The sequence below is a fragment of the Indicator indicator genome, chromosome 1, assembly GCF_027791375.1.
Source record: "Indicator indicator isolate 239-I01 chromosome 1, UM_Iind_1.1, whole genome shotgun sequence".
NCBI classification, from domain to species: domain Eukaryota; kingdom Metazoa; phylum Chordata; class Aves; order Piciformes; family Indicatoridae; genus Indicator; species Indicator indicator.
Genome location: NC_072010.1, coordinates 127,226,515 through 127,370,693, shown reverse-complemented (window position 1 = coordinate 127,370,693; position 144,179 = coordinate 127,226,515). Strand labels below are relative to the sequence as shown.

The 144,179-nt window shown below is 44.8% G+C and overlaps 3 protein-coding genes across 3 annotated transcripts; 2 read left to right on the top strand and 1 right to left on the bottom strand.

Annotated features, from left to right (window-relative positions):
- The first annotated feature begins 80,571 nt into the window (after positions 1–80,571).
- PRDX4 (peroxiredoxin 4) lies at positions 80,572–89,045 on the top strand. Its single transcript, XM_054396184.1, has 7 exons — positions 80,572–80,809; positions 83,052–83,169; positions 84,210–84,326; positions 85,506–85,628; positions 86,706–86,836; positions 87,307–87,341; positions 88,954–89,045. The coding sequence occupies exons 1-7, from the start codon at positions 80,572–80,574 to the stop codon at positions 89,002–89,004; spliced, it is 813 nt and encodes a 270-aa protein (XP_054252159.1). The 3' UTR covers positions 89,005–89,045.
- Positions 89,046–92,440: 3,395 nt separating this feature from the next.
- Positions 92,441–106,807, bottom strand: ACOT9 (acyl-CoA thioesterase 9). The gene is made up of 13 exons (XM_054386428.1): positions 106,769–106,807; positions 104,005–104,175; positions 103,873–103,910; positions 102,396–102,479; positions 101,734–101,837; positions 100,212–100,285; positions 98,413–98,480; positions 96,378–96,489; positions 95,352–95,442; positions 94,554–94,639; positions 93,678–93,765; positions 93,346–93,496; positions 92,441–92,499 (listed from the first exon to the last, which is right to left on the bottom strand). The coding sequence occupies exons 2-13, from the start codon at positions 104,157–104,159 to the stop codon at positions 92,441–92,443; spliced, it is 1,110 nt and encodes a 369-aa protein (XP_054242403.1). The 5' UTR covers positions 104,160–104,175; positions 106,769–106,807.
- Positions 106,808–121,415: 14,608 nt separating this feature from the next.
- On the top strand, positions 121,416–124,883 carry SAT1 (spermidine/spermine N1-acetyltransferase 1). The gene is made up of 6 exons (XM_054380896.1): positions 121,416–121,648; positions 121,944–121,995; positions 122,080–122,163; positions 123,339–123,440; positions 123,530–123,570; positions 124,408–124,883. Exons 1-6 carry the CDS (start codon positions 121,583–121,585, stop codon positions 124,609–124,611), a joined length of 549 nt encoding a protein of 182 aa, XP_054236871.1. The 5' UTR covers positions 121,416–121,582; the 3' UTR covers positions 124,612–124,883.
- Positions 124,884–144,179: the final 19,296 nt, after the last annotated feature.

Here is a 144,179-nt window from a genome sequence, read left to right as displayed (position 1 = left end):
CAGTGCCGAGTACAGGGCCAGAATTCCATCCCTAGTCCTCCTGGCCACACTATTCCTGGTACAAGCCAAGATGCCATTGGCCTTCCATGCCACCTGGGCACACTGCTGGCTCATGTCAGTTGGCCAATCTCCTGCAGATTGCAGAGTAAATTGTCTCTGTCTTCTCCTTTCTCTGTATCCAAAAGTAAACCCCAAAGCTTTACAGCAGCACTTCCCATTTATCCTTTCCACCAACAGGCAGCACCCTCGCCATAATCTTTTCATCTCTCTCTACAACACCGAGTTCCACAGACCTCATCCCAGCTGATTCAGATGATTGTGCCTGTCTGTGCTGTGGAGGTGCTCACAGGCAGCTTCACTCTGCAGAAGCAGCATCTGTTGTGCAAGCATCACACCTCCTAGCCACACCTAAGAGCAGTTGTGGCTGACTGACAAGCACTGGTTTTATGTTAGCTCAGTAGTGAGCTATTTAGTGATACAATCTCTTTGATAGGGTTTATATGCATTTATACTTAGTATTTATTAGCATGATACCATATAATAACAATAATAATAATAATAATAATTTTCATGGCTTTATTATTTTAGAGAGGTGATTCTGTCCCTTTACATTGCTCTTGTGAGACCTCACCTCAAATACTGTGTTCAGTTCTGGTGTCCCCATCATAAAAAGGACAGAGAGATGCTGGAGGGAGTCAAGAGGAGCACCACAAAGATGATCCAAGAGCTGGAACACCTCTGCTATGAGGACAGCCTGAGGAAGCTGGGGGTGTTCAGCCTGGAGAAGAGAAGACTCCAGAGGGGTCTTATAGCTGCCTTCCAATACCTGAAGGGATCTACAGGAAGGCTGCAGAGGGACTTTTCATAAGGGTGTCTAGAAATAAAACAAGGGGAGATGGTTTGAAGCTGAGGGAGAGCAGGTTTAGACTGGATCTTAGGAAGAAGTTCAGTACAAGGTTGGTGAGACTCTGGAACAGGCTGCCCAGGGAGGTTGTGGATGCCTCCCTGGGGATTCTCAAGGCTCAGTTGAATAAGGCCTTGAGCAGCTGAGTCTAAATGAGAGGCATCCCTGCCATGGTGGGGAGGGTGGAGTAGATGATCTCTAAGGTCCCCTCCAGCTTAAGCCATCCTATGATTCTAATATATATATAAATATATATAAATACATTTTTTAATATAATATATAAAATACATTTTTAATATAATATATAAAATACATTTTTTATATACATACACACACACAGAGTATTTTCTCTCAAGAAGCCAAACAAAAAATACTGCCCTTTATCGCCTTCTGAGATACCTACTTTCTGATTAGGTACAGCATTGACAATTATTCTACTGCTTGTTATATCAAACACTAGTGCCTCATTTGCAAGTGAAATAATTACCTTTTTTTGAAACAATGTTATATATGTGCTTCTTTGTTTAGACATCCTGAAGGTTAATAAAATTAGGAGCCAGATGCCCTGAGGCAAATTAGCTACTTCCTGTCAATAAAATGCAATGCTGCACATTTACTTTATAGGAAACACTGGTGCTATTAAATGCTTTGGGATGCTGGTGCTACCCATCCTCCTGAAACCACTGATACTCCTGTAGGCCTACTGCAACACAGAATATACACATCTGGTTGGAAAAGACCTCCAGGATCATCCAGTCCAACTCTCAACCCAGCACTGCAGGGTCAACACTAAACCATGTCCCTAAGCACCAGCTCCACACACTGCTTGAACACCCCCAGGGATGGTGAATCCACGACTGCCCTGGGCAGACCACTCCAGTGTTTGGCAACCCTTTCAGTGAAGAAATATTTCCTAGCATCCAGCCTGAACCTCCCCTGGTGCAGCTTGCAACCATTTCCTCTGGTCCTGTCATTTCTCATCAAGGAGAAGAGGCTGCCCCCTCCTCGCTCCAACCGCCTTTCAGTTAGTGGTAAAGAGCAATGAGGTCTCCCCACAGCCTCCTCTTCTCCAGACCACATGACTTTATTCCACAAGCACAGAAGAGTTCATCTAAATTAGACCCAGGATCAATATAAGAAGGTTCTGCACAAAAAAGATCCATCTGACATGGAATTTGCTTAACTGATCTCCAATTAATTTTTCACCCACTGGATTAACTCTGAAATTCAAGATATTTTTACAAACCTTTGAGTAGAGACAGTGCTCTGCAGCTGTTTGGTACTGCTTCTGAAATGGCATTTGTGTGGATGAAGATCCCTCTGATGACACTAAATGTTCATTTAAGCAGCCACACAGTTGTTAAGAGACAAATTGAGAGAAGAAAAAATCTGAAAAAAAAGTAAAAAGAAAAAAAAGGTTGGTTAAACCCCTCCTATCATCTTGTATTTATATGGCATATTTTTAATTCATATAAAGGTCATTCTCTTCTCAGGGCTTTGCCTAAGAAACATTCATGCTCCAGCCTAGCTTGAAACAAATCAGTGAGAATCATTTACAATTAGCACAGTTAATTTTGGAAGACCTGTTGCCATGCTATAGTTAAGATACATCTCTCCTATGAAGAAAGGCTGAGAGCCCTGGGGCTGTTTAGCCTGGAGGAGAGAAGGCTGAGAGGGGATCTGATCAATGTCCATCAATGTCTGAGGAGTGGGTGTCAGGATGAAGGTGCCAGGCTCTTTTCAGTGGTGCCCAGTGATAGGACAAGGGACAACAGGTACAAGCTGGAACACAGGAGGTTCCACCTCAACATGAGGAGACGCTTCTGTAGGGTGATGGTGACAGAGCACTGGAACAGGCTGCCCAGAGAGGTTGTGGAGTCTCCTTCTGTGGAGACTCAAAATTCACCTGGATGCATTCCTGTGTGACCTGCCCTGGGTGATCCTGCTCTGGCAGGGGGGTTGGACTCGATGATCTCTGAAGGTCCCTTCCAACCCCTAACATTCTGTGATTCTGTTTTATCGTTTTGTTTAACATGTGAAACACACAAATATTTACCACATCGTTTCTTTTTAAATGTTGACATTTATGAGGTGTTTCAAGAAAAGCAGTAATCTAGGCTCTAAGTGATAACTAAAAATCAGTCTGAAAAAGTTCATGTGTTGAGCTTTGTGAGTTTTTAAAGACCTTATACCTTGACTGGTTCAAAACAGAGACAGAGAAAACACGCAAATACTCAACGTTTGGTGGCTTCTCAGTGGCTCTGGGATTATTTTACTCACTAACAGCAGCCTTACAAATTCACACTTAGAGCAGTCAAGCAACAGAAAACAAATTTTCTGACAGTTTCTCCCATTCTTCAACATGAGACATCTTAAACAAACATCTTAAACTGGTCAAGAGAAGAGTATGAGGTGACCTACTCACACAGCACCCCTGCTTCCAAAGCCAAGGACACAGAAATAAACTCTGCTAGAACTTCTTTATCTAGTATCAGGAAGTACTGGGGGGGGGGACATTGGCTGATGGTTTGTTGAAGACAATCACACAGAATCCCAGAATTGTCAGGGTTGGTAGAGACCTCAAGGATCATCCAGTTCCAACGCCCCAGCCATGTACAGGGACACCTCACACTAGAGCAGGTTGCTCACAGCCACATCCAGCCTGGCCTTAAACACCTCCAGGGATGAGGCTTCCACCACCTCCCTGGGCAACCTCTTCCAGTGTCTCACCACCCTCATGGGGAAGAACTTCATAAGATGTAAATCTACTCTCCTCTAGCTTGGATCCATTCCCCTCAGTCCTATCACCACCTGACACCCTAAAAAGTCCCTCCCCAGCTTTCTTGTAGCCCCCTTCAGATACTGGAAGGCCACAAGAAGGTCTCCTCAGAGCCGCCTTCTCTCCAGACTGAACAACCCCAACTCTCAGTCTGTCTTCACAGGAAAGGAGCTCCAGCCCTCTGCTCATCCCTGTGGCCATTCTCTGGACACATTCCAGCACCTCCAGATCCTTGTAATAGAGGCTTCAGAACTGGACACAGTGCTCCAGGTGGGGTCTCACCAGAACGGTGTAGAGGGGCAGAATCACCTCCCTGGCCCTGCTGGCCACACTTCTCTTGCTGCAGCCCAGGCTCTGGTTGGCTTTCTGGGCTGCAAGTGTCCACTGGTAGCTCATATTGAGCTTCTCATCCACCAGCATCCCAAGTCTCTTTCTTCAGGGCTGGTCTCAAGCCAGTCCCTGCCCAGCCTATATCAATGCCTGGGATTGCCCCAACCCAGATGCAGGACCCTGCACTTGGTCTTGTAGAGACCCATCCTGTCTATCAACTGGTTTAATGGAAATGAAGAAATCTGTTCATTAATCACAGCTTTTCACTCCTGCAGAGTGCCCAGCCCACCCCCATACCCCTTTGATTTATAGCATGTTGTCCTGTGCCTCCAAACAGCTGGGCTCTTTGCACTCCCCTCCTGAAATAGCTGAACAACAAAACCAGCCAATAAAGAACAAATGAATGAACAACGACTAAAAAAAACCCCAACTTTTAAAGCCATTGTGATGTTTTCTCAAGAAAATCATTTTTATTAAAGTTTATTGTTTTTCCAAGACTCCTGGACCAGGGAAGAAAAGGTCATGTTCCCACTAAAGCATTTTTCAGCTGAGTGGTTTGCAGAGGGTGGAGAGCTCAGCTCAGTACAGAAGTCCCAGAGGTGACCATGTCAACCCCAGCATTGGCTGCCACTAGCAATCCAGACCTCTCCATCTGGCCCTGCTGCCCACTGCTGCTGCCATGGCCCAGGCTGCCTCCGCTCTTACCTCAAGGCAAAGCAAATCCACCAAAATGCAACCTCACCCATGTCACCCTCAATAAGCAGGAGATAAGCACCAAAATGCAACCTCACCCTCAAAAAGCTCAACAAGCAGGAGAGGCTCTAACAAAGACCCTTTTTTACAGACAACAGAAAGGTCTGCTGTGAGCTCTGTGAGGAAAAAAGGATATTGAGCAAAACAAAAAATCCTCAATCTTTTCCATCTATCTGAGTGACGGGTACAATTAGATGCATCCTTTCAGGAAATTACATCACATAGCAAGGATAAGGTACTGTAATCCCTTCAAAAATACCAATGGTGCCAGCAGGGACCCCTCAGAAGCCCCAGTTGTCCCCATTCCTACTTCCAGTCCTGCTGTGTTCCCCTTACCCATCCCCACACTGGGATTCCCTTGTCCACATCCTCACTCCAATGCAGAGCACTCCTGTGCCTTGCACTGGAAACAGCAACAGCAGGAGGCTTCACAGCTCACTGACCTGAGCCCTGCATCTCAGAGAACAAGGAAGAAAAGCAGGGATAAAGAAAATAGCAACTTTGATGATGGACTATGGATTGTAAATTGCAGCACGATACAGATTAAAAGTATTTGAACCTGGTTTGGTACAGAAACTATCAACGTCCACTGCCTCTGCAAAGTTATATTTGGCCAATCTTCTTGAGGCTTCTAGCAGAATTTATTTATAGGCCGTTCTTTCATTATTTTTTTAATGCACAATTATGAAGTGCTGACAGCTAAATGATTTGCACTGAAGGGAATTTAAATCAAAAGGGAAAATGCCTCCTAATATCCCATGGAAAATGAGTTCCAGGTTTCTACAGCAGGAACCTTCAGTTCAGCACCTCTGGATTATGCATGAGTTGCAGACCAATGTGCTTTGGCTGACAGGGGAGCCCTTTGTACTGTTCTAGGTCTGCCTCATAGGGTTATTAGAGGCAGGGGAAGCTTTCCAGTGCCTTTTACAAAATAACTGGAACTTGTATATGCAAATGCCCTCATTGAGAGTGACAGAAAGCAGCCCTGTGGAAAAGGACTTGGGACTTCTGGTGGATGAGAAGCTGGGTGTGAGCCAACAGTGTGAGCTTGCAGCCCAGAAGGCCAAGGGCAGCCTGGGCTGTATCAAAAGAAGCATGGCCAGCAGATAGCAAAAGGTGATTCTGCCACTCTGCTCTGGTGGGACCTCAGCTGGAGTACTGCATCCAGCTCTAGAGCCCTCAACACAGGAAGGACATGGACCTGATGATGCAGATCCAGAGAAGGGCCACTAGGAGGATGATCAGGGGGGTGGAACACCTCTGCTACAAAGACAGGTTGAGGTAGCTGGGGGTGTTCAGCATGAAGAAGAGAAGGCTCTGCGGAGATCCAATAGCAACCTTCCAGAACCTGAAGGGGGCCTGCAAGAAGGCTGCAGGGGGACTGTTTACAAAGGCCTGCAGTGGTAGGATGAGGGACAATGGTTTGAAATGAGAGGAGATTTAGATTGGATGTTAGGAAAAAGTTCTGCACCATGAGGGTGCTGGAACACTGCAACAGGTTGCCAGGGAAGGTAGTTGAGGTCCCAACCCTGGAGATCTTCAAGGTCAGGCTGGACAAGTCTCTGAGCAACCTGATCTAGTGGAGGACATCCCTGCTGACTGCAGAGGGTTTTGGACTAGATGACTTTTGGAGGTCCCTTCCAACCTAAACCATTCTATGGTTAGAGACTTGCATCACTCAGGTCTCAGTATAAAGGATACACAGACAACACAACAGGTTGAGTTCAAAAGCCCAGAACACAAGATATGAGTAAGGGGAAAATGCAAATTTGCTGCATGTTGTCACAGTATTCAACTCGCTTCCAATTAAATTTTCCATTTTAAGGAAAATTACAATAGGGTTTTAATTCAACAGCATCTCCAGTAAAAAGATTTATACTTCATAAGCTTCATATTTATCACCCTGATGGGTAAAAACAAATGAGCATTGTCACATTCTGTCACTGAATAAAATGTCATGAAAGCCAAATGACACATTTAGAGTTTACACTCTTTTTTTTTTTTTTTCAGGAGAAAGAGGATCTGTTAAATACAGTTAAAAAACAAAGTAAATAAATCAAACAATTAAACAGAGGATTTTTGGTGGGTTTTTTTGGTGGGGTTTTTTTTTTTCTTCTGGCTTTGTTGCCTCTACAATGCCAACCCCTTCTATTTAAAAGCCAGGGGAACAAAGATCTGTCATCCTGCATCTTCACAAATTACAGTCTGACCTGTAAATAGAAGCTGAGTGCTTGAAACGATGCTGAGGTGTTTCTATTTCCTATTTAATACTGGTTCACGCATTCATGTGCTAATAAAGGTTAAACTGGACGACCCTTCAAGCTACCCTCTACACTTTATCTGCCAGAGTTATAAAAGCCAAAGAAAATTGCTGCATTCATATTGTGAACAGAGAAAGACTCCAACCGTTGTAATGAGGCAGGGCATTTCTTCTCATGTATCATTTTCACAGCAGTTGTTTACAACAAAAACATTTAGTCAGAACTGGATGTTTATGAGAAATCCTCATGTGTTACTAATCTTCTGCTGACATCAGGCTGATTCTCCTGGATCTTTCATTTGCTTCTGGTGAATCACCCTGCTCATAAAGCAGATTGCCTTGTCCTGACTGATTTCCATTCGGATTGTTAGTGTGGCATGAGGTATACTGAGCCCTTTACCCTGCATAGTCATGCGAGCACAATTTCAATCCTAAATTAGCAGATGTAACTCTTGTACAGTGAAGCAAATAAAAGAAAAAAAAGGGATAAATTCATACTTAAACACTTCCACTCTATCTCACACTCCTTTTTACCTCACTCTAAAACCAGAACCAGACACAAAATTAAGTACAAGATCATAGAATCATAGAATGGTCCAGGCTGGAAGGGACCTCCAAAGGTCATCCAGCCTGACCTCTCCACAGTCAGCACGGACATCCCCAACCAGATCAGGCTGCCCAGGGCCTCACAGAGCCTCACCTTGAATATCTCCAGGGAAGGAGCCTCAACCACCTCCCTGGGCAACCTGTTACAGTGATCCACCACCCTCATAGTGAAGAACTTCTTCCTGATATCCAATCTAAATCTACTCTTCTCTGGTTTGAAGCCATTGCCTCTTGTCCTGTCCCTGCAGGCCTTTGCAAATAGTCTCTCTCCATCCTTCCTGTAGCCCCCTTCAGGTACTGGCAGGCTGCTATCAGGTCTCCCCAAAGCCTCCTCTTCTCCAGGCTGAACATCCCCAGCTCCCTCAGCCTGTCCTCATAGCAGAGGTGCTCCAGCCCCCTGATCATTTTCATGGTCCTCCTCTGGACCATCTCCATCAAGTCCGTGTCCTTCCTATATCGAGGGCTCCAGACCTGTACACAGTACTTCAGATAGCCCACACACAATCACAGGTGAGGAGCAGACAGAAAATTCTATCAATCTGCTTATCCCCATTATCCTCCCAGCCTAGTCTTCAACCCACCTAAAAGATCGATTTTTCCTCCTTCATATTGCAAAAGTCTCTTTTTTAACCCTCTCAGCAGTCAGAAATACATTACCAAGAAAACTCTCTGTAGAGTCCAACACAGAACCCAAGAAAGCCAGGAAGGGATTTCTTACAAGGGTTTGTAGTGATAGGATGAGAGGGAATGGATTGAAGCTGGAGGAGGGCAGATTTAGACTGGAGATTAGGAAGAAATTCTTTCCAGTGAGGGTGGTGAGACACTGGAACAGGTTGCCCAGGGAGGTCATGGATGCCCCTTCCCTGGAGGTGTTCAAGGTCAGGTTGGATGAGATCTTGAGCAACCTGGGCCAGTGGAAGGTGTCCCTGCCCATGGCAGGGGGTTGGAACCAGATGATCTTCAAGGTCTCTTCCAACCTAAACTATTCTATGAATCTATGAAACTTTTCAATTTAATGAAAAATGCACATCACATTGAGGCCTTCTGTCAATAACTTTTCTATACATTCAAAGTACAGTAGGAACTCCTCTTTTATAGACAGTCTAAGACCAATAATCAAGCTGAATCTGAATTTTTCCAACATAATTATTCCAAACTACTTCTTTCATTTTTCACGTGCTTATATTTACTTAAGTTGCTTTTTTTGCATGAGAATTGGAGCAACTGAAAATGAAATTGAGCAAAACATTGAATTGTCTTCAATCAACAGATTCTTTATACTTTGCAAATATACTTCTGTTATTTTGGGGGCAGGGGGAACAAACTGTGCGACCCTTGCTAACTCAGACTGGATCTGGTAATTCCCCTGTACGGAAGACTAATCAGTAACGCTTTAATCTAGAAAACAGCTCATCTTTTAAAATATTGACTCATGCTCTTTGTAATGATATATTTTGTTGCATCACACTGGGGTGGTGTTTTGTTTTTCTTTTTTTTTTTTTTTTTTTCTGAAATGCCTTCCTTGAATGCTTTTTTGAGCTAAGTTGGTAAAACGTAGATTATCTGAGTGTCTACACTTGTCTGCATCATTCTTCTCTATTTACTGTAGTCTACAGACCTTGAGATTCTTCACTTGACAGCAGTGCCATCAGCCAAACCATTTCCAGAAAAAATAAACACTGTGGCTACAGCAAGATTTTGACCTCTTTTGCTAGAGGGTTTCTGCATCTCCTAAGTATCGTTCTTCATTTTGAGGTGGTGCCTACCATTTCCAACAGCAAACTGATCCCTTCCAGGTATCAGGTGATGTGTAATGAAAACTGAAAGGGAGGCTAAGAATAATAACTTGTTGACTGGTATTTTTTATCCCATCTGTCATTCATGTCCGTGTCTATGCTTTCTTTTCTGTTTCCAAGTTCAGTGTTTTAATTTCGACCAAGCTCATGCTGAAATTCAACACCAAGTTATCTAAAATATTTAGGGTCCAGTCTAAATCCCATTCAAGTAGATGGAAAGGATCACAGGATGTTAGGAGTTGGAAGGCACCTCTGGAGATTTTCCAGTCCAACCCCCCTTCCAGAGCAGGACCATAGAATCCAGCGCAGGTTGCGCAGGAACACATCCAGATGGGGCTTGAAAGTCTCTTGAAAAGGAGACTCCACAACCCCTCTGGGCAGCCTGTTCCAGTGCTCTGGGACCCTTACAGTAAAGTTCTTCCTCATGTTGAGGTGGAACTTCCTGTGCTGGAGTTTGCATCCATTGCCCCTTGTCCTATCACAGGGTGCAACTGAGCAGAGGCTGTGCCTTCCTTCCTGACCCCCAGCCCTCAGATATTTATAGACATTGATCAGATCCCCTCTCAGTCTTCTCCTCTCCACACTAACCAGCCCCAGGGCTCTCAGCCTCTCCTCACCAGGCAGTCTCCAGTCCCTTCATCACCCTTGTAGCCCTCCCTTGGACTCTCTCCAGCAGATCCCTGTCCCTCTTGAACTGGAGAGCCCAGAACTGGATGCAATATTCCAGGTGAGGCCTCACTATGGCAGAGTAGAGGGGGAGGAGAACCTCCCTGGATCTGCTGGATAGACTCTGCCTAATGCACCCCAGGATCCCATTGGCCTTTTTGGCTCCCAGGGCACATTGCTGTCCCATGCAGAACTTGTTGTCTACCAGGACTCCCAGGTTCTTTTCCATGGGGCTGAAAGATTGGTTTCCTTTCTCTAAGAGCTGGGTTCAGAATAGATAATGTTCTTGTATTTCTGCTAAGGCAAAGGCAAAGGCCAGAGCAGTATGTCAAACCACTGCATTCAGTCACGTCAGAAGCATTCCCCATGCATGTCTTAATAACACAGCACGCTGATGAACCCAGCAAGCCATTTTTTCCAAGCAAGAGCAGCACACCAGTCCCATCTCAAGCTCCTCCTCACTCCTTCCAGGCCCGAGTCAATTGCTCAATTCTTCATATTTACTGCCTAATTTATACTGGCCTTGCAATGAAGACAGCCAAGTCATCCCTTTTCACTCTTGAGAAGAACAAAGTGGGACTTTTTTTTTTGTAAATCATTTTTACATGTACAATATTGTACATATAAATCATTTTTACATGTACAATATTGACAGTTGAACTAAAAAATCTACTGTAAGGACTAAGCAGCAGTTCTTCAGCAGTCTTGCTTGGGTTTATCACTGGTGCTTTCTTTTTCCTTTCTCTCTCTTCTCTGTCTCTGTCACCAGGACTAAGCATTTTCACTCCTACCATCACACTGTAATTTAAGAAATCTCTTGTTCTTTAGTCTAAAAAACTATTTTTATGACCACTGCTATTCAGATAGATCTTCTTCAAGTCTCTGTGCTATAGCTATTGAAGCAAGCAGGAGTCTCAAAATGTCTCTGAAAAGTGCTTATTAACACTGTTATACCTAAAAAAGACTTGCTAAGGAATCTTTTCACAGGCTTTGATTCCATGAAGCAGACATAATCTTCCTCCAATATATGCTGATCAGACAGATACCAAAAAAAGTATTTTGAGACAAAACAAGAAAAAAAGAAGAAAAAACATAATGCAGAATACACTCCCTTTTGCAGAGTTCACATCCCAACAAAGTAACTCAAGAACTGCATAAAGATGTTTGCTATTGGTATTGATGTAAAAATGCATGTCTGTGATGGGATGAAGGATGGTGGAACAGACCCTTGAGAGAGAAACAGGCCAGCATCTTAGCCCTTTATTTTAAGCACAGACTTAATGATTGCACTGAACCAGGCCCCAGGCCACCAGGGCCACCTAGCTCTTGATCAGAAGCCTGGGACATCTTTCTCCACACACTGCATTAGGGGCTCCTTTTCACAGCAGGGAAGTGTCCTTTGAGATACAACAGCAGGAAAGCTGCTTGTGTCATCTTGCATGAAAAATGGTAAGTTCCATAGCAACCACCTTTTTTCTCTTGAGAAAAAAATACAGCAAAAAGAAAAAAAAACAACAATGTCACGGGTTATGAGTTTGCAAACCATGTATCCCTACAGGTCAAGAATAAAATGAAGCCAGATTCCTGTGAGTTGAAGCAAGAAGCCCACAGCACAAATGTATCTCAGCTGTGGTTTCCCTGCATAGCTACAGCAGCTTCTGCTGGCTCCCAACTCAAAAGATAGGACCACAGAAAAGAAATGAGAGATGGGAGGCAGGACCTTGAAGAAACTCTGTTTCCAGAGCAAAACAAAATATCTAGGGAGATCAGAGGCAGGAGATCAGACAGGTTCAGGTCTCCACTTGCTCTGTTATCCCTGTGTGCAGACTGAAAGAAATTCAGTGTTGACCTCTGCCTGTGCCACAGTATCCCCCAGGCTCCCACTGCAACAGAGCAGTTTTGTTCTGCCCCTTGCACAGGCCTGCCAAGCCTCGCCTGAAAGAGTGAAGTACAATGAAGTATAATTTGAAGTTCTATCTGTAACTCACACTGAGCTATTATTACTTACTTATTAAAGGGGGAACATTATCCTGTATTATAAATGTTACATGAGTAAACATGAGGAATATGAACGAGTGAGATCTCTTCAGCTCAATGAGCATACCTCTCCCAGAGAGTGTGACAAAGCCATGGGATGTCCCCAGGTTTCAGATTTTGCATTCCCATCTCTGAGTTAGATGAAAGACTTGCTAAAGCTTGTGTATCTAGATAGCTCCTTAATGACTGCCTCTCAGGGGAATTTTGTCCATTACTTATTCAATAGGAGAAAGACAGCAATAGGTTGTACCAATAATAATTGCTATTTAAACTGCTGTTTCCTTCTATCAAAAAAAAAAAAAAAGGCAAGTTTAAGAGGGACCTACTACCAATCCTCAGAATGAGGGAAAGCTACAGCCTGAGGGAGCTGAGGTAGCTCTGCCTGGAGAAGAGAAGGCTCTGGGAAGACCTAAGAACAGCTTTCCAGTGCCTGAAGGGAGCCTACAAGAAGGATGGAGAGAGTCTGTTTCCAAAGGCCTGAAGTGATAGGATGAGGGGCAATGGCTTGTAATGAGAGGAGATTTAGATGGATGTTAAGAACAAGTCCTGCACCACAAAGGTGCTGGAACACTGTAACAGGTTGACCAGGGAGGTAGTTGAGGCCCTATCCTTGGTGATATTCAAGGTCAGGCTTGACAGAGCTCTGGGAAGCCTGATCTAGTTGAGGATGCCCCTGCTGACTGCAGAGGGAGTTGGACTGAATGACATTTGGAGGTCATTTCCAACCCAAACCATTCTATGACTCTATGAACTGAAATGATTTCTGTAGCCTGTGTCTAGGCTGTAATTCAGAATCCCACAGAGAGAAACAGTTGGTGTGGAGGACTTACTGCCATATTATTAGAAAAATAGGGAGGGCAGCAAGGGTGGGATTCACTTCAGAAAAGCTCTAGTCTGATCTTATGGACCAAATGGCCATTAGTGGTGGCCAGTTTCCTTCAGGAACAGCTGACTTCATAAGCTCTGAGCCCACCCTGTAATGCAAATCAAATGAGGGTAGTGCAGCCACTGGAAGAGCTGTTTCAAAATGCATTCCTGATCTGAGCAAAACCACTAACACAGATGCACACTTCTTCATTCTGTTCCTCAGTACCTTGAAAACACCAAAATAAGTCATGCACAAAGGCACAACTCAAGGACAAGAAAGGCTGCACAGTCATTTCTCTTTTGCCCAAGCTCTCACACTTTTCACATTACTTTGATAATAAAGAGAATGAAAGTCTGAGGCAGAGCTATTCAACTAAACTACACTCCATTGCCTGGTTCTGAAGAAAGACATTTCAAACTTTTCTACCTTACCTACTGAGTTATTGTCAGGCAGAATTTTTTCTATAAAGTTTTTTTTGTTTTTTTAATTTTCCTTTACATTAATGAGACTTTTTTTTTCTTTTTTTCCCCTTTATCCTTTCTTCTTTTTTTCCTTTTTATTTTTTCTTTTCTTTTTTCCTTTTTTCCTTTTCTCCTTTTTTTCATTTTTTTTTTTTTTTTTTTTTTTTTTGCCTGTGACAATTGAGTAGTTTTCTCAGGGTAACAATTCCTCCTCTGGCAGGGGGGTTGGACTAGATGATCTTTCGAGGTCCCTTCCAGCCCTTAACATTCTGTGATTCTTTAACATGCAGCTGCTTGGTGTTAGGCAACTCAGTCCTTCCAGCAGATGCTGCTGCTGAAGTGCTGGGGACCCCTTACAGCAACACTGAACTCTTCCTCTCAGCCTTTCAGTGCTGAAGTTGCACATTCATTTTGCTGTGCCAGAATTAAGGCTCCCAAGGCATAACAGGGGTACCCCTCTTCTGGAGTGGAAATCACAACACAGGTCAGCAGAATTGCAACCTCTCTTTCTCTCCCAGGTTGGTTGCGAGAACAGATACTTGATTTTGCACCTTTCTTAAGATGGAAATTACTGTAGCAGAACAACCAACCTAAAACCAAACTAAAAACCACTCAACTACTCTTCTTTTCAGCCTACATGCTCACAGCAACATTTCTTGCAGCTACAGGGAAAGTAAATAACAGCTTTCAGCCAAAGTGATTCTGCTTCAGACAAATACATTTGCTTTTTTTCCTCCTGAAACTTCTTTCTTGCCCTTCCACATGCCCAGAATGGTGGAATGAGGTCAGGCATCCAGTACAGAAACTCCATTTTGCAAGAAGCCAAACTGCAGGCAGATGTCTCCAGCCTGGCTCACTGCTGACCAGGGGTGAGCACACAGAGGGTAACAAGCACAGTGCAAGCTGGTTACATGCCATGTACTCACTGCAGGTGCCCTGGAGCTGCCCAGTTGTGTAGGTGGAAATCAGATCCCAAAGAACTCTACCCTTGGGAACTGCAATTGCTTCCAAAGATGCTGTGGCCCTAGCCTTAAGTCCTCTTTAAGGCATGCAGCTCTTTCCTCCACAGCTGGTTTTGAAGTTAAGTCACTTGTCTAACAGTTCTCCTGGGGTCTGGGCACCATCACAACATGTCCTGGCTACATCACCAATTTTTTTTTTACACCTAGCTAGATTTGAAAGTTAGGTGGAGAGCAGAGTGGCATCTTCATCTAGGATTCAAAGCCTCATTCAGCCCCACCATGAAAGCACAGGATTTGAATCATAGAATGGCTTAGCTTGGAAAGGGACCTTAGAAATGATCTACTTCAACCTCCCCACCATGGGCACGGACACCTCTCAACTAGACTCAGCTGCTGCAGGCCTCATCCAACCTGGCCTTGAACACCCCCAGGGAGTAGGCAACCACAGCCTCCCTGGGAAGCCTGCTCCAGAGTCTCACCACCCTTGTACTGAAGAACTTCTTCCCAAGATCCAGTCTAAATCTACTCTCCCTCAGCTTCAAACCATTCCCCCTTGTCCTATTCCAAGATACCATTATGAAAAGTCCCTCTCCAGCCTTCTTGTAGGATCCCTTCAGCTACTGGAAGGCAGCTCTAAGTTACCCCCAGAGTTTTCTCTTTTCCAGGCTGAACAACCCCAGCTCCCTCAGCCTGTCCTCACAGCAGAGGTGTCCCAGGCCCCTGATCATCTTCATGGCCCTCCTCTGGACCCGCTTCATCATGTCTGTGTTCTTCCTTTGTGAGGGCCCCAGAACTGGTCACAGTACTCCAGATGAGGTCTTTCCAGAGCAGAGCAGAGCAGAGTGGCAGAATCACCTCTCTCCATCCGCCAGCCGTGCTTCTTTTGATGCAGCCCAGGATGCTGTTGGCCTTCTGGGCTGCAATCTCACACTGTTGCTCCTGCCCAGCTTCTCATCCACCAGAACTCTCAAGTCCTTTCCACAGGGCTGCTTCCTACCACCTCTTCCCCCAGCCTGTACTTATTCATGTTCCCTCAGCACAGAAAATCCCCTTAAGAATTACTTAGAACCACACTTTTCATTAACTACAAAATAAGCCACATCCACTCTTGCAGATGACAAACAACAAGAGGGCAATGAATTGCATTATTCCAGAGTGAGGTAAGGCAAGCAGGCTGGGAGCCTTGCCCTCCTGTGTGCTTCATTTTCTCTGGGGAAAGGAGGTAGCTGGTGATGTTGGGAAGACTACATAGGCACACTCAGGCACTCCCTTGCTCACCCTTCCTCCTGTTCTCTCCTGTCTTTTCCTTCTCATGCTGCCACAGAGCTTTCCAAATGAAGAAGCTGTTTCCATGACACCAAACCCTTAATTTGAAGCATACATATAAACAGCCTAGGACTGTGATCACAATGCACCATTTCTTATTTATTTTATTCTTTTTTGGTTCTACTTTGGGCAGAGACGGGCAAATCTTATGAAACCCAGCACAAAAATTACGGGTTACAACCAGTAGTTTCACCTTGAATGTTTTACAAATAGCTTGATTTTGTTCTCTATTAAATTTCTTGTCATGTTGAATAAACTTGAGAAGCAGGCTAGTTGATTAATCAGACTGCTTTGTGTTTGTGCTTTGTACTTGTAGCCAGATCCATCTCCCAGGTGCTTTTTTCTTTTGGTGAGGTCTTAGCTCAGCACATCCCTTCTCCTGCTTACTCTTCCTTAAAAGCTATTTTTCAGTTGCTCTCTTCTTTTCTCCACAAAGCTGCTTCATAGTCTTTTATCATGACAAACATACCATAAGAAAGTATAAATATAAATAATCACTTTTTTATCTAAGCATCTATTTATCTAAAAGATCAAGAACGTTCTTCTTGTATACAAAAGCTGTCAGAAAATACATGCCACATTAAGAAAGGCATCCTCTTGAACTGAGTAGTGAACAGCACTATCATCCATGGCACATACCCCCCCTAAAAAAAAAAGCCATTTTAGTTTTTAATTCCTTAATTGTAGCTGCCTAATCACACAGTTTTCTTTGTCTCCTAAAGAAAGCCTTTAGTCAAAATATCCTCAAGATTAAAACGCTGTAATTGTTTGACTCCCAGCAGAATGGCAGTAGAAAAGAAAGGTGGCAAGGAGGATGAAGGGTTTGTGCACCAGTAGCATCCCCTCTGTCACTCAACTGCTGCTACAGAGGAACTGCAGTGGCAGAAGCATCATGCAAGAGCAGTTGAGTATTATTCATATCCTTAGCTTTATTAACAAGCCCGAGGCACCTCCAGCGCATCCACCCACACACATGCTAAGTCAACAGCGAGGGGAAGCATGCATTTGCTGAATGCCTTATTTCCCATTGCTCAGTGCCTGAGAGGTAGCCCCCCACAGGGATGTGGTGCCCTCAGCTCACTTCTCAAACACAGCAGCCCGAGTCCCACTGCTACGGGGTATGAATTACACTGCAATTCATGTGGCATTTCTCAGTGTGCAGGAGGGACGCAGGGAAAATGACAAAGTGGCACATTTCCATCTGGCCCTGGTTGGCATGCTTGCTATGGAGCAGCAGCTTGTACCTCTGGGCCAGATGTTTCACTGTCCTGAAAGACGTGAAGCAACGAAGAACAAAAACAGTGGAAGCAGCCTTTTTAATATGGAGGCCTGGAGACTGCTTCCAAAATCAGCACACAAAGATAGAGCTAAAATAAATGGAGTGATTCAATGCAAGAGCAAAATCAGCACCTTACCCGTCCCTAGAATATGCAGAAATTTCCATGCATTAAGGAAAGAAGCAAACTAAGTGGCTTTATAGCATGAAACACCCACTGACACAGTTGCAAGGAGAGCAATATATTAGCATACAGGATCATAGAATCATAGAATAGTCCAGGCTGGAAGGGACCTCCAAAGGTCATCCAGCCTGACCTCTCCACAGTCAGCACGGACATCCCCAACCAGATCAGGCTGCCCAGGGCCTCACAGAGCCTCACCTTGAATATCTCCAGGGAAAGAGCCTCAACCACCTCCCTGAGCAACCTGTTACAGTGATCCACCACCCTCATAGTGAAGAACTTCTTCCTGATATCCAATCTAAATCTACTCTTCTCTGGTTTGAAGCCATTGCCTCTTGTCCTGTCCCTGCAGGCCTTTGCAAACAGTCTCTCTCCATCCTTCCTGTAGCCCCCTTCAGGTACTGGCAGGCTGCTATCAGGTCTCCCCAGAGCCTCCTCTTCTCCAGGCTGAACACTCCCAGCTCCCTCAGCCTGTCCTCATAGCAGAGGTGTTCCAACCCCCTGATCATTTTTGTGGCCCTCCTCTGGACCCTCTCCATCAGGTCTATGTCCTTCCTATATCAAGGGCTCCAGACCTGCACACAGTACTCCAGGTGAGGTCTCACCAAAGCAGAGCAAAGTGGCAGAATCACCTCTCTGGATCTGCTGGCAACACATCTTTTGGTGCACTCCAGGATGTGATTGGCCTTCTGGGCTGCAAGCTCACACTGCCTGCTTATGTCCAGCTTCTCATCCATCAGCACCCCCAAATCCTTTTCCACAGGGCTGCTTTCTATCACCTCATCCTCTAGTCTGTATTGATAGCAAGGATTGTTCCGGATGTAGGGGGTTTCAGAATTGGAGTGATAAATTATTTTCCCTGTCCATGAGGGGTTTCCTTAAGATACAGACTTTTAACCCCAAATCAGCCTGGTCCAAAGGCCAAGGAAGGCAGCAAGACTCCATGAAATTGGGCACCCAGTTCTTTACAGTGAGGGTGGTGAGACACTGGAACAGGTTGCCCAGGGAGGTCGTGGATGTCCCCTCCCTGGAGGTGTTCAAGGCCATATTGGATGAGATCTTGAGCAGCTTGGGCTAGTGGAAGGTGTCCCTGCCCATGGCAGGGGGTTGGAAGTAGATGGTCTTTAAGGTGCCTTCCAACTCAAACCATTCTATGAATCTATGAATCCCATCAGGTAAAAAGTCCTGCACGTGATGTGGGCAGGTGACTGTACCACCACTGAGGGTCACATCCACAGAGCCTCCTAGTAAGCAACAAGACAAGCAACACCTGAAGTCCCCAAAATAAGCAAAAAACCCTCAGGATATAGAAGTGCAAAACTCAAGAGCAACCAGAAAAGCCTAGGGGATGGAAAAAAACCCAGGTGACCACTGGAGTACCTTCATGCTTGTGCTGCTGCCTTCTTCCATGTGCATACTTCAGCCAGGCATGATCTCCCCTCCAGCTCAGTCACCGAGAGATGATAACAATGGAACATGTGCCCCAGTGCCAGTACTGCAACACTGAGTCCAGCACTTGCCAACAAGGGGCATCTCTAATTCGATAATCTCTTTCCTAACACAGCATCTGCTTCCCTCTCCAAGGGATGTCCCTTCAACTCCAGGAAGAAAAAGCTCACTAGGTTAGAGATGGTCGGGGGATGGCAGGAATGTATCATCAGTCCCATCTCAACATTCCCTCACACAAGGGGCTAGACAGTCCCCAGAGGCTGTTGTGGAAGAGGGCTGGTTATGTACCATGTCGTGAGTCTTCATCACCAGTGTCATCCTCTGCAGGCAATTCATGCCAAGCTAAAGGCTGGTGGAGCCAGCGCCTCACTGGCACAGTAACCATCACTTCCAAACCCAGCCAGCTCTGGCACACAATCACAAGCATTTCTGGACATTGCTATTGACAACTGCTGGATAATTTAACCACCACTTTGTGGGAGGCTAGAAGGAGAGGAAGCAGGCTGCAGTAATATTTAGGCCGCTCATGTGAGACCACAAAAGAGCCAAGATGAAGCCTGTTCCACTGCAGGTTTCCTCTGCAAACCTCAAGCAACCATTTCAGTCTGTCAGAGACAGATGACAGTGAGGCCACAGGTCACAGAGACAGGGTGAAGACAAATGCATGGGAGCACATCTAAGCCTGCAGCAGTAGGTAATAACTGCCAGGAAAACCTTGAGAGAAGCAGTGGGTCTGAGGTTTGCAACATCTCCATTCCTGCCTTATGAAAGGGCTACCTGACTATCAGGATAACCTCAAGCAACAAGAGCATCAGCCCTGGCAGGTGAAGTGTGACTTAGGCCCTGCTGAGGGGTCTGGACCCCAGGATGTGTGCTCAGAGCTTCTTCATTGCTTGCAGACAGTCTCCAAAGACAATTTGAGATATGACAAAATAATGAGAAAATGATGCATTTGAAAGCCAGCTATAGGAAAGAGGTGGGGTGGCTAAGGAAGGACAGAGATGCTGGCTGGATCACATAGCCAGGACGACATCAGAGAGAAGTGATTTGAACTGCAGAAGAGGCCTTTTCAGTTGCAGGGTAGGGTCGATGCCATTAGGATGCTGCCATGCTGGCTGTTATTCTGAGAGTCAGTCCTGTATCTGTACCTTTCAGTTGAATGATATTTTTTTCCCTTTAATAAACTTGCTTATTAAGTCTCACTATCACACCAAAGGAGCAATTTGGATTCAATTTATCTCTCTCTGTGTGCTTTCCATAGCCACTGCTCCATTTACTTTTTTTCCTCCTCTATCTGCCAGTCTTTTTAATTCTGTCTTTTCTGTGAGCCTTGTAGGGCAAGGATCATACCTACTTCTATTTTTGGAAACCATCTACAGGGAATAAATTATGGTAATTAAGTCCAGCAGAATTAGATTTTAGTGACTGCCAGACATGGAATAGTCACTGTCAGACATCCTCAGAACAAGATAATCTGGGTTTTGTCCTGAGGGAAGAAAGAAGCAAGGAAGATGCACCAAGCCAGTATCATGAAAGTGCCTCCATCTCTAATCTCTGGAAAAGCACACGGTGAATGCTGCCTACAGCCAGGGAATCACAGAGAGACCACCACACATGAGAGATTTACCACAGACAGGATGTAATAAAGTTAGTGACTGCTGAACTGAAAATTGATTTTGACTAAAGTTACCATTTGAAGCTACACTTAGTCCCTTGCTCAAGGCTTTGAGGGAGTAAAAAAGTGGGGGAAAAGCTTCGAGGGCACTTTTCATTTTACACATTTTTGATGGTTGAAATGTTTCAAAGTGATTAATGCTCTGAATTTGGTCTCAGTCTGAGTGGTGGTTTACCTAATACTATGCTTATGAAAACATGAAAATATGAAAATGTTATTTTCCATATATTCCAACTAAAAATCTGCTCATTTATGTAGCAGAAAAATTGGTGGCGTGCCCTAACATCAAAGCAAGTGTGTGGGACTGGCTCTCAGAGAAACAAAAATAGATTCCCATGTGAAGGTGCTCAGCTCAGCAGTTTTAAGGTGAAAGATGCTGAAGCTGAAGGAGATGCACTTTTGACTCAAACACTTCAGGCTGCATTGGTATGATGCTCCAAATGGAAAGCAGTTTAAGGAGACAAAGTGCAGACTGAATTACCTTAACTTTCTCTTGACTGCTTTAAACACTCTACTGGTGCCTTTCAATACTCAAAGACAGTCTGTGAAGAAGAATAAAACCAAGGGTCTTTATGCCATGTTCTTGCTTCTTGATGTGTAAAGGACAGGTTCAAGAGTTGGGAGCCTTGCTTAATTGTTTTCTGCTGGCGTTTTGTAGCAAGGATGCAGAATTCCACACCTTGTGTATTATGTTCAGTTCTGGGCCCCGCACTACAGGAAGGACATTGAGGGGCTGGAGCCTGTCCAGAGAAGGGCAATGAGGCTGGAGAAGAGCCTGGAGCACCTGGGCTATGAGGAGCAGCTGAGGGAGCTGGGGGTGTTCAGTCTGGAGAAGAGGAGGCTGAGGGCAGACCTCATTGCTCTCTACAACTACCTGAAGGGAGGTTGGAGTGAGGAGGGAGCAGCCTCTGCTCCTTGGTGACAAGTGACAGGAGCAGAGGAAATGGTTCCAGGCTGCACCAGAGGAGGTTCAGGCTGGATGTTAGGAAATATTTCTTCTCTGAAAAGGTTGTCAAACATTGGAATGGTCTGCCCAGGGCAGTGCTGGAGTCCCCATCCCTGGGGGTGTTCAAGCAGTGTGTGGAGCTGGTGCTTAGGGACATGGTTTAGTGTTGACCCTGCAGTGCTGGGTTGAGAGTTGGACTGGGTGAGCTTGGAGGTCTTTTCCAGCTGGTGTTTTCTGTGATTCTGTGATACACAGGTGACCAGAATGATGAAGCATTAGGAGAGATGAAAGGAGCAGACATTTCCAGTACATGCCAGTATCATCTGGTGTCCTCCCAGCTGAAGGAACCTGCCAGTATCTGCCTGAAACCTGAACATTTCTAAATAAACATGGAAGCAGATGGGGAGATGCATCCCTTTTTAGTCAGGTTTTACATTCTCTTGCATTCATATTGCAAATGTTTTGTTGCAATGAATCCCCTTGAGATTTCTGTGATGGCTGAAATGAAAAGAGTATTTCAGGCCACAACTGACCCTGTTGACATCAGGGACCAAAGCCCCATGGTCTCTAAAAGGTCAGCGCCCTCCCCTGTGAATCTGTGATAGCTTACAAGTATTAACTTCTCCTCAACCACATATATCCTTGAACAGGGAACGAACCATTCCGTGATATTAATCCAAATAATTAATTTTCTGTATCACCTCATTTAAGGAAAATACACTGAGGAGGATGCAATAAAGTTCAAAGAAAATAGCCCTTTTTTCCATACCTTTTCTTGTTTCCTCAAGCTGGCCCTAAAGAAGAAAGAGATTTCACACTGATGACTGACAATCCTTCAATGGTGAAGCCTTTGGTCACCTACCTTTTTCCCTCTCTTAAAGAGAAGATAGTTTTTTGCAATTGTAAGACAGATGTGGCACTAAGGGGCATAGTTTAGCATCAGACCTGGTAGAGTTAGATAATGGTTGGACTCAATGATCTTAAAGGTCTTCTCCAAACAAAACAATTCTATTCTATGATGAAGATGTTGTAGATGCTTCTTCCAAAACCTTTTGGCTGAAATGCTCCCTCCCTGCCATGTCCTCTTTCCTTATCCTTCCTTTCCAAAGGGCATTCAGAATAGCTTTGTGTACACCTGGAGAAAGCAAGGTGTGCAGCCAAGCAGTAGGGAGAGCTCTGCAGAGCAGCCCTCTCTTCTTCACCACTCAGCGTGCAGAAGTCTCCATGATATCTACAAGACATCTAGCACAAAGATTTTTACCTGATTTGTTACTGAGGCTGCATTTAATGGCAAGCCCTTACCAATCACAAGTTTCTGAATCACTCACTCTGCTTGATCTTAAATTGTCATCTGGTTCCATAGCCTTCTAAAAATGCCCATATTGGGATATGAGCAACCTATAACAGCAACCAACACATCTTACAGGATCACAGAATCATTCAGATTGGAAAAGACCCTTGAGATCCTCAGATGCAACCATTAACCCTACTCTACCAAGTTCACCCCTAAACCGTATCCCCAAGCACCACATCTAAACCACCTTTAAACACATCTAGAGTTGGTCACTCAGCTGCCTCCCTAAGCAGCCTGTTCCGATGCTTGACCACTCCTTCTGTGAAAAATTTTTTCCTAACGCCCAGTCTAAACCTATAATATCATACATGTTTGGGGATAGGGATCTCCAAGAAACATGACACATTACTGGTAAGAAAGCAGCACCATCCCCATGCTATGCACAGGAACACATTCCCTTCAGAAACAGAAATCCCTGAGATGCCATTGTGTGAGGAACCTACAGCTCAGGCTCTTCTCAGGAAGAGAACAGTGGGAAAACGTGTTTCCTCCAAGAAGCTGATACACTGTCACTCCCATAAGGAGCTGCTGAGTGGCATCTACCTGTCTATCTGTGGTAAGCAGCACCAACTGCATTTTTACACTCTGAAACCATACATCTCATTAATTAAAAGAAGGTTGCCTGCTTGAGGCTATTTCTATCTCTATTTTCTATGCAAATTTTAACAGCCAAACAGTAAAGCACTAGATAAAGTCATTTATAACAGAAATGCTGACAAACCTGACTATAACATCCTAAACTGTGATGTTACAGCAACCTGTGTAGAATTTTCTACACCTACAGAATTTCAAAGAATCATAGAATGGTTTGAGTTGGAAGGGACATGCAAAGGTCATCTAGTCCAATCCCCTGCAGTAAGCAGGGACACCCTCAACTAGATCAGGTTGCCCAAAGCCCTGTGGAGCCTCACCTTAAATAGTATCAGATATGGGGCCTCAACTACCTCCCTGGGCAACCTGCTCCAGTGTTCCACTACCCTCATGGTAAAGACCCTGTTCACTCCTGGCTCAGCTCTTAGGACTGCTCTATTCCGCTTTTCAAAGCAAACTTAATGATTATCTGGATACTGAAGGATAAACCTGACCAAGTTACATGAACATTTTAATTAAAGCACATCTTGACAAAAGATCAAGAAGAGAATAGTGAGGTAACACCCATTCAAAAGTATGGAGACAACTCTGATATATTTCCCAGTCACAGAAAAGGTAAATGGATGAAGTGAAGGGGAAACAAATTCAGTGTGATAAATGTAATAGATATTTATTGCTACAAAGGATTAGCTAAAATTACCTTCAAGCAGGAGCTTGATGTTAGATATGGAAATTTGAGAAGTAGAAACTGCCTTTCTCTTTTATATTGAATCAACTTCTTTTATTATGGTGTACCATAAAAGGGGGGAAAAAAATTCACATTATGGATTAGCTGGCCTGTGGGATAACCTTGAAATTGTGCCACTCTCTTTCTACATCTCTTTTGTAGATCTCCAGGATGGGACCAAACCAGTGTTGAAAGTACATGGGAGATTAAAGTGCAGAAGAAGACAGTTAAATGCAGAGTGTGACCTTTTCTTTGCACAGAGCCCGTGCAATCTCCTCTCACTGGGAGTCAAGGCACAAATGAAACTGCCTAAAAAGAGGGGGGGAAACCATACCCAGAAAGATAGCAGAACTTCCTCAGCTGTAAGCATTCCTTATCAAATGAGAAAGTGTTAATTTAAACTATTATGTGTATGTAAAGATGGGTGACAAACTCATTTCACATCTGTACTAGCTCCTTGCCACAGGTTGTAATGAAGCACACTCTGTTTGCCATTGTAAATAATGACTCATGTGCTATCTATAGTAAACCAAGCAGAGAGGGGTGGCACAATAACTGCAAATACAGAACAAATGTGTAGGTTTTAGAATTTCTGTCTTCTTGTAACTATTCTCTTCTGCTCTCCTTCAAGAAAAAAAAAAATACATCCTAAGTAGCAGTTTTGCTTCTACAAGGAGTGTCATGCACAAGGAGTGGTATAAACAAGGAGTGCTGTAAAGGTCCCTTCCAGAACCCAACATTCTATGATAAAGAGTGGAGCATCTCCCTTCTGAGGAAAGGCTGAGGGAGCTGGAGCTCTTTAGCTTGGAGAAGAGGAGCCTGAGGGGTGACCTCACTCATGTTTATAAAGATGTGAAGGGTGAGCCTTGGGAGGATGGAGCCAGGCTCTGCTCAGTGATATCCAATGATAGCACAAGGGGCAATGGGTGCAAGCTGGAGCAGAGGAGGTTCTGCATGAACATAAGGAAAGACTTTTTCATTGTGAGGGTGACAAAACACTGGAATGGGCTGCCTAGAGAGGCTGTGGAGTCTCCTTCTCTGGAGACATCCCAAACCCTCCTGGATGCATGCCCTTGTGACCTACTCTAGGTTTTCCTGCTCTGGCAGGGGGGTTGGACTTTCGAGGTCCTTTCCAACCCCTAATGTTCTGTGATTCTGTGATTCTGTGTGAGATGAGAACCTACATTTCATCAGCAAAACAGACTTGCTGACATCTACAGCATTGCAAAGTCATTGGATTCTTTCTAGACTGCAAGCTGTGCAGAGATGGGACCTCTGTAAGATGGTTCCTAGCACAGTGGGGTTGCTACTACAATATTAGTAATAGATTATAAACATAGCCCAAAGGTGGGAGCTTTTGCTTAAACTGAAACAAAACAAAACACTGAAGAAACACATGAGGCCTTGAGCAACTGAGTCTAGTTGAGAGGTGTCCCTGCCCAAGGCAGGGAGGTTGGAGTAGGTGATCTCTAAGGTCCCTTCCAACCTAAGCCATTCTATGACTCTAGGACACCACCAGACACACTCACTTCAGCTTGTTCCACCTCAGTATTTCAATTTTTCTCCATTATTCATTATATCTGTAAGATTTAAATACGATTATTTCAGAATATTGCTAAGATCTTGTCTGCTCTTGGAAATCCACCAAAATAGCTACAATTATTCTGAGATGGTTTATTTCAATATAAATCCCAAAGCAGGTACTCTTATTCCAAAATAAGAGTTCCTATTTCCAATTTAATTTAATCTAGTTCTAAAATATCCTCCTGGGAGCTTATCCTGGAATAGCTATTTTGGTACATTTCCATAATGTAGGCAAGCCCAAAGTTAGAGATTGGAGGCTAGAGTTTGTTGAAGAGAAAACTCTGTTTCCACTTTAAAAACAAGCCCCAAAGCCCAGCAAACCAAATCAGTTTAATCAATCCAACCATTTCAGAAACACAGGCCCTTATATAAAAAGATAAGAGATCCTATTTCAATAGCAATGATTCAATAACTGCTTAACTCTGCACATCTTAATATCAATTAATGTTTCACATCACAAATCCTCTTTTAAAAAGCCACTCACAAAACTCCACCACCCTATTTTTTTCCATCTAAACATCCACTGTCACAGCAAAAGCAGAGAGTAAAAAATAAGAGAGCCTAAAATTAAATTGAGAAAATCATTATCTCAGGCAATATTCTGATCTTGAGAAAAAGAGAAATGCCAAAATTTCCACTAGCTCTGTCAAAGCCTTCACATCATAGAATCATAGGTTGGAAAAGACCCTGGAGAACATCAGGTCCAACCATTAACCCTACACTACCAAGGTCACCACTAAACCATATTGCTAAGTGCCACATCCAAACAACCTTTAAACACATCCAGGGATGGTGACTCAACCACCTCCCCGGGCAGCCTGTTCCAATGCTTGACCACTCCTGCAGTGAAAAAAATGTTTCCTAATGTCAAGCCTAAACCTAAACCTCCCCTGGTGCAGCTTGGGGACATTTCCTCTTGTTCTATCACTAACTCCCTGTGAGAAGAGACCAGCACCTACCTCTCTACATTGTCCTTTCAGGTAGTTGTAGGGGGTGATCAGGTCTCCCCTCAGCCTCCTCTTCCTCACACTAAGCAGTCCCAGTTCCCTCAGCTGCTCTTCACGAGATTCATTCTCTAGGCCCTTCACCAGCTTAGCTGCTCTTCTTAGCACCTCTCCAGACCCTCGATCTCTCTCTTGTTTTGAGGTGCCCAAAACTGAACACAGCACTCAAGCCATGGCCTCACCGATGTTGAGTACAGGGGCACAATCACTGCTCTACTCCTGCTGGTCACACCATTGCTGATCCAAGCCAGGATGCCTTTGGCTTTCTTTGCCACCTGGGCACGCTGCTGGCTCCTCTTCAGCTGCTTGTCCATTAGAACCCCCAGGTCCCCTTCTGCCAGAAAACTTTTCGGCCGCACCTCTCCAAGCCTGTAGTGTTGCACATTAGTTCAACACAAAAGGGATTCAAATGCTGAACTGCTAGCAGCACACAAAACTGGTAACAGGCAAACTTTAAGTAGAATGAAGCTAGTACACCTACATGGAAAGAAAAACCAAACAACAAGATCTCTTTCTCTTTTTCATTTTTTTTTTTACTATTAGTAGGAAAAAAATGCACTAAATTAATTTCCTATACAACCCTCCTAAAGCCTGTGGAAAGTCATAAGGTATTAATTTAAATATCTGGTACTGTCCCTTTAGGATTCCCACTGCATTGCATACTAGATGCATTTAAGCAGGCAAGCAAAACAACAACAAAAAATGAACAGAGCTTCCTAATTCACTGAACTTAGACGTTTGATCCAAGCTATTTCTATTACATTTGTCCCACAGATGTTGCTAAGAGCCATGATCTTTATGGCTCTTTTAAAGACTGCAATCAGCTTTTTGCTCATTTTCTACTCATTAGCCTAACAAGCGAACTCAAGGCTTTCTTATCTTCTTCAGAGCCCTTTGGCAGCCTGACCTTGCACAAACACACAGAGCAGCATTAACCAGCACTGCCACCAGCATCCCACAGAGGCAGAATGGATCAGACCTCTCCTGCATCCTGTGGTCACCTGCAAAATCTGTCCCATGTACCACTGACATGTGGATCCTCTGTGATTTTGTCGTTGCTTTCTCCTCTGGGAATTCCCAAAGCCTGCCCTAACCCAGCAGCTCTGCAAGAGCCTCCAAGGCAGCAGTGCTCTCCTGTGAGCCAGCCTCCTCAGCAGCCCAGCTTCACTCCAGGTCATGCATCATGAATAGCCATCAGAGTCAGGGAAGGGGTCTCCTGCTTTGAATGACATTCCCTCGGCAAGCCAAACGTGTAGAAAGGAAAGGAGTACAAAGAGGAGCTTCAGGTCCCTCTCCTGCCCCCCAAAACACATCAATGACACTTGTAGCAGCAATGCTTCAGGTCCACTAAAGGAATATGCCACAGCCATGGCTCTCTCTCTTCCATAAGCAAGCTTTGTCCTTTTTCCCTCCAGCTGCAGAGGAAGAGCAATGGTCATTGGAGACTGAAGAGTGAGAAATGACAAAAAGTTCAAAAAGTTGTAGGTTGCCCTGCAAGTCCCACACAACTCCCTCTGATCAATGCCTTCCTCGGGATGTCACCGTCCTTCTTTGGGTAACTTTAACCCAGTAACCATCACCTCAGGGTATGCTCCTCGCCTGAATGTCTGGGTAACATCACCACCACACCGAAGCTGCATGGGGTACAGAGAGCTGCAAAGTGAGCAAATACCCCCATCTAGCGTTCCTGACTACTAAAGAGCATTTCTGCTCTTCAACTCGTTCATCCCTTTCCAGCCATCCTGATTCTTAAATGAGAAGGAAGCTGGTGACTTTTTCTTCTCCCCAAACGAGAGAATCAGAATCACAGCTGCCAGCCAGATGGCCATTGTGCAAGCTCTAGCCATGCAAACAGCCCAGCCAGTGCTAATCACATTTTTGCAAGCTTAGTCCAAGCTTTCTGTTGAGCAACAGCTGCTTATTCTTCCATCTCTCATGGTCAGTCTCTGTGAGGTTTCTTTCTTGGCTCCATTCTGCTACTCTGGCCACAAAGATTTGGCAAATTAGCTCTAGAGGATAAATCAAAAGGGGTATTTTTGTGGCCCTTGCCCCTTGTTTTGCATACAGTGCTTCCAGCTCACAACTGTCTCCTCAGTTCTTCTAGAAAAGCTCTCTGGCTACAGTAGGATGCTATTTGAGGGTGAAATGCATTAGCTTCTGTTTGCTTCAAATTTAATTCATCTATTTAAATAATTTAATACAGCATCCATCAGTATGAAAGCTGGGCAAATTGAATCCAAAGCATTTGAAGACACATAGATTAAATAAACTACCTTCGAATCCTGGCTTTCAAATTATCACTGTCCCTGGATTAATTTTACCTTAATTAGGCCAAATAGTCTTCTCCAATTGATTAAATTATTGAAATAAAGTTGAAATAAACATAAAGCAAAAGCAAATGGAATATAAACAGCCAGAGAGCAGAAGCCAAAATACAGAGCTTAAAGTCATCCACTGAGACTGATTCAGTTTAGGTCGTCATTAGAGTTCTCTAAAATCATGAGGGGCATGAAGGAGATGAAGAAGGAATTTTGCTTCTCAAGATACAAGAATTAGGGGTGCATCACATGAAATCTTCAGTCAGGGCTCTAAAACAAAAGAAAAGTGAGGAGTTTCTGCAGAGCGAATCGTTACATTGCCAAACTCATTGCCACGAAGTGCTGCAGATGCTGAAAGCCTAAGATTTGACAAATTAATGGAAGCAAAGTCCACAAAGAGTTCTTAAACACAAAGATCAGAAAACCTTTAAGCCATAAACTGCTGTGGGGTGAGAGGTTTGAGGGGAAATAGCACTCAATACTTTGCCTACTGTTACACCCTTTCCTTAATCAGCAGCTACTGTCAGAAACAGGATATTGAGCTTGATGGGCCTCATGGGGGCTATTCTTATAATCTGACAAGTCATGAATTGGATATGCTTTAAAATGTTGACACTGGCTTTGGAGTCTTAGACCAGAAAGTGACTAAAGAGCATCCAAGCTAAACCCAGCTAAAGGAGTTTAGGAAAACAATTAGTCTCAGGCTTATCTAACTTTCAAGAGTTGTTGGTGTTGCAAGTGCAGTTAATTGTCAAATCCATTAAGCATCAGATGTTTTTCTATGGCAATGCTTTGTGATGACAGCTGGTCACAGAATCATAGAATCATAGAATGGTCTGGGCTGGAAGGGACCTCCAAAGGTCATCCAGTCTGACCTCCCCACAGTGAACAGGGCCTTGTCAAGCCTCACCTTGAATACCTCCACGGAAGGGAGCTCAACAACTTCCCTGGACAACGTGTTCCAGTGTTCCACTACCCTCATAGTAAAGAACTTGCTCCTAACATCCAATCTAAATCTGTTCTTCTCCAGCTCAAAGCCATTGCCCCTCATTCTGTCACTCCAGGCCTTTGTAAACAAACTCTCTCCATCATTCTTGTAGGCCCCTTCAGGTACTGGCAAGCTGCTCTTAGGTCTCCCCAGAGTCTTCTCTTCTGCAGGCTGAACACCCCCAGCTCCCTCAGCCTGTCCTCACAGCAGAGGTACTCCAACCCCTGATCATTTTTGTGGCCCTTCTCTGGACCCTCTCCATCAGATCCATGTCATTCCTATATCCAGACCTGCACACAGTACTCCAAGTGAGGTCAGCATGTTCAGTGTCTTACAACAGACAACACTACTCAAGGGAAGGTCCCAAGGAAGCAGCAATAAGGAGTTACAGGATACACCCAAAAAGCAGTATCCTCAAAATAGGTGCCATAATTTGGAGACAGGACCCAAATGTTTTACACCATCTGTCCCACTCAGGTAGCTAGAAAACACATTCAACACTTCCTTGAACATTCTGCATATTTGTTTGGAAGAAAGAATAGAAGAGCACATTGTCCTTGGCCTGCCTGAACTGTAACGAACAGCCACGCTTAGAGATCAAGAACAGAAAGATATTTGCCCAAGCCAGCCCTCAGTAATGAGAGGCTGAGCAGGTCACCAGTCCAGAAGACAGTATAGCACCAGTGCTAAACTCAAAGAGAGGTAAGGAATCAATCCATTTTTACATCCTTCAGGAAGTGGTGCAGACTCACATCCCATCACTTAACAAGCACCACCACCAGACTGATTCCCCCCTCTTTCACCAAAATGCCAACATTTCAGAGCAGTAAAACATCAAGGCACCTCGGTTGTAAGGCACCCAGCCTAGATAACACTAGCAGGAGAATTGCTGAGACTCTTGCATAAATACCTGCCCTGCTTTTGCAGTCTGTGCTAACTTCCTTCTTACCACACACCTTGCCAGCTACAGCCAAGTTTGCTGAAGCACAGACTTACAGCCAACTCCAGTGTAGACACATCCCATAACTCAGTTGCAATCAGTTAACCTATTTTGGTCAAGAACAAAAGGTATTCAATCTTGAGATGTCTCTGAGAAGATGCAATCCACGTAGTGCTCCCTCAAACCACAAAATGGCCTGAGAAGAAATGTAGCAGTTGCTAATCAATATTGCCATAACCCAGGTCTCCTGCCAGCGCTGGGTCATGACATCAGCTGCATTTTTCAGAGAAGCCAGTGCTTCAAAATTACCTGCTAGAAAAAATTGCATATAATAGGGGAAAAAAAATAGATTGATGCAGCCTGGAAGCCTGATTCAGCTCCTATTTTCCTCAACAGAAAGGTCCCCGATGCCCTCCCAGGACTGGAGTGCAGCCTTCAGAATTGCCTGGAAATGGAAAACTCAGTAAGAACATTCAGATACTAAAGCTGCTCTCAGAAGCCAGTTGAGGCCAGCCCCCTGCCTCCACAAAGTAAGAGCTTACTGCTTTTATTACCCAAATGAAGAGCTAGGCAGGTGGCATCGAGGTGTGCAGGTTGATGGCTAGCAGGGGGTAAGCACTTCATCACTCTGAGGCATTTCAGAGCAACAACAAAAGCAGCTCTTTTCCCCAGCTTTGCCCCTGGTTTTCCTCAGTTCTCCATGCAAGGTCTGTCCCCATCTTCTACTAGCATCTTGCTACAGTCCAAACAGCCAAATGGGGTTGGACCCGATGATTTCTTGAGGTCCCTTCCAACCTCTAATGTACTGTGATATTGTGATACCTTAGCCTATAGACACCAAAATATAATGCCTACCTTGCTGATTGTCCAGAGCCAGTTCTCTCTTTGCATCTTCCTCTGGGTAACAATTCTCAGTCATACTCACACATAGACCTGATGAAGCAGTTACAGAGGAGGGCCACGAAAACGACCAGGGGGCTGGAACACCTCTGCTACAAGGACAGGATGAGGGAGCTGAGGTTGTTCCACTTGGAGAGGAGAGGTCTGGGTAGACCTAAGAGTGGCCTTGCAGTACCTGAAGGGGGCTACAAGAAGGCTGCAGAGGGACTCTTTACAAAGGCCTGCAGTGATAGGATGAGGGACAAGGGTTTGAAATTAGTGAAGAGGAAATTTAGATTGGAGGTTAGGAACAAGTTCTTTACCATGAGGGTGGTAGGACACTGGAACAGGTTGCTCAGGGAAGCAGTTGAGGCCCCATCCCTGGTGCTTTTCAAGGTCAGGCTCAAAAGGGCTCTGAGCAACCTGATCCAGTGGAAGGTGTCCCTGCTGACTGCAGAGGGTGGTGGGACTAGATGACCTTTGGAAGTCACTTCCAACTCAAACCATTCTATGATTTCTTCCACCAGACCAAGCACCACTCTTACAGTACAGACCTTTACTCTTGAAACATCCTTGAAAACCCTGCTGGAGGCTACCCTCCAGCAGTCACCATCCTGACCCATATTCACAGCCTTAAAATTACAAAGTCTGGATCCCTGCCAGCTCAAATCTTGCAGATCCAAATTACTTTCAATCCCTCTTTTTTCTTTTTTTTTCCTTCCTGCTTGCATTTTCCAGACAGGGTGTTTAAGACCCACAGAAGCCAACTCTGTCTCCCAGCATTTTTCCGTAATCTGCAATGCCACCCACCAAATGGTACAGTAGAAATCATTAATCATATAGGCTTGGGATATGCCTAAGCTGTGCTGTAAAGGTGCTAATAGATATATTTGAATTCAAAAGAGATCTGAGAAGCAGAAAATAATACCTTATTAGTATGCCACATGTGTGTGCAGAGCAGCAGTCTGCTCTCCAAAAATATGTGAACAAATAGTAGAATCAAAGCCTTCAGCCTCTCCTGTAAGAACTCATTAAAATCAGTATTCTTTATCACTTTTCTCATTAAAATTATTAAATCCATTGATTTCCACATCACATCACTTTGGAACCACATTACATGTAGTAAATCTGAGCTTCTGTATGTTCACAACCACTCGTAGCTATTTCTGGGTGTGTCAGCACCCTACCATTTTCATGTCACTTGCGGTTTGCCCAGCATTTAAGAACCTGGATCATCGAAGGGACTGAGCCCTCAAAATGAGCTGTTAGTCCATCTCCTGAGTATGGACTGACAGATCACAACTCCAGTTCATCTCCAACTTGGTTACCTTTATTTCCAAGAACAGTCATTTCCCCCAGTTCAGCTTAACTTATGAGAACTCCTGTTTCTGTTTTCAACATGCTTCTGGTTTGCAGGTTGGTTCCTGCTGTTTTCTTTGCTCATTATATGAGCAACAGTCTTCATGGGACACATTCAATTGTATGTATGACTGAGAGCCCATTTCAGGGGGTCAGGGATAGAAGTTCTTTATAGAGGTAAGGGAGAATCACAGAATGTTAGAGGATGGAAGGGGCCTCCAGAGATCATTGAATCCAATCCCCCCTGCCAAAGTAGGATCACTTAGTGCAGACCACACAGGAATGCATCCAGGTGGGTTTGGAAAGTCTCCAGAGAAGGAGACTCCACAACCCCCCTGGACAGCCTGTTCCAGGGCTCTGTCACCCTCACTGGAAAGAAGTTTTTCCTCATGTTGAGGTGAAACCTTCCATGTTCATGTTTGAACCCATTGTTCCTTGTCTTATTCCTGTGCACCACCCAAAAGAGCCTGGCCCCCTCCACTTGACCCCCACCCCTCAGCTATTGATAGACATTGATCAGATCCCCTCTCAGCCTTCTCTTCTCCACACTAAACAGCCCCAGGGCTCTCAGTCTCTCTTCCCAGGGGAGATGCTCAAGTCCCCTAAGCATCCTTCTGGCTCTCTGTTGGACTCTCTCCAGCAGGTCTCTGTCTCTCTTGAACTGGGGAGCCCAGAACTGGACACAGGATTGCAGCTGTGGTCTCACCAGGGCAGAGTAGAGGGGGGAAAGAACCTCCCCAGCCCTGCTGGCCACACTTTTCTTGGTGCCCCCCAGGATCCCATTGGCTCTCTTGGCCACCAGGGCACATTGCTGTCCCATGCAGAACTTGCTGCCCACCAGCACTCCAAGGTCTTTCTCCATGGAGCTGCTTTCCAGCAGGGTAACCCTTAACCTGTCCTGGTGCCTGCTGTTATTCCTCCCCAGATGCAGCACTTGTCCTTACTGAACCTCAGTGAACAGTGGAGCACACAAATGATTGTAAGGTAGGACCATAAGTGAAACAATTAGAAGAAACAAGCACACCCAAGCAACTAAGCCAAGTTTCATTGTGGCTACTTAATGTTGGTGAACTCAGTAAATCCAGCACATTTACATCTCAGCCACAGGATGATTCTGCAAGATACCATTTGGGGGGGGGTGGAAAAAAGGAGAGAGAGAGGAAAAAAAAATCATTTCTTTTCAATGCCTGAGGGGAAAAATAAATATCAGGCTATTTGAACTTAATGAGAGTGTTTTCATGGACAATAAAGAGACAGAGGATTTCAACCTGTTCCCTCTTTAAGCTGAAGTTCACCATAAAAAAAAAAAAGATAAATGAGTTGTGCCACCCACTGTCACAGCACACTGTAGGGCCCAGAGACATAAGTGAATTTTAAAAAGCATTAGGCAGGCACTGCCTCTAGATATTCTCCACCCCCATTCAGCTCTCTAATGTACAAAGTGAGACAATGAAGCGTGCCAATAGAGATTACGCTTCCACCAGTGAGGAGTTACTCTTACCATAACTCTTCACAGCTAATAAGGTCTCAAACTGCAAAAAAACAGACCAGATGAAGGTTATGCCCATGGGCTTCTAAGGAATTTTTTCTCCTTTCCTTTGTCCCTGAATAAGTAAAACAACACAAAGCAAATCCCCTCAGGCATGTTGCGCTCTCTTGGCCAAATCCAGCCCCGTTTGGGCTGTTCATCATTCAATCTCCCAGGATCTTTAACAACATGAGTCAAGCTAGGCAATTCCTGATGATCAGGATGGCTGGAAGACACATTCCTGAGCATGACATGCGTGAGGCCATCATGCAGCTCCAGGACCTGTAGCAGAACACCACCAACCAAGTGCTGCTTCAGCCACATTGAACAGAGGGCAAGTAAATGGCTAACACCAAAGCCCAACACTGGCTTTGCAAGCCTGGACTACAAAGATGATGAGGACTGAAGCACCTCTCTCACAAGGAGAGCCTGAAGGACCTAGGGCACTTTAGCCTGGAGAAGACTGAGAGGGGATCTTATTTATGATTATAAACATCTAAAGGTCAAATGTGTCATGAAGAAAGGGCCAGACTCCTTTCAGTGGTGCCTGGTGATAGGACAAGGAGTAACGAGCACGAACTAGAACACAGGAAAGCTCCAACTAAACATAAGGAAACCTACTTTGAGGGTGACAGAGCACTGGAACAGGCTGCCCAGAGAAGCTGTGAAGTCTCCTTTGGAGACTTTCAAAACCCAGCTGGACACGTTCCTGTGTAACCTGCTCTAGGCAAACCTGCTTCAGTAAGAGGTTGACTAGAGAATCTCCAGAGGTCCCTTCCAAGCCCTACCGTTCTGTGATTCTGTGTTATTTCAACCTGACATTGTCTTGAACAGCAAATTGTTTGTATCTCTGTTGTATCCAGCACACTAGCTGCCTCAGGGTTACCAAAGCAAAAAGACAACAAAAACAGAAAGGAAAAATGTCTATAACAAACACTTTCACTTCTGCAATCACAAAAGCTGTAGAGAATTTGGAGCCCTAGAAAGTGAAGCTTCCACTTCATCTTTATTTCATGAAAACAAGGTGGTACTCCAGCACAGCACACAGCATGTTGTTCTTGAAAGGCAGAGTCACACATGAGATTGATAATAGGAAGCTTATGCATCTACTCAGCTCTCCAGGGATCAAAGAAACCATTCCCTTCTCTATATCCTTTTTTGTAAGGATAAATCATACCTAGAGCAATTGTGTTTTCAGTAGTTAACATGAATCTATCTTTCCTGATAAAATAAAATTTAAAGATCCCGCAACATTATTTTTTTTTAATTATGATGAAAAATACCACTGCACTTCTGCAGGACATTTTGACCTTGCCACTCACATGCAAACCTCTAACATTAGCATTTCTAGAATCACAGAATGGTTTGGGTTGGAAGGGACCTCCAAAGGTCATCTAGCCCAGTCCCCTCTGCAGTGAGCAGGGGCATCCTCAAGAAGATCCGGTTGCCCAGAGCCCTGTTGAGCCTGACCTTGATGGAGCCATCTCCCACCTCTGCTTGGCTCATATCTTTTTACACAGAAACGAAAATTTTATTCCTTTGCTACTGGATGCTCTACATCACCTTTAGAGAGTATTCCACAAAGTAAAAGTGGATGTACATTCAAAACATACTTGCATAAAACCTATAAAACAAGCTCTCAAAAGCTTGTCCATGTGCATAAAGGTTTTCAAAGTTGATCTGCAGAAACACAAGACAAAATGAATAGTTGCTTCCCATTTTTACACTAGTACAGCTTCCAGGAAGTTGCAGCAGAGTGCCCAGGTGGCAAAGAAAGCCAATAGTATCCTGGCTTGGATCAGCAATGGTGTGACCAGCAGGAATAGGGCACTGATTGTGCCCCTGTGAGTACACCTCGAGTGCTGTGTTCAGTTTTGGGCACCTCAAAACCAGAAAGACATGGAGGGGATGGAGAGGTGCAAAGAAAAGCAATGAAAGTGGTGAAGGGCCTGGAGAACGACTCTGATGAAGAGCAGCTGAGGGAACTGGGACTGTTTAGTGTGAGGAAGAGGAGCCTGAGGGGAGACCTGATCACCTTCTACAACTACCTGAAAGGACAATGTAGAAAGGTAGGTGCTGGTCTCTTCTCACAGGGAATTAGTGAGAGAACAAGAGGGAACAGCCTCAAGCTGCACCACCAGGGGAGGTTTAGGCTGGGCATTAGGAAACATATTTCCTAGAGTGGTCAGGCATTGGAACAGGCTGCCCAGGGAGGTGGTGGAATCACCATTCCTGGCTGTGTTTAAAGGTTGTTTGGATGTGGCACTTAGCAATATGGTGTGGCAGTTTAGGCTGGGTGCCCCCTGCCACTGCCCCATGAGATACACCTCTGGTGTCCTGGGTGCCCACCCACTAGGGGTGGACACAGGAAACGACGTATTTCTACCCATAAATCCTGCACCCTATAAGGCCATCTGCAGAGTCATTCTCTTCCTCTTTCTTCCCTCTCTGCCCCCATGGGAGATGTCCTCTCTTATCGGGTAATGCCAGGGGAGTATCTCTCTAGGCCACTTAGGCCTGTCTAGGCCTAATGCCAGGAGGAAAATGGAGGGGGAGGGGGGGGCAGTCTCAGACCTGGCCAGCCTGAGACTTGCCTAGCAGTGGGAGGGGGAAGAAAGAGCCCTGAGGGTTTGGGTAGACCCTCAGGTGGGAGGAGGGAAGGATTGGAAGCCTCTGGGAATTGTGTAAGGGACTCTGTATGCTTTGGGATACTCTTTGCCACCATGCTTTGTAGTTTTCTGTATTTTCACCAATTGCTTTTCCATTTAAACTTTTCCATCACTCTCCAATCCGTTTGTGTGTGTCATTCTTTTGTCCCTTTTGGGGCAAGAGATGTTCTGGCTGGCCTCAAACCAGCACATATGGTTTAGTGGTGACCTTGGTAGTGTAGGGTTAATGGTTGGACCTGATGATCTTCAGGGTCTTTTCCAACCTGAAAGACTCTGTGATTCAGTATTTTCTTAGTATTTTTCAACTGAATCTTCATGAAGATTCATTATTATTTTGCTGCCAGTGTGTTTTGGTTATCAAATGTCCACAAAAGGTTCAGGTTTGGTTCCTTTATTTTTAATGTGAAGTTAGACACTGTAGGGTTCTACAGATAACATGGGCATTATCTGACACTTTGGGTTTCTTCTTCTGTCCCTGGGTTTACAGCACAGGCAGCTTCATCACAGAGTTTAGGATTTCCTAAAAAAAAAGTCTACAGAGTGAAAACTGTTGCTGCTAGGGTTGCTCAGGGGCAAAAGACACACCAGGTGCTCTTAAACAGAGCATGCATTGGGCATAATTGGAATTGGAATAATTAGATTAATATTTCAGTTCTGGACTGTGCCTGCTCCTCTAATCCTCTCTGTTGCAATTGCATTTGCTGCTTAGTGATATCAGTTTTAATACCCAGTTCCTAATTAGTGTTATCAAGCACCTCACTCTCAATTCCATTATACAGAGCTGGATGAAAAGCTAGGTCAAGTGTAACTCCCAGGTGAGCTATTTACCTCCTGGTTTCTTCTATGTGTATTCCTTATGTTCCACCTCAAGCAATGGCAGACTCTTTGCAAGCACTGAAATTGTTCAGATGGGTCCCCAGGGCACCCCAAAACCACAACAGAGACATCTCCCACCTCTGTGACTCAAGAAAGTATTTAACTATGGCAATGCAGCTGATAAAAGTGAGTAGTCAGCCTATTAGTGGATAAATCTCACCTGCCTTTGCCAGGAAGGAAAATTAAGTTTAAAAAAAGAAAAAAGCACAAATCATCCTTCACTTAGAGTTCTCCCCATTGTTTCTATCCTCTTTCCTCACAAATACTTTGAAATTTAAAAAAAGAAAAGAAAGAGAAAAAGAATGCTGCCCTTTATGCTTCAACTTACATGAGCACAAACCTGGTAGTTCATGTCCACAGCACATTATGACCATGAAATATGTGACAGCTTAATGTATTTACAAGGCTTGGAGGAGGCATTTGCTTCATCAGGAGCCTTAACCACATGGGTTTTAATATGCATTTCTAACTCATCCAAATATGATGAATAGTGGTTTACTGCTGGCTGGGTACTAACGGATTTGGAGCTGTTAGCCTGCAGTCCACAGGCAGCTTGAAACAGTGAGCTAAGATGCATTTAATTTTAGCAAAACCAAGTTTAGTTATAACAGGTGTGGTGGCAGCATCAGAAATCCAGGGGACGAATGCTGTGGGAGAAAGGGCTGTGAGAGGTCAGTGGAACCCTCTGAGAAGGGGAAATTTAAAGAAAAGCAGATGTAAAATAGAAGGGAAAATGGCAGGGAAAAGAAATATGGAAAACAAAGAACAAAAAAAAGTTAGAGAAACAACAGTAATACAAGGTAGTGGTAGAATAAGACCCAAAAGGGAGTGTCTTGAATAAACATCCACACATTTTGTTGTGGGATAAAGACTGATGTTGCCAGGGAGCTCCCTGAACAGACCTCGTTAATACCAGTGACCTAAGAGACACCAGCATTCCTAATTAAGATCTCAGCCCTCAAATAAGGATTTGGGTACTAGACCCTCTCCTGGAACAAGAGCAATCCTGAAACTCCTCTGTTCCTCCTGGAAACATTCAGAAGCTGCATGGTCATTGTATTTCAAAACAAAAGAGGAGGAAATGCTTTTCAGGGAGGAAACTTAACATGAGCTACTTTGATATTTTACCACGGACTTTCACCTCTAAGTTTTGCACGTAATAACAGGCTGTCAAGATTTCAGCATGGGAGCTAAAGAATGACAACCCTGAGTGTGTACAGAAAAACAGGACCATGCCAGACTGGCAGAGTTGCTAACAACAAGAAGAGAGTCCAAAGAAGCAAAAAGTAGGGAAGAGTAGATTTAGATTGGATGTCAGGAAAAAGTTCTTTACAAGGGGGGAGGTTGAGCAATGGAACAGGTTGCCCTGGAGATATTCATGGTGAGGCTCAACAGGGCTCTGGGCAACCTGACCTAGTTGAGGATGTCCCTGCTGACTGCAGGAGGGTTGGACTAGATGACCTTTAGAGGTCCTTTCCAAACCAGGTGATTCTATGATTCTATATGAAAAGACTGAAAGGGTAAAAGGAGGAAAGACTAGAAGGTCTGAGCAATTATCTCTCTTCTGCAAACCAGGAACACAACCTTCTTCCTCAGCTTCAGCTGTGGACCTCATGTATATCCCACCTCATACGGACCTGAAACTCAGATCCACATGCCTAGGGAGAGGAAAGATTGAGGAGAACACAAGCAGACAAAGGTGCCTCTCCATTTATTGCAGGGTGAAGGAGAAGCAAGAGTGCATACTGCATCCTAAGCTGAATCCACAAACTGGCAGCTGGATTAACCAATTCAGATGACTGGCACCAGTACAGGATCACACCTTGGCAGGTAGACCATGTACCAGCCACAGCCTGAATAGCTCTTGGCATTAACAAATGGACCAGCCACAAAAAAATCACAATAGTTCACTTTCATGCTCATAAAAGTTGTTACTAATGATTTCACATCAGTTGAAAGGGGCCTTCTAGAGCTCTTAGCCTGGCAAAGCCTGAAGCAAGGCCAGCTCTGAGCAGACAGTAGATATATTCCCCTCATTTTTATGACTAATTATGTCCTATCATTTTGTCATCATCAGTAACATGGATTCTCCTGATACACAACTTTAGAGAGCCTGCAGGGGGATCAGAAATATCCTCTGTCTTTACCACTGGCCAGAACTTCATCACTTTCATCTGGGAAAGTAAGCTGAAGAAAGAGAAAAATTCATCATCTCTGAATGACTCTCAACAAACACAGGTTTAAGCTGCAACGTCCAACATACAAGTTTTGACCTGCAGTGTAACTCAGAACCCGATGGTAAATTAATATTTAACAGGAATCTCAGGTCATTAGAAGCATGCTGCACACTCTTGTCTTATTTAGAGTAAGTAAAATAGTCTAAATACCGGTTAAGGTTAAATCATGCCAGTTATACCAATTAAGAATCACAGAGGGACCTCCAAAGGTCATCTAGTCCAATCCCCTCTGCAGTCAGCAGGGACATCCTCCACTAGATCAGGCTGCTCAGAGCCCTGTCAAGCCTCACCTTGAATATGTTCAGGGATGGGGCCTGAACTACCTCCCTGGGCAGGGTCCACCACATAGGTGTGCTGCCCTCCATCACGCCACCTGCATGAATAACCCCACCTGAAGCTGTGTGCTGCTAGGACAAAGCTGTCTGCTATGCCAGATCAGCTCATTTGGCTTGGGTACTGTGATGGTGTTTTGCAGTCAAAATTGCAAACAGATCCAGAAGGATTAGTGGATGGAGAACAGGAGTTGAACTGAGAAACTTGCTCCTCCTGCCAAATCAATGTAGCAAATGAGTCCTGGGGGATGGAAGTTGAGGGTGCTGTGCAAAAGAGATGCATATTGCTGTCACCTAAAATAAAGGCCCCAAAGGACTGGAGGTAGCAATTAAATCAATTTCCTAGCCAATATCACACCATTGGTGTTTCAATTAAGAGCACTTTCTCTCAGTTCAGATGAAGTCAGGTCATAGTAAATTAAAAAAATATTTTTTTAAAAAATCCATATAAATTATTGCTGAAGTGAAATCAGTCTAGCTGATTTCATGCAACCCCTGAACCAAAAAAACAGCCTCTCAGCAAGATTCATAAAGTTATGAACAAGGCTTTTCTTTCTTGGGACTAGATTTATTATTTCTAGAATTAATTTCTAAGGCATTGTAAGGCTTCACATTAGCATGGATGGCTTTTGCTTGAGTGCTGCAAAGCAACCTTCATCTGAATACTGAAAAGTTCTTTGCTGATAAAAGGTACTGAGAGCTCAGATCTTCTTAAGCTTAGACTATTGAATGGTCATTGAAGATCTATCAGCTTCTAAGAAGAGGGGGAGGTTTAACTAACTTATGAATTCATATGACCAATCATTAGACAGCATTTTTTAAACTTCTAGGGTTTAGGGGTTTTGTTGGTTTTTTTGTTTGTTTTCTTGCTTGTTTTTTGGTTATTATAGGAGAAAGAAACTCCTGAACACTGAAGCCCTGGAGAATGGTATTGGTAAGTGAGATGATCCATCAGAAGCAAGAACATCCAGAACTAGTGCTCAAGTGTTCAATCAGACTGAAATAGATTTACTGTAAAACGTGGAAGCATGCAAACACTTGAGTTAAGCTGCCTAGTTGGAATATCTATTGGAGTTTTCTTTCCCTGTAGTGGGGTTTTATTGTCACTTCATCTAATTCAAGGTCCACCCCTGGAATATTTGCTAATATAATCATCTCCTATGTAATATGAGAGGGGAGAGGGGGGAGAGGGGAGAGGGGAGAGGGGAGAGGGGAGAGGGGAGAGGGGAGAGGGGAGAGGGGAGAGGGGAGAGGGGAGAGGGGAGAGGGGAGAGGGGAGAGGGGAGAGGGGAGAGGGGAGAGGGGAGAGGGGAGAGGGGAGAGGGAAGATATTGAGGTAGAAATCACCATCTCCCACACCCTGAAGACCTTCAACAAACAGCTTTCAGTCTGAGGGCAAGCTAAGCCCATCACAGCTTCTGTGCTGAGAACCTTTTGAACTACTTCAGCTCAGGATTTTGCATCTGATGACACCATAAGAGGGTTTGGCAGCAGAGCTATTCTGCTACACTATGTGTCTTCTAGAGTAGCCTCTGGCCATAACCTGAGAAGATAGGGCTGCACTTGCATCATTTTGTCAGGATTTGTGGTCCCTTCTCCATCTCTTTTCTGAACAGGCAGAAATACCAGCACCCAAAACACAGATCAGCAAAGATTCTGTCCTGCCCCCTCTGACCATACCAGACCTCAGCTCCCTGGTCATAGGACTTCTTTGAAGCTACACTGGTACGACTTAGGAAGAAATTCTTCACTACAAGGATGGCAAGACTCTGGAATGGATTGTCCAGAGAGGCTGTGGATGGCCCTTCCCTGGAGATGTTAAAGGCCAGGTTGGATGGGGCCTTGAGCAACCTGGTCTAGTTGAGAGGTGTCCCTGCCCATGGCAGAGAGGTTGGATTAGAGGATCTCTAAGGTCTCTTCCAGCTTAGGCCATTCTATGACTCTATGACTTCTGTCAGCATCTCCAGTCTCTTAAACTATCACCTGGGCAATCTTCCTCAGCTAGAAAAGCTGTTAATGTTCTTATCTCAGTTGAGCATTCAGTAGCTTTCTATAAGCAAGCCACTGTGTGGGCAGGGAAGAGCAGAAGAAAGGATGTGTATTGTGAAGACACAATGTTCTTTGGCAGTGTGGAAAGACAAGGACACGTTGTAACACTCAGAAACAATACAGGCACCTCTAGCACTTTCACTAGGTACTTGATCAATAGGTTTAGCATACTGATATATTTGGAAAGTAACCACCAACCCAGATACACTACTGGTGTAGGTCAAGATAAGGGTGATGAAGGAGGACTCTAAAACCACTAGATAAGGCATTTGATTGAAAACAGGAGTTGAAAAGCAGGTTCTTGTTCTTGATTTTTTTGCTCAGGAAAAGCAAAATCTCAAACAAAACAAAGCCAAATCATTTTCATAAACACACTGGCAAAGCAGAACCAGTAAGCATCATTTGAGTGACTTGCACTGCCCCTGCTGTAGGGCTAAGCTGCATGTCCCATCACGCCAAAAGGCATCACAGGATGTTGGGGGTTGGAAGGGACCTCTGGAGATCTTTTGAGTCCAACCCCCCTGCCAGAGCAGGACCATAGAATCTAGTGCAGATCACACAGGAACACACCCAGACAGGGCTTGAAAGGCTGCAGAGAAGGAGACTCCACAACCTAAAAAAATCATTGCTCTGGGAAAGCAGAATGGGGGCATGAAGAAAATAAATGACAGCTTTCCTTAAGTATTTGGCACAGCAGCACTTGCAAAACCAACAGCACAGATTTTGGCTGAATTACCTCTGTTCTCAATGAAAAGAAGTACCTATTTCTGCCAAAATGCCATTGAAGTCTGAGTAATTATTTTATTACATCTTGATGATTGAAAATGTTACCTCCTCAAATCTTGTGAATTACCCTCCATGAACCCTAGGAGCCAATGACAGCCTAATTTTTTTCCTTACATTAAAAAATGTGAAAAACTTGACTCATTTTGCTAGACTTTCAAATCTAATAACATTCTTCATAACTGATTTAGTCTTTCTTAATTCCACTTAAATTAGCTTTCTGCTTTAATAAAATCACAACATATTTTATGCCAGGAGAAAATTGGTCATTCTGAACTGCTGGTATAATTACCAAATATCACCACAGTGCACAAGAGAATCCTGAGGTCTATAGTTATAAACAAGATAAAGAGTTAATTTTACGCTTTTGATTTTCCTACAATATTTACAGCATATTTGCATTACTGCTATGTTTTACACTGCTCTGGTTTATAGTGTTTTGCAGATAGTGCTGCAATTCTCAGCATGCAATAACAAGAACTAAATATTTATGGTTGTATACGACTTCAATTCTCTCTGCAGTCTTCAGAGTTCCTCTTAGAAGTCAGCATTTGTCAGCTTGGAGCCTGCACTGGCAACAGCAATGATTACAGTGGCACCACGTCGTGCTATAGCAAGGGCTCTCTAGCCCCAGCTCATCCCTAATTTTAGAGCATTTCATCCCATCTTTTTCACAGACAAAAAAGTCATCAAAGTAAAAATGTATTCAAGTCTGAATAAGACACACTGTGAGAGCTAAAATTTTGCTTTGATTTCCTCACATCTTCTCATGCCTTGGAGTGTGAAGTGTGACTCCATGTAGGACACATGTAAATCATGCCTCTGATCAGGCCAAGACTCAGACTTCTCTTCATCTGCCAACAGGTCACATAAAACACACAAGGATGAGACACACAAGCACTCTCCATGGCACTTGAGTCTCATTAGAGGCTGCAGTGAGGGAGTGCAGGAGCAGGTTTTCAGGGACATCTGCTCTTCTTCCATCCAGAACCATAAAAGGACAGGACTAGAAGAGTATCCAACATCACAGCAGAGCCAAAGCTGTAGCTGACACATACAACAGTTCAGATAAGCCTTTGCTTACCACGGTCTTGCTCCCTTCTGGGTCTGGATCTCCTTAAAATCACTCCTAATGATGTTCCAAATTGGTAAAATCCCTTTCTAGCTAGTAGACAAAAGAGCCTCTCAGAAATTTAAATGGCATGGGACAAGAAAATGGAGATGACTGCTTTAAGGAGACACATAATCAAGTAATGGATCACTGCAAGCCCAGTCCCCAACAATCACAGGCACCATGGAGAACCACTTCAGGTCACCATGAGTCATGAAGCATTCCCACAAGTTCCAGTGAACTCCAGACACATAGTAAAGGAAGCCAGAACCCACAAATGAAGATGTGCCTCAAGAATTGGACAGAAAAATCAGGCTCCTCACTAGTGGGAATGGCACTGGCATTTGGTCTCACTCACCTTGCCCTGTCAGTGGCAGGCCATTCTACATGTTTAGTCTAGAAATTTAAAAGTTAAGTAAGAATCAAAAATCAAGTAAGTACTGTTAAGATCTGCTTAAAATGTCTAGACTTCTTATTTCTTCCTCTTTTCCTCTATCTGACCATCTGTGCTCTTCAAAAACAGGAACTCAAGTTGCCTTTATCTCTACTGTACACAACCAAATGGATCTTGGTAAAACCTGCAGGCCTCTCCCCACAACTTGTGCCCTCTGCTGTGTAAGTCATGTTATTTTATGAAGTTATTTTAACTGCTGGAACAGGTCCAGAACAGGGCCACAAAGATGATCAGAGGGCTGGAGAACCTCCCCTATGGGCACAGGCTGAGAGAGTTGGGGCTGTTCTGCTTGGAGAAAAGAAGGCTCCAGGGAGACCTTAGAGCAGCCTTCAAGTACCTGAAGGAGGGCTACAAGAAAGCCAGGAAGCAACTTGTTACAAGGGCTTGTAGTGATAGGATGAGAGGGAATGGATTGAAGCTTGAGGAGGGCAGATTTAGACTGAAGATTAGGAAGAAATTCTTTCCAGTGAGGGTACTGAAACAGGTTGCCCAGGGACATTGTGGATGCCCCCTCCCTGGAGGTGTTCAAGGTCAGACTGGATGAGGCCTTGAACAAGCTGATCTAGTGAAAGGTGTCCCTGCCCATGGCAGGGGTGTTGGAACCAGATGATCTGTACGGTCCCATGCGACCTAAACCATTCTATGAATACAAAATATTTGTATCTATTCCTTTCTTGCTTTTTCCTCTTTGTTGGACTTGTTGTTTTCTTCTCAACATAATCTGCTAGGGGTCTGGTAAATCATTTACATCAGTACAAGTTGGCCTTTTCAATCCTGAATGGAATCATCTATAGGAGAAAAAAAAGGTCAAGAAAGTTAAATATTCCTGTACTGCATGTACTCTTGTATATTGTCCCTAATTATAATTTCCATTTTTATCTGGCAGAAGCTAGGAAGGGACAGCAATGATTGCTCTTACAAATGACAAAAGCTTAATAATTGTAGAACAAAAAGCCTAGTCACTCAGAGTGCCTTGTGTGTCATAGCATGAATGGAGTTACATGCCTCTGGTTTGGACATCAGACTGTTCCTCAAATGCCCTTTCTGAAAGAACATCCAGTCTGTAACTCAGACACTCATTAGAAAGAATGAAGAAATCCTGTTTATAACTGTGTGCACAGACACAGAAAATTACCCCTTGTATTGTTTTATACATATATGTTCTCATGTATATGTGTGTGTGTAGGCATTAGCATAGAAATATAATAATAGAAAGATATTTTATTAATGACTCACAGCTAGAATACTGCTGCCTATTCTGGTACTAAATGATTTAAGAAATCTCCCAAGGCATGGTGTCACTGCAGTGGAACTGGACGAGTGGAGTGGACAATTGCTATAGACAAGTTACCCTTCACGTGGAGATTTAGGGACAAGATAGCCCTTGGTAGGTTTCTGTGGCAGATTCCTACATACAGCAGCAGCTCTTTACAAGAAAACATAGGTGAAGCCTTCAAATCATGTGAAGATTCACAGAACTAAAACATTTGAGAATGTTTTATGACAATATTAAATATTTTAATTAAATATAATTAAACTGGCTCAGGAGGTGCTGGATGTAGTTAGGTGTGCACAGCAGTATTCTGCGGCATCTATCTGGAGATCACAGAACGTTAGGGGTTGGAAGGGACTTCAAAAGATCAACCAATCCAACACCCCTGCCAGAGCAGGAGCACCTACAGCAGGTCACACAGGAACACAGCCAGGCTGGTGTTGAATATCTCCAGAGAAGGAAACTCCACAACCCCACCCTGTTCCAGTGTTCTGTCACCCTCACAGTGACAATTTCTTTCCTCATGTTTCCATGGAACTTCCTATGTCTCAACTTCCACCATTGCCCCTTGTACTGGCATTGGGCATCACTGAGCAGAGCCTGGCTCCATCCTCTTGGCACTCACCCTCTACATATTTATAAACATTAATGAGGTCACCCCTTAGTCTCCTCCTTTTCAAACTAAAGACTGATTATTAAAGATAGATTAATTAATATAGATTAATTAAGATAAATTAACTAAGATAAATTAATTTGAATTAACTTGAGCTTTAATAAACACTGCAAAATTAAAACAAATAAACAAAGACAAAGGAAAAAAGTAGTAACTTTGCTTTTAAGGTTCTACCATTATGACCACAAACAAGCAGCAGAATTCAGTCACTGATCTTATATTTGAAATCACGTAGATGTCACCCAGGGCATGCTGATGTAATAGCTGAAGACAAAGATGTAAGGTGAAGAAAATAATTAAGCGAATCATAAGATGTGACTGCTATACACATACACAACATACAAAGAAAACAAATTACAGTACCAAGAGGCATATATGGAAGAAACCTAGCACTTTTCCTGAAAAAAATGTCTGAACTCCCCTCTAATTCTTATTTGGGAGTACTTTGGGTTTTCAGGTCAATGTTTCTCACATATTGATAATGGGACACTGATTTCCTTCATTAAGTCAGAGCTATAATCCCTAAGACAACAAAAGAACTCATGGTGCTTTGTCCAATTTTCAGCTGATTCTCATCCACTCCAAGCAAAGCTGCAGTAAGCAAAAAACTAAATGACTCACTCAAAACCAGACCAAACCACTTTTCTATCAAAACCCAGCACATCCTTCCTTGGCAGCATGCTGATAAACTTCACTAAGAAACTGACTTGTCCGTGATCTACTGAGCAGATGACATATTTAATACATGAATATTATTTACCTGAAGTAAATCAATTTAAGCATTGCCAATAACCAAGTCTTTACTTATTGAGCTCTATTGGGTTTATACCCCCCAAAAAATCCTAATTCGGTTCCAAAGTCACAACTCTTTTTAAAAACTTCTGCAAGCCTGTCCTGTACTTTACAGAAAGGACAACTCTGCTACAATTATTCAGCATCATTAACATGAAGGAGCTATTCAGGTTTAAAAATTAGCACTGATTTATTGATGGAGGTGATTCCATGATATTTATGTTTCAGTAACAATGTGTGCATGAAACAAGGAGAGGAGGCCTGCTGGGAATAGATGCTGCATGGACTTCCACCTGCAGTGACAATGTTGAGTTGCATTAGGTCAAAGCTAAAGCAGACCATGCTAACACCTGGACTTCTCTACCTTGCAGCTCCAATTTCTTCTCCACCTGGACCAAGATCAGCATTTCTCACACAGCTGGAGGCAATATTCCCTCCTGCAGTCAACAGAGGTGTCTGGGATCTGAATGGAATAACTCTCCATGACCAGCTTTGTTTGGTCAGCTCTCCTCTGGACAACTCTACATGGCCATCTCAGAACCACAGAATCATTCAGGTTGGAAAAGAGCCTCAGGATCCCCAAGTCCAACCATTAACCCTACTCTACAAGGCTCACCCCTAAACCACATCCCCAAGCACCACACCCAAACCACCTTGAAACGCAGCCAGGCCTGGGGACTCAACCACCTCCTTGGGCAGCCTGTGCCAATCCCTGACCACTCTTTCTGTGAAAAAATGATCCCTAAAGTCCAGTCTAAACCTACCCAGTTGCAGCTTGAAGCTTTTCCCTCCTGTTCTATCATTAATTGCCTGTGAGAAGAGACCAGCACAACTTCAGGCAGGTCTCTCACAGGAGGTGCACGGTGGATTGTCTGTGGGATCACTCCTGCTGTGTCTTGGGTTGTTTGTTTGTTTTTCTTCTTTTTAGAGGGGGTGTTGTTTAGTTAAATTGAGACAGGCATGGAGTTCCAGCATCCCAGCATCCTCCTTCAGTCTTGGGCAACTAGAAACATGAGGAGTGAGCAGTCCCAACTGCTGCAGTGCAACAGGCAACAGGAGACTGTGGGGCACCCCAGGTTCCCAAGTAAAACCCTTCTGTGATGCCCCCCTGCCTGTGCAGCTCCTTTTCCTCCCCCTAGTGCTGCACGCACGGCAGGAACAAGTTTGTGGGTGGTTTCCTCACCACCTCTTGTGAGAGACCACTAAGACACTGCACAGAGCCGCCACCAGCGTCCAAAGTCTTTGCAGTCCTCACTGGGCAGCAGGGAGAGCTTGCATGGTGCTGAGCACTGGGGAGGAACAGCAGAATCCAGTGACTCATGTAGAGTTCTCCTAGCATAAAGCTGGCTGTGTGGAGTTGTCCCACAGAGAGGTAGCTGCAGACAGCTGTCCTAGACACTTCTGGGGGTGGCCTATGACACACAAGAGGCCCAAGATTGGGCCCGCTTAGACTGGGGCTCTTTCTGCAGCAAGTCCCAAGAGACTTTTGGCTTGAGAGTACCAAACCTGCCCACAGGCTTCAGTAGGCTTGCAGTGAGGAAGACCTTAACCCACAAATCTCTAGCAGTGTTCAGGGAAGTATCACTGTGTACTTTCTCTGATCTTCACCCCCTCACTCAAGTATCTGTTCCTGGACAGAAGGCAGGATACCTGTTTAGGTAGTCCTTGGTCTGACACAGTATGTCTGGTTATTTTAGGTAGGAGTACTGGCTATAATTTGATATCCAGAATTTAGACAAATAATGAAGCAATATCGGTGTCCCTAGATCACTTTTATCTTTCTTTTTGATATCCCAAGGAGTGCAATTAACTCACTATTTTTTAAGTCAATAAAGTCTGTCACATCCCTGCAAGTAAATGAAAGACATTTAGGCTTTCCAATAGGCAGGTTTGAGCATCTGATTGATTTTATGGTGAAGAATTTAGTTTAGGCAAGCAGAAGCACTAAAGCCTCACACAAAAACAAGACAGACTTCCACTAGAGATCTCCTGAAAAACAGTGAAACTGTGTCTAAACTCTTCAAGCACTCCTGGATTGCTTGGCCTTGTAGGAAGAATTCTGAGAGCTACTTTTATCACCCAGAGAAACTGCAGCACAGAGTGAGGCTATTTTTTTATCTGTGTGGCCTCCTCTTTGCTGTAGATGCCTGTAACAATGATAAATAAAATCTCAGGAATGAAAGTACAGATTTAAAACTGGGGCCAAGATGTTCTCAGAACAAGAGTGCTAGAGTGGCAGCTGGCAAAGTTTAAAAAATATGCCATCAGAAAAACATAGCACAGGGACTCTTCAGCTAGCAAACTTCTGGGGAAATAAGGTGTGCAGTGGCTGAAGAACTTGTTCAGATCTCAGGAACATCACAACAAAACTGTCCCCAGCTATGCCAGTGACTACAGAAGGCCATGTAGTACAGAAGTACTACAGCCTCCATCCCAGGACCCAACTGTAGGTCTCACTCATCCTGAAGAAGTACCCAAGAGATTTCTGTCCACTGAATGCTAAATCTAAAGTGCTCAGAGCCTTGTCGAGCCTGACCTTGAAGATCTCAAGGGATGAGGCCTCAACTACTGCCCTGAGCAACCTGTTCCAGTGTTGCACAACCCTCATGGTGCAGAACTTGTTCCTGACATCCAATCTAAATTTACTCTAATTTCAAACCATTGCCCCTCATATCACTGCAGGCCTTTGCAAACAGTCCCTCTGCAGCCTTCTTGTAGCCCTCTTCAGGTACTGGCAGGCTGCTCTGAGGTCTCCCTGGAGCCTTCTCTTCTCCAGGCCAAACAACCTCAGCTCCCTCAGCCTGTCCTCGTAGCAGAGGTGTTCCAGCTCCCCAGTCATCCATCCTCATGGCCCTCCTCTGGACCCTCTCCACCAGGTCCACAGCCTTCCTGGGTTGAGGGCTCCAGAGCTGGATGCAGTACTCCATATGAGGTCTTACCAGAGCAGAGTCAAGTGGCAGAATCCCCTCTCTCCATCTGCTGGCTACACTTGTTTTGATGCAGGCCAGGATTCCATTGGCCTTCTGGGCTGCAAGTGCACACTGCTGGCTCATGTCCACTTTCTTACTCACCTGAACCCCCAAGTCCTTTTCCACAGGGCTGCTTTCTATCACCTCATCCCCAGCCTGTATTGATAATGAGGATTGTTCTGACCCAGGTGCAGGATCCTGCACTTGGTTTTATTGAACCTCATGAGGTTCACCTGTGCCCACCCCTCCAGCTTGTCCAGGTCCTTCTGGATAAATGTCACCAACTGATTTAATTCTGAAATTTCAGACTAATTTAAACTTTTCTTACCAATGTTCTGTCATTGGTAATAAAAAAATGGACTTTCTCACCCTAATTATTGAGGAGAGAGTTTGACTTGAGTTTTAAATTATGACTGCATTCTTCCCTGGGAATATGTGCTGATAAACAATGCTAGGCTACTTCTGTTAAACAATGCTAGGCAACTTCTGTAACCATTTTTTTAGATATTAACCAAAGGAATAACAATTTTATCTGAAGAGCACAAATACATTTGAGGTGACCAACAAAGACAAAACAACATTTTATTCTCTTAAAATATTCTACCAAGTCAACACAATAAGAGTGGGTTGACTGAAAAAACACATCAGTCAATAAAGCAACAATCATCATTTCAAATCACTCAGGGAAAAATATGTTTATCTGTGGCTGCTTTTAAGAGTGGAAACTAATTTAGCCGAATTTCAGAGGGGAATAAATGACCTTTTGCCAGAGCTGCCATAGCAAAATCATAATTACTTCTAGCATAAAACTTCAATATAAGCTGGCAATGTGTACTTGCAGCCCAGAAGGGCAATCGTGTCCTGGGCTGTATCAAAAGAATTGTGACCAGCAGGATGAGGGAGGTGATTGTGCCCCTCTGCTCTGCTCTCATGAGACCCCACCTGGAGCACTGTGTCCAGTTCTGGTGCCCCCAGCATAAGAGGGACATGGAGCTGCTGGAGTGGGTGCAGAGGAGGGCCACAAAAATGATCAGAGCACCTCCCCTATGAGGACAGGCTGAGAGAGTTGGGGCTGTTCAGCCTGGAGAAAAGAAGGCTCCAAGGAGACCTTAGAGCAGCCTTCCAATACCTGAAGGGGGCCTACAAGAAAGCCAGGAAGGGACTAATTACAAGGGCTTGTAGTGATAGAATGAGAGGGAATGGATTGAAGCTTGAGGAGGGCAGATTTAGACTGGAGATTAGGAAAAAATTCTTTCCAGTGAGGGTGGTGAGACACTGGAACAGGTTGCCCAGGGACCTGGAGGTGTTCAAGGTCAGACTGGATGAGGCCTTGAGCAACCTGATCTAATGGAAGGTGTCCCTGCCCATGGCAAAGGGGTTGCAATTAGATGATCTTTAAAGTCACTTCCAATCTAAACCATTCTATGAATCTATCCTATGAATCTACAATGGCAAACCCCAGAACTCCACAGGGCATGTGAGTTCAGTGTCCTGTCAAGGAGAGGATCTTCTATACAACCAATGCTAGTCCCTTTGGGAGCCATACATATTTATAACTGCTCTGCTTTAGGGAAGGAAAAAAAAAAACAAAAGCAGAGCAGGATGAATGTGCAAGCTCCAGACCAAGATAAGGTGTGCTGCTGCATTTTGAATCAATTGCAAGTGGCAGGTCAGTTTTAGCAAACAAGAAGGGAGTCACAAGTGTTACAGCTGAAGAGAGCACAGGTTGTTATTATTGCCAGATCAATACATGATAAATAATGGTGTATCCCACACAGAGTGCATCTCTTAAATCAGCCCTGCCAAACCAGCCTGTTGAAGCAGAGCTAAAAATGACACTGAAATTTTTCATGCAGCTTGTACTTGAGAGTGAATCCATTCAACCCAAAGAGACACAAGGCAGGAGTTGAAGCCTCTAAGAGCAAACTGCTCTTATCTAGCAGCAGTAGTGCTGCTTCACCAGGGCTGAGGACATTTTTAATGCACCTAACCATCAATGTCACTCAGGCAATCATTTCCACAGAACTGAGTCCTACCTTGATGAGTTTGTGGAGCAGAAAGTATGGAAGCGAATCACGACAGCTTTATACCCTATGCACCACTCATCTCCCCAGACACCTCCACTTTTGCTTTCAGTAACTAGTTTCCAAACTCTTCTGACAAATGAGTCACTACCCATCGACTGATTTCTGTCAGCAAAAGAAAAAAAATAGCCTTTTACAATTTCCATCATGTCAAGAGATGTTAATGCAGATGGGGAAATGACCATTGCCAGCAGGTCACAGAAAACATCTGGTTGGAAGAGACCTCCAAGCTCATCCAGTCCAACCCTCAACCCAGCACTGAAGGGTCAACACTAAACCATGTCCCTAAGCACCAGGTCCAGGGGCTGCTTAAACAGCCCCAGGGATGGGGACTCCAGCACTGCCCTGGGCAGAACATTCCAATGTTTGACAAACCTTTCACTGAAGAAATATTTCCTAACATCCAGCCTGAACCTCCCCTGGTGCAGCCTGGAACCATTTCCTCTGATCCTGTCACTTGTCTCTAAGCAGAGGAGGCTACCCCCTCCTTGTTCCAACCTCCCTTCAGGCAGTTGTAGAGAGCAACTCTCAGCCTCCTCTTCTCCAGACTGAACACCCCCAGCTCCCTCAGATGCTCTTCATAGGCCAGGTGCTCCAGGCCCTTCTCCAGCCTTGATGCCCTTCTCTGGACACACTCCAGAACCTTAATGTCCCTCTTGTAGTGAGGGGAACTTCCATCTGCCAGGCTCTCACAGGTGACAGTGTCAGCGGAACACCACCCAGAAAGCCTCACTTCAAACAGAAGGGCAGGGCTGGCTCCACAGGACCCATCGTATGGGGGTGCTGAGAAAGGCTCAACCATTTCAGCTGGCTGGCTGCATGGACCCAGAGCTGCATGAGACCTGGTCGCACCACTGCTGAGGCCAAAACGCTCTGAGAAAATGTCTGAGGGCTGCAGCTAACATAATACCACTAGTAAATATTACCTCACACATTGGAAAAGGCAACTTTTAAGGACTTTAAACAGTTAAAGGAACCATCTGCTAAACACCACCTTTCCTTTGAACCTCTGAATTCACCCAGGTAACATCTCACTCCATGCCTACCTCACCCTTCCTGACTCTTTTTTCCTACCAGCATTCCCTCCTTGTTTTGTTTTATCTACTATCAATCTGCTTCTGCTTAGTCTCATTTAAAAACTAAGGGTTTATGTCAGTTTATTAAAGCATCTTGATCTAAACTTATTTTGTTGAGAAGAAGTAAATTTGCAGTTTCTTCTGCAAAGTATAATCTCAACTGAAACACACCTCTAAGGATTCCAAAGCTGCTGCAGCTCCTTGTTGTATTATCCTGATATTAGCCCTGTCAGCTACTTAAAAGATTTTACCCTCTGAAAATGTGAGCCATTTTTGTTTGTTTGTTTTGCTGTAAGAAACAAAGTTTTGGGTTGTTTTTTTTAGTAGCACCTAATTTTTTTTTTTTTTCTGGAAGGCATAGCCCCCAGACAGACATTCTGGAAAGAGCAGCAATCATTTCTGACCTATTATGAGCAAATCAGCAGCATTAAATGATCTTCAAAGCATTTCTGTGGATGGTGCAAAGTGTATATAAGCTGCCACAGCCAGTTACTGACAAAATTATCTACCTTCTGGTGCCATTACACACAACAGCCTAATATGCATAATTACAGTAATTATGTGAAGTACAGCACAAACAAAAACAAAATTATATGCTGCTTCACACTGACACTCTTTCAGCCAAATTCATTTCCACATTTACAGTACTGCAAATACAGGCAACGTTATTAAAGCAGAATTTGAAAGTAATTATGAGTACAGACTCCACATTAAATTGGTGTTTTCTGTCTCCAACAAGTTGTAAGTAGCTGCTCTGATGTCATCTTGATGGTGAATTAAACCACCTAAAGCCTAACAGAGATTGTCTCTGCTTTTCTTTCAAAGGTATGGCTGGAAGTCAAACCACCTGCTGCCTTTGTCCCTGCTTTACACAACACAAGGAGCTGGGAGAAATTACCAAACAAGAAATCGTGACTTTGTAGACCAAATGGGTCCAAAATAACATCTTCAGGTAATTCTGAAAAGAAATATCCTTTCTGGTTTGGTATTTTAAATGCACTTTTTAATTTCGACCACCAAAAAAAAAAAAAAAAAAAAAAAAAGGAAAAAGTTTAGAGAAAAGATTTTAAGAACTATCATTTCCTTACATTTCAACTGGTTTCAAGCAGAAAGAAAACTTAGAGCCCAAACTCTGAGGCTTCCCACACTGCAGTGACAACCTGCATGAGCACAGCTGTTTCCAGAACATGTATCCCACCCTCTACACCCTCTGATAACATTTTGAGCTATTGGTATTTTAAGCATGTGGTTATATAAAAAGGAAAACCCATGCTGGGACACAAGACTGCTCCAACTTTGGGGCTACCATTTTGGCCACTGGTTTGCTGGGAACCACACTGGACTTTTTCCTCCTGCCAGCCTCAGCAGCTGAGCAAAGCTCTGGGGCAAGGACACTAGGGAGTAGAGATTCGCTGGCAAGCATTTTAGGAAAGTACCTGCAAAAGACTCAGGCACCAGTGGTTAGACACTGCTGTGGCTGAAAGAGTATCCAGAACCTATCCAGACAAGTGGTAATACAAGTGGTAAGTGATTATAGCTCTGCTGTGTGGCTGTAAGGTGGTTATTACCAGCAAGGAATACCTGCATTTGGAAACTCAGTAGCTGGAAAAGGAAGAAAAAAGGATGGCCCAGTTTAAAGCTTCTAAAGGAAAACACTTGATACCAGCAGCAATTAGGGAAGTCTTTTTCATCTAATTATTTGGATACCATCTCTTCCAGAAGTCATTTCAACTGTTCACAGTTTTGATACTTGGGAGCAGGAAGGAAGAGAAGGAAGGATCATTGCAATGAAGCTGTTGAGGAAAGCAAAACTCTGAACAATGTGGTAAAGGACTATATTAGCAGAGCATTTTCCCTCATCAACTCATGTAAATGAAGTCCTCCCTCAGCTCAGAGTGGATACTCTGGCAGACATTACAACCAAGACCACCAGGAAATGCAGAGCAAGGGAGAGTCAACAAAGACTGCAAATGTGAGAGGAAACCTGCAAAGCTTCAGCATGAGTCAGCAAGTCAGCAGGGACAGAGTGATGGTCAGACTTGCTCAGATTGATCAACATGGGAGAGGAGATCCCCAGCAGCCAGATTTCTGTAGCCACTGAGTTGTCCTGAAGGTTCCCAGGTCTGAAGAATCACCTGACCAGAAAAGCAGCCTTTCTTTCCAGATGTTCCTTCAGTTAGCAGTGGTTCTCATTCTAAGACTGAAAGGTACAAGGCTAATATTTCTTAAGGAAACAAGGATCTTAATGTCTGCATCCATGTCTGTTTGTCTTTTGTTTAGGTGTCTCTTCCCTAACTCTTTGTGAGCCCATTGGCCAATTTTCATCTAATAAGAAAGGCAAGAAGTCTCAAAGACATTAAGCTCCTACATGTTCCCAGAAAATGAGAGTGTGGGTGGAAGAGACAGACCTCACTAATGCTGCCTGTGCTAATGTGCTGCCTGTGAGGGTAAGGCTGTTGAACAAACTCCCACCACTTCAGAAATCAGACTGCACATGAGAGAGAAAGCAAGCAGCGATGAACCTCTCAAATGTGGGAAAGGCTTCACTTGGCACTTAAACCTCAGCAGGCTGCAGTGGACCCAGACAGAAAGCCCAGAGATGTAGGAATCCAAGCCTCCCCTTTCATCTGATAGCCAGTCCTGCCATGGAGAATTACATCTTTTATTTGAGTTTCAGGATCTGAAATGAGAAGGAGACCAGAAGTATTAGTGCTTGGGGTTTAAGGGTGCACTTCTATGCATATCTGAGGGGTGGGTGTCAGGACGAAGGTGTCAGCCTCTTTTTGGTGGTGCTCACTGACAGGAACAGGTACAGGGTAGAACATAGGAGGTTCCACCTCAACACAAGGAGACACTTCTTTATGCTGAGGGTGCCAGAGCCCTGGAACAGGCTGCCCAGAGAGATTGTGGAGTCTCCTTCTCTGGAGACTTTCAAAACCTGCCTGGATGCATTCCTGTGTGACCTGCCCTAGGTGATCTTGCTTTGGCAGGTGGGTTGGACTGGATTATCACTGGAGGTCCCTTCAAAGCCCTAACATTCTGTGATCCTGTGATCCTATGAGCTCACATAAGCTTCATGCAGGAAGGAAACACACCTCAAACACCATACAAAATTACTCATGCATTTTTAACTGTCCTGAGACTGGGAAACGGCCATCTGTAATTGGTGATAATTGATGACCACTGATAAAGCTGATGGAGCCCTAGTTGTTGACTGGACTGTATTATAGGGCAGGGCAACGACTTACAGGAAGGGAAAGGAAATGTTTGGTTACCATGAAACAACTGATAACTGGGATTTATAGCCAGAGCTGTAGCTGTGGTTCATGTATTAGATAAATATTCTGCTTCTGTGGGATGTTATCCAGCTGAAGAGATCAGCTTTGGCTCTTGATAAAGCTATTTAATCAAATTTAGAGTCAATTAGCAGCCCATTTCTTACAAAGTTCTCCACACTGAATATGGGATTTTTAGTGTTTATTTTTATTTTTGTTATATGTTAGCATGTTGCATTTTGTGTAATCTCTGGCTGGATCTCTACCAGATGCAGGAACTCAGGCTTTCACTTTTCTTGGCAGACAGTCTCCTACAGTTCCCCTAAAGTTCAGGCCTCAATTCCCACACTCCTACAGCACTCTGACTACATCAGTGTCTTTAAGTTGTCACTTATGAGCTATGGCAACTGCCTCGAGACAATGACCCAAAGCAGCTTTTCAAAGATGCACCTTTTTTTTTTCTTTTAATCTTGCATTTCTTTTAATCTTAATTTCTACAAAAAAGATTTGCAGTAGGACGGATATTTCAAGTTTTTTAAATCACAAGACTTACAAAAATGTGCCCACTTCAAGAGAAAAATTTCCACTGCAAATATTTGCAAAATAAAATTCACTACATGGAATGTTTACAGCTTCTGTATTAGATTCGTGGTATTTATTTCCCTATCTGATTTGTTTTATGTGTTCTAACCATTTTCCTTTATACTATGATGCTGTTGGAATGAAATTTTATGAGTAGATCAAACCACCTCCCTAAGAGCCTCATTTACTCTGCTCTTTACTCTGCTCTTATGAGACCCCCCCCCTCAAACACTGCATCCAGTTCTGGTGTCCCCATCATAAGAAAAGGACACAGAGCTGTTGGAGCAAATTCAGAGGAGGGCCATAAAGATGATCCAAGGGCTGGAACACCTCTGCTATGAGGACAGGCTGAGGGAGCTGGGGGTGTTCAGCCCAAAGAAGACTCCAGGGGGATCTTATAGCTGCCTTCAATCACAGAATCCCAGAATTGTCAGGGTTGGAAGGGATCTCAAGGATCATCCAGTTCCAACCCCCCTGCCATGGGCAGAGACACCTCACACTACAGCAGGTTGCTCAGATCCACATCCAGCCTGGCCCTAAAAACTTCCAGGGATGAGGCTTCCACCACCTCCCTGGGCAACCTGTTCCAGTGTCTCACCACCCTCATGGTGAAGAACTTCTTCCTAACATCCAATCTGAATTTACCCACTTCCAGTTTTGCTCCATTCCCCCTCGTCCTATCACTACCAGACATCCTAAAAAGTTCCTCACCAGCTTTCTTGTAGAAAACTGTTCTTAAGATACTGGAAGGCCACAGTAAGGTATCCTTGGAGCCTTCTCTTCTGAAGGAGCCTTCTCCCTGAACGGATCCTACAGGAAGGCTGGAGAGGGACTTTTCAGAAGGGTGGCTAGAAACAGGACAAAGGAGAACAGTTTTAAGCTGAGGGAGAGTAGATTTTGACTGGATCTTAAGAAGTTTGTCAGTATGAAGATATATATATATATATATGTATAGGGAGGTTGTGGATGCTTTCTCCCTGGGGGTGTTCAAGGCCAGGCTGGATGAGGCCTTGAGCAGCTGAGACTATTTGAGAGGTGTCCCTACCCATGAAAAGGAGGTTGGAGTAGATTATCTCTAAAGGCCCTTCCAACCTAAGCCATTCTATGATTCTGTGATTTATCCTTTTGGGCACACTGCTGGTGCTCCACAGCAGTGCCAAAACTGCTGAGGCAGCACATCCAAGGCAGTGCAACACTTATGTGCTCCCAAAAGAGAATGCAGCTACAACAACACAGCACTGCACCTAAGCCAGGTGAGCTTAAACGTGGTGCTTACACTTACTGGAACAGCTCTCTGTCTGTGGAAATGTGCAAATCACTGGCTCACCTGCAGAACAGAACAGACAGATAATTTCCTCTAGAAGCAAACAGAAAACAAAACAAAACAAAACCTATCTGATGGAATTAGATGGAAATTAGTTATTGACTGACCCCTGCAGGCACTTCAGTCCACTACTGAAATCCTCAAAATCCAGAGTGAGGATCTCGCTAACACATTCCCTGTCGATGTGCCTGTCCACAGGTACCTTCCCTTTCAGCCTTAAAGCTCCTCTGGTGCTTAAAGTTCAGTCCTTGAGCATGTTCACAGGGTGTTAAGCTTTCAGGAATGCCTCAAACCCGGATTCTCACCAGGATTTACAAACTCCAGAATTTGTAGGTTTACATCATCACTCACTGCTTCTGCCAATTACAGGTGATGCTACCAAGGCCACTTGAGGAAAAAATCAGCTCACAGGGATTAGGGACATGACAGAAGCTGAGTATGCAAGAGCAAAGGATGATATACAAGCACTCCAGTGGAAAGCCACCATCCTGCTTTCCAGGACAGATTAGCTCAAGCTTCTTCCACCCATGCCAAGTGGGCAGTGACAACAGGGTGATGCATCACCAAGAAGGCTGCTGAGCACTGGAGCAGGCTTCCCACGAAAGTGGATCTCATCAGTGCTGAGCAAAGGGGAAGGATCTCCTGCTTCAACTTGCTGGCAATACTTTGTCTAATGATTCCCAAGGCACCATTCACCTTCTTTGCTGCAAGGACACATTGCTAGCTCATGTTCAATTTGGTGTCTACCAGGATCCCCAGGTCCTTTACTGCAAGAGATCATAGAATCATAGAATTACTAAGGCTGGAAAAGACCTTTAGGATCACTGAGTCCAACCATAACCCAACTACCATGACCACTAAACTATATCCTGAAGTACCACATCCACACACTTCTTGAACACCTCCAGGGATGGTGATTCCACCACCAACTTGGGCAGCCTGTTCCAACCCCTTACCGCTCTCTCAGTAAAGAAGTTTTTCTCCAATGTCCAATCTAAACCTCCCCTGACACAACTTCAACCCATTGCCTCTCATCCTATCGCTGGTTACTTGAGAGATGAGACCAACACCAGCCTCACTCCAACCTCCTTTCAGGTAGGTGTAGAGAACAAAAGAATCTCCCCTTAGCCTTTTCTTCTACAGACCAAACAACCCCAGTTTCTCCATGTATGACATGCCCTCCAAACCTGCATACCTGCCTTCCAGCCAGCATGTACTCCTGCCTGAGGTTATTCCTGCCCAGGGGCAGGACTTGGCCTTTCCCTTCGCTGAATTTCATTGAGGTTCCTGCCCTCATGAAATTTCTCCATCTCCTCATGCCTGTTGAGGTTTCCCTGAACGACAGCACAACCATCTGGTCTACGAACCACTGCTCCAAATTTTATAGTGTCTGCAAAGCAACCACAGCTGGATAAAGCTGCAGTTCATTCACCTGAAAGCACCAAAAAATATCTCTCTTGGTGGAACATCAGTATTTACCAGCACAGTATGAATTTTGCCTAGGGACCCTTTTTCCTATTAAGTTCAACATTAAAGAAGCAGTGCTGCTATAAAACCTATATCAACAGATTTAATGAAAGATACCATCTCTCCCTAAAATGTCACATCTCTTACTAGACCTAAATGGTCACTACAAGTACTGCTGCTATCTCTACTATAACATTTCAATCTTACTTGGGCTTTAAGAGCAGGTTTTTATGGATTCTTTACCAGCAATTAAAGACCCCTGCCTCTTACCTCTGCATACTTGAATAGATTGCCTCATATATTCTGTTAAACTATTATTAATCACATTTATCACCTGAAGATTTAAGCCTTCATTTGAGAGATCCAGGAGAGGGGAAGGAGGCACACACTGTTGGAGGGGCATATTGTGGAGCTGTCTACTTCTTCCATTAATCAAGGCATCAAGGGAAGGATGTCCACGGGTACAGCTACAGCTCTCACCAGGCAATTATCTCCTTTCAGTGTCTACAAAACATTCCTTATTTAACAATACCAGATAATTAAATAATTGGAGAAGCATATGTCTGTGGAGAATTAGAAGGTACATCCCTAGGAATACTGTTCAGTCCCAGACACAAGTGTGAGAAGCAGAGTTGTTTTTTTTTCCTCTAATTAGCATTGAAGCTAATTTCCTCCTTAACTCTTTACATTACTGCTCATCTGAATTTCTCAGAAAAGCTGCATTTCAAATACTTGCACCTCTGTTGATGTTCAGATTAGAGCTTCTCACGGAGCCAAGCGCTCCCCAGGATGGCTCTGCTTAGCAGGATGCAGGGCTTGGGATTTGTGTGAATCAATCCAGACCATTTCAGGGTCACTTTTAGCAAAGGAAAGCCTGCCTGTTAAGACCAGATAAGAGTGAGGTCATTGATTTATTTTTTCCTCATTTTCTGGCCAGGTTTCAGTTGAAGCCTAAAGTCATTATCTCTGTAGAAATACAAACATAAGCCGTCCCTTGAAGCAAGTTAATTTAGTTTGAAAACAGTTAGGGAGTTACCTTCTGAATTCAATTAGCTAATAACTCCTGATGGGTAAAGGTCACAGAAAATCAAGGCACCATGCTGGTTTAAGTTAAATGCAATTCCAGGTAATAGCAGAGCAGCTCTTTCTTCCTTCCTATTGAATCATGGCTGCAGCTTCTGGCCACCATCTCCAAATTCTCCATAAATACAAGAAACAAATTTATGCCAGAAGGGAGCAATTTTGGGCATGTGAAGAGCAGCAGCACCTTTGAGCCACAGCTCCTTCAAAGTCTTCCTTTTGTATGGGGAGGAAATAAAGACCTGAACATTCCAACCATGCTGAATAAAGCCCCTCTACTCACCTATGTTAATCAGAACAGTCACAGAACCACAGAATGGTTTGGGTTAGAAGAGACCTCCAAAGGTCAACCTCTCTGCTACATCAGGTTACTCAGAGCATTGTCAAACGTCAACTACTTGCCCTGTGCAACCCTTTGCTGTGTTCCACCACCCTCATGGTCAAGAACTTGTTCCTAACACCCAATCTAAATCTCCTTTTCTCTAATTTCAAACCATTGCCCCTTGTCCTATCACTACAGGCCTTTGTAAACAGTCCCTCTGCAGCCTTCTTGTAGCCCCCTTCAGGTACTGAAAGGCCACTATGAGGTCTCCCCAGAGCCTTCTCTTCTCCAGGCTGAACACCCCCAGCTCCCTCAGCCTGTCCTCATAGCAGAGGTGCTCCAACCCCCTGATCATTTTCACAGCCCTCCTCTGGACCTGCTCCATCAGCTCTATGTCCTTCCTGTGTTGAGGGCTCCAGAGCTGGACACTGAACGTGCACATTAGAATCCAAATCCCTCTCTGCAGCAAGGTTGCAGCCCAAACGCAGGATCCATTTTCTATTCCCAGATGGAGAGACATTTCCTACCATGACTCATGCCATGGGAGGGCCTGTGTTTTTGCAGAAGATACAACACTTCTGGATCACTCATGGCCCACTAGCTGCAGAGGTTGATTTAGGCTGGGCTGGGAAAACATTTCCATCTTAATGGCCAAGTTAGAAAATAACACAATGATAGAAACACTGACAGGCTTGATTGCAGGATAATTACTGTTGGTATCACTGTAATGGAAGGGAAATAAGCGGTGCAAGGGTGGCACATTGTAATTGTTCTCTCAAGGAAATGCTGGGCTCTGAACTGCCCTCTGCAATCACCAGCTACAAGCAGCTCCCTCTTAGAGAAACAATTTTTCATGTTGCAATGTGAAAGCAAATTTCTTGCCAGTATTACCTCAGGTCATTAGCTGGATTGTAATTCTTGTTTTTTTCCAAACTGATTTCCCCTTTAATTTGATTTTGAGCACCTGATTAAATTTTCCCCTCCCTGAAGAAACAGACATTCAATTTAACTCCAGCTCAAGATTATCTTCATACCAAAATACAGTTATCGTGGTTGTACTTTTAGCTACAGAGTAATTTTGTCACTGTTCTTAAGTGGCATGCTCTAACCAACAGCAATGTTCCTGTACATCCATGTTGCACACAATCTCAGAAAGCAGAACAATAAATGGTGCAATGAAAAAGGGGGAGCAGTAACTCTTCAGAGAACTACAAAACACTGAATTACAGGATGAGGAAAGCAATGTACTGTGCATCACTCAACATGCTTTGACTTTCACAAGTGACTCCCTTCTTCCCACCAAGATGCACCACAGGATAATGTGCAAGATGCAGCTGCCTGGAGAGCAGTGAAGCGAGAAAGGACCTGGAGGTCCTAGTGGATGGAAAGTTGACCATGAACCAGCAATGTGCTCTTATGGCCAAGATGCCAATGCCATTCTGGGGTGTATTAGCAGGGGTATGGTTAGTAGGTTGAGAAAGGTTCTCCTCCCCCTCTACTCTGCCGTGGTGAGGCTGCATCTGGAATATTGCGCCCAGTTCTGGGCCTCTCAGTTCAAGACAGACCTCAGGGAACTGCTTGAATGAGTCCAGTGCAGAACCACAAAGATGCTGAAGGTAGTGGAACATCTTCCTTATGAGGAGAGACTGAGGGAGTTGGGGCTCTTTAGCTTGCAGAAGAAGAGCCTGAGGGGTGACCTCATTCATGTTTATAGAGATGTAAAAGTGAGTGCCAAGAGGATGGAGGCAGGCTCTGCTGGGTGATGCCCAATGACAGGACAAGGGGCACTGGGTGGAAGTTGAGGCATAGGAAGTTCCATGGAAACATGAGGAAAAAAATTGTCACTGTGAGGGTGACAGAACACTGGAACAGGCTGCTCAGGGGAGTTGTGGAGTCTCCTTCTCTGGAGATATTCAAAACCAGTCTGGATGTGTTCCTGTGTGACCTGCTCTAGGTGCTCTTGCTCTGGCACAGGGGTTGGACTGGTTGATCTTTCAAGGTCCCTGTGAACCCCTAACGTTCTGTGATTCTGTGATTCCTCATTCCACAAGGAATGAAATTCAATATCCAAAAGCATGGGTGCCTCTTTGGGTTACCACTGCAGCACTCAGGGCACTCTCCTCCTCAGGTGACTAGATCAATACAACCTTCTGGACATTTTCTCTTTCAAGACATCAAGTGGACATCCAGGCTAGGTCTGAATTCTTTAAGTAGGCATCAAGCCTCAGGACCCTGTGTGTATCTGGGATATTTTTATTCCTCATAAAAACATAATGCAAAAGAATTATATCAGATCAAAGGTCTGTTTAGTCCAGCATCCTATGGCTGACAGGACCCAGCAGCAGATAGATAACAAGTGAAATAATTTTCAGAAGGAGTAACCATGCAGGCATTCTCTCCACTCTCTCCTCCCCACATTGAGCAGCCTGACACACAGGAAATTCCTCAGGCAGGAATGTCATGTTGCAGCCTAATAGCCCCTAATGGATTTTTTTATCCCATTAATCCATCTCATTGGTTTTGAGCCCAAGTAACCTCTTGACACACAGCAGATACAGTGAGACTGGTTCCAGTTTAATCACACACTGCAAGGACCAAGTTGTTTCCTATTGTTTACTTAAACTACTACTTGGTAATTCCACCTGATATCCCTCCTTCTTGTTCTGGGAGAAACACAAATAATCATTTGCTACTTATTTTCTCCATGCCACTCCTGATTTTAAACACAGCTATCACATGCCTTTCTACCATCTCTTTTTCCTGTCTAAAGACTCTATTTAATCAATCTCAATTCAGAAGCTGATCTCTATTTCTGAAAATGCTTATCAGGTTTCTCTGTCCCTTTCAGGCTCTGTTATACCTTTTTTTAGACAGGGAAACCAGAACTGCAAGCAGTAATCAAGAGGTGAATGCACAGCAAAATGATTATTTTGTTTTCTGTGTCTTCCCTAGCAATTTCTGACAATCTATTCGCCTTTTTTTTTTTGAGCATTGCTCTGCCCTCAGCCAACATTTCTTAGAATTACTGACAGCCACTCTGAGCTCTCTTCCCTGAGTGATAAGAGGCAGTTTAATATTATACAGTCAGGTTTGTTTTACCCTGTGTGCATTATTTTGTGCTTCCTGGCACCAAATGTGGGCTGCCATTTTACTGCAATGCCACTTGGTGTTGTGAGAGCCTTTCATCCTTTTAAAAATACAATTTATTTGTCCTATCAGGTAAAGAAACATCCAGCACATCACTATTTAGCACGTTTTCCCAGACCACTTATGAATATGCTAGACACCATAGCCCTTAGTGCAGATCCCTGAGGGGATTCCACATGTTATCTCCTGCTGAAATACCTGACCATCTCTTTCTGCCCCTCACATCAGTTCCAGAGGAGATCTTTCCTTTCATCCTGCTATAATTTTGTTTCTTTAGGATCTTCTGACTGAGAAGCTTATCAAAAGCCCTTGGAATATCTGAGCACACTGTACCAAGCAAATCACCCTAATCCACACGCATGTTGGTGCTTCAGGCGAGGAGCAGCAGACTTCTTCCTGACACAATTTCTTTCAACCAAAGCTACACTGACATCTTTCCAAAGTCCTTTTTAAAGATGTCAAATTGCTCTTTTCCCTTTCTGTGGTCCTTTAGCACAGTGGATTTGCAGGGAGGGATGTGGTGGGGGTGGATATCCCTGCTCCCTTACTGAAAGTTGTCTGTATCAGAGCGTGCCACAGTTACAATCACGAAAAATCCCTCCAGCCTTAACCACGCAAATGAGGTCCCACTTGCCTCAATGACAACAAGCACTGCTTCTGCCCCTGGAGTTTCCCTGGTTAGTGACCTCAACAAGCAGTTCAACACTCATGCTGTTTACAACAGTGGTCTCCCTCCCCATCACAATGCTTGCCCCACTAACACACCTTTTTTTTCTTCATCTGCTTGGCTCTGTGGATTGTTCCCACTTCTTTAAATGTCTTAAACGCCCCCTGTGGAATAACCTTTCCCTCAGCAGCCAGACTTCTCCTGCAGCCAGGCTGTACCTTTTTTTGTGAACTGGGGCCCTTCTGGAGCTTACCTGGAGGGAGAAGGACCTGTTTTTATTAGGAGTGAAGCCTCTGTGGCCCCCACGTTCAGCCACCCCTGCTGAACACTGCACAACAGAGCTGTCTTTTAAGAAGGGTTAACAAAAGCCTGACTTACAATTCCTATCGGATGATCAGTGATGAAAATTTTAAATCCACGTTATCATACTGGCCCTTCCCTTTGCAATTTTATTCATTCATAGATTCATAGAATATCAGGTTGGAAGAGATCTCAAGGATCATCTAGTCTAACCCCTCAGGGTAAGAATATAGTTTAAATGAGCTGACCCAGCACCCTCTCAAGATGGGCCTTGAAACTTTCTAATGTAGGGGAATCTACCATCTCCCTTGGGAGTTTATTTCAATGTTTAATAGTTCAAATGGTGGAAAAAAAAAACCCAAACTTCTGGCAGCCAGTCTGAACCTCCCCAGTAGCAACTTGTCCCTATTACCTTGTCTTTACTGTGTGACTCTTTGCAGAAAGGGAGTCTCCCTCCTCATGTACCTTATATACCCCTAATGTACTTGTATATGGTTATGAGGTCTCCCCTAAGCCTTCTCCTCTCAAGGCTGAACAAACTTAGTTCTCTCAGCCTTCCTTCATAGGACAGGTCTGCCAGTCCTCTGATTGTTCTTGTGACCCTTCTCTGGACCCTTCCCAGCCTGCCCACATCCTTCTTGTATTGCAGGGACCACAACTGTGCACAGTCTTCAAGGTGCAGCCTGACCAGCGCTGAGTAGAGTGGGAGAATGACATCTTTATCCCTGCTTGTAATACCTTTATTAATGCCATTCAGCAACCTGTTGGCTTGCTTTGCCACTGCAGCACACTGTTCACTCATGTTGAGCCTTTTGTCCACCAAGACCCTCCACAGTGCCAGGTAGCTCCCAATCTGAGCTGCATTACAAGTTCTCAGATGCAAGACCCTACACTTGGCCTCATTAAACTTCATACATTTCCTTCTTGCCCACTCAACCAGCCTGTCAAGATCTTCCTGGAGGGTATCTCTCCTAATTCTAGGTGAATCACCTGTAGTGTCACAGCTACCCCTGTAAAGCCTAAGATATTAATTAAATTAATACCATTGATAGAGCTTCCCCAATAACAACCAGCTGTTTGTCAACAGATCTGGTAGCTGTTGTGATTATTCCAAATAAAATCTCTTTCTAACTTTCCTTACTTTTATGTTAACGAGATTTATCTTATTCTTAAGCTTTTATCAGATTTTTCATTCAATTGAAAAAAAATGCAAATGTGCATGTTTCAGTGACAACTTAGCTTTTCAGAATACATCACAAGTTCTTAGAGCCTTATATATAGGATCCGTACAAAATCCACCAGGACCTTAGGCACTGCTTTGCATGTATGAAGTGCTATCTGCAAAAGAATTCAATCAGAAAACTCATTACAAAATGGAATAAATGGCCCAGAACTTCCAGCCTAGTGTATGTAGAAGTTTATGAAGTGGTGTAAAAGTAAAATTGTTTCCAGAAGGCATCAGACAGGTAAGACAGCAAAGACAAAGACTTCTAGACATGAAATCAGAAAACAGACCACACAGTGATGCCCAAAAATATTCCATTATCATTCAAGACACCAAGGCTTTAGTTAACAGGTAGATCTGTATCCACTCATGTGAAGCAAGACAGTGGATTAAAAATCTTCCTGTTTCTGGAAAAAAAAAATAAAGTATTTTGAGTATTTAGAATATTACACAGAATTGTCAGGGTTGGAAGGGACCTCAAGGATCATCCAGTTCCAACCCCCCTGCCATGTACAGGGACACCTCACACTAGATCAGGTTGCCCAGAACCACATCCAACCTGGCCCTAAAAACTTCCAGGGATGAGGCTTCCACCACCTCCCTGGGCAACCTGTTCCAGTGTCTCACCACCCCTGTGGTGAAGAACTTCTAACCCAAATCTCCCCTCCTCTAGCTTGGATCCATGAGTTTTTTATTAATGGAGTATACTCCAATGAAGAGGTAAAACCTTCCAGCAGAAGAGAAATAATTGAGTTTTCTCACCAACACACACACACACACGTGTGTGCACATGTACATAAAGACAGCTCCTGTACATAGCAACATGAGCTCATGGAACATCACAGAAACACATGCTTTGAGCTTCACAGTATTTTTTTAATTGACAGGTGGAAGAGGTAAGGTGATACTACTTTCTTGTGGTGAAACACCCTCCAGCACTGCATTTCAGATGAAACATCTTTTGGACAGACTATTTATGTCACTGTAGTTTCAGTAAGCACCACCAGGGAGTAACTGATATCATTCAGTACAAAATTTAGTGTCCAAAAATCTCCTTTCACAGCACTCCAGAAGCTGGGAAGATATGTGTACAATTAATATTTCAGTACTCAGCACTCATAAAGAAAGGAAATCCAGCAGTGTTAGATCCCAAACCCAACCCCATCAGCACAATCACTGAACAGAAGCAGAGTCTGAATGAACAGTTTCTAACTAAAACCTAACAACCACAGCAATGTTTCCAGCTCTGCAGGCTGCTTTTTCTTCCCCATTAATGTTCATTTCAGGTAACATTTTAGCAATATTTGTGTCTCTCGATATACTGCTGATGCCTAGGCTCAGTTCAGCTTCCTCAAGTCTTTATTCCATGCTAACTCCCTTGAGCACCTGAGCCACCCTTTCAGAGGATGACATTGCTCCTAACCCAGGCCTGGCCCAGCTGTTCTGAGGTATTTAACCATGGCAGTGGGGTTCATTGGGCGGAGTAACACCAGACTCCTCTCAATGATGCCTGCAATGCCCTTTTCTCCAACAAGCTTCCCAAGATGGCCCTGAGCCTTTTCTACCTCCCAGCAGCAACTGCCTGCTGAGGAAGGCAGAGTGGAAAGAGCCTATCCCTCAACCAGACCAGACTAGGATAAGCCTGCAGGCAAAAGCAGAGGCTAACCAGCTGCACAGACCTCCACGCACTCTGCCCTTACAGCCACCTTTCATAACAGCCAGGATCAAATCCGACCCATGGCAAAAGGAGGAGACTCCTCCAGCCTTCAGCTGCCCTAACACTGGGCACACTTCTTCAAGAGCATCAAACATTCACTTATTTTCTCAAAGCTCCCACTTCCAAAGTCTCACAATGACATGAGAACTCATCTTTTCATTTAACACAAACACCACTTTGGGACCTCCATGGAAGCTCAGAAATGTGAACCCTACATCATATGAGGAACCAGGCACATCCAAATAGCTCTGAGTCTGCTACCCTGTGTCCCATTTCCCAACCTTTTAGCACCTTTTAGCTGTGCAGTGTGCTGAAAGTCAAGACATGGAACTCTTAAGTTCCTCTCTTCCAGGCTGGGGGCTGTTATGTGCCACTGGGGGTGAAGAAAGGGGGCAGTTTCAGTCCAGTGAATTCCCCTGTTGTTCTACCCTGACGCAGATCACTGCTGCGCAGCAAAGCTCACACTCTTCAGTTGTAGAAGCACCACTGCCACAGGCAGCAGGCTTCCCACCAGAGAGGTTCAGGCTGAAATCAAAATCTTTACAGTTTCTGAGAACCAGACAGCCCCTGTAGCTACAGACAGGACATAGTCACATTTTCTTTGAGTAGGTGCAGAAGGATTTAGCACATTTGCCGACCAGGGTATATGTTCTGTCACTGGGAGCCTTCTGCTTGATCTTTATTTGTATTTTTGGGGAAAAAAAAAAAAAGAAACAAAGACAAACCCAAAAACATTTGGTGAGGAAAGGCAGACCTTGGGTTGCTGGTGACAGTCTATTCATAGAGTCATACAATCATAGAATCACTAAAGCTGGAAAAAGCTTTTAAGATCATAGTGTCCAACTGTAACCCGACTTCCATGACCACTAAACCATATCCTGAAGCACCACATCCACACACTTCTTGAATACCTCCAGGGATGATGACTCTGCCACCAACTTGGGCATCCTGTTCCAACCCCTCACCACTCTCTCAGTAAAGAAGTTTTTCTCCAATGTCCAATCTAAACCTCTCCTGGCACAACCTCAACCCCTCTCCTCTTGTCCTATCTCTGGTTACTTGGAAGAAGAGACCAACACCAGCCTCAGACCAACTTCCTTTCAGGAGGCTGTAGAGAGCAATAAAATCTCCCCTCAGCCTTCTCTTCTTCAGACTAAACAACCCCTCAGCCACTACTCATAGGACAAGCCCTCCAAACAAAGCTCCCTCAGCCACTCCTTGCATGATGCCCTCCAAACCCCTCCGCAGTCTCGTTGCTCCTTCCTGGGCACACTCCAGCCCCTCAGTGTCTTTCCTATCCTGTGGCACCCAGAACTAAAACACAGTGCTTAAGCTGTGGCCACACCAGGGCACAAATGCAAGGGCATGATCACTAATCCCCCCTTCCTGTAATAACAACCTTGCCATGGCTCTCCTGCCATCCATCAGAAGTACCCAGGAACACCAAGATGGGAACATGCATGTGCTGAAGCATGAAGCAGCGTGGGATTATAATGAGCTACCAACTCTACCAATTTGGTAAATATACACAGCAGTTACCTGTGGTGACCCTGCCACACACGGCCAGATGCCAGGCGTTTACAAGGTGTACTCCACGGCCTGAAGCAGCACCAAGCACAAAGCCTCTGGCACAGCCAAGTCTGCTCAGTATTGATGCCAACTTGCCACAGCTGTTTCTGGCGGTAGCTGTGGTTTTCCAGTAAGTGAACTGACTTTATGAGTAATAAAACCAAAATCACGGAAGAGATGATGTCAGGCATTTCTAATCAGGCATTCTTTAAATGAATTATTCCTTGCTAAACAGTAAGAGGCTCCAGCCTGTTGGTAAGGTGGCTCCAGACTCACCAGGAAGCAAAGCATCATGAAATGAAATTTAATTTAATGAATGAATTTAATGAAATTCGGCAAGGCAAGTGTAGAGTCTTGCACCTGGGAAAGAACAACCCCATAGATCAGTATAGGTTGGGGACTAACCTGTTGGAGAGGAGGTAAGAGTGAAAGGCCCTGGGGGTCCTAGTGGGATGGGAGGTTGACCATGAGCCAGCAATGTGCTCTGGTGGCCAAGAAGGCCAATGGCATCCTGGGGGGGATTAGAAGGGCTGTGGTTAGTAGGTCAAGAGAGGTTCTCCTGCCCCTCTACTCTGCCCTGGGGAGGCCACATCTGGAATATTATGTGCAGTTCTGGGCCCCTCAGTTCAAGAAGGACCTCAGGGATCTGCTTGAAGGAGTCCAGTGCAGAGCCACAAAAATGATTAATGGAGTGGAACATCTTCCTCATGCAGAGAGCCTGAGGGAGCTGAGGCTCTTCAGCTTGGAGGAGAGGAGCCTGAGGGTTGACCTCATTCATGGTGATGAAGATGTAAAGGGTGAGTGCCAAGAAGATGGAGCCAGGCTCTGCTCAGTGATACCCAGCGACAGGACAAGGGGCACTGGGTAGAAGATGAGGCACAGGAAGTTCCATGTGAAGATGAGGAAAAAAAATTCACTGTGAGGGTGACACAACCCTGGAATAGGCTGCCCGGGGGGCTGTGGAGTCTCCCCCTCTGGTGATATTCAAAACCCACCTGGATGTGTTCCTGCGTGATCTGCTATAGGTGATGCTGCTTGTGGTAGGGTGCTCCAAAACCCCCTTCCCCTCCGCCCCACTCTGCCTGCGGAGGTTTGGATGGGGGAAGACAAAGGCGCGAAATTCCCTTCCTCTCCTCCCCTGAGGGCTTGAGCGGGAAGAGGTAAAAAGTCCTTTTCGTCTGGCTGGGAGCTCAAGTCCCGCCGTGTATTCCCTGGTGGGGAGCCCGCGCTGGGAGCTGCGATTGCGATTGGCTGGGTTCTTCGCGCCCACGATATACTGGCACTGGACGCGTTGTCTGGGGAAATCTTAAACAGAGTGACCAGAAAGGGGTCTGGGATTCGTTTGGGGATTCACTAGATTCGCGGCGAAACTGGAGAGATTTGCCGGCAGCACCTGGACCTGGCTTCTCCCCGGACCGGCATACCCTGGCTTCCCGCTCCCTCCCTCATGCTGGAGCGACCCTGCCTGCCGTAACCTGCGGCTGTCGGCTGGAAACACGCCAGCAGTGCGGCTTCTCTTGCGCTGTTAAGGCAGCGCTGCCCCACGGGATCTGCCTCGTGGGAGCCATGTCTGGAGACACTAACTTTGGTGAGTTCCATTTCTTTGGATTCATGCCGCGGGACGCACAAATTGGATTATAAACTTGCAGTCCTGGAGGCTGCCGCCAAAGAGAGATCCAGGGACCGTCTTCAAATTCGTACTCCGCCCTCGTGAGTAAAACTGGCACCCTCGGCTTTTCCCTAGGGTCCTGACTTGCCTCTGATCTTAGAAGTGAGGTAAAGCTATTTTGGAGCTTAGCCTTTTCCATTTTTCTGAATTCTCTAACTCGAACCAAAATTGTCCATAAGCATCCCGAACTAATAGAACCTGTAAATAAAATTTAACCAGTTCTGTTCATATTTTGGGGCGGGGCTTTGGGGAAAAATAAACTCTATTTTTATAATTCCCGCCTCGTTAAGTTATTCCCAATCAAAACACTGCTCTGGCAGGGGGAGGTTGGACTGGATGAGCTTTTGAGGTCCCTTCCAGCCCCTAACATTCTGTGAAATGGTAGCAAATGTTGCAAACGACCTTGAAGTCTGCCCTCCTATGGGATGATCAGTAGATATGGAATCTGACTTTTCCTCTTTTTTTTATTTTCTTTTTTTTTTTTTTTTTTTAAGTGCTGCTTGTTTCATTTCCATTAAAAATACCATCTGGAAGAAATCCTATCTCAGAAATCAACACCCAGGTCTAAGAGAGGAACTCTGCCCCACAAACCATTCTGTGTTATCAGCAGCTTTCTTAACTGGCAACTTCAGCTCACTCAGCCAACTTTTCATACCAACTTTTTCAAAGCATAGGCCTAGGGAAATCATCTCATGTGCAGAAAGTCAACACATTATTTTATATATTTCAGCAGTACTTTCCACCTTCAACACCTTGGAAAGTTTTAAAACGGGGAAATATTTAGCAATACCCCACCTCCCAGTGAACGGTGGAGATGACACAAATCTTGACAAGATGCTCTGTAATGATTCAGAGATCACGGAATCACAGAATGTTAGGGGTTGGAAGGGACCTCAAAAGATCATCCAGTCCAAACCCCCTGCCAGAGCAGGAGCACCTAGAGCACATCACACAGGAACACAGCCAGGTAGGTTTTTTAATATCTCCAGAGAAGGAGACTCCACAACCCCCCCTGGGCAGCCTGTTCCAGTGTTTCATCTCTGGACACAGGTTCTGCTGCCTTGAGACATAAGAGGAGCACCCTTCAGCACTGATGGGAACTGTGAATGTACAGAACTATTTTATTTGCAGATTACCCAACGGTAGGAACCAACCCTTTCCCTTTTTTTATTGCTTTAGACTCCATACTGAAGAAAATGGTCACGGCATTTCAGTTTTCACTCTCCCAGTGTGATTTAAGTGCCTAAGTTGCATACCATAGATTCATAGAATGGTTTAGGTTGGAAGGGAACTTGAAGATCATCCAATTCTAATCCCCCTGCCATGGACAGGGACACTTTCCACTAGCCCAGGTTGCTCAAGGCCTCATCCAGCCTGGCCTTGAAGACCTCCAGGGAGGGGCATCCTCAGCATCCCTGGGCAACCTGTTCAATGTCTCACCACACTCACTGTAAAGAATTTCTTCTTAATCTCCAGTCTAAATTTGCCCTCCTCAAGCTTCAATCTGTTCCCTTTCATTTTATCACTATAAGCCCTTGTAAAATATCCCTTCCCAGCCTTCTTGTAGGCCCCCTTCAGGTCGTGGAAGGCTGCTATAAGATGTCTCTGAAGCCTTCCTCTCTCCAGGCTGAACAGCCTTTACGTTAGGCTTCGAGAGCACCAGGTAAGAAAACTTTACCCAACTGTAGCAACTATTAGCATCCTCTAAATATTTTCCTCTATGCTTTGATTCTGTCATGATGAATGAGATTGTGGGGCTTTGCACACAGGTAGTGTAAGTGCACTACCTTGGATATATACAGTATCATGAAAGCCTTATGATGTCATTTAAGAGTTTGTAAACGTGCAAACTTTTCTAAACTTCTAGAAATTACACCTTTCTCAAGAAAAAGTTAGCATGGACTAATAAAAACTCCTACCTATAAATGATGGGATTATTTTCCCTTTAATTATGGGAAAACAACAGTACTTGAGACCTGAATTTCAAGTTTACAAAATCACAGAAAGTTAGGGGCTGGAGAGGACCTCCAAAGATCATCCAGTGCAACCCCCAGAGCAGGTCACACAGGAACACACCCAGGCAGGTTTTGAATATCTCCAGAGAGGGAGACTCCACAGCTCCCCCGGACAGCCTGTTCTACTGTACCGTCACCTTTAAGTTTAGAAGTGGTAGTGAGATACTGTATCTTGCACAGGTGCATGGCTTCCCAAGGCCCGTGGAAGGTTGGAGATCCAAAGGAGTAATTTGACTCCTGTAATCAGGACTTATGTTACTATTGACATAACTAATGTACAATTTACTACCAACACTACTTCTATGCTAAATTAGAATATAAGAGTTAAATGAAGGAGATTCAGGATATATACCCATGGTCTCAGGGAAAAAATATATTAGATCTACTTCTCTTCCAAGAGCTAAGAAATTCTGGGATGCAAGGACACCTCTAGGTCCTTGCATCAGACAAAGCAGGCAAGCTGAAATAAGTTAAATCTCTGGAATGTATTCAAAACTGAATTGGAATGCATGAGGATGCTACCATATCAAAATGGTAAACTCTTACTTTATTTACAGTAATTTTAAATGCAGCAGAGAGATTTCTGAAGCAGTAAAGAAGAATAAGGACTTGTGCACTCTACACTGTTAATTTAAAGTAGGGATGATAGATTTCTGGACTGCTGTTTAAGCTCCCAGAAAACTGTGTCCAGCTTGCAAAACAAAACAAAACAAAACAAACAACAAGAAAAAAAAAAAAAACAACCAAACAAAAAATCCAATACTGATTTCAGTACTCCATAGTGAGCAGGTTAAAAGTTATCTTCTCTTATAAATTTCCACCTCGTTCATCACAAGTTTTATGGTTGGCTTTTTATCACTTTGTCCTCCTTTTTAAAAGACTACTTCAGTATCCCCAGCATCTTCACTCTCAGAGGCATGATAGAGAAACCTTCTTACTGAAAAGTTATAAAAGGTTGATTGCTTTTACTGTTGTAATAATTCACTGGAGGTGGGGTTGTTTATGAGTATTCAATACAGATGTCATCTTGCAATTCTGACACCCATATACCTTGTATTTTAGAAGAACAAACAATAAAATAAAAATAAAGTAAAATGTAATTTACTTTTTAAAACACCACATTTCTGATACCAGATCCTCAGATTTCAGAAAATTTTAGGCAGGTGAAGAATATTGGTGAGGAGTGGTTCAAGAGCAGTCTCAAGGGGAAGGACTTGGAGGTGTCTGTTGATTATAAACTCAACATGAGCCAGCAATGGTCACTGGCAGCCCGAGGCAGCTGTGTGCTGGGCTGCATCCAAAGCAAAGAGAGCAGCAGGACAGGATGGGGATTCAGTCCCTCTGCTCTGCTGAGACCCCGCCTGAAGCCTGTGTCCAGTTCTGGTGCCCCCAGCATAAGAGGGACTTGGAGCTGCTGAGCAGGTCCAGAGGAGGACCACGAAATTGATCAGAGGGCTGGAGATCCTCCCATATGGGCACAGGCTGAGAGTTGGGGCTGTTTGGCCTGGAGAAAAGAAGGCTTCAGGGACACCTTATAGCATCCTTCCAGCACCTGAAGGGGGTCTATGAGAAAGCCAGGAAGGGACTTTTTACCAGGACTTGTAGTGATAGGATGAGAAGGAATGGATTTAAGCTTGAGAAGGGCAGATTTAGACTGGAGATTAAGAAGAAATTCTTGCCAGTGGGGGTGGTGAGACGCTGGAACAGGTTGCCCAGGGACATTGTTGATGCCCCCACCCTGGAGGTGTTCAAGGCCAAGATGGATGAGGCCTTGAGCAACCTGGTCTAGTGGAAAGTGTCCCTGCCCATGGCAGGGGGGTTGAAATTAGATGATCTTCAAGTTCCCTTCCAACCTAAACCATTCCATGAATCTATGACTTCAGTTTTTGCAGCCGATCTAACAGCATCCCACTGCCACCTAGCGAGCACTGCAAAAGTGACTGCCGCAACCAACTGCAACAAGATTTCTGGTCAAAAGCCACTTTTCTCTTTCACAAGTCCAAATAGAAGCAAAAGGCAAATTTATTCATGGAACAGTGCTAGAAAATATATAATACAAAAAGGTTTTAAGAGTAGACTGGAGAGGGCCGGGTGGGCAGGCATGAAAGGAGCTGGGATTCTTTTTAAGACTGTGTTAGGCTGGGAATACAGCCTTTTCTCCTCCAGAGATCTTGGTGTGGTCACTCATGCTTCAGGCAGTAGGTTCTACTCTTTTAACAACAGCTAAACATTTCATTTCCCTCCACTCAGCCTGAATGCAAGGCAGCATCTGTAAGCTTGAGCAAGGCTTTAACAACTACCTACAGAAAAGGCATACCCAGGCATCATCAACAACCATCACGGAATCACAGAATCAGCGAGGTTGGAAAAGACCTCAGAGATCATCGAGTCCAACCTATCACCTAATACCTATCACCACCTGACAACTAAACCATGGCTCCAAGTGCCACATCCAATCTTCTTTTGAACACCTCCAGGGACATCTGTCCTCAGCAACATCTGACTCTGTTCTGGTTTAGGACAATATGAAATTAGGTTGCCACAGAGGGTTTTTTTTTTTCCCATCCGTGAGGCTGTGAAGCCTTCTCCAATTTGTAATTTTAATTATGGTCATTCTGATCCGAAACCACTTACAAAGCAGATGTTTTCTACCAGCCTTTCTCTAGCAAAGTTTTCTATGCTACAGATTTTTCTGTCATGCATGACAAGCAATGCAACATGTTTGATAAAATGTCCCTGTAAACCATGAGGAGAATCAAACCAACTGCTAGTTTCACCAGCACGGTACTGAACATCTGCTCCATCTGTTAGGGGAAGTGGTGACAGGCATCTCACTACAATATACTATGCTGATTTTTCCACAGTATTTTTTATATTAGGTCATTCCAATGGTAGTGAGGTATTTTATTGCTACAAGCAAGAACAGATAGAGCCTCCGTAAGCATTTCTAAACTGCTTCAGTAGCCTAAATCACTCCCTGCTTCCCTACCTTTAGCATCGCTGGGGCAATGACACCCTGCCACAGTCAAGCCCTTTGCCACAATTAAAACCATCCTTGCAGGCCTGAATGAAGGAACACAGCCTGTAATGCAGTAGAGGCATGGAAGGATGTGCTTTCCTTTTGCATGTGGCAAACCCTGCCAGCTTTAGAAGAGCTGTACCACTGGATGAATGCAGCACAGTGTTTCTCTTATTACATATTAACAGCATCACTTAATTTTATCAATTTAAACACAAAAATCAGCATCCAGTTGAAGCATTTTGTTAGTGGGTAAAGAAAGAATCACAAACTCAGAGAATATATCTGGTTGGAAGAGACCTCCAAGATCATCCAGTCCAACCCTCAACCAGCACTGAAAGGTCAACACTAAACCATGTTCTCAAGTGCTACATCCACAGGCTGCTTGAACACCCCCAGGGATGGTGACTCTAGCAGTGCCCAGTGTTTGGCAACCCTTTCACTGAAGAAATATTTCCTAACATCCAGCCTGAACCTCCCCTAGCACAGCTTGCAACCATTTCCTCTGGTCCTGTCTCTTGCCACCAAGAAGAAGAGGCTGCCCCCTCCTTGCTCCAACCTCTCTTCAGGTAGTTGTAGAGAGCAATGAGGTCTCCCCTCAGCCTCCTCTTCTCCAGACTGAACACCCCCAGCTCCCTCAGATGCTCCTCACAGGCCGTGTGCTCTAGCCTCGTTGCCCTTCTCTGCACACACTCCACTCCCTCAATGTCCTTCCTGCAATGAGGGGCCCAGAACTGAACACAACACTTCAGGTGTGGCCTCAGCAGTGCTGAGCACAGAGGGATGATCACCTCCTGTCCCTGCTGGCCACAGTGTTTCTAATCCAAGCCAGGCTGCCAGTGGCTTTCTTGGGCACCTGTGCACACTGCTGACTCAGATTCTGCTCACCATCAACCAATACCCCCAGGTCCCTCTTCTAGTTTCAGCTTTCCAACCACACATCCCCAAGCCTGTAACTTACCATGGGGGTTGTTGTGTTGTGGCACAAGGCTGACCACATTCCCTGTTTGGACACTGAAGAGTGATACATATTTGGATGTCATCTTGGACTTAATTTACCAAAATTTTCATTTTTTTAATAACTTGCAGAAGTACAGCAGGAGTCAGAAAGTCTTTCTTGTTGCTCTTTTGAACTCTGTTCCATGTCTATATACACTTAACCATGCATGAACCTCAAATTAGTGCTCTTTAACACGATATTCTGCAGATAAAACCCATTTTTGTCCTTCAGCATTTACTCCACTCCCATGAGGCCTGATTCGTTTCTACTTTTACTGGTTATCTCTTTTATAGGTATTCAAAAATATCTTTCAACTCAGGGGTGTTAACATTATGCAAAGTGCACACCTCTCATCTGCTTGTCTTTTCTAACTTCACTGTTTCATTGTTTTTCACATTACTGTCATTTCCTATGGCTCAAAACATCAGCAAAAGAGAAGAGCAGAGACAACCAAAATTACTTTCTTTGTGAACTCATAGAATCACAGAATTGTCAGGGTTGGAAGGGACCTCAAGGATCATCTACTTCCAACACACCAGCCATGGGCAGGGACACCTCACACTAGATCAGGTTGCTCAGAGCCCCATCTAGCCTGACCTTAAAAACTTCCAGGGATGGGGCTTCTACCACCTCCCTGGACAACCTGTTCCCTCATGGTGAGGAACTTCTTCTTCACATCCAATCTGAATCTGCCCATTTCTAGTTTTGCTCCATTCCCCCCAGTCCTATCACTACCTGACTCCCTGAAAAATCTCTTCCCAGCTTGCTTGTAGCCCCCTTCAGATACTGGAAGGCCACAATAAGGTCTCCTCAGAGCCTTCTCTTCTCCAGACTGAACAACCCCAGCCTCTTCACAGGAGAGGTGCTCCAGCCCTCTGATCATCCTCGTGGCCATGACTGTCACCTTTCCTTACAAGTGGTGAGACTGAGAAAAGCTCAATATTAAATTCAGTAGTACTCAAGCTGGATTATGCAAAACAGTAATCTACCAACACATTTTAGCAACCTTAAATGTAAAGGAAGCCTGAATCTGAAAAGAGTGGGAGTACAAAGATTGCTGAAGTGCTTTTTTCTACCAGAGCCAGAGTGCTTAAAATGGCCTGTGTAGTGTCTTTGAAATCTCCTTACTAAGTGTACTGCTGAATTACCTTCTACCTGTACTTATGTGTAACAACTAAGTGACTGCTTCATCTTATGAACCACAATCTACTCAGCACTCAGCACCCAGCACTCAGCACCTTACACAAGGCAAACTAGAACCAAGACATCTGGACAGGCTGAGAGGTTTCAGCTTGTTGGCCTGGAGAAGGGAAGGCTCAGAGCAGGCCTTATTGCAGCCTTTCAGTACCTAAAGGGGGCCTATAAGAAAGACAGGGACGATGTTTTTAGGAGGGCCTGTTGCAACAGCACAAGGGATAATGATTTTAAACTGAAAAAAGGGGAGATTCAAAACAGATAAAATGAAGACATTTCTCACGATGACAGTGGCGAAACACTGGAATAGGTTGTCCAGGGAGGTGGAGGTGTCCAGGGAGGTGGTTAGACGCCCCATCCCTGGAAGCAGTCACGGTCAGGCTGGATGGGGTTCTGAGCAACCTGATATAGCTGAAGACGTTCCCGCCCACAGCAGGCCGTTGGGCTTGATGGCCTTTAAATTCTGTTCCAACCCAAAATAATGTGGGTTCGTAAGAATTAAAAGGCACTTAAGTAGTCTGATTTCTGTTTAACCACACTCCTGGTGCAGCCACCACATGCACTACATGGCACTTACCCACGAATTGCTGCCTGGCTGGCAGTGAGTCAAGACCTCAGACTGCAGGCAGCAGGCTCTGCCACTCTCTGTGGCACCGTTAGGCCAGAACGCACAGGCTGCACTTGGCATAGATTGCTGTGACCACGAGTGATGAAACACCCACAAAACCCACGATAACACAGATGGGATACCAGACAGTAAATCTCCTGTTGAGAATTTCCTTCTGCAACCACAAGCAGTGGATACGTGTATGCTCTCTGGGCACGCACATCTGTGGTTTTCTCTCTTTCCCTGGACACGCACATCATATACGCACCTCACGGCGACAGCGATGCCGGGCGCTGAGCAGCGCAACGAGGTCTGAGGCTCTAACCCTCCTCACCTCCTCAGGCAGCAGCAGGCGAGCAGGCGGCCCCGCGGCCGGGAAGGTGTTCCCTGGGACCGGCCAAGCCCCTCCCCGTCCCCGCCTCTTCGCCGCCGCGCGGCGGGGACGTGCAGTCACTCGGAGGGCCATGGAGGCAGTGCGGTGGCGGCTGCGGGCGCGCGGCGGGGTCAGGGTGCCGGCCCCGTGTTCCGCGCTGCTGTTGCTGCTGCTGGCGGCGCTGGGAGGAGAGGCGGCGGAGGAGCCGCGCCCGGGGCGGCAGCGGGGAGACGAGCAGTGCCATTACTACGCCGAGGGGCAGGTCTACCCCGGGGAGGCGGCTCGGGTGCCTGTCTCAGACCACTCGCTGCACCTCAGCCAGGCCAAGAGTAGGTGCCAGGCGGCGCTGGGGCTGCCGAAGGAGCGGGAAGCGCAGGGGTGGTGCGCGGGGGATAACGCTGAGGTGTCCTTTAGTCGCGCTGCGGCTGGGGGGCCGAGGCCGGGGCTAAGGCGGCCGCAGTGCGCCTCTGCCTGGGCCGCGCCGCGGAGTGAGTGGAGCAGCAGCGCGCGGGGCCGTTACCAGCCGCGCTGGGGGGGCGGCGGGAGAAGCGGCGGCCAGCGCCACGTCAGGCGGAGCGCCTTGGCCCTCAGCGCCCGGCGGGACTGCGGCCGGCCCGCCCGCCTGCCATCCCCCGCGGGCTTGCGGCGGGAACGGTGCATCCAGCCGCCTCTGCCCGCCGTCTGCACTGAGAGCAGCGCTTGGTAGTGCGGGGCGCCTGTGGCGGCTTGGTCGCAGTTGTTGCTGCGCCAGTAGCCTCCTCCGCACACCCTCAGCTCCCCAGAGGCTGCCGTTCCCCACCTAGGAACGTAGCGGCGTGCGGACAGGCCCCCGCAGTGGCCTCGGGATGGAGGGAGGGAAAGCGGCCCGCTGCCCCTTCCAGACTTAACACCGTTGTCGTGGTGAATTAGCTGCGAGTTTAACGTTCCACAGACACGTAGCAAGGCCTCTGCTATGTCTGTTACCTCAGTAACCGTGAAGGGGAAACGCGTAAAACAGTACACAGAAGTGTTCTATGATCACACGATGATCAGCAACACTGAAGGGTCACCTCTCAAAACGCTTACCTGGGCTTGCTTTGTCATTTGCTCCTGTGCCTACACTGTTGTAATTCAAAAGCTTCATGGCAGATGTGCGTCCAAACAAATTGAGTTGCATTGGCACCTGTGCAAGTGGTGAGATGCTCTCTCTTTAAGTGCCATTCTACAGAACAGAAAATAGAAGTCATGTAGAAGTGACCTTGCTGTGAGAAGTTACAGCTTTAAATCCTTTTACCAAGCCAGGTAAACTTTTTAAACATTTGCAAGCAGAGCTATTTGGGAAAAAAAATGGAAAACTGGCCAAGATATTTGTAACTAATACTGTTCGATTTTTTTTCCTCCCTTTGTAATATAAGTTATTACAGTGTTTCTCACAAGTGTTTTTTAACCTCAAAAACATCACCTTAAGTTAGAAAGGGGTCAGGATGCAATTTATTTAATTCCTCCCTCCTATTCTGAAGGTCAATTGAAGAGAATGTGTTGCCACAAAGATTTAAGGTGTCACTATTTTGTAAAGGACAATGCTATTTGAAGCATTTTTTTGAGAACTGGAAATAAGTTTGCGATTAATCCTTTACTTGAAAACAGACCCATAATTGCAGAGACTGAAAAAAAACCAACATCAGAAGTCCAGGGCTTGAAATCTGAACTGAAAGAATTCTGCAAAACATTTGAGAGGAAGAAAAAGACAACCCAGCTATGCAGTCATCATCCAGCTAATAATTAAGGTTCTCTGTATTTTTCTCAGCAGCATTTCCCTAATTTCCTGGAGCTATATTTCAATGCCCTTGACATCACAAGTATATCCAGATGACCTTCTATCTCCAGCACACCCTACCCTTTGTCTCAGAATTCACATTACTATGAAAACAGTACCTGGCAGAATAATTTTAGTATTTCAAATTCAAGGGTAATCCCTTTTGGTAAGAAGAGCAAACAGATTCCAGGTGTTTTAAGTGTTGTTTTGTTGGGGTTTTTTTTTTTTTTAATTATTTTGATGCTAAAAGCTGCTGAGGATTTGCAATTTAATAAATACACTGCATTTGTAGGCATTTTTCTCTATATAAACATTTAGTAGCACATTATTTTTTTTGTGAACTTGCATCCCAGATGGTTTTTTGTGGCTAAAAAATAGTAACAATATAAACCACCTCAACATTTCTGGTAGTGAGGGTTCCTGAAGTCTCCAAACAGGGCCTCCTTCAGCCTAACAGCTGTTCTGCCATGAGCTGGTAACACACACGCATGGTTTGTTCACTATGCCCAGATAAGGATTGTGTGGCCTTGGTTATCAGTGATCCACAGGGCTCACATAGAAACAAAATTTGGTCAAATTATTTACTTTCTCTGTGTACTGAAATCTACGTTTCTTCATCATGCTGTAACTTTTGCCAGCTGTGAACTTATTTTAAGTGGTAAGGCAGTCTGATTTTGTGTGCAGTAGGTTGTTTTCCAAGCAAAAGGAGGAACAGTTCTTGCTTTGAACACCTGCTTCATAATCTGACTTCTAACTGAAGGTCCTTCCTATTTCAGTCTCCAAGCCAGCACCTTACTGGGAAGGAACAGCAGTCATTAATGGAGAGTTTAAAGAGCTGAAATTAACAGATTATGAAGGAAAATATCTTGTCTTCTTCTTCTATCCTCTTGACTTGTAAGTAAGACTACTGTAGACACTGAGTAGACACTGAGTACTGCTCAGTAATTTCTGTCTTTTTATGGTTTTGGGTTTTTTTGTTGTTTGTTTGATAAGGGCTTGGGGGAGAAGAAATGCTTACAAGAAGAAAGAATATTATTTGCATTTGTGTTTTCATCATGCATTGGTATAATTGAGACACAATCTGTGTCTTAGTAAGTGTGTCCACTAATTTGTGTCTCCACACAAAAAAATAGCTTGCAGTCAGTGGCACCCAAATGAGGCAACCTTGACGTTCTGGGTAGTGCTTTAAATCACTGCTGCAAACAGAAAAGCAGATCCCAACATCTCTAGTGTGTATGTGTCTGTGAGATGGCTTTTTCCTTTTCAGCTCATCCCATAACATCCTAAGAACACTTAACATTACCCTCCTTTATTTGGAGTGCAGTAACTTCACTGGTTGAGTGAAAGCAGCTCTGCTTTCTATCCAACAGTCCCATTCTGTTCTACAAGATGAAGAGAACAGAGGTGCATAATTACCTGTGTAATATAAAAGAAATAAATTAGCTCTTGGCCCATAGCTTCAAGGCCCTAGAAATTGTGATCTTTACCATTTTATTTCTTCTTTAGTGCAAAAAGTTCATGTTAGTCACAGTTAAAAAGTTAATACTTGCAGAGATGCTCAGTAACAACAAATTACAGTGTGTTCCTCTGAAAAAAAAAAAAAAACAACTGGCTTTTTTGTGGCTTATTGTACTCAAATTCAGCCACTTAATACTCATAAAAGTATAAAAGAAAGTAACTTTAAAACCACTTGAATCCAGATTATAATCTAATTGTAGGTTTATAATTTTCTTCAGTAATAAACCATTTGTAACTAAGCCAGAGTCTGAGACTTGGAGATTTGTCAGGCAGCATTTTGGTTAAGTACTTGAAGAAGCAATAAAAATTAAGTAAAAGCTAAAATAATTTATGTTAAATTTACTATTTCAAGTTAAAAATAGAACTTGGTGGATGTTTCAAGGAATATTGACATGATCTTATCTTGAATTGTCTAGTACCTTTGTTTGCCCAACTGAGATAATCGCCTTCAGTGACAGAATTGAAGAATTCAAAGCAATAAATACCGAAGTAGTTGCATGTTCTGTGGACTCAAAGTTCACCCACTTAGCATGGTATGTATCTTACCCTTGTTTTTCACAGCATCACAGAATGTTAGGGGTTGGAAGGGACCTCAAAAGATGATCAGTCCATGCCCCCTGCCAGAGCAGGAGCACCTAGAATAGGTCACACAGGAACGCATCCAGGTGGGTTTGGAATGTCTGCAGAGAAGGAGACTCCATAACCTTTCTGGGCAGCCTGTTCCAGGGCTCTGGCACCCTCACAGGGAAAGATTTCCCTTATATTCACGTGGAACCTCCTCTGCTCCAGCTGGCACCCAGTGCCCCTTGTCCTATCATTAGACATCCCTGAGCAGAGCCTGGCTCCATCCTTCTGACACTGCCCTGCACATCTTTATAAACATGAATGAGGTCACCCCTCAGGCTCTTTCAGGCTAAAGAGTGCCAACTCCCTCAGCCTTTCCTCAGCAGGGAGTGTTCCACTCTCTTCAGGATCTTTGTGGCATTGTGCTGGACGGTCTCAAGCAGTTCCCTGAGGTCCTTCTTGATCTCAGGGGCCCAAACTGGACACTATATTGCAGCTGTGGCTTTACCAGGGCAGAGTAGTGGGGAAGGTGAACCTCTCTGGACCTACTAACCACAGCCCTTCTAATCCACCCCAGGATGCCATTTGCCTTTGTGACCACAAGAGCACATTGGTGGTTCATGGTCACCCTTCTGTCCACTAGGACCCCCCAGGTCCCTTTCCCCTACGCTGCTCTGCAACAGATCCGTCCCCAGCATGTACTGGTCCATGGAGTTGAAATCATTCATGGGTCCATGTTGGCTGAAGAACTGCATCCCCAGATTTTTAGCCTTGGTAGAGATCTCAAAACGTATAAAAATGTGATGCTATTGATACAAATACTTACAGATCTGTATCTGCAGGTACCTGTAAATGCATCACACTGCCCCAATTCGTGAGCACATTGGTATAAAGGAAATAATGCATCCATTAATAATAGGCTCTTAAGAAAGAGCTTGTTATTACTAGATGTGGCCAAAACCAGCAGCAGAGCTGTACATTGTGCTCTAACCACAAACAATACTCGCCTCCCTTGTGTGCACAACATTAGAACAAACAGAAAGGTCACTTGCACCAAGTCCTCCTGTCTTGACTGCTCTGGTCTGTGACTTCTAGGGAGTGTAAATCTTTTATTAGAATTACATCTGTATCTCATTTCCTTTTCCAAGGATTAATACTCCTCGAAAACAAGGAGGACTTGGACCTCTGAAGATTCCACTTCTTTCAGATTTGACACACCAAATTTCAAAGGATTATGGAGTATATCTGGAAGATCAAGGGCATGCACTTAGGTATTTCTCTTGGTTACAGGTTTTGTTGTGTTTGGGTTTTTTATCCCGAGATAGTCCTTCCTTAAAGAAGTATTTGACATTTTCCTTTGTGGGCAGAATTTACCTGAGGATTCACACTGAGACTGAATATTGCAGGACACAAAAACATGGCCATAAGGAGTCAGAACAGAGGTGCAGATTAATATTCTACTTAACAGACATCAGCAGCTGATACCTAGGGCAGAGCAAACATGCAGAGTTCCCCAGAACTGCAGTTACTCAGCAACCTCCCAAGTCCCAGTGGAGTTAAGGCTAAGGGTGTAACTATTGGCCTCAAGATATACAGGCTCACAGGATGTGAGGGGTTGGAAGGGACCTCTGGAGATCTTCCAGTCCAACCCCCCTGACAGAGCAGGACCACAGAATCCAGCACAGGTCACACAGGAACACATCCAGACAGGGCTGGAAAGGCTCCAGAGAAGGAGACTCCACAACCTCTCTGGGCAGCCTGTTCCAGTGTTCTGTGATCCTCACAGTGAAGTTCTTCCTCATGTCGATGTGGAACCTCCTGTGCTGTAGTTTATATCCATTGCCCCTTGTCCTATCACAGGGCACAAATGAGCAGAGCCTGTCCTTTCCTTCCTGACACCCAGCCCTCAGATATTTATAGACATTTATTAGATCCCCTCTCCAGACTGAACATCCCCAGGCCACTCAGTCTTTCCTCATCAGGCAGTGCTCCAGTCCTTTAATTCTCCTTGTAGCCCTTCGTTGGACTCTTCCATAAACTTGATTAGTGGCTTTTGGGGTCCTTCTACTATCATAGCATCTCTGGCACATACTATGGCAGGGCCTGGCAAAGCTTATGTTCTGCAGAGAACTCTCCTTTTTTGAGTTTAACTTGCACTAGTCCTTGTCAAGTGGTGCCCTAGGTAGAGAAGAGTAGGTTAGTGTTGTTCTAAGCTTAGGTTGGTGGGTGTTGTGGGGTGTCTGCAGAGATCAAAATCCTCCCATCCAGCAGACATAAAAGAGTGCATAAACAGAAGGCTGTAATTAGTCCTGTTTCCTAACATACAGACAAACCCAATCTTTTCACAGAGGCCTTTTCATAGTTGATGATAAGAGGATCCTTCGGCAGATCACAATGAATGACCTGCCCGTTGGGAGATCGGTGGATGAAACGCTCCGTTTGGTGCAAGCATTCCAGTACACAGACAAACATGGAGAAGGTGCTCTTTTCAGTACTTCCATACTGAAGGGTCTTTTACTGAGACTGGAAGCTCTATTTGTAGCTTTTTGGAAGAAAGATAATGCAGTAAATCACTGAATCATAGAATCATTCTGGTCAGAAAAGCTCTCTGAGATCAGAGTCCAACCATCAACCTAACACCACCATGGCCATTAAACCACAGTCCCAAGTGCCATGTCCACATGTTTTTGAACACCTCCAGTGATGGTGACTCCACCACGTACCTGGACAACCTGTTCCAATGCCTGACCACTCTTGCAGTTTCCAAAACAGGCCAAAGCCTGCCCACCAGAATGCCCAGGTGGCAGTTCTGCTGGCCTCCCCCCTCCCTAACAGCTGAGGACTCTCATGTCATGATGGCTGTGCAAATTCAGAAAGGAAATATTGAGCACACAAAAGCAAGTGTGTGTAAAAACACCTTCACCAACTTTGTCCTTTTCTCTTTTCCAGTTTGCCCTGCTGGTTGGAAACCTGGCAGTGAAACAGTAAGTCACTGTTGATGTTTTAATGCATGTACTACTAAAAACCACTCTGTTATTTCCACTTCAGCCAAATCCAAAGATCTCTGCAACTTCCAATGAAATTATTTGAGTGAACTCAAAATTATTACACTCACAGCTTTTGAGCTGCTGCTAATTTCATTCAGAGCTCATTTCCCTCACACTAGACATAGTCCAGTTGTTTCAAACTCCCTCTGTATGAAAAAAACAAACAAACTCTCTTAAGAGAAGCCAAACTCTTATGATCAAGAACTTATTTTCCTTTTAACACTTGATGAGAAGAAGTTGGAAACTCTCAGGTCTGTCGTATCTGAGTTTATGTGGCTCTGTCAAAGTATCACTGTGGATCCTACCCAAAAAAACCAGAAAGGTCGAGGTTGCTGTGGTATCTGACAGAGTGTGCCACTATCAGCACTCCAGGAGAGAGCACTGCTTTGCTGTGCTTTGCTCTTCAGGCTTTGTTCCTGCTTGCCTGCACGTGAGCACAAGGTTCAGATAAACGCCCATTGAATTTGTTTGTGTTCTCTGGGCTTGGAGCAAGCCTCAGCAGAATAATGAAACTTTGACTAGAAGTCTGAGCTGCCTAGTTCAGATGAGATCTCTGTCGCTCCTTTGAGCATGTGGCTGGCTTCTGAATGCATCCGGTGATGACAAAGCATTGTTTTCAGAGCTGTCTCAACAAAAAGCAGGTCTCAGCAGTCTCTGAGCATTGTAATTGGTAGTAAAAACAGTGGGATGTTAAACCATGTTGCTTTGCCAGATGTGAAGACTTCCTGGGATGAGTGGAGGCTAGGAGTCACCTCTTTCAAGCTAGGAGAGGACTGTCCTGATGGGGGAGGCTGGGTGTTAAGGCTGTAAAATGAAAGAGGGACCTAAAATGAAAGAGCTAGCCTAACAGACATATTTTGGCACTGAAAAGTTCTGCTATCCATAACCACAGAAATCACAGAAACATTCAGGTTGGAATGGAACACTCAGGATCACCAAGTCCAAACAGTAATCCTACTCTCCAAGGTTCACCCATAAGCCAGATCCCTAAGCAAACCATGGACCAACTAAATAATAAGGCATTAATACATTTCCTGCAAAAGCAGTCTTAGGATGCTGAGATGGAACAGCTCCAACACTACCACAGTCTAGAGATCTAGAACAACACATAGGCATTCTCTTTCTCCTCTGAAGATGCAGCCATGCCTTTTAAATGTGTTTGATTTAATTAGATCAAACCAGAGGAAGCCATGAGAGTGTGGTGGCCAAGGGAAGAACTGTAAGTAAATTCTTAAGACTCTTGATTGCAGATGCTGATGATTTATGAGATCTTGCTTCTGGGGCAAGCCACATTGATGTATGGAGTCCCAACTACCAAAATTCTTCCTTTGGTAGGCTGCACTCTCTCTTCCCCCCAATCAATTAAATCTTTCTGCTGCTGCTGTTAGATACTTTTAGATACACAGCAATCTCATTTCAAGTCAGCTGATAAATTACTCAGTGTTCCTTGTGGCTTGGCCTTTGGTTTGAGAGTTTGTTGTGTTTGCATGGTTGTGTGGGGTTGTTCGGGTTTTTTTCACTTAACATTTTCATTTTCTTTCCTGCACAGATAATTCCAGATCCAGCTGGAAAACTGAAGTATTTTGATAAGCTAAACTGAGGTTTGCTCCTCTTGATTTACATAGGTCACATTCAACTTGATTTTTGCCAATAAAATTTCATTGATTTTTGTTATTTTGTGAGTTTGATTTAATACGTAACTGCAGGAGACCATTAAAGGGTTTGTTGCTTAAACAGGAGTCTAACCCCCTGTGAGGCACAGATACCCTCTGAGTCATCAGCGAACATTCTTATGAGATGGATGTTTCCCCTTTAAGTCTTGTTCAGATGCTCGGTTTTCCTAAAATAATCAGCATGTGGAGGGTTTGAGATCTTCCAGCAAAGCCACCAAGAAAAATGAGTTTCAAAATCAGGGTCTAATACCACCAGCATCTTGGACAGGATTATCCAGCAGGCAGGGGAGTTTAAAGGTTTGCTTTGCCCTTTTTCTCCCTCCTTCTGCCCTACTCTGCCATGGGGAGGCCACAACTGGAATATTGTGTCCAGGTCTGGAACAGTCAGGTCAAGAAGGACCTCAGGGAACTGCCTGAGAGAATCCAGTGCAGAGCATTTAATTCTGGGGATGTCCCCCTCATAAGCTCTCCACCAACCAGAGGACCGGTCCCTGCTGCAAGACCACAGCTGAATTTTCCATTGAACAGTCACTAGATAAAAAAAGTGATGCTGTAAGCAGGGACCAGAACACATACTGCTGTCCCTTCTGAGTGCTGCAAGCATCAGAGCCCATAGCCATGCTCCCCTCCTCCAGAAATCTCCCATTTCTGCTATGTAACAGACGTGCCTCCAGCCCTGGAGGGAAGAGGATCTCTAGCTGTAACAGCAAGTGCTCTTTCCACCACAGAGCCACAGCCAATTACTCAGTTAACTTCACTATAAATAGAAATGTTTTCTACTAACATCTTTAGGCTTGGGTGGTAGTAGTTAATCCCTCAGAGCAGTGATGCATTGGTCACTAAGTAATAATGCAACATTAATTACTGTGTGCAAATATTTTGAGTTCTGAGAACAATTTTATCTCCTCCCACAAAGGAATACAGCAAGGTGCATGACCAAAACCCTTGAACAAAGCCACATTTAACCTACTGCCAGAGAAAGGGACAACTTGGAAGTTACCTTCTCAGAGAATCAAGTATGTGGGCACATATAGAGAGTAATAAAAAAAAAAAAAAGGAATATTTTATATCTTTTCCATACAGATACATACTCTGTATAACTCTGTTTACATTTCTGTAACTCTTGTGGTACATGATTAAGTTATTGTGAACTTGGAAAATGTGAATTCTAAGCGTCTTCAGTTGTGGGATTCATTTTTTGTGTCCACCTGATGTCAGACTTCGTGGTCACTATTCCATTACATCTTTTTCTCCTCTCCAATCCCTTCCTGAAGGCTGAAGTTTGACATAATGGTAATCTTCCCCCTATACTCTGCCCTGGTGAGACCACACCTGGAATACTGTGTCCAGTTTTGGGCTCCCCAGTCTAACAGGGATCTGCTAGAGAGAGTTCAATGGAGAGCTCACATGAGTAGCAATCAGCTGCTAGGAGCCATGGCCTTCATGCTATCCTATCACCAAAGCAAGATGGTCTCAATTCAGTTGTGAATTTCTCAAACTTTCTAACTTAGAAATAACATTTCAACGTGTTGCTTTATTTTATCCATCTGGTTTGTGCTGGTTCGTGTAATTTCTACTTGATGCTTTCTGATTTCAAAAGATTTCAAAGCTAGCAGGGAAACCAGAGCCTAGTTTTGTTTCATATTTCATCCATTTAACCTACCACTGAGTGTAACTTTGGGTGTCTCCATTGGGTAAGACATCAGTATTGATCTGAAGGTATCACAGATTCAGTGTTGTGCTTGTGATTAATCATCCTCACTGCTAAAAGCTGATGCCTCCCATCCACTCACCTTCCTAATTTCAGGATGTTGGGCTTTTTCTGCCAGATAAGGGAGATGATCAAAACTTTCTCCACTCCATGAGAAGCCCTTCAGTATAAGCATTTTACCTTTCCTGCTTCCAGATCCTGACAAACCAAAACATCCTGTCCTTTCCCAGTCATACCCCATCTCACCAAGCCAATTTCTGCTCTACAGGCCATGAGAAATAATTCCTTGTGAGACTCAGTTACATACTGCCATGGTTTGAAGCCAGCCAACAGCCAACACCATGCAGCTACTCATTCACCTTCCCCCAGTGCAGGGGATGGGGGAGAAAAGTGGAGGGGCAAAGGTAATGAGACTTGTAGGTCAAGATAAAAGCCAATTTAATAACTGAAATTAAATTAAAATAATGATGATTAATAGTAATAATAAAATATGTATGCCCAAGTAATGCACAGTGCAGTTGCTTACCACTTACTGACCAGTGCCCAGCCAGTAATCCCAGAGGAGATAAAATCCCCAAACTGCAATCCTGGAAGAGCTTCCCAGCCCACCATTATCTACCTACTCAGCATGACATCCTATGGTATGGACCCTTTGGCTAGCTTGGGTCAGCTTTCCCTCCCAGATTCTTGTGCACCTGCACAGTAGCAAGGCATGGGAGGTTGTTAATTCCTAACAACAACCACAAACATCAACGTGTTACCAACATGCTTATCATCTCAATTCTGATACTGAATCCAAAACTCAGCACTATTCCAACGACTAAGAAGAAAAATTAGCTCTATCCCAGCTGAAACCAGGATATAGCTAGATTAAAATATAAAAAATTTAAAAAAAGGAGGAGGGGGGAAGAGGGTGGCAAGGACAAAGGCTTTGGCTTTATGCAAACGGAATACCAGGAGAGACCATGTGGCCACTTCATCTCATTAAAAAAAATCACCTTCTTCCCAAGGAAAAACCATCCAAAAAGCTGCACAACCTTGTTAAAGGCCCAGCTGGTGGGAAACAGCTGCTTTGCATTTTGCTCACACTGGTAACTGCTGAGTTTATGCTGTTGCCCAGATGCATGTGTCCTTGTTGGAAGAAAACAAAAACAACCCCCCCCCCCAAAAAAAAATTACCCTAAACCTCGTTTACACAAGAATGTAGGTCAAGCAGCTTCATCTCTATCAATCTATTGCACACATTTTCCTGATAGAACTTCTATCCCTTCTGAGGGATACACAAAGAAGAGGTTCTAAGGGCAAGAAGGTAGATGGTGACCAAGACAGCAAAGGTCATCATGAAATCTCTCAAAGATGATACAGAGAAGCTATCTAAAGCTTGAGATTGTCTTTTCTCAGCCTTTTTTTCTTATCATTGCCATGTGTAAGATTTCAATAAATTCTAGCAGCACAGAATACAAAAAAAATAAAACATATGCCAAGACATAAATAGCACTAAAAGGGTTTTTTTTGTTTGAGTTTGTGGTAGGTTTGTTGGGGTTTTTTTGTTTGGTTGTTTTTTTGTTTGTTTGTTTGTTGTTTTTCAGTATTGCAAACACCTGTCTGTTAGCCACCTCTGGTGCCAGCTCTGTCCTGCTACATTCAGGGTGTCAGATTTCTTTCATGAGTTCAGCGAAGTGTCGCTTCCCATCTAAATACAACATGGACTCTGAAAGGTGGAGAGAAGAGAGAGCCACGTTAGTAACTGCATAGCAGTGCCACATGCAATCCACACTGTTATCAAAGATTAAACCAAAATGGGGCTTGCCAGGAAATCCTGATGAATTATTCAAATACCAAAAGCTCAGGTCCTGGCATGATCAATGTTCCAAAAGTAAGGGCAATGTACCCCTGTGGTCACAAAGGCCAATGGCATCCTGGGGCGGATTAGAAGGGCTGTGGTTAGTAGGTCCAGAAAGGCTCTCCTTCCCCATTACTTTGCCCTGGTAAGGCCACATCTGCAATATAGTGTCCAGTCTGGGCCCCTCAGGTCAAGAAGGACCTCAGGGAACTCCTTGAGAGATTCCAGCACAGAGCCAGAAAGGTGCTGAAGGCAGTGGAACATCCCCGTTCTGAAGAAAGGCTGAAGGAGCTGAGGGCTCTTTAGCTTGGAGCAGAGGAGCCTGAGGGGTGACCTCATTCCTGTTTGTAAAGATGTGCAGGGCAGTGTCAGGAGGACAGAGCCAGGCTCTGCTCAGGGACGTCCAGTGATAGGACAAGGGGCACTGGGTGCAAGCTGGAGCAGAGGAGGTGCCACAGGAACATAAGGGAAAACTTTTTTCCTGTGAGGGTGCCAGAGCCCTGGAACAGGCTGCCCAGAGAGGCTGTGGAGTCTCCTCTGGAGATATTCCAAACCCAACTGGATGCATTCCTCTGTGACCTGCTCTAGATGCTCCTGCCCTGGCAGGGGGGTTGGACTTGATCCCTGGAGGTCCCTTCCAACCCCTAACATTCTGTGATTCTGTGACATCTTGTCTGCAGAGTTATGGTAACAATGTATTAATTGGATACTTGCCTCCATATGTTTTGGGGACAACCCGTGGGACCTCACTTTCAGATATAAATGTAAAATGGAAGATGTTGGTTGTCTGCTGCTCCCTGGTATGTGCATCATGAACTGCACTGTGTACTCGTACCTGGATGTAGTTGTTTTCTGTGTAACAGACCTACACAAGTAAGATAAAAGAGTTACGCATTTATCACTGCCACTGAAAAATTGTAGCAGACTTCATTGCACTGTTTAACAGGAAAGGTCACACGCTCCCAAAAAGCACTGTTCATTAGCAGTAATTAACAGTGGCTACAGCAAAGATAAAGTTTTATCCTGTGCAAAAATGCAACACCTACCTGCCCAGAAAGCAGTAATAAGGATCCAACCTCAACTGGCCTCTGAAACATGATATCATCAACAGATACAATAAAAGGTCTGGAACTCCTGTGCAAGAAAAAGACAAATTTCTTCTCAAGAACAATGAGGGTGTTAGGAGACATTTAAAATATTTTAGTGTCTGCATTTTAATGAAGGAATACTAGAAAAAGAAATCTGTCTCACACAGGCCACAAGAAATGCTAAAGAACTGTGTCATTACCCAGGAGAAATATGACTGAAGAAAGCCTCTCATGAATAAAAAAGCACATTCTCTAAGGATACATTAGTACATCATTAGTGCACTTTATGGCTTACACTTGCTAGGCAATCTTCAAACCATCATTGCTTACAACTCAAGTTTTCCAAGCACCTTCATAAAGCATTTCACTTTCTATCAGGCTATGCATGCTCCATTAAATTCATGCATAGATCTTTATTGGGTGATGACTTCAGCCACACATATTCTAAGCACAAGCAGTTACTAGATGAAGTTCAGAAACCATTCCTCTTGTGTACAGAATGAAAATGATGTACCATTTATTTGATAGAATGCCTATTTTATATGGTTACAAAGAAAATTTATCTTCAAAAGTAGCTTGGCAAGATGAAAGAAAACAGAAAAAGGTTTATTTCCTATCTTGCTTAAAAACCAAGCTCCAAGGAGCAAGTCTCCCTGAACACAGAGAGTCTGAGTAAAACAGTGCCGCTTTGCACTTGCACTGACAGGGCAAGATTCTGCTAGACACCCAGATTTTTTCTGCTCAAGACTGTCTGTAGGTTGGTTACCTTGGCTTCCCAACCTGTGTGTGCACAGTGCTCTGGATTACATCAACATTGCAGATCTAACAACTCACCCGTAGCTGCAAGCAGTTGCCCAGCCCAGCTCAAATGCCTTTCTCATAAGGAAGCCCCCAAAGATCCTGTTGAAGATGTTCCGCTCCTGCATGCAGAAACAACAATCAAACTGCTGTTCTTCTCAAGGTGTTGTGGTGAAGGCTGTGTGGCAGTTCACAGCATTTAACAGCACTCCCAGCATGGGAATGTATAAAAAGGACTGCTGAAAGCCCAAATGGCTGAGGCAACTTTATTTAATAGAAGCTCATCCAATTCGTTTGACAACGTAAAACAAAAACTCAGCATTGTGTCAGCAACCAGAAGCCCAACTTGAACACTTTGCAAAGGAATTTATTTAGACAAAATTAATAATCTGGCAAGAAGACAGAGTAATTAAACATCTCATCTTTTGCAGTAGCAATCCATACAAGTAACAGAAAAATGTCAAAAGAAACAGAGACCTGAAAGCACTGCAAGGACTGCAGAATTAAAACAAAATAATGGTCTTGTAAGACAATTCATAAGTAACTGCTTCTGTAATTCATAGACTCAGAATGGTTTAGGTTGGAAGGGACTTTAAAGATAATCTATTTCTAACCCCGCTGCCACGGCAAGGACACCTTCCACTTAAACCAGGTCATTCAAGGCTTCATCCAACCTGGCCTTGAACACCTCCTCCAAGGAAGGGACATTCATGACCTCCCTGAGAAACCTGTTCTAGTGTCTCACCACTCCCACTGTAAAGAATTTCTTCCTAATGTCTAGAGTAAATGTCCCTTCCTCAGCGTTAAAGCATTCAATAATACTTCTCAAAATACCTGAGGATGACAAATCTGTAGGCCCTTTAGCTTTGCATCTTCCATCCAGACTGAATTGGGTGGTAGTTTACGACTCCGGAAACTTACTGTCCTTTGGAAGAAAGGATAAACTTTATAGCCCACAGGAGCAGAATTCAGCAGGTCAAAATGCACAGATAACAGATGCAGACACACAGCTCCCTCAGCCTGTCCTCATAGCAGAGCTGTCCCAGTCCCCTGATCATCTTGGTGGCCCTCCTCTGTATCTCTCTTGTGTTGGGGGCTCCATAGCTGAACACAGCACTCCAGCTGTGGCCTCACCAGAGCAAAGTGGCAGAATCATTTCTCTTGATCTGCTGGTCACACTGCTTTTGATGCAGCCCAGGATGCATTGGCCTTCTGTGCTGCAAGTGCACACTATTGGCTCATGTCCAACTTCTCATCCACCAGAACCCCTGAGTCCTTTTCTGCAGGGCTGCTCTCAATTTCATCATCCCCAGCCTGTATTGATATCCAGGATTGCCCTGACATTACGCTTTGCCTTATTGAACCTCATGAGCTTTTCCTCAGCCCACCTCTCCAAGCCTGTCCACGCCTCTCTGGATGGCATCCCATCCTCAAGTATTATATTTAAAATACATTGCAAGGTCACCTGCTTGAAATATGACCAATTCCTCCCCTCACAGTTTTTTTTTTCCTGGGTATTATGGCAGAAAACTCTTAGATTGTGCAAACCACACAGCTACAAAACCATCCCATTCCCTTCTTTGGTTAAACATCATTAACCTGCTTCCTCAAGACTATTCCTAACAGCTTGCTCAGAAGCTCTTTGTACTTAACAGTCACTTTCAACAGCTGACACTCTAAGGAGACTTTATTTAAGAGGTGCATTGAAGTTTGTACCTGTGTATCTAATAAACTGCCACATAATATCAATGGTGAAATGGGGGTGGGGAAAGTGTACCCTCTTACAAGCACTCACTCAAAAGGCACATTATTTTTTTCCTTAGTAAGACTTCAGTTACCCTCCACCCCACCCCTTCTTGCCTTGTGTCCAGTGTATTAAGGAATAAGTCATGAATAATGTTTCTTTCTTCTGCAGTGGGAGCCATTTTCAGTAAGGAAGCAGTGCTGAAATCAATCCTCCTCAGCTTGTTCACTTAAACATTAAAAAAAAACCCCAAACCAAACAATAAACCAAAACATATTAGAGTTCAAAGGGAAAAAAAAACCAACCAAACAAAAACCAACCAAACACTTGGCTTGACTTTGAAGACTTTAATATGGAATTAGCTGTCTCTTTTATCTTTTTTATCCCCTCCAAATTTAAAACTGTAACTTCACAGACCTACAGATTCCAACAGAAATTTGGCTTTTAGAACTGACTGCCTCAATGGAAAAACAAGGCAGAAATTCACTGTTACCTCACCAATATGATGAAGACCTTTTACACCTATACTATGATACCCACCCACTGCTCCTACAGAATATTTTAGTACTCCCCTCAAAGTACAGAAAAACAGATCAAACAAGAAACTACATAACAACCTTCCTCAGGTTTTGCCACTGGTACAAGAATGCAAATTTATGACAGAACTCATTGCTATAGGCTACACTGACTGAAATTTTAGCTTAGAAGATCTTCTGTTCAGTTTATTCAGTCTTTAACATTCCTCCAATTCCCTGCTTTAAACTTCCAGCTTGAATCAAAAGATGCAGCTACATGCTTCTTTCCCTGCTTTCCTTTCCTTTTTCCTTTCCTGAGTTTCATTTTCTTTTCCTTTCATTTCCTTTCCTTTCCTGAGTTTCCTATAATTTCCTTTCCTTTCCTGAGTTTCCTATCATTTCCTTTCCTTTCCTGAGTTTCCTTTCCTTTCCTGAGTTTCCTTTCCTTTCCTGAGTTTCCTATCATTTCCTTTCCTTTCCTGAGTTTCCTTTCCTTTCCTGAGTTTCCTTCCAAAAGGAACACAGGCAGCCAGACTGGTTAAGGAGCCATGATAGACCTAGCAGACCCATAGAAGGAATCAATCAGCCAGAGCATTAGGAAAGCCTATGCTGCGCTCAGATCTGAAATACAGTGAGCAGCCTAGAAGCAGAAATGTCTCTGTGGGCTGCAGAGCACATCAGGAGTGCCCTTGTCTCTTAGTTTAGCCAAATGGTTTCCCAGAGTGTGACAGCAGACTTTTAAACTCTTTCACACTACTGACACACATGAGACAGAAAAAAAAAATCTGATTTTAAACAAATTAGGAGTATTTCATAGAATCATAGTGTGATGGTTTTAAGACTGTCTTTAATTTTTCTTCTCACAAAGTTCAAGCAGAGAAAGTGCAAGAATGTAAATAAATCACTATTGGGTGTAAGAAAGCAAAATAAGGATTATTCTAAACACTTCCATTGGAGAGAGAGAAATGTTTAAGAACCACTACTCAAAACAAGATAGGAGACAGGGGGGCAGTCGGGCACTCTCGCAGTCTGTCTTCTCTCAGTCTGCCTGCTTCTTCTCTCTGCTGGCTGAAGATAACTGACCTTGACAAGCTAAGTCTAACAGCCTCTCTCTGCTTCTTGGCTTTCTTCCCTTTTGCCTGCTCTGTGGGGGGTAGGCCCCTTGGGGAAAGGCCCCATGGGGAAGAAGCACAGCCCCTCGAAGGGAGGGGGAAGCCAGGGAGCTTGGTTGTGCTTTTCCTGTTGATTGTACATATTTGTAAATGTTGTGAATAGTGTATATTTGCACATATCCATTGCATGTCATCATAGACTGTAGTTTTGCCTGTCAAATACAGCTTCATTTGCTTCCAGACTGAGCTAGCCTGGTTATTGTCAGTGTGGAAGGGGGATTTCAGCTCTCACACTGTGACACATAGAATGGTTTGGGTTGAAGGGAACATAAACATCATCCAGTTCAAACCCCCTGCCACTAGACCAGGTTGCTAAAGGTCTTATCCAACCTGGCCTTGAACACTTCCAGCATGGGGGCAACCACTACCTCCCTGGGTGACCTGTTCAAGTGTCTCACCACCCTCTGAAGTTTACTTCCTTAAACCTGAGGCAGATGTGCATAGTACCAGGAAATAAGACATACATTCCCCTTGCTTGAAGATTTCTTCTTCCTCAGGGCCCTCAGGAATGAGTGGATTAACAAATGCTGGCCTATGGACAAGAAACTCTTTTTAAGTAACAATCTTTACAAGAATTTGTCCTGTAAATACATTATAACAGTCTTGCATTTTGTTTACCCTTGTTTGGGTGAATAGAGGTCATATCACAGAAATAAATCATGTATTTCATAATGTGCAACTGCCAACAGAGTACCACAACAGCTGTAACTCTGAAGTGACACTTAATTCAATCACAATCTACAATAATTAAGATAAAGTGATGTGTCTTTGCTTCTTACAGAGTTACACCTGGACCCATGATTTATAACTAAGATGTGATTACCTAGGACAGTCTAAACCAGACACATAAAACCTGAATGGGACTGCTCCTCCTGGAGAAGGAGGAGCACAGTGCTGTTGCTACCAAGTGTTTTTACCATCTCTATGGTCCCATGGCTGCCTTATCAACAGCCAGAAACTGTTTACCATGTGAACCACTTATCAAAAGAAGATGAAACCAGTCCGTCCTGAGGACAAATTTATAGCTTATTTTACTGCCCAAGTTCAATCTAACCTCATTATGTAACATGTCATTATTTCTTTTTAAAAGGAAAGCCAAATGGTTATTTTCAAGAGCCATTCTTCCCCATAATTTCTAATAATTTTTCTATTTTTAACTTTTATACAAATGCTCAGAAATATACATACATGCATACACACAAATATCATAGAATCATCATAGAATGGTTTGGGTTGGAAGGGACCTTCAGAGGTCATCTGCTCTAACCCCCTCTGCAGTCAGCAGGGACATCCTCCACTAGATCAGGTAGAGCCTGACCTTGAAGATCTCTAAGGATGGGTCCTCAACTACTGCCCTGGACAACCTGTGCCAGTGTTCCACCACCCTCATGGTGCAGAACTTGTTCCTAACATCCAATCTAAATCTCCTCTAATTTCAAACCATTGCTCCTCATCCTATCACTCCAGGCCTTTTTAAACAGTCCCTCTGCAGCCTGGTAGGCCCCCTTCAGGTATTGGAAGGCTGTTGAAGGTCTCCCTGGAACCTTCCCCAGGCTGAACACCCCCAGCTCCCTCAGCCTGTCCTTGTAGCAGAGGTGTTCAAGCCCAACTTTGTGGCCCTCCTCTGGACCCACTCCAGCAGGTCCAGTCCTTCCTATATTGAGGGCTCCAGAGCTGGACACCAAACTGAAACCAAAACTAAAACTAATCAACTCGTGAGTTTAGTGACTAAGGAATTACAGAGAGTAAATCCAGAACAATAATTAAGTTGTTTTTTCTTTTTTCAGTTCTGTGGGAATACTCTTCAATTCCATGTTACATAAGCAAGTTGTAGGGTGAATTATTCTGATGACATCTAACATGGGTCTACTGGGGAACTAATGGTGCTATTCACTCAGACTAATCATTGAAACTCAATCTTTTCCATTTTTATGACAAGAACGTGATTTACTCCAACAACTACTAGAATGCAGGTGGGTTTCCAGCAGACTCATTCACTTCTGTGTTCATCAGGCCACTCACTCAAACACAGGGACAAATCCACTAAAGGAAAAGGTCAGATCCCAAGACAAACAGCAATTCCTAGTATCAATGCTCTGAAGCTTGCTGCAGGAAGGTAAAACTTGCCAGCAGAAAACATTAACTATGTGATTTATTTATCACCTGTACTATATGGCTTCTGCACATATCTAGCAAGCTGCCTTCTCTGCTATTTTCAACCAGAGCTGGAGTCTGAAAACTCTTTTGCTGTCCTACACATTACCGTTTGTTCTCTGGATCCCGAGCCACCATGACAAAGGTTGCATCTAACACAGGGCTGTAATCACCATCCAGGAGCTGAAAGAGACAGGAAATAATTCTAAACTATGAAACTCTCAATGTTCTTAGCAAGCTCTTCAGTGGACATCAACTATGTCATCACAATGTTAATGTTCACCTTCACATTCTCTCATCCTTTCTAAGATCTCTCACAATAGGCCAAAGAGAAATAACAGAAATGAAAACTCTAGATTCAAAGAATTCTGCAATGTAAATATGAAGCAGGGAATGCTTATGAACTGCTGTCAGCTGGGAGAGGAGGAAAGTAACACAGGCACTATAGAAGGACCCTTGTGCCCTTTATTCTGGAAAAGGTCAAGACATTTATTTGTCAATACCAAACTGCCACCAATGCAACACTGTGACAAATGCAGACAAGAAGTCATAGAATGATTTGGGTTGGAAGAGACCTCCAAAGGTCATCTAGTGCAACCCCCCTGCAATCAGCAGGGACATCCTCCAGTAGATCAGCTTGCTCAGAGCCTTGTTGAACCTGACCTTGAATATCTCCAGGGATGGGGCCTCAACTACCTCCCTGGGCAACCTGTTGCAGTGTTCCACCACCCTCATGGTAAAGAACTTGTTCCTAACATCCAATCTAAACCTATTCTTCACAGAATCACAGAAAACATGCAGTTGGAAGAGACCTCAAAGATTATCCAGTCCAACCTTCAACCCAGCACTGAAGGGTCAATACTACACCATGTCCCTAAGCACCAGGTCTACACACTGCTTAAACACCTCCAGGGATGATGACTCCAGCACTGCCCTGGGCAGACCATTCCAGTGTTTGACAACCCTTTCACTGAAGAAGTATTTCCCAACATCCATCTTCTCTAATTTCAAACCATTGCCCCTCGTCCTATCACTGCAGGCCTTTGGGAACAGTCCCTCTGCACCCTTCTTGTAGGTCCCCCTCAGGTACTGAAAGCCTGTCCTCGTAGCAGGTGTTCCAGCCCCCTGATCATTTTCATGGCCCTCCTCTGGACCTGCTCCATCAGGTCCATTTCTTTCTTGTATTGAGGTCTCCAGAGCTGGACACAGTATTCTGTAGGGGTACTGTGCAGCAGTTTAACTGCAAAACACTGGTTAAGAAAAATGCATATCTTGAAAGAAAGATTAGCAACAGAGTATCTTGCTGCACCTAGAGTTCTGGAAGTCATCTTGGTCTTGAAACACTAGGGCTGCATCAAGCCCTTCAAAAGTAGTTATTCTAGAAAACATAATTCATATTGCTAATATCATAGAATCATTAAGGTTGGTAAAGACCTTTAGGATCATTGAGTCCAACCATAACCCAACTAACCATAAACCATGACCACTAAACCATATCTTGAAGCACCACATCTATAGCTTCTTGAACACCTCCAAAGACAGCAACTCCACCACCTTCCTGGGAAACTTGTTCCAACGCCCTGAAGCACCTCATGCCTGTTGGAAGATGGAGAGAAGTCACAGGAACTAACCTGAAGCATATGCATCTTCACCTCCATTGAGGTCTTCCCAACCCAAGAGACACTGCCTGTGAATTTGATGTCACGATCTGGGTATATAATCTTCTTGCACAAGTCTACAAGACAAACATCAGAGATTACTGGAGACAGATGACTCACATCCAGAAAGATTGGATTCTCTTAAGATTTTTTGCATTCTGCAAGAGGCAACACATGCAAAGACAACCCAGAAAAGAAAGTAGTTGCCAAGGACACCACCACTAGCCTTCAGTTTCTGCCTTACCAGACTTCTGAAGGCAGAACAGGAGGAGGAAGCAGAGATAGAGATGACAGACTCACAGAGATGTTCAGCAGAACAAACGACAAAAGCAAGCTCCAACAGAACAAATACTGTTCAGTAATGAAGCTAGGAAACTCATGTGCCAAAATAAAACCAGACACAGAAGTGCAAGAAGTATGACAGTTGTGTTTTGAAGGGAAACATGAAATGCTGCAAAGCATCTACAAAACTCTTCCCTCCTCAACAAAAGCCACAGTACTCAGAGCTCAAAGCCAAAAGATGAAGTGAACTAAGCAGGACAGTGAAGAAGGTACCCCCAGTTACAAACAAGAGAAGGCAGTAGCTGCTGAAACAGGAAGATGAACAGATTCCTACTGACCCAATTGCCACTTACTGATTTTATCCACCAGAGCTGTAACGATTGATAAGGGAGACTTTGGCTGCATTTCCTGCTTGGTGTGAGTGTAGCAAATAAGAACTGCAGAGAGAAACAAAAATGGGAGTCAGCTCTTTAACAAAAGCTTCAGTGAAGCTCCTTGTGAAGCATGAGAAAACACAAACTGAAGTATCACACTGTAGGAGTGCAAATGAATTCCACATTTTCATTTCTGTACCTCACAGGGCTGCTATAAAGAAAAGAGTGATTCAGCAGCTGTCTCAGTTACATGCATATTTACTTACTACAAATACAGCTGAGCACTTTAAAATCAACCCATTGCTCTACTTCCAATCCCACATAATCTCTTCACCACTGCAGCCCACTGTCTCAGATCATTCCTACCTCCTGTTTTAATTTCAAACAGGTTGTCCAAGGATACATGCTATCTGAGGACTTATTTTCAAATAGTGATTCCTTTAAAGAGGTGCAGATTAGATAAACTGTGCCTCACAGGCATGAAAGCACAGGCAGAGATATTTATCACACTGTAATTACTACTAGCCAAACCACTATTAAAATTAACTCACTGTGCTCATAAGAGCACATCCAAGTAAACAGACTCCTTGGAGAAAAACAAGGCTGCAAAGGTTTTTGTTTTTCTAGTGCTCATGTGATTTTCACTCATCACAGATTTCCATCATCAAAAGTATAAGCCAGCAGTGTACCCAGGTGGCTAAGAAGGCCAGCAGCATCCTGGCCTGGATCAACCCCAATGTGTCTAGCAGGAGTAGGGAGGTGATGGTGCCCCTGTACTCGGCCCTGGAGAGGCCACAACTTGAGTGCTGTATTCAGTTCTGGGTGCCTCAGGATAGGAAAGACATTGAGGTGCTGGAGTGTGTCCATGAGGCTGGGGAGGGGTTTGGAGAAGGAGTGGCTGAGGGAAGCTGTGATTGTTTAGTCTAGAGAAGGGAAGGCTAAGGGCAGATGTTATTGCTCTCTACAACTACCTGAAAGGAGGTTGGAGTGAGGCTGGTGTTGGTCTCCTCTCCCAAGTAACCAGCGACAGGACAAGAGGCAATGGGTTGAAGTTGTGCCAGGGAGTCTAAATCTGTCCTTCTCAAGCTTCAATCCATTCCCTCTCATCCTATCACTACAAGCCCCTGTAAAAAGTCCCTTCCTGGCTTTCTTGTAGGCCCCCTTCAGATACTGGAAGGCCATTCTCCTCAGAGCCTTCTTTTCCTCAGACTGAACCATGCCAACTCTCTCAGTCTGTCCCTGCAGGGGAGGTTCTCCAGTCCTCTGATCATCTTGGTGCCCACCTCTGGACCCACTCCAGCAGTTCCATGTCCCTGTCATGCAGTGGGTACCAGAACTGGACACAGTACTGCAGGTGTGGCCTCACAAGAGCAGAGTGCATCAAACAGTGCTCAACTGTACCCAAACTCACTTAGTCTGCATTGCCTGTGCTCTCTTCAGAATCATAGATACATACCTCCTAAGCTGTCAAGATCTTCAAGTATCCTTCCAAATCTGTAAAAGAATTTGTTTGGACAATTAAATACATGCATGCAGAGTGAATGAAAGTTGACACTTTCCTGTATGTGCAACAGGGTTGCTCTGTTACCTCACACTGTTGTGTACATTCAGGTACTTCTCTCTTATTTCAGGTTGACTTCCTAGAGGTAGAATAACTTCTAAGTAGCTATCCTTCATTCTCCTAGGAGGAAGATCTTCCTGACATTTTGCCAACAGAGTATGAAGAGCCTTTCTTTCTTGCATTGCTTGTACATGATCCCTGGTAAGAAAAAAACAAAAACAGTGTCTGGAGCACTACAACACAACTGCAGCCCTAGCTAGAAGATGTCACATTGAAGATTATCAAACTGAAAACAAAAAAGCAGTGAAAACAGCAAGTGTGCCTTGAAAAGAAAGTGAAAAGCAAATAATGAGCTATGCCAAGCAACACTGGTGCAGAAAACTTATAAACCGTTTTTAAACATACTTTTCACTAACAGATGAAAAAAATTTATTTAATTCTGAATGCCACCAAAATGGTTCCCCTCAAAAAGAGCAAACCAGGCATAATTTAACCTATGAGGGTTTGTGAGTATTTGTATAGCTATGGTAACACAACTCACTCTACAGTGCCAGTTTTAAAGGACAGACAATTTACAAACTCTCCCACCAAGTAAAGCAGATGTATGGTGTTGGTTACTAACAACAAACAGAACTAATCTGCTCAAACTTGCTATCATCCACAGGGGAGTTCTCATCAGTTCATCCCTTGATCAGTAAGCTGAAAGAATGGGAAAATTAATCTCTTTCTTCCTACCCAGTCATCTTACAACTATTCAGTAAAGTTATAGAAAGAAACAACAAAGAAGAGGGAGCACTACCCCACAGGACTGCACCACCAAATTCATCGAAGGTAACCTGAATGAAGCAAAACCATCAATGACTTAAATTATATATAAATTAAATTAAGTTATAGCAGAGAAAAGAAATGCCCAGGATCACAGAATCGTTTTGCTTGGAAAAGACCTCTGAGATCATTGAGTCCAACCATTGACTTACCACCACCATGGCCATTAAACCACATCCCAAAGTACCATGTCCACATACTTCTTGAACACCTCCAGAGATGGTGACTCCACCACCTCTTTGGGCAACCTATTCCAATGCCTGACCACTCCTGCAACATACAAATTTTTCCTAATATCCAACCTAAACCTCTCCTGGAACAGTTTCAGGCCGTTTCCTCTCATCCTAACACCTGATACTAAAGAGAAGAGACCGACCCCCACCTCACTCCAATCTCCTTTCAGGGAGTGGTAGAGAGCAATGAGGTCTCCCCTCAGTATCCTCCAGACTACACACTCCCACTTCCCTCAGCTGCCCCCCCAAGACTTGTTCTCCAGACCCTTCACCAGCTTTGTTGCCCTTCTCTGGACATACTCCAGCATCTCGATGTCCTTGTAGTGAGGAGCCCAAAACTGAACACAGTATTTGAGGTGCAGCCTCACCAGTGACAAGTACAAGGGCACAACCACTTCCCTAGTCCTGCTGGCCACACTATTCCTGATCCAGGCCAGGATGCCATTGGCTGTCTTGGCCACCTGGGCACACTGCTGGCTCATGTTCAGATGGCAGTCAACTAGCACCCCCAGGTCCTTTACCACCAGGCAACTTTCCAGCCATTCCACCAAGCCTGTAGCATTGCATGGGGTTGTTGTGACCCAAGTGCAAGACCTGGCATTTGACTTTGTTAATCCTGACTAAGGAGACCCCAATCCCAACAGTTTAGCCAAGTGACAAGGGTGCTGCAAGGCCATTCAGAATGCAGCCTGCTTCACAGTGAACCAGCTCAGCTACCTCTGAATTCAGAGCAGGATACATCTACCATGTGAGTAATCCAGCAACAGACAACTCAAGACGTAACAGCAAGATAACACTTCCCATCAGACTCTACAGCTCTTAAACTGCCATTGGATTCAAAGCTCATGGGACAATCTTGCAAGCATCAAGATGATGTATTTTGTTCCCTTGGTGCTAAAGATCTTCTGCCAGAGATCTCTCAGAAGTTTTTGATCCACAAAGTAACAATTCAGAAAGCTTGTCTGCATTGCTTTTTTAGCTGGATCTCTTTTCTTCCCCAGTCATCAAACTAATATTGTTTAACCTCCATTATAGAATCACAGAATTGTCAGGGTTGGAAGCGACCCCAAGGATCTCCCAGTTCAAACCCCCTGCCATGGGCAGGGACACCCTCCACTAGATCAGGTTGCCCAGAGCCACATCCAGCCTGGCCTTAAAAACCTCCACATAACCACAAGCCTGAGTTGCTCCTGGGTTTCACAAATGTTGTAGGTTGAGGATTAATTGTACAAGGACAGACATTAACAAATCCTGCAGGGCACTAGAGTCCCAGAGGGGAGGGCACAGGATATCTCTTATTCTGTTCCCTTTTCCTGCATCTCCCTATATAAGGAGCAGACCTTCTGGTCATCTCTCTCTCTGGCCTCTCTGCTCTGGGCGTGTGGCTGCTGCTATCGCTTGTGGCGGTGTGGGAGTGAGGCCGGGCTGGCAGGAATCTCTTTCTGCTGTGCAGCTGAGGCCTGCTCTGGCCTATCTTGGGGCCCACCTTAGCCCTAGTTTGGCTGATTGAGGCCCAGCAGAGGCCTAGTTTGGGGCTTAGCCAGGGGGGCTAAGCCAGGGCCAATTCTGAGTGTGTGGATATATCCTTTTACCTTGGTACCTTTTGTATTTGATTGGTAAACAGGATTTCTATTTAGCCTCCAATTCTGTGTGAGTGTGTCCATTTACTCCTTTGGGGTAAATTCGTTCTGTCCTCAGTCCAAAGACAACAAATGAAGTAAAACACACTGTACCTCCAGTTGGTGGATGCTCCCACTATATCCCTCAATCTGCTCCGCACTGGAAAAAAACAAACAAACAAACAAAAAAAAGGCAAAGCAAATCAAGCAGGGTTCTGCAAGTGATGAACAGGAGGTCACCTGGTGCTAAAAGGCATAATCCTCAATCCCAGCCCAGGAAATTTAAGCAAACTCATGCAAATAGCAGCCCAGAAGCCCAAGTTTGGCCAAATTCAATTATGCTGTTAGTAGGCATATCACAAGAATGGTTTGAGTAACGTGATTTCGTAGCTTGTCGTGTACAGCCAAGGAAGAGTGTTTATTAACGCATTCAAACACCTGCAAGTGCTAATTAACAGCTGAAAGAGCCAGTAGATGAAGATCAGACTGAGGAATATTGATGTGAAGGTGTTTTCAGCCTAAACACAAACAAACTGTGGAGATAACACAAATCAGAAAGCCATAAAAGAACAATAAAAGGAGCAGTGCAGCTGAGAGACAGGGAATGAGGAGAGCGCTATTTAAAGAAACCCACCCATGAAGGCAGGCACTATCAGCAGACTGGCTGCTGCCAGGCTTTAATAGCCTCAATTAGCAGCCTCAAAGAACACAGTGATAAGACACTGGGAACCAGCCTACAAAACTCATTCTGGCACTGTTTGCACTACCAGAGTTAATACCAATTCTGCACAAGCCGTTCCTAAATTTTACTACTCTTCCTCAGACTAAGTTTGCTAAGTTTGCTATTATGTGTCAAAACACCCCATCACTGTTAGGCAGGTCAATGTATGCCACTTGGGAATACCTGAAAACAAGCAACAACAACTGCCAAGCTCAGAAGAAAAGCTGGGAATTGTATGGGAGGAATTCCTTGGTTATTTACAAAGATTTTTATACAAAGGGGTTCAAATATTAGGGCAAAATAGTTAGGGACAGATCAAGGAAGGGCTACCAAAACAATCCAGAACGTCATGGTGCAACAGGAAGAGGGCTGCTGGTGATTCACAAGCTGATCCTTTATACTTTTAGGTTATTAGACATAATCAGGCTTGGCACTTTTCCAACTAAATGCCCAGTCAGAACACTCACAGTGATCAGCAAGCTGTCTGCTGAAACCTAGAGCTTGCAGAGCCCAATTTCCTAAGTATTTCATAGAATGGCTTAGGTTGGAAGGAACCTGAGAGATCATCTACTCCAAGCCTCCGCCATGGGCAGGGATGCCTCTCAAACAGATTTGGTTGGCAAGGCGTCATCCAATCTGGCCTTAAACACCGCCAAGGAGGGGGTACCCACAACCGCTCTGGGCAACCTATTCCATAGTCTCACCACACTTGTACTGAAGAAGATGCTCAGCCAGATCCACTCAGCTCTGCCCCTCTCTCCCCTTTACAGTCACTTCAGTTTGTGCTGCTTTTCTACCAAGTCCCCCAACCACACCACCTCTGCAATACCCCTAAAACCTCCCCTTTCTTGTTCCTTTCCCTGCAACACCTTCTCTGCACTCCCAGATGCTTCTGTTTCACCTGTCCTCTGGGTAAGCACCAGCATGAGCTATGGTTAGCCCAAAGGTAGGCAAGAAGCTGACTGCCAGCCAGCACTCAGATCCCACTCACCAGCCACCAGCAAACACCATGGTCCACGGCTGACCCCAACACTAGCTCTGACACCCTAATACTTTGGAAGGCAGTTTTCACAAAGCTTGTGGAAACACGTTTTTCTTCAGAATTTGTGCTGACATCAAGCAATAAAAGGTTCTGGAAGAAGAGGGTGACAAATAGATAAGCAAGACAAAGACAAAATAGATTGCTTAAGGCTTCATTTATTTAGGAAATTAGGCTACAAATATGTTTTTAAATTAGAAGAGTTCCACTACTAATTCTAAGAACAAAAAATATTCAATGAAAGGAACTGATTGAAAATGTTAAACTTAATTTTTTTAGAAGGGGGGGAAGGTCTGATTATTTTTTTTTTTTTTTTGGTAAGAAGAGCAGCAGGGCTTGTTTAAAGCATTGATACTTCTCTCCAATTACTCATACTCCACCTGTGAAGCTGCCATGCCATGCACTGGAGCAATACAGTGTTAGCAGAAACACCCTTACAGCTTCTAGAACACAAAATCTCAATTTCCAACAGTGTGCAGACTGTGCTGGGATGGAGAGGGTATAAACATCACTTTCTCTTTGTTTAAACTTTCACCTTAACTTTTTAACTTTAAAGAGGTAAAAAGCTCTCAGAAAAAAAATCTCAAGTCCAAACCTGCAAGCAGGAATATACATTCTTAGTCCCATTTAATATTTCTGATTTCAACTTTGGGCATACAAGTAAACATTTGCCAGGCTGAGACCGTGGAATTATTTAAAATTTTTTAACAATAAAAGGGACAAAGCATAAAGAGTGTTTCTAAACGTTGCCAAGCTACATCTAGCCCATTTTACAGCCTCTTAAGTACATAGATTTTTCTTTTACCCCCCATGGGATGATTATATTCCTCCTCTAGGTATTAGCTATCTTACAATAGAAATTTAAGGAAGTAATTAAGTATAAAAATCCATAAACTCTTTTTGCCTCTTTGGCAAATGTTTTAAACACACAAAACAATTACAGCAAATACCCATTACTACCATGCTACTTCACAGTATCTGCTAAATGGTGATGAGTGGATCATTAATGTCAGAGCAGCAGAGTCTGAGTGTCCTTGGACTGTGCTGTGATGAAGGACACGAAGGCAAATGGACATGGACATGATCACTGCGTTCACCTCTTCCAATGAGATCCATGTTCCCTTGAGCTGGGCCTCCCCAGGCTGCATCCAGGTTCAGGCAGATGACTACAATGTATTTTAGCACCAGTTTTTATATAGAGCTCAATTTGGACTTCAGTGGAAGATGCAGATTCATAGAATGGTTTGGGTTGAAAGGGACCTTAAAGATCCAACCCCCTGCCCATGGGCAGGGACACCTTCCACTGGCCCAGGTTGCTCAAGGCCTCATCGGACCTGGCCTTGAACACCTCCAGGGAGGGGGCATTCATGACCTCCCTGGGCAACCTGTGCCAGTGTCTCCCCATCCTCACTATAAAGAATTTCTTCCTAATCTCCAGTCCAAATCTGCCCTCCTCAAGCTTCAATCCATTCCTTCTCATCCTATCACTACAAGCTCTTGTAAAAAGTCCCTTCCTGGCTTTCTTTTAGGCCCCCTTCAGGCCACTATGAAGCTTCCCTGGAGCCTTCTTTTCTCCAGGCTGAACAACCCCAACTCTGGTAGCCTGTCCCCATAGCTGAAGTTCTCCAGGCCTCTGACTATCTTTGAGGCCCTCCTCTGGACCCATTGAAATGTTTAACAAATCAAAGTTAAGCACTGCAGGAACTGATGCATAAGAGATTTTGTATCCCACAAGCTTCTTCAAAGCCTGTTAACCACCATGTCACCAGAAACACCGTGTGCTGACAGAGATCTAGTACGATATTGCCACAGATAAGGTCAGAGCCCTTCCCTGAAGGCAAAGAGGCTTTAAGCAAGTTGACACAGAAGAATAATAACATTTCAGGTTTTTGTGAATACTGAGGTAAGGAAAAACAGAAGCTGAGTAAAAGTTTAGTGTTATAGCAAATATTAAAATATGTACAGATTACCACAACACACCATCATTGACATGAATGGCTAAGTGTCCTGTGGAGTGGAAAACATAGGTTAGATCAATAATTAAAAGAAACAATGCAAATTACATTTAGCAAAGGGTTACCTGACTATTCTACCTGCACATGTTCCTTAATTTTAGTAAGCAACTCCAAACAACCTGTCCTTGCCTGATTTACTGTCAGTATCTTTGTTTTCAACTGAGTTCATCCTTTCCTTAAAAGGCAGCTTTCCAGTCAGTCCCTTTGTCACCTGGCTCTGATTGCAGCCTTTATTCCAAGCAGCTTCTCAGAGTTGGTGCTACCATGTATTGTTGACAAATACCATTAACTCCAAAAAGGAATGTGTGAAGCATTTTTCAGGAAGCAGGATGAGAGCTATCTCAGAGAAAACTCCCAAAGTCCTGCTTTGTGCAGCATTCACAACATGGACCCAAAAAACGGGAAAAGGCTTGTGAAAAACCATTAAGTATTTTGGTGTTTTGTGAAAGCATGGATATCAAATTAAAGGAAGCTAGTCTACACATCAGCAGAAGCTCTCATAACGTTATTTAAATGTTACCATTTTGGAACAGAATCTCAAATACTAACAGTTATGATAAAAAAAACCCAACAAATACCAGTATTCCTTGGAAACAAAAACAAGGTAAGGCTAGACTGGCTTCACTGCTTTACTGTTTTTACTGGCCTTCTAGATATGCTGCTATCAAATATATCTGCAAGCATGCAGTATTCTATATCCTTGTTTCTCTCCTTTAACCTTACAAATTAATATTTAGTAACAATAATGGATACAAGTTCTCTAACAACAAATAACCCTAGTTGTCTAGATGCCTGTGGTTTCTATTTAGAAAACAAAGGGGTAAAAATTTCAGAAACAAGCAGGACTCCATGAAGGAATTATCTGTAGCAGCCTTTTCCTCCTCCCCTTTTTTTCAGTACATGGACTTAAAATGCAGGAAAACTTTTTTTAAAGCTTCTGAAACAGCAACACTATGGTTTATTACTATTAGAGCACTAAATCTTTCAACACAAAGCTCTATTGACAAGGACATTTCACAAGGCAATGCTGCCGATCCGATTAAAAGATTTGCCTCAGCTTACAAAATTCACAGTATTGACATATTACAAGTTCTGTAAGACACTATTTCCACTCAAATCCTCAATTTCTTAGCCATTCTGTACCTGTCTGTACTAGGTGGACTTTGTATCTAGAGCCAACTTGAGAAGCAGTTGTTCCTCCAGAAAAGCATCACACAGTGTTTCAAGACTGAAGAATGAGATGAATTCCTAAATCTGCTGCTTCAATAAGTCTGCATATTTTTGACATTCATCTCCAAACACACAGTGATTTTCTGCTACTTCCTTAACACTTATACTAGGAGTGGAGGGCATGTCCATTATCCAAACCATATTAACACATGAAAGGCCACCACCTGAAAGACTGAACTCCTTAGAAACACCGCTAAATCTTCTAAAGTACAAACTTTACCTTCTGACATGTCAGGAAGCACTGGGGAACCCCTGGTCCCAGAAGTGAGTGTCTTAGCCAGAATAGAAGGAAGCTTCCACATGGTGCACAACCTATAGGCAGAGTGTAAGAATTCAGTGTCATTAAAACTAATGCCACAAAAATAATTTAGGATTTATTCCTGGAATTGTACAGATTGATGCAGAAACTCTGCTCCTCATTTTTAGAACCAGATACTATCAGTACAACAATTCAAGCCAGCTGAAAATTCCAACTGATAGCTGTCCTTATCTGAAAACAGGAAGGAAGAATGATTTACTGGCAGTAGCTGTTCTCTTCACTGATTATTCACACAGCATCACACAGAATTGTCAGGGTTGGAAAGGACCTCAAGGCTCAGCTAGTTCCAACCGCCCTGCCATGGGCAGGGACACCTCACACTACAGCAGGTTGCTCACAGCCACATCCAGCCTGGCCTTCAAAACTTCCAGGGATGAGGCTTCCACCACCTCCCTGGGCAACCTGTTCCAGTGCCTCACCACCCTTATAGTGAAGAACTTCTTCCTAATGTCTGATCTAAATTTGCCCTCCTCTAGCTTGGATCCATTCCCCCTAGTCCTACAATTACCTGACATCCTAAAAAGTCCCTCACATGCACACAACCTTCCTGTCTGCAGGTACACTAAGGGTACTCAGGAGGGTACCCTCAGCAGCCAGCAGAGTCTCGTATGTACCACAGATGACATGAAGCACCCTTCATGCCGAAAACTCTGTGAGTGGTGCAGTGATGGCCTCGTGTCTCACGGCATGGCCAGCAGATGACTTCCCGCTCGACTCGGCCTGCACTCCGGCTAGATCTCATCACGCGTGGTGCCACTCGGACGCACTGGGCGAGGAGACAGCCGCTCCCGACACAGCCGGGCCAGACGCCATCCCTCCGAACCCTGCTGCCCGCAGCGCTGCCACATTTTTTTGGGTGCCACGCCCTGTCAGCGCCCCTCCAAACAACGCGCTTAACGCCTCACGGGCGAGGGCTGGGACACCACCAGGCGACAGTCGGGGTACGGCAGCCCCCAGGTAGGGCTGCGGCGGTCCGGGGTCCTGCGCCACCTCCCCAGCACCGCCGGGCCGCGGGGGGGCGAACCACCACCTCCCCTCAGGGAGCTGCGTCTACCCCGGCCTCCCGCTCCTCCCAACCCGGCCCTGCGGGCAGGGGCTAGTGGGACGGGGGCAGCCTTACCGAGTGGCCAGCATGGTGCTCACCGCGCCGTAACCTGGGCCAGAACCGGGACCGGGCCAAGGCCGTCAGGAATTCCGCTGGTCGCCCGGCGCTTGCGGAGCCACGCCTGCCCGAGGCATGCAGTCCTCCAGCACCATAGACTGGCGGCTCGCCTGATGCAGAAAGTGCTCCGCAAGCGGCCTTGCCGCCGCGGCGTGACGCTCTATGCGCTCCCCACGCAGGGCCGCTCCAAGCCCTTCCCGCCCCGCGGGCGCCCCCGGCTTCCCGCCAGCGGCGGCGCCTTCCACACAGGGGCAGCCCGCCGGACCCTCCATCTGCCTCCCGTGTGCAGAGCGGCCGCTAGCAGGAGCGGAGGTTGGGGCAGCGCGGGCCTCGGCCAAGAGTGCAGGATCGGCCTGCCGGCCTCTGCGTGGGGCTTGTTTTTAATAAATATAGTGATTTTTATTTTAAAATATTCTTTTCACCGTGTGTGGAAGGAAACCCACACTACACGGCCATTGAGGTATCTGGTGCTACATGTAACACCTCAACATCTGCCTGTTTCAGAGCACTGTTAGGGAAACTGGCAAACTTCACGTTGGCCTCTTTCACTGACCAGTTCAGAAGGTTAAGGTAATTGATGGGTTTAATGTATTAGAGCAATACATACAACCAATTCAGAATTGCTCTCGATAAATGCACTAACTGTAAGCAATCATGCTCCAGTTAGTAATTCCCGGGTAACATCTGACACAGCCAGAGACACAAACCTTTCCAATAGGGATAATATATAATGGAAATGCACCAAAAGTTCAGTAACATATTGAAGGCACAATTCTTACCAAAGTGTGCCCCTCGTGGGTGAAGGAAAGGGAACACAGCCCATCTTCTGTTCCCATCACAATCTTCAGTCTTTCCCCTCAGAGAGGTGTTGCCCTCTTTCTATCCTAACCCCATCTGTCTCTGCTGTCTAGGTAATGTTTAGCATGATTTGGCTGGAGAGCTGAGTAACATAGTTGTATGTGTTTGGCATGGACTCCATTTGGCTCATCATCATGCTGAGGGGTGACAGCCTTAATATTATTTTTGCAGTTAATTAGACCCAGGTCTCTGCTCAGGCACTATAGCCTTCAAATCTGTTTTGAAGCTGCATGGTTTTGTTGTGTTAGCCTTGCCTCAGTACTTTTAGCCAAAACCAGGTCATCTTATCTTTACAAGACTCCCTCTTTCAGCTGCTTGGCAGGCCAGCTGTGCAGATCTTCATTCCCAGAGATAACAATAAACATCTCTTGGTTGTAAGCATCTCGACCTTTCTCCCAAAGTGTACTTAATCAGCCTGCATTCCTGTCACACAGCAAGTGGGCAGTTAGCCCACAAGGTGCTGGAGAGCATCCAAAGAAGGGCAACAAAGCTGGTGAGTGATCTAGAGCACAAGTCTTAGGAGGAATGGCTGAGAAAACTCAGGTTGTTTAGCCTGGAGAAAAGGAGATTCAAGGAGAACCTTACCTCACTCTACTACCACAACTACCTAAAAGAAGGTTGTAGTGAGGTGGGTATCAGTGTCTTCCCTCAAGTGACAAGCAACAGGACAGGAGGAAATGGCCTCAAGTTGTGCCAAGGGAGGTTTAGATTGGATATTAATTAAAAAAAAACACCTCACTGAAAGAAAGGGTTGTCAGGCACTGGAACAGGCTGCCCAGGGAAGTGGTAGAGTCACCACCCCTGGAGGTATTTAAAAGGTGTGTAGATGTGGTGTGTAGGGGACATGGTTTAGTGGTGACTTGGTGGTGCTAGGCTAATGGTTGGATTTCATCATCTTAGAGGTCTTTTCCAACCAAAATGATTCTGATTCCAAGAGGGCAAGCTTGCTGGGTTTGCTGTGGCACCAGGCCCAGATACCACCGACCTGCCCTCCAACCCCAGCTTCGGATCAGCGGCACCAGGCCAACCGTTCAATCTCCACTGGCTGTGGAATCAGGGCACTGGGCTGGGGGATGAGGAGGACACCCGGCCTCCTCCCCTGGCTGGTCACTTGGTGGCAGTGTTAGGGAGGCTAATTGAGAGCATTGGTATTTTCTAGGGAGAAAGTGTTTAGGACAACACTGCTGTGTGCTTTCCACAAGCAAATAACCAACAAACTTAATTCCTCAGAACTTCCTTTAAGTAGGAACTCAAGAACCTTAGCGCAGAGAGCACACTTAGCCCTGCCTGGAGTCCACAGGCAGAGAGGCAGCTCCTGTTCTGCACAGAGATGCCTCAGAAGATCTCATTTCCAGATAAACAGCTGGCAACTATGTAAGCACCCCTCAGTGGCTTGTACATTGGTGGCCAGCCTGCAGCCTGTGGCTTTCACAAGGACCAGAATGTATGTGGTTCTCACTGGTAATTTCAAATGATGCTTGTAGGAGGTATGAGTTAGCAAGGAAACTGTTAAGACGTATCTTGCTAAAGACTTGCCAGCAACACCACTGAGATTGTATGAGGATATGAGAAAATAGATGCTGTAGCAAACAATGAAAGCACAGTAATCAGATCATTCCTTATTTGCAAAAGTAATGCATGTCTTTTTTCTCTGTCACCTTCTTTTTGATAATTACTTCTAAACAAACTCAACTATGTGAATTGAGAAATAGGATTCATGTCTTTTCTCCTATGAGACTTGTGACAGATTGCAGATTTCTGTTTTGAAAGAGGCTGATGTTTGCTTGATGCCTTGCACATCAAGCAAACATGTCTAGAAGTGCCCCTTGCTGCTAACAGTTTTTCTGTCATGGATGCAGTGTGAGCCCTTCCCTCCTGTTTCATGGCTGTATAACCAGGCACAAGTGAGGGGCCTGGTTGTTAAGCCTCGTCCATGGAGGAAACAGAGAGTGGTCAAGGTGGCAGCCACAGCACAGTAGAGGAAAGGCTTCATTCAGCTGACCCACAGCCCCTGGACATCTTACTCACAAGTCCTGTCCCCAGCTACAGAACTTGTATTTGCCAGCTCATGCAGTCATGTGCCTCTTGTTATGTGACCACACATAGACAAGGTCTGCATGTCTGCAGGGGAGCAAGTCAAGAGCACTATTGGAAAAGCTTCTTGTTCACCTGGTTGTGGGAAAAAATGTGAAAGCCTGGTATGTGTGCCTGCTGAAGGTTCAAAAACCAAAATCACAGAGTTGTCAAGGTTGGAAGGGACCTCAAGGATCATCTAGTTCCAACCTCCCTGCCATGGCAGGAACACTTCACACTAGATTAGGTTGCCCAGAGCCACACGCAGCCTGGCCTTAAAAACATCCAGGCATGGGGCTTCCCGCACCTCCCTGGGCAACCTGTTCCAGTGTCTCACCACCCTTATGGTGAAGAACTTCCTAACATCTAATCTAAATCTGCCCTCCTCTAGCTTGGATCCATTTCCTCAGTCCTATCACTACCCAACACCCTAAAAAGTCCCTCATGAGCTTTCTTGTAGGCCCCCTTCAAATACTGGAAGGCCACAATAAGGTCTCCTTGGAGCCTTTATGCTATGGAAAGAATTACCTCTGGACAGTGCAAAAAACCTGTGCCAAGACAAAATTGTGGCTGTAAGAAAAACACCTGCTCATCATGCAAAACCCCATTAGGTTTCAGGAAAAAATTAGATTCCTAGGTTTCTTTTTAGAACCCAGGATACTGCACCCAAGAACACTGCAGGACAAGAGCCAAAGGAACTTCTTCTGTATCCAAACCCATAAAGTTATAATTTATTTCTATAACTCTTCTACCCTAAAGTATTTGCATGTATGGTATAGATGATTTGTGGCTGCAAGCAGATAATTAGTTATGTCTAAATCTCACATTCATCAGATTGCATAATTAGAAATGACAGATGAGATCTTAGTACCTTACAGGAGTAGGGTTCTAATGACCTGAAATATGGTTTCAAAGATAAAAATGGGAAGTTATGGTTCTTTTATTTCCAGCATATAGAGAAATTCATGTAGTTTTATTATGTGAAACTGAATTTTGCATTTGCCTCGGATTCTGATCAGTGCTACCTGCAGGATATATTTACTATTCTGTACTGTTCTGGTAGGAATTAATATTTTTTTACCTGGGGACAGGCTAGTGCTGATAAGCTACAACCGTAAGCCACTCGAAAAGCAAAAGATCCAGAAGCAGCTGTGAACTTACCAATGCAAGTCCTAAGTTTAGGAAGAAATTATCCAGTTGAAAATGCTGAGAAAATCCTGAATGATGTCCATGGAGTAATCTGGAAAAATTACAGGTCAAAACTGAATATTAAAGGCATCTTCTGTATTTGGCTCCAGATTTGACAGAAAATATGATATGGAGATATAAGCTGTATTGAAATACTTGAGAACATTTAATAGTAAAATCAAATATTATTTATTCACTGCATTTTAACATGGAGTAAGCAGTTCTTACCTCTTTCATTTATTATCAACAGAGACCCTTTGAGGCATCAGAGGGGCATTCATACAGGAATTTAAGGAATCTTCCCAGTGAATGAGGAAGTCAAAAATTAAAATACAAGAAGTAAAAAGACTTTGATTAGTTGAACAATAAAGAAAGAAAACTGGAGCCCACTTTGAGCCTTTCCGGCCTCAAAGAACAGAGGAGATTCAGAAGTTTAGATGCAAAGGAAAAATATGCAATGAGTACAAGTCATAATTCTGAATAAATTGTTCACTTGCATTGTTGTGAAAGGATCTTGGGGAACTAGCATGGCTATTTCTTGTAGCTTGAGGCTAGACAAGACCTCCATTTCCAGAGAGGATGTAGGGAAAACTTGCCTCTGTCAGATACACAGCACTCTGTGTGCTTTTATTAATACCAGTTCCTGTTGCATGCCAAAAAAGACAGTGCTGCTTGCTATTTTGCACAACATTATTTGCTTCTCAGCTTACAAGTGAGGTTTAGGGAGGAGATAAAGTAAGAGGCACAATGCACATGACCTTTTTTGATCATTCTAACAATTCTACCTCCCAAACACCACGTATCAACCCTCCTGGGGGAAATGCAGATGGATTAACAGTGCACAGGTTCTGCATGGAAGAAGCTGCTGGCTGGTAACTGAATAAGCTAATGCAGGCGTCAGTGCGTATTCCATTCGATTATTTCTGGAACATCTCTCCTACAAAGAGAGCCTGAGACACCTGGGGCGGTTTAGTTTGGAGAAGAGAAGGCTGAGAGAGGATCTTACCAACATCTACAAATATCTAAGGGATGGGTGTCAAAAGGAAGGTGCAAGGCTCTTTTCAGTGGTGCCCAGTGATAAGACAAGGAACAATGGGTACAAGCTAGAACCTCAACATGAGGAGAAGCAGACCTGAGGCAAAAGAAGCTGTAAAGTATGAGCCCATTAGTCTGATTAGTTCACATAAATGAGTTTAGAACCTCTTTGTAAAATATTCTTTACCACCCTTATTAATCTTACTTATTTGGAAAAAAAAGAACTATAGTAACATATAACCAAACAGTTGCAGTATAGTCTTATAGATCTAGGTATCTTAATCATGGAATCAGAGAATGGCTTAGGTTGGAAGGGACCTCAGAGATCATCTACTTTAACCTCTGCTGTTACAAGGATACTTCTCAGCTAGATTCAAGTGCTCAAGGCCTCATCCAACCTCACTTTCAGCGCCCCCAGGGAGGAGGCATCCACAACTTTCTTGGGCAACCAATTCCAGAGTCTCACCACCCTTGTACTGAAGAATTTCTTCCTAAGATCCAGTCTGAACCTACTTTCCCTCAGCTTCAAACCATTCCCCCTTCTCCTATCACTAGACACCCTTATGAAAAATCTCTCTCCAGCCTTCCTGTAGGATCCCTTCAAGTATTGGAAGGCAGCTCTAAGGTGCACCCAGAGTCTTCTCTAGGCTGAACAACCCCAGCTCCCTCAGCCTATCCTCACAGCAGAGGTGCTCCAGCCCTTGGATCATTTTTGTGGCCCTCCTTTGGACTCACTCTAACAGCTCTGTGTCCCTCTTATGATGGGGACACCAGAACTGGATGCAGTATTCAAGGTGAGGTCTCACAGGAGCAGAGTAGTGGGGCAGAATCACCTGTTTGGCCCTGCTGGCCACACTTCTCTTGGTACAGATTTTTTTGCAATTTTTTTAATAGGTTGTGGGAGGGTTTTGTTTGTTTGTTTGTTTGTTTGTTTTTAATTCTCTGCACTTTCTATTTTCATTAAACTACTTTTGACACTTTAGGATTTCTTTTAAGAGATGTTTCTTCTGCCTTGTGAATTTGAAAGCTAACAAACCAACTATATTCAGTGGAGTAACACAGTATCAATGTATTTCTCAGCAAGTTACAGCAGGGTTTTTAAGGTGATAAAATTGTGAGGTTTTTGTTGCTGAAACTTCAATTTCTAAAATCATCTGACTTCTGGCTTCAGAATGAGAGAAACCAGACACTTTCTGCTCTTACACAACAGTGTGTTTCCTGACTGTGACTTCCTCATTGTGAAATACAAAACAGAAAGAGTTGACGCAACACAAACACTGTTAAGTCTTTCACAGAGACACCATTCTCCATTTCTGATCCCAGTCAGATCATTTCCAGGGATTGGAAAAAATATATATATTAATTAAATATTTAATTAGGCTGAGTCTATTCTCTGCTAGTTCATTAAGATTCAGTTTCTCTACCAAAAGCCCTATCCTGAAGGATTTCCAGATCCATAACTCATTAAACAAATCTTAACTTTTCTACTACTAGCTGATGGCCGTTGCTTTGTGTTTTGGAAACACTTCTGTTCTTTAGGCATCTCCATTTTTGCTCAAGTAGAGGATGGAATGAGACAGGGTGTTTGCATAAATCCCAAATTACTCTTCCAGACTCCAGGCGCTTTTCACTGTGTGTCAAAGGATCTTCTTGGCTAACTCAGCCACTAGAATACACATTTCATTAGACAGCTCTCTTGTAGTAACATGTTTCATGCTGGCCTGTCTTGTCTAAAGAAAGGTGAACCTTGTAAGTTGTTGGATGCACCAAAAACTAGGGTGGGAGTGTTTGGGAATCCAGGTTTTCAGCATTTTTACTCTGCAGCAGTAGCATTACTTAGCATCTTCCCGCATCCCAAATCACTCTTAAAACAAGTTAGATTAAATGTAAAATGAATGTCCATCTAAGAATGGACATGATACTTGAAACAAGATAAAAACCATGCGTATGCCAAATTACACTTCTTTGGGTGACTTAGCTGGTAGGTCATAGAATCATACAATTGTTAGCGACCTCAAGGATCATCCACTTCCAAGCCCCGTGCCATGGGCAGGGACACCTCACACTAGATCAGGTTGCTCAGAGCCACATCCAGCCTGGCCTTAAAAGCCTCCAGGGAGGTCCTATAGATATGCTTTGTCATCTGGATCAGAATCCAGCTGGCATAAATCTACATCTGCCAATAATATTCTGAGGAGGAAGTAGGCTGGGGAAAATTCCATCACCCTTTCATACTCCAAAGCCATTTTGGGGAGTAATGGCAGATTACTGGAAGATCCCTCCCGTTTTGAAAACATTCCTGTCCTTTGTGCTTCTCCCTGTGCAACCCTTCTCCAAGACAGCCTGGTAAACAGTTCGGTGAGACTGCGTCTGGCAGGCTGGAAAACATACCAAGCCCAAAGTGAAACTTCAGTGTTTTGAACCCATTTCCGTACCAGGACGTTCCATGCCCAGAGCATACCGTGGTACTAGACAGCACACGCACGCTGCCGCAGGGTTTGATACGGATCACTGCTTCGTATTCCCGGTAAATACAGAGGCTTTGTTTTCCTTCTACACAAGGGTGAAAACACCGCGCTGACAGGCGCCACGCTCCCTGCGCACTGAGCCTGCAGCAAAGGGGGGGCCGCGGCCTTTAAGCTGGGGCCACGGCACTCAGCGCACCCGCAGGGAGAGCCCCCAGTCTGGCGGGGTCGCACTCGCCAAGGCAACAACTGGTTCGCTTTTCTTGGGAACCTTGAAAGCAAGAGCCAGGGGAAAAGACCCTGGCCCCGAGACGGAGGGCCGGCAGCATGGGCTCCGGGACGAGCCTCAGGCTCACCACCCTTCCCCGGCTCCGCCGAGGGGGAAGAGGAGGGGTCTAACCCGGGTGCCCTGCAGCGCCGCCTGGCGCCGCTAGGGGGCGCCCCCGCGCGGGAGGGGCGAGTCACGAGACGTCGCGCACCAGCTGTTGCTGGCAGGCTGAGGCAAGGTTCCGGGGAGGGGCTCTGTTATTGGCTGAGGGCGCGCACCGTAGGCGCTCCCATTGGCCCGCCTGCGTGCAGAGGCGGAGAGCGGGCGTCTATAAATAAGGAAGCTCGGGGGGGTAGTAGATAGCTCTACGTGGGGACATCGCGGCAGCGGGAGGAGGGTCACTTAGCTGCTTACCGCCGCCGGGACATGCTCGCAGCCTGACTGACCGCAGGTGGCCGCCGCGCCCGGGACACGAATGAAGAAACAGTTGCTCCTCCTGTTCACACATCGGGGACTTGTCAGCCGAGGGGGCCGCAGGGGGAAGCGCCGTCGAAAATGGCCTCATTCAGCATCCGAGCTGCGCGGCCCGAGGACTGCCCTGACCTACTGCGACTGATCAAGGTGCGGGGGCGGAGGGAGGGCGGCCCACGGGACCGGCCGCTGCGTGCTCCCCGTGCCCTGCGCTGCCGGGAAGGGGCGCGGCGGGGCCCGGGGTCAAGTCAGGCACAGATGGACCCGCGATGGGCGGCCGAGCTGGGGAGAGATACATAGCCTTCGGCGGCGCAGGACGGGGGGGAGGGGTACCTTGGTTTCCGAGCAAAACAAGCTCTTGCGCAAAGCGGCGGGAGGAGCGGCCAAGGGGGAAGCGGCAGCGGGGACCTGCGGGGAGGGTCCGCTGAAACTTTTTTTTTTCCAGGAACTAGCAAAATACGAAGATATGGAGGATCAAGTGGTGTTAACGGAGAAAGGTATAAATGCGGTGTCTGCTCAGCGGGTTGGTAGCCTAGTGATGTTATCTGTAGCTTCAGTGCTGATTTTCTCTCTTTTTCTAGAGCTGCTTGAGGATGGTTTTGGCGAGCACCCTTTCTACCACTGCCTGGTTGCAGAATTGCCAAAAGAACAGTGGTCGTCTGAAGGTGAGACTTCCTGATACTTACTTTTAGACAACAAATACGGAGGAGAGATCTTATACTTGATGTTTTCAGTTATACACAAAGTTCTACTAGTGAGTTGGGGTAGGAGGAGGTTAACTGTTGAATGCAGTAACACATAGTGATACTCAGCTGAAGTAGTTGCTAATCCTGGAGATGTGGGAACATGAGGTATAACGTAATATACTTAACTCCAGTTGCTTAAATGGCTCTTTTTTTTTTTTGTTTGACCCTGACTTACCTTTATGTAATCCTGTTGAATCACATTTTTTTCTTTAATTTGTCCCCAATCTTCAGGTTACAGTCTCTAGCTTCGCCATGTACATGGCCCTTCTGTGTACATGGATGGGCGGGGAGGTAACTAAAAGATCCGTTACACAATAAAGTAGATGATCATAATATGAGGTAAGGTCTACAGGGACAAGTGCTATTCCCAAACGTTTATCCAAGACACAGTAGCTCAGAAATCCGTTTGCACGTTTCCCTTGCAGTATGTGCAGAGTCTTAAGGCAGATGTAGTTGAAATACTCAAGGCTTAGGTTTGAGTGGGCTGATATCAAAAGAGTTGGTTTCTCATGGCTGCTGAGCCATAGAATGACAATTGCAGCTGCAGCTTTGCTTTATGGTGCTGAAGGTAATGGTACTCTCAGGGGACGCATAAATTGAGGCACTGGAAGTGCTGCACTAGAAGTGACCTGTGACCATGCTGTCTGACCCAGTGCAGTTACTGAGGAATGTCCATTGACAGATCAGTGTTCATTAGAGGCAGATTAAAGACTGTTCCAGTTGCTAAGGAGGTGGACTTGGGGCGATCTTCTAGATTGGTGAACTGTTGTGTAAAGTTTTTGTTTGTATTCTAGAATGGAAGTTGTAAAAAAAAAAAAAAAAAAAAGGGTTTGCATTTGTTTGCACTTGTGTTCAATACTGATTGTGCTTTTGAGGATTTCAGGGCATGGCAAGGGCAATCTTCATTGTGTTTGGTTGATACAAGTTTGTCACAACTCAAATTTTCAGTTGTGTGTTTATTTGCAAAGTTAATTCTTAACCTAGTAGTAAATGTCTGCATGTGACAGAGTATCTCTGTTTAAACATGCATGTAAGACTTGATTGGTTTTGCCCTTGAAATTCAGGCTGGCTGAAGTTGCACCTTTTTGTTTCAGAACACAGCATTGTGGGCTTTGCCATGTATTACTTCACTTATGATCCATGGATTGGAAAACTGCTATATCTGGAAGATTTTTATGTGATGGCTGAGTATAGAGGTATGTGCTGCAGAATTGCATCTGTTGCTTCCTGTAGGGTTTCTTTAAAATGAAAACTTAAGTTTATTTTTTGTTTTGGTTTCTTTTAGGACTGGGCATTGGGTCAGAAATTCTGAAGAACTTGAGTCAGGTATGTTTAAGTGATACTGTCTTGATCTGGAAGTTGGGAAGGAGACAACAGTGAAATTAAAACACAAATGAGGTCCTATATCAAGATGAGACTATTTATTAGAGGCAGAGAATGGAGCAAACAGTGAATGAAAGAATAGGGGGAGAGAGAAAGAACGGAGAAAGAGGAAGCAAGAGGGAGAATTGCCACCCCATGGTCCTTTCGTGGGGGGAAGAGATATTCTGGGCTGCTGCCTCCAGTCTGAGATGTCCCAGGTGATGTTCCCCTCCCCACTGAGCTGTCATAGCTCCGAGTTTTCCTACTGTTCCTGTTTCATTCGTAGTAGTTCCACCTGGCCCACACCCATGTCACATTCAGGGGGTTTTCCCATGTGCCTGCAGGAGTCAGTGCTAAGCAGCCTCTGCCCTTTGCCATCCACTGTCTACCACACCCCCTGGACAGTTGCTGGGTGGGTGGAGATGACACATCAGGCAGGTTGTTCAGGGTGATCTGATCTTTGACACTTCTCAGTTAATATAATCATCACAATCACCAGGTGATTTACATGTTCAAGAGTATTCCCTCAGATACATCTCAAAAAACGGAACTGAGGACACTTAGCAGGGCAGTATTCATCTCAACTGCTTAAGAGCTTCTCCTTCAGCACTAAGAATTAAATCAGAGGTGATGGGAGGACTCGAGATAGCTTTAAAACATTGTCTAGAGTCTGTTAAACAGTGCCAAGCGCTGGGGTAACCCAGGGTAATGAACTTGATGACTCGTGGTGAGAGCCAGTTGCTGCTGGGCTCATTCGCTGGGGCTGCTGTTTGAGACGAGCGGTGTGGCACGCTTTTGCAGGTCGCTGTCAAGTGCCGCTGCAGCAGTATGCACTTCCTCGTGGCAGAGTGGAACGAACCATCCATCAGGTTCTACAAGAGAAGGGGTGCATCTGATCTTTCCACTGAGGAGGGGTGGAGGCTCTTCAAAATTGACAAAGAGTACCTCCTGAAGATGGCAACAGAAGAGCGAGAGATTATTCCAGCAAATAAAGTCTCCATGTGAATATCTGTGCTCTCTGAATACAAACTCCCTTCTTGCTTTTTCTCTGTACAGTTGGTAGTGGAATAAAGTAGTGTGGATGCTAATACTGAAAATGCTATGCAGGTGTGGTCCTAGAGTAATTGATACTGTGATCTGGAGGCATTTGAAGTTGCATGTATGCTTGTGTGCATCCTTTACCAGTGTGGCCTTGTAATCTTTGTATATGGAAACTTCATTCTTGTAAGTGTCATTCAAATGTGTACAATGTACACACTGGTAGGGTTTGTTTTAATTATTGCCTTTTATAAAAATAAATAGTGTTTTCACTTGATGGTGGTAGTTTTGTCTCAATTCTCAATTTACCTTGCTTGCATCTTAATAAAAGATTATTCATCCAAACACTTTCGCAAGGGAGTGCAATGTTCCACAGTGCTGATGAGATACTAAAAAGGGGGTCTTGTGTGCCTGCAGAGGTGAGGTCCTGGGCAGCTGTACTAAAGCTGTGTGGAGGAGTTTGAGATCAGCCTCTATTTCCTGTCCTGTGAGCAGTATGGGCAGATGGTTTGAGGGAGTCCTCCAGAAAAGCAGCTCTGGAAAAACTGGAGGTTGTGGCCTTTCTTCCTTGGGCCTCCCAGTTAACTGCAGGGCATAACCTTGAAAGGGGAAAATGCACCTAGCTATGGTTTTAAAGTCTACATCACAAAAATAGGTTTGGTCAGGAGAAAGTATTTTTGTGAACCACAAAAACTCCCCTGTGACCCTTAAAATACCATCATTCAATGCCTGTGATGTACACAAACCCAGATCAGGATTTGAGAGCCTGTGCAGTGTGTTTTACATGAGCCTCAGTGCTGTGCAGTCCGGCAGGGTTGAGCTGCCTGAAACCAAGTGCTGTGCCAAGTAGTGGGAAACTCAAGGTCCTGCGTGTTCAGATCTTTGTCCAGCAGTAAGTGAAAACAGTGCTGCTCATCAACCTTTTTAATCAGCTTGGAAATGAACTTAGCAGTTTTGCAATACTGTGTCTGCCTTTCTCAGAAGCTAATGGTTGAAGTGGCTGCAGTTCATGCTGCTCTGTTCTTCCTCCAGCACCCCTGCAATGAAAGGTTTCCTTTGACCAGCATTGCTTTCGCTTCAAAGAAAGATTTACCTGTCTTGTCATGTTGAGCTGGTTTAAATAAAACAGAGGTTTGAGCAGATCTTGATTGCTGCATAAATTATGTCATCTGCAAGATGTCTCATCCTAGACAGTAGTGAGCAGTGACTGGTAATGCTAAATCAGTTTTAAGAACAAGATGTCCCTCTGCCTGGCCCAAACAGCAGGCTCTGCAGGGTGTTTGGCACAAAGCTGCTATTGTTTTCTGGTTTGTTTATAACTCGGGCATCAGCAGCAGGGTGTCGGCTCTACCCAGGTGTGAGGTACAGCTGTCAGCTGCTTCCTCAGGAATAAGAAAGCTCATGAGAGATATAGGAGCTCTTGGAAGAGAGCAGGAGGTAGCATATGCCCAAGTGGGTTGTCCAGACAAACATAGGCTGGACAGAGCCTGGAGTCTATCATATAACTTATCCTGATTTAGCAGATCATGTTCTGTTTAAGAATCAGCCATTTCCAGATGCTCCCAGCGTGTGTGAGGCACCTCAGCTGCTGTGAGTTTCATACCACTCAGAGGAACCTCAGGCACAAATCCCTCTCCTGTCCCAGGGAGAAGAGAATTCTGCATTTCTCTTGCGAGCAGATGAATGGCCAAGCTCCCAGCCTCCTGACTTGCTCTTGCTGAACCTGTGCTCTTCTGCAGTTCAGTGGGGTAAAGGAGGTGAGAGTAAGCCCACCTGAGAAAGCAGCCTGGTAACTAGAGCTGGAGACAGCATGGGAAGGACAGGGTGATCTCCAGCAGCTCTCACTGAACACTCACCATAGTGAGGTATCTTCTCATCGAGGAAGTTACAGCAACTTCACTGGTAACTTTTTGAGCTACAGAAACCTACTCCTGCATCTCAGTCCTAGTGGAATCTGGTTTGGAGTTACCTTAAGATGGTGGTTTTGGCACTGGGTATCAGTCCAGAAGTTGCTTACTAATACAGCAGTTTAAGAATGGGTTTATTTTCAAAATAAAAGTTCATCAGGTGTCTAGGACAGACCTACTGAAATCTCAGACCTCAGCCTCCTGGAGCACAAGAAGGCTATCAAAGGTGCATGACTACATGGAACAAGCTAATTAATTAAGCATTGTAATTAAGAAAGTAAGCAGCTTAGTCAAATTTGCAATCCATTGAAAAGCATTTCTCAGATCTTGTTGACCTTCATTCTGCCAAATGCAGTTTAGCACTGCATCTTCTAAATGAATTCTGCTGAAATAGGTTCTCATGGAGTCACAGAAAACAAGGGAGGCAGCACTACATGAGAAGACTAACCTTTCAGATGTGACTTTCACTCAGATCCTCCTAATAGGCAGGGGGTTTAAAAATATTCTCACATTTATGGCAACAGTCTCCAGCAGAGTGATGTGGTAATGTCATAGCTCAAGAAAAGACCAGTTTTAAATTCCCTCAATAAATTTTTTCACAAGCTACTAAGGGAGCAAAGTGACTCTGTAACTATATTTGAAATGTCCAGCAGAGAATTTTCTGCAGGTCTGCTAGTTTTCTGCATTACACTATTTCCTTGCTGCAGTGTTCCTGCCTCCAGGCAAGAGTTATGACAGTGCTGATAACATCTCCAGGGATCTGAGGTGCAAATATCCTCCTTGCTCTCACTCTCAAGCTTATGTCCTGGGAAGTTCTTCCCATGCCAAGACAGCCAGCAGAAGACTTTCCTGGAGCTCCTCTCCTATGAGGACAGGCTGAGAGAGTTGGGGTGGTTCAGTTTGGAGAAGAGAAAGCTTATTGTGGCCTTCCAGTATCTGAAGGGGGCTACAAGAAAGCTTGTAAGGGACTTTTTAGGGTGTCAGGTAGTGATAGGACTAGGGGGAATGGAGCCATGCTGGAGGAGGGGAGATTTAGATTAGATGTTAGGAAGAAGTTTTTCACCATAGGGGTGGTGAGACACTGGAACAGGTTCCCCAGGGAGGTGGTGGAAGCCTCATCCCTGGAGGTTTTTAAGGCCAGGCTGGATGTGGCTCTGGGCAACCTGATCTAGTGTGAGGTGTCCCTGTCCATGGCAGGAGTGTTGGAATTAGGTGATCCTTGAGGTCCCTTCCAACCCTGACAATTCTGTGATTCTGTGAAGGTGGCCTTGGGCAGATTTGTGGCCAGAGGACACGATGGAGGACTGTACTCAGCTGTGAGAAGCAGAGGCACCACCAGGCTGGCTGCCCCCTCTGCACTTGGCATTTCCCCACTCGCAGGCTCCTGCACAATGATCCAAGCTGTTGCCATAGCGACGGCATGGAAGGAAGCTTTTTTGTCTACATAATTTGAGTTAAAACATAATATATGCATGAAAAACAACTCTTCCACCTCCCTTTTCTTTTAAAGAGCCTTCGCTCTCAAAAAGCCAATGCACACTTCCCCCCTAACAAGCATATAGATGCTTTAATGCATTCCTGTACGTGGCATTTTGTTTTCAGAGTGTTGCCATCCTGGCCCCTGGCCAGCTGAATGCAGAGGTCTCACTGATGCAGCTGCAGAGAAAACACCAGTGAGGTGTGGAGCAGGGACTCAGGAAACCATTGCTTAGTTCATCACCACAGTGTTAACCTCGGGTTAGAGGCTAGCAGAGGGATGAGCTTCATGCCTCTCTTTCTTTGAGCTGACCAGAAGGTTCATTTCCTTCAGCTTGCACAAGTTTCCTCCTCACAGCAGTCACTCCCCTGGGCTCTCCCGCCCTGTGCCTTGCCTTGGGGGAGGGAAAGCTGAGCTGAAGGAATGCACAGGCATCTCCACACAGCGATGAAACCTGCAGCTGTGCTCTTGGCTTTCAATAATTCACCTCACACAACAGACTTAGCTTTGCCCAGTTGTTTTGCTGGCCTGGACAGGATGGCTCAAATGTTGTTTTTTTAACTCAGGTTTCAGATAAGTGGCCACAATTTAAACAAAGCCTTAGCTGCTGTCTGAAACAAAACAATATACCACTAGTGTGCCTGCCATTAATGTTTAACCTCCCTGCAAACTCAAAGCAGGCCATAACTTCACCATCCACACACAACTCCCTCCCAGGACTCTTCTTGTTTAAGCCTGCAGAAAAGGAGGCTGAGAGGAGACCTTAAATGCTTTCTACAGCTACCTGAAAGGAGGTTGTAGAAAAGTGGGTGTCAGTCTCTTCTTCCAAACAATAGGAAAAGAGGAAACAACGTGAAGTTGTGCCAGGGGAGGTTTAGATTGGAACAGGCTGCCCAGAAGAGTGGTTGAGTCACCCTCCCTGGAGGTACTAAAAAGACTTCTTGATGTGGTGTTTAGGGACATGGTATAGTGGTGAACTTGGCATGATTGGACTGGATGATCTTAGAAGTCTTTTCCAACCTAAACAATCCTAGGATTCTATGATTCTTTCTCCCCACAAGCCCTGGCTAACTTTTTTTTCTGTCAAGAAGGGTTTTGGTAAGTGTAATCTTGATGGAGAGCTTTAGAGGCCATTTATTCCTCAGGCTAGTCCCCATAGGGAGCTCATGGAAGAGAGGATGTTAAGGCTGAAGATGGTGGATGTGAGCTCCAGGACAGGAGTACAGCCTGGCATCAATGCAACACTACCAGGGGCACTTCTGTCCCTCAGATTCATAGAATGCTTTAGGTTGGAAAGGACCTTAACCAACGCCCCTGCCATGGGCATGGACACCTCCCACTAGACCAGGTTGTTCAAGGCTTCATCCAACCCGGCCTTGAACACCTCCAGGGCTCAGGCTTCACCCTACTGCATCCTGGCTTTTTCTCCAATCGGAAACACTCACTGTGGTTGACAAAAATGAAACACAGGTACACACTTCTACCAAAAATGGGGGGGGGGGAGGAAATTCCATCTTCAAACCAGTTTTGGTTTCATTTCACAGATTTACTGGAGACCAAACAAGACATGAAAAGCCCCAGGGGATAATTAGCTCTGAGAATGAAAAACAAACAGCAGTTGCAGAAACTCCTCTAAGTTAAATAGTTGTGTTTATTTGCATTTGGACCTTTGAGTATTTCTATTGTTCACCTAGCAGGTATGAGCTGGTCACATTTAACTCAAAAGGAAAAGGCATCTCCATTTTCTTGACACCTGTTTCCCTTCACCAAAACAGATTTAAAAAGAATGTGTCTGGGGAAAAAAAAAAATCAAATGTCTGTCCCCCCTGCAAGTTTGCTCTACAGCATGATGAGCTGGCATCACCTCATGGAAATCTCCCACTGTATGGAGAAAAGACATGAACTCCTGAAATTCCTGCTAGAAATCCTCCTCCACCCTGGGAAAAAAGCATGAGAGAGAGGGTAGCTTTCGACACAGAAGTCCATGAGTGTTTCCAAGTAATGTGGCTATTCCAGTGGTGTTTTGAAAGCACTCTGGTAAAAGGGCAGGCAGGGTGAGATTTTTCAATACCGGTTACTGTAATTAGGCACCCAGATACCCTATCAGATACCACTGATAGCAGGCACCTTTGAACAGTCTTCCTCTAATCGGAATCATGATGAGCAAACTCCAGTCTGGGCTCTTCACAATCTCCATGAACTTCTGCGCTTGACCTGTTCCAGTCACCAACATAGAAGCAGCACTGCACAGCTTGTGCAGGAGGAAACAGAATCACGGAATTATTGAGGCTGGAAAAGACCTCTGAGATCATCAAGTGCAGCCTACGACCTAACACCACCACATCAGCTAAACCCTGCCATGAAGTGCCACATCCAATCTTTTCTTAAAGACCTCCAGAGATGGCAACTCCACCACCTCCCTGGGCAGTCCATTCCAGTGCCTCATCAGCCTTTCTGTGAGGCAGTGCTTCCTAGTATCCAACCTACATCTCCCCTGGCACAGCTTCATCCCATGCCCTCGTGTCCTGTCACTAGTCGCCTAGGAGAAGAGCCTGACCCACTTCCTTGTAGTTTTGGTCCACAGTCTTGTGCCTTTTTGCAATCAATTAGCAGATTACAGCAACAATTTGTTTTTTTCACCAGCCAACTTCCTACCATAGATTAATACAAGAACATTTCCCATCACTTAGCCTGAATACATTTTAGCTGCATTGCAGGCACATGGGTCTTTGAAAAAAATAAATGAATTCAGGTTAATGTGGAGGAAAGGATGAAAGTCTGTGTTCAGCATGCCCAGAGGTAATAGCCTCTGTACAGAGCTATAACTTTGCCATTTTGGCAGAAAATGCCATCAGAAGAAACTAGGAGACTCTTGTTTTGCAAAATTAGAAGTTTCAGAATTAAATTCACAGAATCATAGAATGATCTGGGTTGGAAGGAACCTCCAAAAGACATCTAGTCCAAGCCCCCTGCAGTCAGCAGGGACAACCTCCACTACATCAGCTTGCTCAGAGCCTTGTTGAGCCTGACCATGAAGATATCTCCAGGCATGAGGCCTCAACCACCTCCCTGGGCAACCTGTTCCAGTGTTCCTCATGGTGCATACTTGTTGCTAACATCCAATCTAAATCTGCTCTTCTCTAGTTTGAAGCCATTGCCTCTCATCCTATCACTGCAGGCTTTTGGAAACAGTCCCTCTGCAGTCTTCTTGTAGCCCCCTTCAGATACTGTCTGCTCTTAGGTCTCCCCAGAGCCTTCTCTTCTCCAGGCTGACAACCCCAGCTCCCTCAGCCTGTCCACATAGCAGAGGTGTTCCAGCCCCCTGATCATTTTTGTTGCCCTCCACTGGACCTGCTCCATCAGGTCCATGTCCTTCCTGTGTTGAACGCTCCAGAGCTGGACACAGTACTCCAGGTGAGGTCTGGGATACATTAATAATTTCTGGATTATTTTTACCTTCCATTGATCTCACCAGCCATAACTCAATGGATTAGCAAGCCCTGGATTTGGTGGTGATGGAGCAGGAATTGTTGCTGAAGAGCAACAGACAGAACTGGCATCTAGAAACAGCAACAAGCACTAGCACCGAAGAAATAACACTGTATGACTTCAATTTGAAACAAAACCAGAACTAGCTGAAAACTCAAGGGACAGTGGCAGTCAGTGCATGCTGTTCTTCAGCCAAGCAAGGAAGTACACCCATTTTATGTAACTACGTATCTCTGGAAGTCGCCAGACTGTGAAAAAAAGGCTGATAAAACAAAGTCCATGGCATTACAAAGTACAGCTGGTCCAAATGGCAGTGAAGTGAGGACAAGGTTAAAGAGTACCAGAGGAAATAAAACCAAATGGTTTCATAAACAAGTACTGAGTATTTATGGGCATCAGTTGTCTACCTTCTCAGCACAGGGGAGAAAGAAAACAAATCTTCATTTTCATGCTGAGTTTGCTATCACCAAGATTGGACTGAAATTTGATGATGTAAGTCCTGTGTGGAATCAGAACCCCAGAGCTCCTTTCCTTGCCTTTTGGGCTTGGTTAACTTGGCAGCAAGTTTTGGTTTTGTTTTGTTTTTCCTGCTGTTAAAAGCCAAAGCACTTTTCACCCCTGCAGTTCAACATACTGAGACATCCATGCTTCACTCCCAGGCAGAAATGGGTTTGCCTCTCTATACCCATAGCCTTGTTTCACCTCCAGCACACAGCTGGGGCTTCCCTCAAATATATTTACATCAGGTTTCTCAGCTAAGGTATTTTCTGGTATAAGTACAGGACTGCAAAACAAAAAGCTCCTTTTAACACAGCTCTAAAAGCAAGTGTTCATGAGGTGTAAGGGAGGATGTGACATTATCTGCATTTCTTTCTTAGAGAAGCTGTTGAGCCTTTGGAGTACAAGAATGTATGTTCCTTTCATTGAAAATGTAAAGCATCAGGCACTCCTGTCTGCAGGAGTAAAGACCACAGAACAATATAAATCCACCTAAAGCCATGTGCAGCTTGCAACAAAAGGGTTAACAACACAAGTATGGCATGGGCTGTATTGGGCCAGTCCTCACCATTTGCTGGGCTGCCCCATGCCTTTCCCAGACCCAGCACTATGAGGACAGTGGCACTTGCAGCTGGTACTTCTGTTTCGTGATCTTTTCTAAGTGCAGCTATGGTGGTTCTACTTCACACAGCTTCAAAAAGCACCTGCACCCCCCCACCCCAAGCCCATCACAGGTGCAGCAATAGGTATTCCAGAGGGGCTTTTGTGGGAGCTGGCACAGCATGGAGGTTCATGGAGGTGAAAGCCCTGTCAACCCCTTGGTGCACAAGCACTTCCCTGTGCTGAAAGCCCCACAGAGTACTCCATGGGAGAGCCACCTACCTGAGGAAATGACCACAGTCAATTCCAAGTGTCAAAGTCTCATAGTGTTGGTTTTGTTGCTGCTGCACCTTCTGCAGGCTCAGCACCTGGTGACACACCACCTGGCCACACTCCACTGCCAGCCAAAGCAAAATGTCTTTTCCCAGCAGGATTGAGCCCCAGCAATCTCATACCACAGCAAACAGGATTTGGGAAGAGCACGGTTCTGTCTGAGGCAGCCTCTCTTTAGCCAGGCTGAGCTGTGGTGGTGGAGATTTAGTGGCTATCAGGACACAAAATGAGTCACAGCTGTGAGCTTACTGTGGTCTGTGGTGGAAGACTGATGGATGAGAAACCCACTGAGGTAAACACGAGAAGACATGGGGAGCATGCATGGGTTCATCACTCCTAAGGCATTTGGGCACCTGACTGGCCAGCAGAGAGGCCTAGAGGGGCCAGGGGCAGGGGAGAGCCAGCAGTGGGACTGCCCTGCTCTCACTTCTCTTTCAAGACAAGGAAATGTTTCATCTGAAAAGACTTTTAGACTTGAACATGGTGTATTAGGGAGCCATGGACACACACTTGGGTATGTGTCTCACAGGCTGGACAAGTCCAGCCAAGAATATGTTCAGGGCTGCCTTCACTGTGAAACCTGGCAACACCTGGATACGTTCCTGTGTGACCTACTCTAGGTGCTCCTGCTCTGGCAGGGGCCTTGGACTCAATCTTCTGAGGTCCCTTCCAACCCCTAACATTCTGTGGTTCTGTGTGACTCCCACTTCATTAACTAAATCCTGTTGCTTCTGTGTAGTTTATTAAATCACACAGCCTCATAGCTATGTGTGACTGGTATTAAGTGTGAGTGAACAGACATACTGGAACTATTCTTTTGCCCCATTAAAGCTACAGGTAAAAGATTTTTCCCACACAGAAATTTCCCATCAAATGCAGTACCTGAGTGATAACCTGCACAAATATTACATCACTTGCACTTGCTCCTGATGTGGGGTTTCTGTTCTTGCCATTAAAGGAGCAACAGTGATGATAATACCAAACTGGGAGATGCTGTTGAGGGGCAGGAGGCCTTGTAGAGATTGAGGTAGATTTGAGCTATGATTAACAGGATGAAATTCAACAAGTCAAAATTCTGGATTCTGTACCTAGGACTGAGTCTCACCAGGCACAAGAATAAATGGGGAGAGAAGAGGAGTGGCTGGAAAGCAGCCCTACAGAGAAGGATCTGGGGATGCTGGTCAGCAGCAGGCTCAATATGAGCCAGCAGCGTGCTCTGGCAGCCTAGATGGCAAACTGCAGCCTGGGGTGAATCAAACACAGCTTAACCAGCTGGTCAAAAGAGGTGATTGTCCTCCAATACTCATGTTGGTGCAGCCAATGGGGTACTGTGCACAGTTCTGGATGCCAACATTTAAGAAAGGTATGAAGGTCCTTGAATGCATCCAGCTGGTAAAAGGGCCGGAAAGAATGTCCTCTGAGGAGCAGTTAGGGACTTTGGGCTTACATAATTTGGAGAAAAGGAGGCTGAGGGGCAACCTCAGTGCTCTCTTCAGCTTCTTGAGGAGGGAAAGTGAAAAAGGAAATGCCAGCCTCCTCCTGGGTATCCAGTGATACCATATGTGGAAACGGTTCAAAGCTGCACCAGGGGAAGTTTAGACTGGACATTAGGAAACACTACTGAGAGGGTGGTCAAACACTTTCCTAGAAAGGTGGTCGATGCCCCAAGCCTGTCAGCTCTTAAGAGGCATTTGGACAACGCCTGTTTTAACTTTCGGTCAGCCCCTGGTCAGGCAGTTGGGCTAGATGGTTGCTGCAGGTCCCTTCCAACTGAAATAGTCCCATTCCTATTCCTATTCTGTTCTGTTCTGTTCTATTCTAATTCCCATTCCATTCCATATCTCAAGGAGATTGAAGACACTAAATGCTACGTTTATGTATAAAGTAATTTGTTTTAAATATTTTAGTCTTGAGACAAGCAATCGCACTATTAGAGCATTAAGTAAGAGCCTTTTACAACTACCTGTAGCAAGTGCATTACTACACCCTCTGTTTTGGGAACTGCTGCCCCCTGGAACCAAGTGCCAAGTTTTATGTGTCCTTTGCCCAGTCAAGAAAGACACACTCCACCTGGCAGTCCTAGCATGTTCCCAGCTGCATTCTTGTGGGTCAAGGAGATGGGAACCAGCAGCCCCAGAGTGCGTGACCCTGGCTAGTACCTGCTGGCCACCTCTCTGGAGGTGTTACAGGGCCTTTCTGGCAGGGAAGGAGAGCCTACATCCCACTGATCCCCATGGCAGGGCTGACTAAGGCCTGAGACACAGTGCAATCCTCAGTGAGCCATTTCCTCTCTTCTCCTGGAGATCTGGGGCTCAGTGGGTGCCACTTTGGCTTTTTTTCTTGCTTTTCATCTGCAGTGAGCCCCTAGGATGCCAACGTTGCCCTGATTTGCAGCACACAGGGTGTCAGCATCACTTCAGGACCACCTTCCTTGGGCCACGAGCGCAGGAGAAGCCCCGGCATAGCCTGACACTGGGGGTTGGTGCCAGCAACACCAACTTCCTGCAAGCCAGCCCCCAAAATACCGGTTGGGCACCCGACACCTGCCAGTTGCTTTTTAGTCAGACACTGCGTGACACTCAAGTTTTATCTGTCCTTTCCTGCTCTGTGACAAGCCCTCATTTCCTGACTCATCTGCCCACAACTCAAGGCTCAGCAGGAAATCCTCGCTTCTGCTGTGGCTCCTAAAAGGCTACAAAGACACACAGCTGTATACAATCTTCAAGCATGCACTAGCAGAAACATCTCTTTTCAGCTAAGTGGTTAATGACATTTGTTAATCCCAAATCACCACTGGACAGGGGCTATCACAGGATGTATTACTTCAGGGTATCTGCTCTGGTGAGACCTCACCTGGAGTACTGCATCCAGCACTAGAGCCCTCAACCCAGGAAGGACATGGACCTGATGGAGAGGGTCAAGAAGAGGGCCACGAAAATAATCATGGGGCTGGAACACCTCTGCTATGAGGACAGGCTGAGGGAGCTGAGGGTGTTCAGCCTGGAGAAGAGGAGGCTCCGGGGACACCTAAGAGCAGCCTGCCAGTACCTGATGGGGGCCTGCAAGAAGGCTGTAGGGACTGTTTATAAAGGCCTGCAGTGACAGGACAAGGGGCAATGGCTTGAAATGAGAGAAGAGTAGATTTAGATTGGATGTTAGGAACAAGTTCTTTACCATGAGGGTTGTGTAACACTGGCACAGGTTTCCCAAGGAGGTAGTTGAGGCCCCATCCCTGGAGATCTTCAAGGACAGGCTGGACAAGGCTCTGAGCAGCCTGATCTAGTGAAGGATGTCCCTGCTGACTGCAGGTGAGTTGAAATGGGTGACCTCTGGAGGTCCCTTCCAACTCAAATCATTCTATGATTCTATCCTCTACTTTTGTTTTCAGTCAGCTAATCAATGACTCAGGCTTGTTAATACATAAAGAGAACGAGGGCACTGTAATTGCACAAGCATGCTTGGAGAGGCCCAGATAGCTTCTTCTTTGTTATAAGCACAATTTTGCTTGTCTCATTATTAGTTATGTAAAATATATGAAAATAATCATCCATTAAATAGATCAGGTCAATAAATCAACGATTAAATTTCCATCCCAGGAGAAGCAAGGACCTCTTCTGTATGCCTGACTACAAGTAAGCTCTCTATGAATGTTTTAAAAGCCTGATAATAATTTTAAAAGCCTGATAGTAATTTCCTTTTCCTTAAGTAAAAATGTTTAAAGACTGCATTACCTAGAGCAATCAAAAAGAAAACTCTTTATGAAATAATCACTTAAGCACAACCTTTCAATCTACTTAATCACCTAATCTAATCCTCACTTTTTTGTTTTGTTTGTTTTGTTTCATGAACATCCTGCTGAGAAAAATAAATCCCACCTAAGGAGGGGAGAAAACTCTGCTAGAAGGTTTATTAGCAGGCAGGGCATTTCTTCTGCACCCGAGTTAGCACTCAGCCCCTGCTAGTCCCTAACACAAAATGAATTTTGCAGCTACAAAGGTGCATTAGGAAAAAGTGATTATAATAGCACCATCAGTGAAATCAGAGCAGGCAGGGCTGCACCAGCAAGTGCCTGCCTATCTCCAACCTTGTGCATCCTGGAGAAACAGTGAGTTTTCCTCCTACATATCTGGAAGTTACCCATAAAAACACCCCTTAAACTTTAACCTGTGCCCCGCCCTCCCCTCCCCCCCAGCTGTACTGCTGAATTGGGAATAAGAAAGGGGGGAAAGGAGAGTTAGAAAACCAAGCCCTCCTAGTGGGGGGTAGAAAGCCAGTAATGGAGAACATGCATATAAAAAAATCTGCTATAGTTTCTTTGCATGCTTGCACTGAGTCCTTTCTGATCACAGCACACACTTTGGCTCTTTCTTCTTCAGATGATTCTTTTTCCCTCTGGTTTGTCATTGCCCTCATGCCCAACTCAGCATGGAGGGAATGTCGGGTCCAAGGATCTCACCTGCCCAAGAGTACCAACATGTCCTGCCAGTTGGGGAGCTGTTCCCCAGAACTGCCTTCAGAGCAGGAAACTGAGCATTAGAAAAGTAAATGTGATGCAAGTCTCTTTGTAAATAAATACTCATACCCTTCAATATGTCCCTTTTATGCAAGGCCTCCTGTAACACCATTTTAGATGGTTCTGGCTGCAGGGTGCCAAAAGCACCGCAAAGCTGCCACTGCCAGGCTTCTAGAGACAGCCACCCAGACCTGCAGCCTCTCCCATAAGCCTCTCCCTGCTTGCCCAGGGAGACAATGTGCACACACCCACGTCAGCACCCTGTTATGTGTCACAGCACCATGCACCAGGGGCACCAGGAGTCCTCCAGACGTACCAGCACAGAGCCAAGGCTACATCAGAGGAAGCCATGGGGTCAGCACGGTCACCACCACTAAAAATTAACCTGGTTCAAAATCTTGAGGTTTAAAATAAATTATATTAAAAAAAAAAAAGTGAGCTGTTTCTTCTCCAGCTCTCAGGATGGTCATCGACCAGGTTGTAAGGAAAAACTCTCAAAATCAGTGTTAAAAGCTGCTATTACCACACATGAGAAAGAGCTTGAGGAATCCATAGAGGAGAAACATTGAAAGCCAGGCACCAGAATTCCTCAAGAAAATTACCAAGGCAAGAGAAGAATCTTGGGAGGGCCTCAGCAGGAATGCCAGGCCAAGGAGATATCCCAGGCAAAGCCAGGAAAGTCTGACAGAGAGAAGGGTCACAAATACAGTGAGAGGAGGAAGATGAGAAGAAACAAGCTGCTGCAGAGAATGAAGTCAGTGATCAAGTATAGAAATGCTACAGCATCTTCTGCCTAGGGACTCCAGTGTTGAGTTCCTGTATATGTGGACAGAAAGGGTTCCTCTTTTCCAGTTGGGAGGGCAGGTGAGCTAGGTGCTTCACATGATGCTCCTCAGCATTCTGAAAGGCAAAGCAGTGTTTCATCTGTAGAGGAGGAAGGGAGAACTTGAATGCAAATAAAACTGCTCGCCTCATTCCTTTCACTCTGCAAGGAAAATGCAAATATATGGGAAGTCCCATAGGATTACTAATTAAAATTACCATCTCCTTAACAGTTATGATTTAATTTATGGCAGTTTACTTGTGGTTGATGGCCATGAGTTTATTCATGGTGGTTAAACCTGCAGTCTTCCATGACAAAAATCAGGCTCTGAATTTATTCATGGTTGTTAAACCTGTAGCCTTCCAGGACGAAAATCAGGCTCCGAGTACAACATGTTCTTAGCCCAGAGACTTAGGGCCTAAGGCATGTACCAAGTTCTGGACATCTAATGTTACACCTTAGCTTACCCACCAGGAATCTAACATCACCTGTTTTTTTTGCTCCCATAGCTTTGCTGCTTTTGGTGTGAGTCACCAGCTAGCCGAGGGCTGAGAGCGTTTTTACATTATTCCTCTAACATTCCTCAAACAAGAAAGTCTCCTTATCAGACTAACTTCATCTACAAATAGGAGAATAGTATAGTGCTGGAATGTGTCCAGAGAAGGGCCACCAGGATGATCAGAGGGCTGGAGCACCTCTCCTTTGGAAACAGACAGAGAGCTGGGGCTATTCAGTCTGGAGAGGAGAAGGCTCCAAGGAGACCTTATTGTGGCTTTCCAGTATCTGAAGGGGGCCTACAACAACGCTGGGGAGGGACTTTTTAGGGTGTCAGGTAATGACAGGACTAGGAGGAATGGAGCAAAAATAGAAATGTGTAGATTCAGATTGGATGAAGAAATTCTTCACCTTAAGGGTGGTGAGACACTGAAACAGGTTGCCCAAGGAGGTGGTGGAAGCCTCATCCCTGGAAGTTTTTAAGGCCAGGTTGGATGTGGCTCTGAGCAACCTGATGTAGTGTGAGGTATCCCTGCCCATGGCAGGGGGGTTGGAACTGGATGACCCTTGTGGTCTCTGACAATTCTGTGATTCTATGATAATAACAATCATGCTGAAATGAGGAAATATCTGACTTCTTAAAGAGTTTGAGAAGGGTCATAGTAGTAAAAGAGGTGGGGACACTTCTTCCCCTGTAGTGTTTTCTTCTTGGTCAAAACACAGTTGCTGATTTTAGCATCTGTTTTGCTCTCTTGTACTGATCTTGCTCCATCAAGGCGAAAGTACAGCCAAAGGTTGCTCGGCCCCAGGGATGTGCCCTTGTACAGTTGGATGCTGTGCAAAAGCTGCTCAATGGCAGAGGACTCCAATATTATGTATGAATTGACTTGCCTGCTCTTTTGGCAGAGAGCTGGGGAGAGCAAAGCAGATGCACGTTTCCTCCTTCCATCAGGCACTAACAGCTTATCTTTTTTTATCGCCAGCTGAACCTGGAGGCAAGCACAGGAGGGGTAAACACAAAACGCTGTGCCTCACTCATCTCCCACCAGACCACAGAGAGGAAAAGAAGTCCTTTGCTGCTGGTAGCAGATGGATTTTCTCCATCAGTTTAGGTTGCACTAAGTCCCGAGCATGCCCGGGCTTGCCGGTGAGGCTGCCGTGTAAGTGCCGCACGCCGGGACGGGAAGGGGGGCTGAGGCTGACTCAGCCGCAGCTCCTGATGCCATTCCTCATCTCTGGCAGGATATGGAAAATATGTCAAGCCTGGCACACGATAGTAAACACTCTCCTTTGGGCTGGCTTTGGTGCTTTTAGCAGCCTGCTTGAGGCCGGGCAGTTTGTAAACGATGCTTTCAAGAGGGAAGCTGAGCTCCTCGGTAAGGCAGCGATGACCTCAGCCTGCTGTGTTGAATAAGAAAACTCAGCTCTGTCTCCGTGCAACGCCGAGGCACCGGCGCAGGGCTTTGAACGGAGGTTACCTCTGTGAGTCACAGTGTGAATAAGCACTTAGTGAGCGCACACGAGAGCGCTGTACCAATCAGGAAATGGCTCTTTCAGGTCTCCTTAGAAAAGGAAGTGAGTCTGAAGCTTGCTACATTTACAGAGAGGACGTTGGTGGTGAACTCAATCTAGGGCAGGGGATGGGGGGAAGGGACGAATCCCTTTTCTTTCCCTGGGCATTGATACGCTAACTCTGCATGGGTTTGTACCCAATTTTTAACAACAAAAGAAACCGTGGTGGTGAGGGCTGCCTCCACAGCTGCCTGCCCACGACCTTGTATGCTGGTGTATGTATACAGCCACAAAAACTCTTCTGGCTTCATGCTTCAGCATCCCCCGTGGCTGGATGCCACAGCACTCAGGACCAAGGGCTGGATGTGGCTCATTTTTCATCTTGAAGAAGTAGATTTATTTCTGCAAAGGCTCGGATGCTGCACTCTGGAGTTGAGCAAAGGTACTTCAGGTTAAGGCTGGAGAGATTTCTGGGCAGTGGGATACAGAACACCTTCCTGTGAAAGATTTTGGTACAGGAGGTGGTATGGTCCTGTGGCCTTCACACTGTAGTGGCCAAAGAAGGGAAAGAAGGGAAGAAGAATCTCCTGTGTTATTTAAAAATGCATCTTGAGCAAGTCCCTGAAGCAAGATGAAGTTCTCAAACATGGCCCTCCAGTGCTTGCCTGCACACTGCTGTCAGGGCTGCAGCCACCTTCCTTGAGTAGTAGAACTGATAAAAACAAGAGGTAAAGGACAGCAGCCACAGCCTTCCCAACACTGCCCTCTCTGACAAAAGGCATGTAGGAAGATTTGGATCTTGTTACCTTACGGGGCTGTCTTACAAACTTCAGTTTAGCATCGCTGAACGAGATCTAGGCACTCAAGGTGTAAAGAGCATCCTTCTGCTTTAGTCTCTATCAAATTAAAGGCTTGAGCCTTGTGCAGGTTTACATTCCCACTATAATCAAAGAGAGAAGTTCCTATACGAGGCTGTCCCACTGCCTCCACTGCTGTTTTCAAGGTGGGCACAAAGACTCTCAAGATTGTTGAGTCTGAGCACAACTCAAGCTGCTGCATGGCTATTCCTAGGCCTGCAACAGCAAGTCACCTGGGATCTGTCTTCCTCTCTCCAGAAGATCTAGCAAAGTTCACCAGTAACAGGATGATTTCTCAGTAACTGGGCCTGGTAATGAAGCATTGCATCCAGCTTACCTGCCCCACCACTGACTGGCCTCACATATTACTTGGTAGATTTGCATGTTTAAATCCACCCAAAACAACCAAACAAAAAGACCAGGAGGAGTCAAGAGAGCCCAAGAGCTTACTCTGGTGCAGGCACTGTAGCTCCACGTTCCATGTAGAAAGGTTTTATTAGAGTGGTAACCAGCTGTGAGACATCCTGAGCTCACCTTTGATTTCTCCAGCTTTGAACAATGCAACGGCTACCAGTAACATCAGCTTGAAAACGTGGCATGAGAGCAGCATTCTAGTAGAATCCATGAACTTCAAGACAAGATGAAACTCCAGATCAGACTCTGATCTTTAATGAGAGATGGCCTGTAATGAACTTCAGTGACATGATACAGGAGAAAACAACACAGACACATCATTATGCCAAAGATGCTTCCAGAGAGACCTTGAGAAAGCCATCAGCACCAGTCAGTTTAAGAACCATACACAGTCAAAAAACCACCAGAGTCAGCTAATGGTCTCAACTTAAGAGGACAGGTGGTTAGAAACATCTTTGTTTGTTATTTTTTTTTCCTTCTAAAACAACTTCTGCTTTGTAGTTAAGATTGTTATCAAAGCTTTTCCTTGTAAACAAGAAGCTTTTGTACCTGTCAAAAACATCTCCACGGTGGGGTTGACCTAGCCAGCTGCCAGGTCATCCAGGTGCAATAGCCAACCCTGCTTGGAGATGCTACATCCAGGAAGGTCCAGCAGGAAGTTATGCAGGCCTCCCCAGCACATCTGAGGAGCCAAAATGCTCTTTGTTCATAGTAGTTTATTATGATAAAAAGGATCTTGGTGTTTATGGGAAGGGATGGAAATAATCTTTACAAAAACAACAACAAAAAAAAGAGGGAATAAGAAATACATGCAGCAGGAGCTCCTATTTGTTCTGAAGAAAATGTGCTCACACAGAGATTTTTCTGCCAGGGTTAAGCAACAGAGCAGGAGCAAGCCCCTTCAACCCCAGGGCATTCTTTTCTTTAAGTCTGAAATACAATTCATAGAATCATAGAATTGTTAAGGTTGTAAGGGACCTCAAAGATCATCTAGTTCCAACCCCCCCGCCATGGGCAGGGACACCTCACACTAGATCAGGTTGCTCACAGCCACATCCAGCCTCGCTGCAAAAACCTCCAGGGATGAGGCTTCCACCACCTCCCTGGGCAACCTGTGCCAGTGTCTCACCACCCTCATGGTAAAGAACTTCTTCCTAACATCCAATCTGAATCTACCCATTTCTGGTTTTTTTCCATTCACCCCAGTCCTATCACTACCTGACACCCTAAAAAGTCCCTCCCCAGCGTTGTTGTAGGCCCCCTTAAGATACTGGAAGGCCACAAGAAGGTCTCCTTGGAGCCTTTTCTCCAGACTGAGAATTCCTTCTATATCACTGCAGTTCTAGCTCTCTTCAGAAGCAATGAAGGATGCTCCAAAGCATTTCAGCTGCAACCTCTGCCAGTAAGTTTGTGTCTGGGACCTTCTGCAGTTAGAGTACTGAGTCTAACCCAGATTTTTGCAATGGGTACCTGTGTCTGTACTCAAGGTTGCATATTGACCTGGGCTAACAGGAGTATTCCAGGTTGGTAGCAAAAGGATAAGCAACATTCTCTACTTTTACTCAGAGAACTAACACACTACCTGCAGGAACTGTCATGCCATGATGCTGCATAAGCCAACCTGATGATTTCCAGTTCTACAGCTTTCACATGCTGAAGAGATTAAAGATTGGTTTTTTAGGAGAGAGGACTGCAGCCTGGCCCAAACATATCTGCTAACAGCCATTATGGTCCAGGATGTTGAGATGAGAGCACTATTTCCTCAGTTACACAGACTCCCAGTTACCAGTCAAAAGTCTTTGAGTTAAGAATGACCAAACTATTGATGTGAAATTTGGGTGGGGTATAGACTATTTTTAGCTTATGTTGTAATATCCACAGGCAAAGTCTGGCAAAAGAGAACACATGCATGTACTTCCATGCATCTATGTATCATAGACTGGCGTAGGTTGCAAGGGACCTCAGAGAACATCTACTCCAACCTCCCCACCATGGGCAGGGACACCTCTCAGCTAGACTTGGCTGCTCAAGGCCTCATCCAGCCTGGCCTTGAACACACCCAGGGAGGAGGCATCCACAAACTCTCTGGGCAACCTATTCCAGAGTCCCAACACCTTCATACTGAAGAACTTCTTCCTAATCTAAACCTACTCTTCCTCAGCTTAAAACCATTCCTCCTTGTCCTGTTGCTAGACACCCTTGTGAAAAGTCCCTCTCCAGCCTTGCTGCAGGAACCCTCCAGGTATTGGAAGGCAGCTATTTGGTCTCCCTGATGTCTTCTTAGGATGAACAACTCCAGCTCCCTCAGCCTATCCTCAGAGCAGAGGTGTTCCAGCCCTTGGGTGATCTTTGTGGCCCTCCTCTGGACTTACTCCAACAGCTCTGTGTCCTTCTTATGATGTGTATGTATGTACACATCTATATGTGTGGACAGTGGTCAGCTGCTCTCCTGTTCCTCATAGGAAAGTCTGTGCCAAGTGAGTTGAATGCTTTAGGATCTCGCACTCTCACCAGCGTGAAACATCTTATTTCCTGTACTTGTCAAAGACAACAGACATAAGGAAAGGATTTCAGTTAAGGCTATCTTGCTCACATTTTGAAACCATCTCCTTGTCAT

Coding starts and splice junctions, on each gene's coding strand:
- PRDX4 (XM_054396184.1), top strand. CDS start 80,572: ATGGAGGCAGTGCGGTGGCGGCTGCGGGCGCGCGGCGGGGTCAGGGTG. Junction 80,810..83,051: donor GCACCTCAGCCAGGCCAAGA/GTAGGTGCCAGG, acceptor TTCCTATTTCAG/TCTCCAAGCCAGCACCTTAC. Junction 84,327..85,505: donor AAGTTCACCCACTTAGCATG/GTATGTATCTTA, acceptor TCCTTTTCCAAG/GATTAATACTCCTCGAAAAC.
- ACOT9 (XM_054386428.1), bottom strand. CDS start 104,159: ATGCAAGAAAGAAAGGCTCTTCATACTCTGTTGGCAAAATGTCAGGAA. Junction 101,838..102,395: donor AGCTCTGGTGGATAAAATCA/GTAAGTGGCAAT, acceptor TTTGTCTTGTAG/ACTTGTGCAAGAAGATTATA. Junction 93,766..94,553: donor GCAACTGCTTGCAGCTACGG/GTGAGTTGTTAG, acceptor TTTCTTGCACAG/GAGTTCCAGACCTTTTATTG.
- SAT1 (XM_054380896.1), top strand. CDS start 121,583: ATGGCCTCATTCAGCATCCGAGCTGCGCGGCCCGAGGACTGCCCTGAC. Junction 121,996..122,079: donor AGTGGTGTTAACGGAGAAAG/GTATAAATGCGG, acceptor CTCTTTTTCTAG/AGCTGCTTGAGGATGGTTTT. Junction 123,571..124,407: donor TTCTGAAGAACTTGAGTCAG/GTATGTTTAAGT, acceptor ACGCTTTTGCAG/GTCGCTGTCAAGTGCCGCTG.